Source organism: Pithys albifrons, chromosome 2, assembly GCF_047495875.1.
Source record: "Pithys albifrons albifrons isolate INPA30051 chromosome 2, PitAlb_v1, whole genome shotgun sequence".
NCBI lineage: Eukaryota > Metazoa > Chordata > Aves > Passeriformes > Thamnophilidae > Pithys > Pithys albifrons.
The window spans coordinates 68085734-68229912 of NC_092459.1; the positions used below are offsets into that span (position 1 = coordinate 68085734).

General features: G+C 42.8%; 1 protein-coding gene and 1 non-coding gene across 2 annotated transcripts; one reads left to right on the forward strand and one right to left on the reverse strand.

The window, feature by feature from the left end:
- Nucleotides 1-21845: 21845 nt before the first annotated feature.
- On the reverse strand, nt 21846-22009 carry LOC139669129 (U1 spliceosomal RNA). Its single transcript, XR_011697185.1, has one exon. It is a non-coding gene; the product is annotated as a U1 spliceosomal RNA (small nuclear RNA).
- Nucleotides 22010-22614: 605 nt separating this feature from the next.
- Nucleotides 22615-99148, forward strand: FNDC1 (fibronectin type III domain containing 1). Its single transcript, XM_071549391.1, has 20 exons — nt 22615-22786; nt 53972-54181; nt 54558-54656; nt 56607-56721; nt 57822-58009; nt 59219-59326; nt 62584-62772; nt 63541-65898; nt 67624-67745; nt 69513-69624; nt 70546-70923; nt 76106-76171; nt 78045-78203; nt 80171-80401; nt 81696-81804; nt 89815-89894; nt 92266-92295; nt 95080-95241; nt 95956-96078; nt 97517-99148. Exons 1-20 carry the CDS (start codon nt 22717-22719, stop codon nt 97630-97632), a joined length of 5025 nt encoding a protein of 1674 aa, XP_071405492.1. The 5' UTR covers nt 22615-22716; the 3' UTR covers nt 97633-99148.
- Nucleotides 99149-144179: the final 45031 nt, after the last annotated feature.

The window sequence follows — 144179 nt, forward strand, 5'->3', positions numbered from 1 at the left end:
AGATATGTATAATATTTAATGAGCATTTATCCAAAAATAGAACACTGAAATAATGTTATCTAAGATTTATGAATACGGTGAGAAGTATGAGGATGTCAGGTTAAAGACAAAAGTTTGCTTCTGGTGTTTTAATTATAGATGATTCAAGAGATGAAGAACCAAGCTTGAATCTTAGAGAAAAAGCGTGTGGAGCTTCATGCTGATACGGTTTATTTTACTTCTAAATTAGTTATACTTAATCCAGAAAATATTGCTGTAGAAGTGCATTACCAACTTAATTTTTAATTATGTTTGTCACCATTCTTTTGGCGATGTGGCTGTCTCTTACAGCAGGCAGCATAAATGAAGTTTGCTAATTATTTTATAAATTGAGAAATCTTGGCAGTTTACTCAATTCATATATTTATTTTTCATTAGAAGTGATTTTTCTGTTTTTTGTTACACTAGAGGGCAGCAAATGACGCTGCTATCCAGCTGAAGACACAAACAGAATCACATGCCATCTTGTGAAGTTCCTTTCAAAAAATAGGTGGATACCTTAAAAAATTATACAAACTTTCCAATAGGCAGAAATACTTTGCTTTTTTCAAGGGATAGTTCTAAGGTTCAAAACATGTATTATACCTTTCGTTCACCAGGGATGAATAGAGCAGTATGGGAGCACAGAGCTCTGTAGTTCTGAACACATTAATCTTTTTTAACTTTCAATAGCAGTACATTAGCTAACATCTGCACAGTGAAGCAATTGCATTTGTGAGCTGTTTTCTACACACTTCTCCATGGGTTGGGAAAGTGGTTTGCATCCGCCCCAGAGCTTTGGGACTTTGCTAAGGACCTGCAACAGGTCCTCATCTAAGTGTTGTTTAAAGAGCAGTATTTTCCTTTTCATTGTTTGTTGAAATGCTTTCCTCCCAAGACACAGATTCTGAATCAGCTATTTGCATACAACTCTGTCAGCACTGCAGAGTTAACTGCAGCTGTCCTGGGATGACCTTGGGAAGCCGGAGTGAGCAAGCGCTTTGGCAGGCAGCTCCCCCAGTGCTCCACTTGTGATTTTATTCCCAGTATTTTGACTGCTTGTTTATGATGAGGCGTTAAGGGAAAGATACGAACCATCTGCAAGCAGGAAGCCACCAGGCCTGTGGGATCTTAGCAGCAGGATAAGATGACTGTCTTGGTAGAAAGTCAAGACTGGGAGGGCAGTGCAGGGCCACAGGGTAGCCCTACGAGGCTTTGGCAGGTGAGAATTTACTGCCCTGCTGAGCTGGGCACTTGGACATTCAGTCTGTTAGTCATCCAGACTGGGATCTTACGCAGCTTTGGCCATCTTACAGGGAGATCCCATTGAGTCACAGAGACAGCTGAAGCACTCAAGTGTCTCTCTGGGTCAGGCCTTAAGGTGGCTTCTCATCTCTGCAGGCTTGTACCCTGCTACTAGGTGCTTTGCAACCAAGGGAGAAGCCCCAATAAGGCCTGCAGTCTAGTCAGAACAGATGTGTATGTGAAGTCCAGTGGAAAAGAGGATGCCTAGGAAAGCCGATGGAATAATGTGCAGGAATGTCTCTTTCCAGCTGCATTAACTTCATACCAAAGTTTTGTGGCTGAGAGCTCCAGAGCATTGGGCCTCATCCTTCCAAGGGTATCACTCTGAGCTGCTGTTTTGCTCCCAGACAGGAAGCATGGTGCAGGTGAGATAGTTAAAAGCCAAATTTAAAACACTGAAAATTAATTGAAGCAACACTCCTAACACATCTACCAGTGAGACTGCCAGCACTGGTAGGAAAGTGGGCTGAAGTCAGCAATGTACAAGGATTGTTTTAAGGCATTACTTGTTGGACATGATGCGTGTTTTCTAGGAAACGAGGAGGTAAGGGGCAGCAGAGTTCAGGGTTCACAGTGCTTAGTAATTAGAGGAAGAGGGTTCATCCTCCATGCTGCCTTTATGGCAGTTAGCTGGAAGTCTTTTTGTGAAGGCTTATCTTCATCCCCCTCCTTCACCAAGGTCATTCCAAGAAAAGGTAACGTCATGAACCAGGAACAGAGCATTTTTCTTGGCAAAGCTGTGCAGGGAACTTCAGCCCTTGTCTAAACAAAGAAAATAAGGAGAATGTGAATGCAAAGTAAAATGCCTGTTCCTGGCCATCACTCTATGGGGGTGCTTTTTTCCTGCAATGAAGGTAACTGTAACTGAAGATAGAGACTCAAGAACAGGTTACTGGCAGTAAATTGACTGTGAGGGCATACCAGCTGGTCTTGCGCTCATTGCACATCCTTTAGTGTCAAATATGGGGTCTTCTGCTTCTTGGAATCACTTTCCTTGCATCACCTGAGGCACTGCAAGGAAAAAACCTATCAAACAGCTGCCCAAAAGTAGGTAACTCCAGTGCTACCTACCAGTTCAAACCCTGATTGCCCTGGCTGTAACTCCCAGGTCTTTGGCGTTAGCCCTTTAGGGAACCAACTGCAGTAATTCAGGGTAAGTGTCTCCTGCTGAAGGGTAAGAGTGCCTTGGCAGACTGATGAGCAGAGTGTTGCAGAGAATTTGCCAGACTCCTGTGACTTGTCCCAAAGTATAGGGGATGGCAGCCAAGAAAGCAGGCCAATTGTTGCTTACAGACATCTCCCACTTCTCCCTGGTGGACAGGTGAAAAGATGATTGAAGAGTTCCAGGCTTATACACATGCAAAATAATACTTCCCTTCTTGTATGTCACAGCTTCATCTGGTTGTTTCTGGGGGAGTTTAGTGGGTCATACTGTGAAGTGAAAAAACGGGAGATTTCCTCAACCTTTACTGTAGGGAATTTTGTTCAACTCTTAGTGTTTTATTTGTCAGTGTCCCAGGAAAGCTGAGACCCCTCTGCCTGACTAGTCTGTCAGTGTCCCATTATGGGAACTCTTCACTGAACAGTCCCACTGGATCAGAGAATGATTTGACTGCTCTTTTCAGGGAATTGCGCCAACAGCACAAGGGAGACCCCTCAGCAGGTCTTCCCACTTTGAGCGTATTACCTGCTGCCAGCAACTGCCAGTGCCGAAGAAGGAGCACAACTAACAGTTTATGGAATAGCACTCTTTATTAATATAAAATTGTGACAGGTTAAGGTTCGAAGATTGCCAATGATAGTAGCTGACTGCAAACACATATTTAAAGCAATACACAGACAAGCTCTAATCCCACTAAAAGTATTCAGCATGCATAAAGTATGGGTTTTACCCAATAGGCATCCCTGTGGGGGAGAAGACAAGGTCAATCCATTGACTGATACCAGCAATTATGATGGAGTCTTCCTTAACTTTTCCCCCATTCTCAACTTTTATACTACAGGTGGAACTTGAGTGACTTTAGTCATAAATACCTTTGCTGCTTATTGGTGTAAAATTTTCTTGCTTCACTTTTAAAGATACAGTCAAAAAATCCAGAGCACATTCCCCCTGGGGGGTGATCATCCCAGGGAGGCAGGTAACTTTGGGATGGAGGTGTGCATTAATATGACAATTAGGCTTTAATAAACCAAGTTCATCTGAGGAAAGAGATTTCACCACAGTTGTTGGCCCAGCAGCAGGTCATCTCTTATCTCCATTGGTTGACAGGTCCTATGTGGTTTATCAGCTGTGAGTACCATCGAGTTCCCCTCCCTGCAAGAATTTCTACAGAGCCTGACTGTGGTGTCTCCACTCTGCTCCACCTTCTGTTCCATTCCCCTTAGGAGGTGCTCACTGTTGTATGGGGAGTCATCATGTAGCTGCCAATTGAATTCCATCCAGGGAACAGCAGCTGCATTTACCCTACAATTTCCATACCACTATAACTTCTGTTAGGATGTGAATATAACTTCTCAGTTTCCTCCAATTTTTACCCCCAGCCATCTTCCCACACATACAATGAGTTTTTATTAGGAAAGCAGTAACCACCAGTCACTACCAGAATGTACTGGGTTTGATGTTTGCCAGAGGAAATAGGTCTGTGGGCTGCCTTTTCTTCTGCAGGAGGGAGCAGGGGTGCTGTGGGGTGTTTATGAAGGCACATGCATCCCAGTTGTTACCCACTTGCCCTGCCAGCACTCAGCTTACCCCACCAAGCTGCAGATGCCCAACCAGGGCACCTGAAAGCCAGTGGTGAACCCTTGAGACCTCTGTAATAATTGAGAAAGGATTCATACTTCAAGGGGAAGGTCCAGCCTTTGGTGGCTTGCTCCTTTTCCTTTTGAAAACTGAGTTCTCTCTGATTTGCCAGCTGCTGGGTTACCCTGGGATATGTAGGATGAATTGAAGCTGTAACTTTCTTCAGTTTTCTGCATGGTTTGGAGACTCTGCAGCTCAGTTTACAAGGTGGGGTTTTTTATTACCTGCCAGGATTTCGTCAGAGATAAGTCATGTCCCACCTGTGTTGGTGCAGGGGAATGGATTGAAGAGAAGGGACTGTTGCTGCTGCAGTAAAGGAGTAGCAGTAAATTCCCCCTCAAAGTGGGGAAAATAATGAAATACAGGCCTCTCCCTAACCTCCTTCACATCTCACTTTTATTCACTGCATCCCTGATGTCAGCAGGACTGAGAGTGAGAGCTCAGTGCTGCACTTGGCTGTTGGCCTTGGTGTGATCTCAGTGCAGGTCACTGCCTGGCCCTACTTACTCAGTTTTCTGCCAGTCTGTTCCCTGAAAACAGCCAGTTACACTGTGTCACACAACACACAACAGGCACTATTTTGCTACTGCTTGACATCCCAGCCTCTCAACGCTTCTTCCTGATGTTGACACCTCAGTTTCATTCTTTTGATGATTGAAGAAAAAGAAATGACAATCTTTGGCAAGAGCTTTTAGACTATGAATAATTACTCTGCTTTGGGCTGTCAGTGAGCAACTGGCTTGTGTCAACTGCCCAATGGAATAATTTGGGGAAGACTGCAGTTCCAAGTTAGTTCTATATATACACATTTTGAGATATTAATCCAGACTGGCGACCTTCCAAAAATTGAATTCTTCCCTGCAGTTGCTGTGGCTAGAATAAACAGCAAAATGCCATTCATGGAGGTTTTAAAAGCAGTCTAGATGGGGAGCAGCAACTCCCAGCAGCTTTAGTGGTGTCTGTCCCATTCCAGGTAGTGTTAAACCCACATCTCCATTGCAAGCTTGGTCACTAGTTCGATGTGCTGCAGCCTGTAGTCACCTGCTGAAGCACTGCTTCCCACCAGAACCTTCATTCTCACTGCACCAGGCAACTGAAGACTTCCTCACCATCGGGGAGTGCAGCTGCAAGAGGAGCACCAGGTTCTTTTTCAGCTGTAGGTGTCCAAATCAGGATGCAAAGGGCTGGCTTCTTTTGGGGGACTTAGCTGGATGACCACCTGATTGCTTTTTGTGTTTGTGGTGCCCCTGGAGATCATTCCAAATGCAGCAGTCAGCTCCACAGGAATGCAGTTTGTACTCCATACCAGGCTCAGTATCTATAGTATCTGCTTTCATGTAAGCCAGTTCTGAGAGGCTTTGTCATTTCCTGGATCTCAGGAGCATCCTTCAGGTGCCCACAGCACCTTGACTCATTTGCCCACATCTTCTAGCTTCTCCAACAAGGGAAGCACAGTTTTACAGTCATCTCCTTCCCCACGTGCTGCTGGTAGGTGGGGTATCGCGTGGGAAAGACATTCTGTTTCTGGGAATTGGTCAGAAGGTAGTAATGGGGAAATGACTCAAGCTGATTAGCTGGAAGAACTTTTTTACCTTAGCAAGGATTTTCTGAAGTAGGAAGAGGGAGAACTATGAGGAGAGGAGTCATGAGGACAAGGACCTTTTTAGACCTGGGCACCAGGCAGTGCAGGCAGTCTGTGTGGTGTAATGGAAGACAGGCTATGTTGTCGAGCCCCAGTGTCCAGTAGGGTGGCTGGATTCTACCCATCTCCTACCTTCCAAAAAAACATATCCAAATTGCTCACTAAAATTGTTTGTTTTATTGTTTTCTCTCTCATGGCATAGGAACAGAGAACTTTGGGGCTTTTAGGAACAGCAGAAGTAAAAAAGTCTCATGATGAGCTGTCACTTCATATGTGTATGTACGGGTACTATACACAGACTGGATCAGCAGTTGGATAACGTGTTTTTAAGGGTTATTCCTTCCAAGTATCATCTTGGCACACTCCAGATATCTTTCACTTTCAAACTAAAGGAAGACTGATTCATCTTGAAAATCTGTCTTCTAGACACTGTAATGTTGTGTCTTATGAAAATACAATCTTCCAAAGAATTCTGCTTTTTTATGATTTTATATTGCAGGGATGTTTTGTGGATGTGCAGTCTACAAACCTTCCCTTCATGTAACTGCAACTGTAAAGTAAACAATAAATAACGCGGAGGAATAAGGACACCACACACCAGACCAATGTGATCAACAGAATGCCATTTATTACACACTGCAAACTGTTTATATAGGGTTAAGACTACATTCCATTGGCTAAATTGAATCTCACACCATCAATCTACAAATCCCAATTGGTTATAATCCATATCTCACAAGTCCAGCATTTTGGTGAAATCATCCTGACTGTTTTCAGGTATGCCTCTGGAGTGCTGTGGGAAACCTGAAGAGTTCTCATGCGAAACTTCTGGGGAGTAGCTGAGAGCTCCTACACAGTGATTTCTCCTTTACTGGTCAGCAGCAGCTGTGGTCTTGCTGCTTCTCAGCTGATATCTGCCTTCAGTCTCACAGGGTCCATATAGATCTGAATTGCTCACCTTTGATTTTTCTGTACCAACACAACTGCTTGTCAGATGTGCCAGAAACAAATACATACCAGAGAAAAACCTCAGAAAGGAGCCAGCAAGCACAGATAGCACAAGAGTTTGAACACTCTGAAGCAACATCAGCTCTTGTTCTTCTGTTTTTACCTTGCTTTTCAAAGTAGTTGATTTAAGGTAATGACACTCTTGTACCTACTGGGAAGACTTCTCACCACTGTGATTGCCTCTTTGTTGCCATATGTACCTGGAGGAGAACACTGTGATGCCCAAGTCTGCTTATTTTCCACTTCAGATTTCTCCTTAAAATACTTTTAGTTATGGTACTTCCAAAAGACTTGGCAGTGGTTAGATCCTGAGTGAGATGGACACCTCTTGGGCTGTTTCCCTGTTTCTTCATGCTCTTTCACAACTTTCTAGGGTCATCCCATGACTCAGCCTGCCATTATGGTGGTACTGGTTTTGATTTGTGTGTGCTCACTGCCACTACTGAGAAGAGAGAATGAAAATTGCTTAAAGTAACAAGGTTCACTTATTTGGATAGTTGATTATGTGACCTTTGAGCTATTGATTCAACAGCATTACTGTTAGCTTTCTTCATTAAAACAGTTCCTGCTTCTTATCACCCAGTAGCTCAGGATCTCATTTTCCAGTGGGGTCGGTTTTCATGGACAGAGGTGTGACAAGCTGGGCTGCCATCAGTTGCAGTGGCCTTACCAAGTACGTTGCAAGACCACAGCAGCTGTAAACTTGTTCCCCACTCCTGGAGCAGAATGGCCTACAAAGGGAAGCTGGACATGCACATACAGGGGGCTCCCACAGGCTCTGCCTTGTCATCAGCACAACCTTGGAAGGGAAAGGTGGCGAGGGGAGGCTGTGCTGAGCTCCCTCTCCCGTGCCCTGACCTTCTTACATAAGCAGCGTGCAGAAAGGTTCACTCTGGCTGCCCTACTCCTTCTCCTGGTATGTCCTGGTTGTTGGCACACCCTGGGAAGGGGAAGCTGTGGTGGGAGGAAGACTGGTTCAGGGGCTCACAGCAGACTAGGCTAGGCCAAGTGGTGGGAAGATGTGTGAGGAGAAGCACAAAAGGAGAAGAGGCCCAGACTGCTGGTCCAGGTTGAGATATTCAGCCACCTGTTTGAACACTTCCTCCTGTTGCCCACACCTCTGTGTCATACACACCTGATGCTCTGCTTTGGCCTCCACACTTCAATTAACTATGTCTTTGCTGAACAACACCTAAGGGAGGAAGTTGGTGACACAGACTTTGCCAGAAAGCTGGGGACCCCCACGTCAGCAACATCTGCTGGTGTGTGCACCTGTCTCTATATGCCAAAAAGAGAAGTGGTTGGCCATGAGCAACACAAAACTTCAAGGCTCTGGGCTGTTGCCTGAGGAGCGGCCATTGTCCTCAGAGAAACTTTAACATTTCAACATGTATTTTTGTTCATTTCAATGAAATAAAAAATTAAAATACTGAAAGGTTTTGCATAGCAAAGTATTCCAAACTGTTTTGGTTAGGGATAGTTGAAATACAAAGTTTACTTTGTAGCATGACAGTTTATATCAAGTGAAGAAAATAGAATCCAGGATAATAAAACTATTTGAAATAAAACAGTACGATGTCTTCTAAAACTATTTTGTGTAAAATTTTTTGAAGATCAGTGCATTCTCCTGAAATACGTAAAGTGTAGTGTAGGCATTTTTCTATCTGAATAGTATTTCTTGAAAACTTTTAACTCGGCTTTGAGCATTGTCTCTCCCTGCACCTTAGCCATTCACCGAAAGGTGGAGCTTAAAGTATTTTCAAGTGAATTAGAACTGAAGGAATTTTACTAAGTCCTTTGGATTGAAGGGCTTGAAACGTGTGTTCTCTCCTCCTTGTTTTGCAGAGGAAGTCCTGGATGAACATGGCAACTCCCCGGGCCATAACACCTCAAATTCGGGGAATGTCAGTGGTTCCAGACTGTCTGGTACCAGCATAATCTAACGGATCATCACCAAAGTAACATCAAAGTCCAGAATCCTTGAACCAAAAGCAAGAATCACTGTGCCCCTGGAAATGCTAGTGACTTTCTTTTTGAGATTACTGGGAAACTAATGAGTGGGAGATGGGCATTTGCCTCATGTTTCTGCCCCAGTCCCAAGAGGTGCCACTGTCACAGAATGATATAACAGTTTGGGTTGGAAGGGTCCCTAAAGAGTTCCAGCCTCTGTGCTGTAGGCACATTCTGCTAGACCAGGTTGCTCAAAGCCCCATCCAATCTGGCCTTGATTTGTGTACCCATGGGCCAGAAGCTGCTCAGCTTGATTCCTGTGTTGTGGCATCTAAACCACTGCAGCCTTGCAATGGAGAATGCTTCTGTAGTGAGGTGTTAAATTGTCAGCTGCAATTGTTTCAGTGCTGTGGCAGGAAGCCTTTTGGGTAGTATGGACCCAAACCCCACACTACCTCAGGGAGGAGTGTCTCACATATTGAACTGGAACCAGTTCTCTGTGATGCTGTGTCAGAGCAGCAGGGGTGCACAAGGTTGTCTGCAGTGACCCATGTTACTAGGATGCTGCACAGTAATGGGCAGCAGTAATGAAAAGGAGCATGGTTTTCTGCTTAGATACACAAGTTGCTAAAGTCCAGCCTGGGCCATACCAGTTCATGTTTAAGTAGATAACTGAAAGCTGACTAGATGTGGCTGTCTGTTTTATGGATGTGCTCAGGATTAAGATCTCATACTGAACAGTACTTCACTGAAAACAGCATCTCTCTTGGCTTTCCTTTGCTGTAGCCTGGGAGGAAAGATAGCTGCCATCCCTACATGATGCACAGAGTGTTTGACTCAGAGCAGCCCTTGTTCATGCTCTATTATGGTTCAGAAAGATGCAGTGCAGGTTTAGTCATCCTTGGTCAAACTCCACTTAGATCCTTTTCCTGGAGGATGTGAGTGCGATGAGATATTGACACTTTGCCCATGTATGAGCTTTCTACTGTAACTCTGTGATTCAAGCAGCTGCTCTCTGTAGTGTCAGCTCACATCACAGCCCCAGAAATGTAATTTTTGGAAAACATCAAAGTTTCCCCTTGATCAACGGCAATGGCCAAAGGCTGATGACTAGGGAAGAGGCTAAGAATAGAACAAATATATAACAATTGTTCCCTATGGTACTCCTCTGACATGCAGTGATTTCTAGCTGAGCGATTCATTGAACTAGAAATTATGCCACTACATTTTATTGTCCTTTTAGAGACTTAGGTAAGTTCTAGTGGGCAGTCTTCCTAGCCCCTGTTTGTCCTAAGACTAAATTTCCACCACCTCCACTTAGAGACACTTTGGAAAACATTTAGCTATAATGGATCCATTGGAATTCACTTCAGTGTTGAACGCAACAGATTCCTTTGGTTATCCATCTAGGTGCTGGCAACACTGGTTAGTGAAAATCCAGTTCTTTGAGTTTTACACTGTTCCAGTGAATGGTACAAAACCATTTGCTCAAGATAGCAAAACCTAAGAAAGATGGCCAAAATTTTAACCTATTGAATCTGAATGAGTGGTTCAGTGTTCATGGAAAAGAAAGAAAAAATAAAATTCTGACCATTTTATTTCAGAACAGTAGCCTTATCTCTATTTCAATATGTGTTAGTTCAATTTATTAACAGTGAAGATAAGTCTGATGTGTATTAAAAGCATCCCTCTCTTTTGTATCCTGAAAAACAATCAATAGGCTCATACCAATATTGGCACCTAGCTGAAGTTAACCACAACTAAGAGTGAGGTTAACAAGGCAAACCCACTTGCTCAGGAAGTTTTTGAGACAAATTTGAAACACAGTGTTCCTGCCTGGCAACAGAGAACAAATTAAGCATTTTTCTTAGCTCTTAAAATGCATTTAAATGCCAGCATTCTCATGGGGCAAATTGGTTTCTGAAAATTTACATCAAAATCATCTTTGTACTCACTTTCCTAGAAAAGACTTGATTGTCATTTATTTCCACAACCTCTGTGCCAAATATCGCAAGTATGAGGAAGTAGTGAATCCTGCATTCTACTTGCAGCAGCCTCTTTTCCTCCTAGAAAACTGATGACTGTTCCCCTTGCAGTACAGCTTGGATGGGGTGCTGCCACCCAGCTGCCTCAACCTGACTCTGAGGCACACCAGCTATAGACCTTGTTCATTGTGGTATTGCTGGGGTCCAGCAAAGGTGGAGGTCTGTTTTTTCTGGGTGTTATGCAGCAGGAGAAGAGATGAACCCTACCAAATATCTACAGGCATAAAAGGGAAAGATAATCAAAAGCAAGGCATCAGAGACTGCCGAGAAATACACATAATGTGGTAAGGGTTTTTCAAAAGTGAGTGCCTGCAAAAGATAATCTAGATTACCTGGAAGAATAAATGCAAAGGGAATTAGTGAAGTTTCATCTCCATGTCTCTGCATGGGTGTTCTCATTTAAAGTGAAGATGTCCTGCTTGATGCTACTAAATCCATTTCACTCTGCAGTTTTCATGAGTTCCAGTGATTTTGTCTGAATTTCCTAAGTTAGACAGGTACAATTCCCTTTTCCAAGATGGGGCTAGAGGAAGGAAGGAAGGATAGAAGGAAGAGGAGCCATTCTACTTATACTCTGGTGAGAAATAAGAGAATTGAGTACCTTGTTAAAGAGATGAGGCTTGAGCAAAGACCAGCCCTTCCCAGCAATTTGTCACTTGCAGGAAGTCTACACGGGAGAAAGCAAGGCAACACCAAAGGCTGAAGGATGACAAAGGTTGAAAATGGTCACACAGAGAAAGTCTGAAAGGTGAAAAGAGAAGCCTTTGGTGAGGTGGAGCCAGTGGGTGCTAGGAAGAAAGAGGGCAAAAATAAAGAGTTAAGGAAATGATTGAGAGTAATGCTCTAAGGAGAGTGGATGTAAGAGTGAACAAAACTGGAAAGGAGGACGGCTGTGAAATGATATGAGGAGAAATGACAGATTTTAGAGAGGCTGAGAAAGATGAAGAAAGGTGAGACACAGGAACAGTCATATCCAGAGGAGGGAATAAGTGAAAGATGATATCCAGGAAAAGGGCCAAAGGGACTTAAAGGAGGATGGTATTAACCAGTCAAACACAGGTGTCAACACAGCGGCCAAGCAGACCAACAAGGGAGCTGTTTCATGGCAAAGGTGAGATCCGTTTCAGTGGCTCTGAAACATTGACCACAGCTGCAGGGCAAATCAACACAAGAAAGGAAAGATGCCAGGTAATCAAATGGGCACCAGTGTGGAGGTGAGAGTCAGTGAGGATGCTGGAAGGTAATGAAGTGAGGGAAAGGTAAAGTCTGAGGGAGGTCATCCAAAAGTTATCATGGGATGGCAATGTCAGGATGGGGCAGGAAGAGGAGTTGGATGAAGTAGTGATGATGGGAAGAGAGTGAGGAACAGCAGGGAGGTGCTGTAATTATTAATAACCAGAAGAAAAGTCCAGCAGCCTCCTTCCACTTTTTCTCCCTGGAATAGAAGACAGGACCTAATTACTAAGAAAGGTGTGGGAAAGAAAAGGAAGGAGTAAGAGGACCACAAGGATGAAGAAATTGTGAGATGCTATCTGAGGATGGAGGATGAAAAGTAATAAAAAATAAGCAAAAATGATTAGTCAAAAGAAAACTGAAGGAAGAAAAAGCAACAGTGCTGGAGAGGACAGGGAGGTGGAAAAGACCCTTTGACAATGCTACTTTGACTTCAGGATGCTTGCAATTCTGAACAGAAAGGAAGGGAAATGCAGGTCCCTGAGACTCAGAGATGTCTCATATAGTCACAGTGTGCTCTGACCATTACTAGCTCTTCCTCTGACAGGCTGAGTTCCCTCTCCCTTTGCAGCCCCTGGATCCTAAAAGTCCATAATCCACAGTCCCATGCCAGGCGTCTCACCTTGTCCCTGAAGCAGAGAAAGAACTTCATCAATGCAAAGCTGAATGCTAGAACACACTGAATGACACAAGGACCACAGAAGAGCTTTGCCAGGATGGCCCTATAGTGTGTTTCCAAACTGATGCTTCAAGTATGCAGAGCTGTCTTGTGTTGGAAGAATCTTCCTTTTGAGGCAACAGTGACAGAGTCATGCCTCCCACAGCATGGTGCTGTCATGTTCAGCGAAGCATTCTGCTTGTGCCCAGGTCATGGGTAGAGCTGGACCGTGTTGGTTGCATCTTCCAGCCCCATCCAGCAGCCCCAGCAGTGCCTAGGGGACATGCTTCCCTCTGAGCTTCCCCTCGGGAGATCAGCCAAGCAACACTGTGCCACTTTGGGGCCATCTGTCTGAAGGAAACCTTCAGGCGACAAGTCATAAGAGCCAAATATGAGCAGCGCCTGCTGCCAAGCACAGTAGCAGGAATATCCAGCTCTTCTAGGGTGGCAGCTAGGGCTGAGGCATGAATCTGTCCTTCCTCATGTCCCTCGTGACAGGAAGACCATTCATGAAGGAATTAGGCACAACCCTTGAATGTTTTGAGCATCGGCTTGTGCAATGGCAGTATTGTTTCCAGTTGTCAGGCTTACATGAAGATTTAGGCAATGGAGCTGCTTGGCAGGAGGGCTCTTTCTGAAGAGGAAGGGGAAGTGCAAATATCTCAGTGCTGCAGGAGACTTGCTTGAAGTGTGTGGGGAACTAGAGGGGCTCCAGCTAATGCAAAGGCAGCAGGAGGGAGGAGGCTTTGGCCAGGATACCCCTCTAAAGATAGCCTTAAATAGCCTGTACTCTGCATGGGTCAGAGTGTTTAATGGGTATCAGTGATACTTTGTCTTTATGCTCATCATGCAGAATTTTACTTTTCTTTGAGAAACCTTTTCTTGAGAATATATATAGAACATCATTTGGGGGGGGGGGAGGATAGTATTTTTTGTGAAGATTTCTTGACCTCAAGAACTTTCATTTATTCTTCTTCTCTATTTAATTGAAGTCACATCTGTCCCACAGATCTGCAACCACAAATAACTCCAAATATTTTAAGTCTATGCAAGGCACCCTGAAGGTTGAAAATCTTTTCTCTTTCTTCCAAATGTCAGTAGATATACCTACAGTTAATTTCAGATATTAAATACCACTGATTCAAAGTTTCTAACTCTGCAGTTCACCATCTGCACTTTCACATGTTTTCAGTGTACTGTTACTGAGGGATAATGTGACCTTGGTGATGTGACTGACAGTAAATTCATAGGGTCATGCTGTGTAGCAACTAGAAGAATTAGTCTTGACTAATGAGATGCCTCTCTGCCTTGTAACTGTCAAAATAAAACTCTAGTTTGAAATTCATTTCACTAGGTGTCTGCCAGAAAATGCAATACAATACAGTTTATTTGAATTCCATGTGTCCTGAGTAGGGCTGAAGCTGGAGTAAACAATATCCCTTAAAAAACAGTGTGAGAGCAAAGAAATTGCAGTCATTAAGGAAACAGTAAGACCTAGTCACTGATCAATCCTAGTTTTTTCTTGCCAAAGAGAACCATAACAATAGCCTGCTCTTTTAACAGAAGGACCTCAGAGAAGGAATATGCTCTACTGCTGTAAAAACAGTTGCCTTCTCACTCCTGAGTTTCCAGAAACAAGTCTCATAGAGGTGAGTATCATGAATAGGTTGTCACTTGCTTCTACTTGGGAAGCAGGGACAGTGTTAGGGCAAATGAGCTTGGACAACTCTTAAATTGGTGGAGTTTATATCAGTCCAGGAGACATTTATTATAGTTGGGAGATAAATCCTCTGAGGCTTGCAAATTCACAAGGCATACCACATCCTCTCTCTATCTCACTGTCAAAGCATACCACTATCCTCTCACCTACTACTGGTTAGAGCCCCTTCCTCAAGAAGCAGAGCTCCGTGTCCTCATCCCCATCCCAGTCACCATCCCTGGGCTGGCAGAATGGGAGTGTTCCTGCAATCACTGTTCTGAGCTGCTGGCCATGGTGTCATCATGCAAAGGGGACCAGTGAGTAAGGACAGACCCTTCTGGGCTGTCCCCTTAATGCTCCTAAATTCTGCCAGAATGCTGTAGCTCCTGCTGTAAGAATTAAGGAGAGGAGAGTGAAAATGGGGGTCTAGAAGTCCTAAACTCTCCACCACGTAGCCAGGCAGTGCTGCATGGCCTTTCCATGCAGATTATATGGCCTCTACCCCTTGGAGTTGTGATGAAAGTATGTTTATTTTGGAAAAATGGCATAGGTTAGGGCTTTGTGTAGAGCCTAAACTACCTGTAGAGCCTAACCTGGGTTTTGTGTAGAGCTCCCCAAAGTCTCTGCTTGAGACTTTTTCTACTATGGGGGGGCTCAGTATAGAGGGATAAAGTCCTTTTTCCTGATCTAGCAGCAGCCACAGTCATGTTTAATTTGGAAGAAGATATGGTAAAAGTGGCCAAGCTGACACACCTTTTATTAGACTGCTGCTTGCCATGATGAAGCTTTCAGGACTTGACACTTCATTGTGCTGACTGAGCTTTAGCAGTTGAAATGGTCTTGAACCAGGACAGCCAGTGTTTCATCTCAGGTGGTTCCCACCATCAAAGTTTGTGTCAATTAGTCTCTCTCCTGACAGTTCTCAGGGTGTGAACACTGATGTCCAGGCATCACACTGGCAGAGATCCCATACTGCTGGGCATTATGTGTTTCAGGCAGTCAATTGCACCCAGGTTTGACGTGCTTCAGGGCTTTCTTCATTTATCCACCTTGCTTTTCATTGGATTGTCATTCCCAAATCTGGACTCCAGTTTTGAGATGCTGTTCAGGAACACAGGGAACCTGTTCTTGAGGCTTCACATGTAAATTTAGTGAAGATTTTACTAAGTAGCACTTATATTCTGCTATTTTATTGCTGACTGGTTGCAGTGTTGAAAGGTATTTGGCGAGGTAGCGATGGCTGAATTATATCAACTCAGTCTCCCTAAGAGATCGGGAATAGGGGATCATGACATGGCGTTCTTGCACTCACTGTTCTAACAAAATCACATTGTAGAATAACAGCTATCTCAATATGCTAAACACTTAAAGGCAAATATTATTTTGCTCTAAAAGCTGAAGTAATTTAATGGAGAGGAGCAGAAATCTCTTACTGCCTCCCTGTATTGGATGTACACAAAAAGGTTTTGGGAGGCGGAGACCTACAGTGGCGGCTTCTGTGAGAAGCTGCTAGAAGTTCCCTGTGTCTGATGGGGCCAATGCCAGCCAGCTCCAAAAGGGATCTGCCACTGGCCAAAGCTAAGCCCAGCAGTGACAGTGTCAGCACCTCTGGGATAATTTGTTTAAGAAGGGGGAAAAACCTGCAAAACAGCAAATTCAACTGGAGAGAGGAATGTGACTATGTGAGAGAAACAACTCTGCAGACACCCAGGTCAGTCAAGGAGAGGGAGAAGGTGCTCCAGGCACCAGGGCAGAGATTCCCCTGCAGCCTGCGGTGGAGACCATGGTGAGCCAAGATGTGTCCCTGCAGCCCATGGAGGTCCATGGTGGAGTAGAGATCCACTTCCAGACAATGGAGGACCCCACGCCAGAGCAGGTGAATGCCTGAAGAAGGCTGTGACCTCTTGGGAAGCACGCACTGGAAGAGGCTCCTGACAGAACCTGTGGTACTGTGGAGAGACAGAGGGGCCCACTCTGGATCAGGTTTGCAGGCAGGACTTGTGGCCCAATGAGGATCCACACTGGAGCAGTCTATTCCTAGAGGACTGCATTTGGTGGAAGGGACCCACATTGGAACAGTTCATGCAGCTTGTGGGAAGGACTCATGTTGGAGAAGTTGACAGAGGACTATCTCCCAGGGGAGAGACCCCACACTGGAGCAGGGGTAGAGTGTGAGGAGTCCTGCTTATAAAGAGAAAGGAGCAATAGAGATCATATATGATGAACTGACCACAATTCCCGTTCCCTGAGTCCCTGTGCTGCAGTGAGGTAGGAGGCAGAGAAAATCCAAGTACAGTAAGCATGAAGAAAGGAGTAGGGGGAAGGTGTTTTAAGATTTGGTTTTATTTCTCAATAACCTACTCAGATTTGATATGTAATAAATTGAGTTCATTTTCCCAAGTCAAGTCTGTTTACCCATGACTGTAATGGGTGAGTGATCTCTCCCTGCGCTTACCTCAACCCATGAACCTTTATTTTCTCTCCCCTGTCCAGCTGAGCAGGGGAGTGATTGAGTGGCTTTGATGGGCACCTGACGCCCAGTTAGGGTCACCTTACTGCACGTTCACTCTCATCATGTCAGATATTAGTGTCTATGGAGGAAAAGTACTGAAAAGAGGAGATGGAGAATCAGGATTTGCAAGAAGATGCTAATACTGTAGATATAACTGAAACACTCCTCCTGAGGGCAGGCTGATGCAAAACAGTTGAACAACACTTAGAAGAAGGGGACTAATACAGCCAGGCAGCAGTCTGGGGTGCCATGTGTTTCTGAGGCTGCAACCCATGAACCCCCTACACCCAGCAGGGCCTGAACGAAGCCACGGCACATTCCAATTGCTCTGCTTGTGCTGCTCTGCTTCATGTAGCTGGCTCAGCCTTCACAAAAATCCTCCTGGCAGGATGGTCTGACCAGCTACCTCAGCAGCCACTTTCATGGGATTTGCTCTCTGAACCAACACATGTTTGCACAGCACATGCAGGCAGAACAGTGTCAGCTCCAGTGAGAAAGTTGCAGCTCATGTCATGCCTTTGGTGTCACAGGACTGGAAACCAAACTGCCTTGCCTTGGCTTTGTGGGAAGAAGATGCTGCTAAAATGGAGCCAAGTAGAAGTAGTGCTGGGCACTTTGTATACAACTAAAAGTCATAGAATCATAGCATCATTTAGTTTAGAAAAGACCCTCAAGATCAACAAGTTCATCCAAAGTCAAAACGTTGCCATTGCTATAGGAGAATGGAATGGAAAACTATAGTCTCAGACAAAAATGACTCAAGAAGGAAGGCATGTGAGCTCTGCAGCAGCCTGAAAAAATTTAGTTGCTCCTTGTTTGTGTGTAGGCATTCTTCAGTGACATAATCTCTTCTTCTTTAGCTTTTGTTTAAATGAGTCTACCAGATGGGCACAAAAGAATTTAAATTCCATTGACATTCATCTGGCAATTTCATTTAACTTAAACTACTTTTCATTTTTTTCTGACTGTTGATTTTGGAATCTGTATCTAGAAGCTGAATTGGGTAAATACCCCACATTTCTTCGAGAACACGTCTGAACCATTATATTGTTAAAATAATGGAAATATTTCTTTTGGTTTCAGTGGGAGGGTTACCAGACCATATAAATGGAAATAATTAAAAAAAATATTAAAAAAACTGTTTCCAGGCAAGTGATCACCAGAAGAAAAGGAAAAATTCATCAAATAAATTATTGGCTACTAGTGATTTTCCCATAACAAGTGTATCCTTTATGTTGTCTTCTTTTTTAAAAATGAGCATTTCTTTTATGGGATGCAGCTACCTGTGCTTTTACCAAACTGTACATATGCTCACACTGAAACAGGACAACCTGCAAGGAAAAGGAGTGGGTAACAGGTGCACATAGGAGTTTTACATGGCCGGAAGGTATTTCCTAGCTCTCTTTCAGCCTCTTTTCTTTCTGTTAGTGTCCTTCAACACAATTATACACTTCAACTAAAAAAAAAAAAATTAACATGCTTAATACTGTTTCTGTTCATCTTGAAGTAAAATAACATGCTTTGGTCTTATACATATAAATAATTCTTTCTTTTTGTGCAGGTTAAATGTTAAACAGATGCAAAATGTTTACAGGACAATTTAAACAAGCTTATGCTGAATGATGGTTGCCATTAGAGCAGTCAGAAGGTCCCTCGGTAGTGTTTAATTCAGCATTCCTACTTTCTTATGCATAAGTAAGGCAAATGTTACTGGAATTTAGTGAAAAGCTGCTATGTTTTCACTTGAATCCAAAGCTGTGATTGCAGCTTGTGCGGAAGACACTCATCACAGCAGATGTGGCTTTAGCTGCTAGATGCTGAGCCATGCCTCTGTTGTAGCCCATACTGTCATATCTGTACCAGGGCTGATGCTGTGACTGCATCCTGCTTGCTTATGTTCAAATGAGCTGCAGCCAGTGCTGCAGAGGATTACAGAGGAGAGAAACTCTGTTCAGAACACCTGAAGCTGCCTATAAATATCTGGGCAATTTGGCTCACTAAAATTCTTCCTTTATATACCTCTGTCTGCCTGTGTCTTCTATTTGTAAACCTGCCCCTACAAACTGTTGGGAGCACCATTTCCACCTCACAGCCTGCAGCTGTCTTTCCTTTGAATTACTGGCAAACATTCCAGAAGTCAAGAGTCAGTAAGCTTGCTTGCCAGATGCAAAAAGCTGTTTCATTAGCTGGTGTAATTAGAAGAGCTCCAAAGAGGTTGAAACGAAGTGAGGCAAGAAGCTCTTTGAGACTGAGTCAGCTGAGGACCTGCTTCAGTGAGTTTTCTAGAAATCCAGAAAGCAAGCTGCTGTTGTGCTGCATCTTATCAGCTCAGGGGTTCTCCAGCATATAGTGATTATTTGGCTGGCCCCATGTGGCTTGAAAGAGACGCATTTGCACAAACAAGAAAGTATCTGCAATCCCAAATATCCCTTGTCTTGGTTTGGGCTATAATTTAATCTTAGATGTTGTGTTAGTATCAGATGGGGTAATTCAAGAAAATGCCTTTCCTGCAAAGAAACAAATTTCACAGTGCTGTAGGAACAAGTCCATACTCATTGCAACATGGCATCTTAGTTGTTTCCTGAGTTATCCACATTCTTGATGAAATTCTGTCTTTAAATGAAAAAATTTCAAGACTGCACAGCCCTTACAGGTGATTGTGGAGGTTAGTTTCATCCAGACAAATGGCTGCACCTCTGTGTGCTCAATCCTCTGTCTCTCCTGGATGTACTTGCATAGAGTAAGGAAGGAATAAACTGAGGAAAATAAAAACCCTTCCAGATTTGTGAATGCTACAAAGATTCACCCTCTGTAATACATCTATATTCCATTTTGCCTCCAGTTGGGTAGTGCAGTGTTTTTCCCTTTTCAGAGCTATGATTTAAAAAGCAGCAAGTGGACTTGAGACTGCAGAGCAATGTCATCTCCCATGGGGGGGGGGGGGGGTCCCCTGTGTTGTCTCTGCCTCCCATGACCAGCTAGCGGGGTGAGGAAGGATGTATGGGTGCTGGAGGGGCATGCTGAGGCTGTGCCTCCTGCCTTACCGTTTGCTCCCGAGAGCAAACTCAGACATCCTTGTCAGGGAGTAGCAGCATAGCCATGTTGTTCCACTAACTACATCCACTGCAATTCCCAAGTGGCCACCATGTACAGCAATTCCTTCCTCACACAAAATAGCTCTTGCTGCAGATAATAGATAGGGATTTGGATTTCTGTGATGCTGGGATCCCTGACTCTATTAATAGAGACTCTTTACCCAGGTTTATTTGCTAAAACTTTTGACCCAAATATTCAGGTCTCTCTGGTTGGTTGGTTGTTTTTTTCCCCCTCTAGTTGTCATCCTTTTCTAGTGAAGTGTACCTTCTCTCAGAAACAGCTGGTGCCCCATGTAAGAGTTGCATGTTTTTAACCAGTCAGTGTTCAAGTCAGTTCTTGACTCATAATCCAAAAATTAGCACTCAGGGTGCAGATGGCATTCTATGCAAAAGGTTAGCTAAGCTCAGTACCTCACTGTCTGACTGATGCTATTGCACTGAAAGCCACACCCTTGAGGATGCCATTCAGAAAATGGAGAATTGAAGCTGAAAAGAGTCACTCTGTAATGAAGCACTGATGCTTATGCAGCAGGGACACCATTCAGAGCAATGAGGGGTGCAGTGAAACATGAGGAGAGAGTTACCAGTGCTGCTTGGTGTGATACAAAGCCAAGAGTTTGCAACAGGCAGCAATATATTGAACATGTGATATTACAGAATGTGCCTTAACTCAAACTCTCTGAAATCCTGTCGTCTGGAGACTCCTGTTTGGTATGCTGCTTTGTTTTTAAAAGCCTCTCCCAGGCTGTAGCAGTGAAGTTCTAGGAGGAAGTATTCCAGGAGCAGTGAAAGACATTCTTCTGGAGACCCTCACAACTCAGGACTCCCTTTTCTTGCCACAGCGTGGCTCCCTGCTTCAGTTCTGGACTGCAGTTCCTACTTGTGTATGGCTGCTCCAGTCTCAGCCTACTCCCAGGCTTCTTTATGGGGTGCAGAGCTTACTGTGTTCTAAACAAAACTCCAGGGGTTGCCCCAGTATGGATGAGTAGGTGTCTGCTTTGGCTCCCCATGTCTCACAGAGCCCTCCAACATCATCCCACTGTAACACCATCAGGGTATGCAGCCTACAGTGTTGTGCTATGAACCCACACTCAGCTTATCTATTAACACTGTCTTCGCCCCATTTTGGATGTTGTAAACAATGAAAATGCACATATGTAACACCGAGGGCACAAAGGACACTGTGTGCTCACTGTTACCAGTGGAGACACCACCGATGTGCTCCTGTGGGCAGGGGACTCTGAGCAGCTTGGCCAGGAGGACCAGAGCAGGAAGTAGGGCCAGAGCAGCTATGTCCAGCAGCTCAGATGTAGCCTGAGATTTTGGAGGGAGGTCTGTGCCTGTCTACCATGCACTCAGCCATGGGACTGTGCAGCAGTGTGCCAGGGCAGATGTCTGGACAGAAGCAGTTGTGGAGCTGGCACCTGCCAGACTCCTGTGAAAAGCCTTCCTGTGTTACTACCTTTCTTTGAAGTGTGCTTTTGCTTGTTTGGTCTGTTTGTTTCTTTGTTTTTATCAGAAGAGATTGTGTTTATTTTTCCCAGTACCTGCAGAAACTTTTGTATCTTACCTCTCCCTTCGTAGCAGGCAAGAACTGTAATGTCCATTTTGTTTTGTTTTTATTTTTTTTCTTAGTTTCCACAACAGAATCATAGAATCAGCTGGGTTGGAAGAGACCTCTGAGATCATCAATTCCAATCCTTGATCCAGCACCACTGTGATTACTAGACCATCGCACTAAGTGCCATATCCAGTCTCATTTTAAAAACCTCCAGGGACAGAGAATCCACCACCTCTCTGGGCAGACCATTCCAATGCCTGATTACTCTCTCTGTAAAGAATTTCTTTCTAATATCCAACCTAAACCATTAGATAAATTTTAAAAATATGAGTGGAAACGCAGTCCCCCACTACCACAAATTATGCAACTCGAGTTTCCCGCATTTGGGGAAGCCACATGGATCAACACACCTGGAGTGCAGTGGATGAGCCTCGCCCTGGGAAAACCACCTGCATGATCATGGTGGCTCCCCTGCCAGAGGACCCATTATTAATTGTTCCAAGAGTAAGCTTCAGCAATGCAGCAAAAAGTAGATGGGCGATAAAGGCTGGGGTGTTGTGGGAAGAGCCAGACAAGTTTTGGTTGGATTGAGAAATGCCTTGTAGATCTAACAGTCCATCTCTCCAGTGCAAGGCAACTGAAGCAAAAAACTTGGCCAGATGTGGGGTGGAAGTTCAGCAAGAGCAAAAAACGGTGTAAAGGAGGAAAGACAACTCTGTGAAGAAGGTTCTGTACTGTATGTGAATCCTGTGCCCATGCAGGACTGAATACCCACCCTAGCAGGGAGGGTGCAGGGCCACAAGACAGAAGGGAGCATGGAGAGCGTGTAACAGGCATGGGCCAGCTGAAATCCCCCTCGGTGGCGAGGGGCAGGCTCGGAGCTCGTCGGAAGGATGTTTCCTGAAGGAACCAGGTGCACGCACCAAAGGCTCGGGATGCTGCGAGGACCGGCCGCCGGGGCGGGCGTGCCGGGGCGCCGGGCGTGCCGGGGCCGGGGCGCCATGGGGGGCGGAGGGCCGGCTCTCGCCTCCGCGGGGCCGCCCCGCTGCAGTGTCCCGGCAGCCCGGGAGGAGGAGACGGCGGGGCGCGCAGGCAGCAACAGCGGGGCAGCCCCGCCGAGACATTCGCCGGGCGGGCGGCAGCTCCGTGCCCCGCCGCTCCTGCCGCCCGCACCCCACGCCCCCGGCCCCATGGCGGAGCTCGCCGCCCCCTGGGCCGCCCTGCTGCTCCTGGCCGTCCTGCTGCCCGCCGCGCTCACAGGTAGGCGGAAGCTGCCCGTCCCACGCTTGCCGCTGCCCGGCGGTGAGAGATGGAGATGTGTGCCCGGCGCGGGGGACTGTTCGGGGCGCAGCGCTGACGGGCAGCGCGGTGCTTTGGAATGCCCAGCGGCGCCGCTCTCTGATCGCTCCCGACCCGGGGACAAGCGCCGCGGTAGCATCGCGGGGGACACCGCGGCCGAGCCGGGCTGCCTCCCTGCCCCTGCTCCGCGGCAGAGACACCTGCCGCTGCCCTCTGTGCGGGCCCTTCCGCTCGTGGGGAGGGACACCCAAGCGGAGAGGGGGGCTGCAAAGCCGGGCAAGCCCCAGCACTGAGGGTCTACGGAACCCCGGCGGCTCTCGGAGACCGGCCGGGACCCCGCGCAGGTTATCCCGCTGCGGCTTGGCTGCACTCGGGGCAGCTCCGCACCGCGGCCAGGACCGTGGCGGCCACACGTGAGCAAAGGGCACTGGAGGGCGGCAGCCTTCCGCTTGCCTTTAGGCCGTGGACGCCTTTTTCCCGCTGGCACCGCGTGCTAGTTCCATCGTCCTGTCTGGGCTCCGTGGAGGAGCCCCGCTCGCACGGTTAGCGTCACTGTCACCGGGCAGACCAGCGCTGTATCATCCCGGGGAGCCAGGGGGGATCTCTCTTTTATTCGTTCCAGCTACCAGAGTCCTGTGGACACTTTATCAGTCTGGGCGATCCTGGCGCTGTTTTCAGGGTTCCCTGGGTTCGCAGCATCTGGTTTAAGCTGCTCTGTAGGTGGCGTTGGGGGGAGCGGTGGCAGATCTGCCCCATCCGTTCCCTCGTACATTCCCTGCAACCCTCGCTGCACTGTTTGCACCGCAGGCAATGCTGAACCCCGAATCTCCTCAGCTTGTACCCACAAGATCTGCACCAGAGCACGGCTAAAGACAGGGGATAGACAGACATGGGCGATTCAGCGCCAGATTGTATCTGCTGGGGTTAAAGTAGTCAGGGCGGCACAGGGGCACCTGCTTCCAGGCTCTGGATGTAGTGGCTATCCCGTCTTCAGACCCGTGCTGTAGTTGCAGAGGAGACAGCCAAGGACGATAGCTTCTCACCTCCTCCACTCCTCACCCCACACCGCGCCTCTGGGCTGGACAGCAGAGCCCAGGACCTCATGTCACCCATGGCTCCTGGTGAGTTGTAGTGTGCAGATAAATAAACTGGAAAGATTTGCTTAACCTGGAACTGCTGTTTCTCTTTCTGGTGCCTGTCCAGTTTAAGCCTGGAATCACAGTCTTGAAAATGAATTTGTAATAGCACTTCTCTGTGGCATTGGTAAATGGAGGGGTAACTGGATCTCTGGGGCTGCTTGCTGGCTAGTCAGAGGAGAAAGAGGGAAGGGAGCAGGGGAATTTATGTTCTGCTGGTGAGGGAAACATCCATTGGAAATGTCATGGCCTCTGAGAAAAAGTGTTTCGCTGTTGAGTGCAGGCAAGGTCTTGCTTTCCTGAATGTGTAATGTCTAAAGTGATTATTGGGAATTCTGATGCTACACTGAAAATTTTGCATGTAATACCCGTATAGTCTTTCCTTGTCCCACATCAATGTGCTGTAAAAAACAAGCCAATTTCTGAACAAACCCAAATGTTTTGGCATAGCGCTGTGCAGAGCTCTGCATGCTTCCCAGCTATGAAACTCTGGAGCACACCAAAACCTGCTGGAGTGGGAATACTGTGCTGTTAACCCCAGAGTGGCTGTACGTGACTGGATGTGGGCTTCATGTGTGCTCCCTGCCCTTGATGGTGTGCTGACCACATGAAATGGGCACCACTTTCCTTCTCCGGTCTAAAGAGTAGTTTATAAGGCACCAAACACAGACTGTGTCCTGAAACAGTTCTGTCTCGGGAAGGAGAGCTGGTGCATTCTGGAGTCCTTTCTCAGGGGGTAAAAGCTATTGCTGGGTGACTTTTCTGCCCTTGGCCCTGCTTTCTCATCTTCTAGCTCTGTTTGAAATGGTCCCTTCCTGTCTGTTTTTCCAGCATGTGCTCTGTCAAGGTGACTTGTCCAAAACCCACTCTGCACTTTGGAGCCTTTGTCCAAGTGCCATGTCTGGGAGACTGGGAGGCTGTTTTGGCTCAGCAAAGGGGCTCCAATGAAGTTAAAGAGCCCTTCAGTTTTTGTCTGTGGAGAGAAAGGAAAGATTTTTCTTTCAGTAAGGGTCTGGCATTGGGCTGGTGGTGTTACTGACTGTGTTCTGTTTATCAAAATGGAAAGGCAGTGTGAGGCCTGTGCCCAGGATTGCTATGGGCAGTCCCTCAGGCCAAGGAAGCGTAAGAGAAGGATGTTGTGCTGGAGCCAGTTTAGAGGTCAGATTCCATTTGTGTATCGCCAAGAGACATTTGTTTCTTGCTGCCAGATCCCATGCCTGAAAGGGTGGATAGTAACTGCAGAAAACACTCATCCTGTAGAAACCCACCTCCGCTGCTTAGACAACATTCAAGCACCACCTGTGGCCAGTGGGAGAAATTTGGGAGGAACATTAGGAAGAGGCAGTTCTCGGAACAAGAGCCTTTCTGACAGCGGCACTAACTCTCATTTTCCTTCTTTGTCTAGACTGTCTGACATAAACAGAGAAAGCAGAAGGGTCTCCAAGGGAATTTCCACTTCACTTAGCTCTAAGGAATGTATCTTCTCAGTTATTTAGGACAGTGCTGTAATGGTTTTAACTGTATATCTCTGTACCAGCCTCTGGGTGTGTCAGATGTATGAAAACTCTTGTGCTATCCAAGTCTGTAATTCCAGTTCTTCAGTCAGCACACGGACTGATTTTGGCTGGACATGTCGTTAAGAAGCTGCTTTCAGAAGCTGATCCATACAGAAAGAAATTAGAGGAGGGCTGAGTAGATCATGAAGCAAGACAAAGATATACCAGCAGGAGGAATGGGCTTTTGACTGTATGATTCAGTATATTAATATAACTCAGACACATTCAGTGCTCACATGACATATTTCTCTTGCAGGACACTGAAACATGGCTCATGATAACTTAGTTTGGACTTTATGTCTGCTTCAAGTTGTCTGCAGCTGTCTGCAGGTGGGTTGTTGTCTCCACATCAATGGAGCACAGCAGTATTTCCATGAGGCTCAGTTTCTAGTGCACATCTAGGACCCATGGTTTCTCTAGCTGGAAGTTATGTCACCCCTCTCTCACTGTCACTGGAGAAGAGCTCAGGAGTGTGGCTGAGGTGGCATTTGGATACTTTGGCACAAGACATTGAGTATCTGAAATTTATACTGTTGCAGCTCAGGTATAAGCAGGACCAGAACCTTTTCCTGCCCAAAGACCTCTAGAGTGAACCTCTGTTTAGTAGCCTGGCTGTGATCCCAAATGCACAAAAACCTGCAGCCAAATCAACACTTTTCCCCTCACTTAGTTTTGAAATGTCAGGATCCGCTTCTCATGCTTGATTAGAGTTACCCGTCTTCATAAATCAGTATTCCTTAACTCCCCCCTTAGCCTGCCAAAGTGAGCCGTAGCTAGATGTCTGCATGTATCATAGGAAGATTTACCATTTGTTATGTTGTGATTTCTGCTGGGAAAGAGGAAGTGAGCATGGATGTTAGCTGTCTCCCGGAGATCACTAATGCACTAAGCAGGTGAAGTGGTCACTTCTCCAGAGGGAATGGTGTGGACATTGATGTGCCTTCTTCTTGGGAAGCTCCATGCTGCTATTTTCCCCCCCAGTCTGAAGGTGTACCACAATTTTCTGCAGCCTGGAGAGGGCTCTCTGAGCCTTTCAGATTCTGTGTTAGTGTCTCAGGCAGGTATCAACACTCCCTGTTGTGTTTTTCTACTCCCAAAATCGCCACGTGTCTTTTCTGTTTTATGACTCCCTAAGGCAGCAACTCTTTGCCAGTGTACTGCACTACATGATTGCTTTTATTCCTTTGAATGCAGCTGAAATTTAATTCACTTGGAACTGTGAATATTTTTATTATCATCCAAGATGAGAGAGTTGGCTTTGCCTCTGCAGCTGGTGCCCCTGCCCAGCATGAGAGACAGGGATGAATTGCTGGGTTGTGAGACAGTGAAATCCAGAGAGGAGCAGCAAATACTGAAGCTGGGGAGATCCTTTCCCTCTACCTCTTGAGGAACCCAAGTATTTTGCTTCTGCATGGGTTGATAACTTGCATTTTGGTTGTGTTTGTACCAACATCTTTGTCCCTGAGGAGCTGGATGGCTTACATTTTCAGGGCAGTAGAGGAGTGATGGGTGTCTTGAAGAAATGGGAGATCGTCTGGGAGGTCCTGTACTATGTATGACCTAATGGAAAGCCTTTGAAATCACACTTACATTTTCTTATATGTGTTTGCTATACTGCTGCTTATTCTACTGCACTGTTGGCTGCAAAACCTACAGTCTGTGTTGAATGTTCACAAACTGCAGTGCCAAAATAAGCACTGCCAAGATCAAGACAGTGGCTTAAATAGCACAAGATTTAAAAAAATAAGAACTGCTGAGATCTTTTGCTTTCCTGTCTGTTCTCTGAGTCTCAGGACACACGTTTCCAAGCTTTCCTCCACACCCTCTATGTCTATGCATTTAGAGGGACAGTGTGGTTTAGTCCTGCATCTCCACTGCCTGCCTCTTACCAAAGAGGCATTAAGACCAGTGGGATTTTGCACTGCCCCTCTACCTGGCTAGATAGACTGCTGACACTCTGATCCCAGCTATCATGTTTATTCTTACTTGAGACACCAGTAGCATTTGCCTGCAGCACATCCATAATTGGATTAATTTTCTTTGGGTTATATACAAGCACCTGGAAAGTGTCAGGTTTCCCTGATTTCTCTTTAAACTTTAGACAAGCTTGTAACAAAAAGGAACTTTTTCCACAGTGGACCACATGGTTGAGTGCTTAACTACTATACCAGTAGCAGAGTTAACAAGAGCAACATCAAACAGTGTTTACTCAGTGTGTCCTTCATTGCATGGTCTGGATTTGTCTGGGGAGACGAGAGGTTGTACTGACAGCTCGTGTGCTTCTGGTCTCCAGAAAGACCTGTGCAGACTGCTGAGCTCCTTTCACCCCTTCATCCTGGAGGGCACCCTGGTAACCCACCTCTCCCCAGACTTCTTGTCCCATGTCCTACCCTCCTAAGGCACATGGCTTCTGGGTCATGTAGCTCTGCAGATGCCAATTCCTCCTCCACAGTTCCCTGGAACCTCTCTCTGGTATGTAATATAAGGTCTTCTCTTCTCCTTAGAGTTCTGCAAATGTATGTTTAAACTTCAGCATATTTTGTACTGCTCACAGTATTTTCAGGATGTTTAAAATCTCTCTGGGTTACATTGTGCATTTCTCAAGCAGCAATCACCATAACTCACTCTGGTGGAACTCCTAACCTCTGGCCTGCTGTTAGCTCTTCATAAATTACATCTCTGCAGTGGGACACAGCAGTTTTTCCCACAGGCCAGGTTGGGTTGTGTACCCTGGCTGTGTCACGTCGCTGTGCTGTGGTGCGAGCTGAGCATTCTTCAGTGCCTCTGTGTGTCACCTTTTTGGTGTAGGTACTTGCAATTGGCATGCCTATGTTTAAAACAAGTAGTCCCAAGGAGTGGAGATGCAAAGAAAGGTGGAAGAAAAACCCAAGTCATGTAGAAATTGTGTGCTCTAAACAGAGATTTTCCTAAACAAAGAGAAGTTATTAGTTACATCATATGAAATACTGAAATCCTGTGGTGAGGAAGGCAGTCCAAGCTTCTTCTTGTCCTAGAAGAAAACATAAAAGTTACATCCAAATTTAACTATGTACATATTAAAAATGGTCTGGAGAAGTGTGCATTTTAAATCACTCCTCTTCAGTGAGTAACTCAGTCATCAAATCAGCTCTTCACTAAACAGAGCAAATTAGTCTTTGAGGACTGTGGAGTGTGTTCATATTTCAGTGTTCCAGTGCAGCTATTTCACTATTACATAGTTATTAAGTCCTCTTGAGCATCTTGCAACAGTCCCGGTTCCAGCAAATCTTTCCAACAGTTGTATTCTTCTGGCATCAAACTGACTATTTTTCCACTGGAGGAGTCAGTGGTTCTTAATATACACATCTGCTGTAAAATAAGAGGCAGCTCTTCAAATGATTATTTGTCATCATGTTTACTGTATAGTGGACTGCAAAATTTTGGCTGAAACATTTTTGGGGAAAAACTGCAGGACTGCTAGAGCTGGTATGTTAGTGTTTCCTTGTCTCTAAAAAGAAGGCAGAAATAAGAGAAATTGAGTAGTCAACATAATTTCTTTTGATATTCTGTTATGAAGTGCTTAATCATTCAGAGTGGTGGTTTTGGAAGGGTGTACAGAAGGGGTTCGTTGTTAACAGGGAAGAAGTATTGAGTTTACCTTAAAATTCTCATGATGGAAAGCAGCAGATGCCACTGACAAAATGCACTGCAGTCCCTGGAGGTTCAGGATTCCCAGTGACCAGCCTAAGCCCTGCCTTCTGACTGGCCAGCCCCTGGATGCTCCTGCTACTGAGGAAGAGGAGTGTGAAAGCAGCCCCCAGTGCTCATGCCTGACACCTCTCTGGCAGCCTGAGAAGAAACCCCACCTCATGTTCTCAGCCTCGAGAAGCCAGTGTTTAATTTTCCCTTTGCTACTGCGATCCTGGGGAAACCTCTGAGTGCAGCCAGATGTAGGGTGCAGTCAGATAGATGGAGAACTGGATATAGATGCTGTTACTCCTGCTGAGTACTGTCTTTGTTCACATGGCAGCCCCGCTGAAATACCTAACAGCATCAGAATCTAGCCCTGCATGAGCAACTGAGGCAACTGAGCTGCACTTTCACATAGTCTGCATGCCTTTCCTTCATCACCTTTTGAAGCGTGCTGAGTTTGGTGACATACCTTTGTGGTCTTTAGCCTCGAATGCATTGCAGATGGCCCTCCAGCTCATGCACCAGGAGGCTGCAACAATAAGAAACTGTCAGTGATCTGGTAACTTAGCTGAAGGCTTGTTGCACTTTGCAGGAGTGAGTGCTCTGGGTTATGTGTTTGCAGTCTGTCTGTGTCAACTAAGCTTTGCATCAGCCTCTGTCCCTTATATGCCATTCGTTGATAGAATCATAGAATCATGGAATCGATTGGGTTGGAAAAGACCTCCAAGATCATCGAGTCCAACCCTTGGTCCAACTCTAGTCCATTTACTAGATCATGGCACTCAGCGCCACGTCCAATCTGCGTTTAAAAAATCTCTAGGGATGGTGAATCCACCACCTCTCTGGGCAGCCCTGATTAATCTCTCTGTAAAGAATTTTTTTCTGATATCCAACTTAAATTTCCCCTGGCAGAGCTTAAGCCCATGCCCCCTTGTCCTATTGCTGAGTGCCTGGGAGAAGAGACCAGCCCCCACCTGGCTAGAACTTCCCTTCAGGTAGTTATAGACAGTGATGAGGTCACCTCTGAGCCTCCTCTTCTCCAGGCTAAACGACCCCAGCTCCCTCAGCCTCTCCCCATAGGGCTTGTGCTCCAGTCCCTTCACCAGCCTTGTTGCTCTTCTCTGGACTCGCTCCAGCACCTCAATATCCTTTCTGAACTGAGGGGCCCAGAACTGAACACAGTACTCAAGGTGTGGCCTCACCAACGCAGAGTACAGGGGAAGGACCACTTCCCTGGTCCTGCTGGCCACGCTATTTTTGATACAGGACAGGATCCCATTGGCCTTCTTGGCCACCTGGGCACACTGTTGGCTCATGTTGAGCTTCCTCTCAATTAGTACTCCAAGGTCCCTTTCTGCCTGGCTGCTCTCCAGCCACTCTGTGCCCAGCCTGTAGCGCTGCAGGGGTTTGTTGTGGCCAAAGTGCAGGATCCGGCACTTGGCCTTATTGAACTTCATCCCATTGGAATCAGCCCATCGCTCAAGTCTATCCAGATCCCTCTGCAGAGCCCTCCTGCCTTCCAGCAGATCGACACTCCCTCCCAGCTTGATGTCATCAGCAAATTTGTTGATGATGGACTCAATCCCCTCATCTAAATCATCAATAAAGATGTTAAACAGGACTGGACCCAACACAGACCCCTGGGGAACACCACTGGTGACTGGCCACCAGCTGGATGCAGCTCCATTCACCAGCACTCTCTGGGCCCGACCCTCCAGCCAGCTCTTAATCCAGGAGAGGGTACACTTGTCCAGGCCATGGGCTACCAGCTTTTCCAGGAGTATATTATGGGAGACAGTGTCAAAGGCCTTGCTGAAGTCCAGATAGACCACATCCACAGCCTTCCCCTCATCCATCAGGTGGGTCACCTGATCGTAAAAAGAGATCAGGTTGGTCAGACAGGACCTGCCCCTCCTAAACCCATGCTGGCTGGGTCTAATCCCTTGTCCACCCTGAAGGTGCTGTGTGATTGCACTCAGGATGAACTGCTCCATAACCCTGCCAGGCATGGAGGTCAGGCTGACAGGCCTGTAGTTGCCAGGGTCCTGCTTGCAGCCCTTTGTGTGGATTGGGGTGACATTCGCCAACCTCCAATCATCTGGGACCTCCCAGAGAGTGAGGACTGTTGGAAGATGATGGAGAGCGGTTTGGCAAGCTCTTCTGCCAGCTCCCTCATCACCCTGGGATGGATCCCATCTGGTCCCATAGACTTGTTAGGATCCAGCTGGCTCAGTAATTCGGTCACTATTTCCTCCTGGAATACAGGAGGGCTATTCAGCTCCCTCTCCCTGTCTACCAGCTCCAGAGGCCAGTTGTCTTGAGGGCCACCTGTCTTACTGGTGAAAACTGAGGCAAAGTAGGTGTTAAGTATCTCAGCCTTCTCCTCATCTTCCTTAACTATATTTCCCTCCAAGTCCAACAGAGAATGGAGGTTTTTCTTGCCCCTCCTTTTGTTATTAATGTATTTATAAAAGGACTTTTTGTTATCCCTAATTGAAATAGCCAAATTTACTTCAAATTCCACTTTTCTTTCCCTAATTTTTTTCCTGCATGACCTAGCTCTATCTGTAAATTCTTCATAAGTAGCCAGCCCTTTTTTCCATAGTCTGTAAACTTTCTTTTTATCCTGATTTCTTGCAGAATCTCCCTATTTAACCAAGCTGGCCGTCTTCCTCTCCAGCTGGCCTTTCGGCACACTGGGACAGCCTGTTGCTGTGCACTCAAAATTTCCTTCTTAAAACATGTCCATCCCTCCTGGACCCCCTTGCCTTTAAGGGTTGTTTCCCAGGGTATGCTCTGAATCAGTTTTTTGAATAGGCCAAAATCTGCTCTCCGGAAGTCCAAAATAGAGGTTTTAATGGTGGCTCTCCTTACATCCCTGAGGACTGAAAATTCTACTATTTCATGGTCACTATGCCCCAGGCGGCCTCCAACCACTACATCATCTACCAGCCCCTCTCTGTTTGTAAACAGTAGGTCTAGCGGGGCCTTACCCCTGGTAGGCTCATTTACCATTTGATGAAGGAAATTGTCCTCTATACACTCCAGGAACCTCCTTGACTGCCTCTTCTCTGCAGTATGAAGCTCCCAGCAGATATCTGGCAGGTTAAAGTCACCCACAAGAACAAGGGCCTGAGATTTTGAGACATCCGCCAGCTGCTTGTAGAATAATTCATCTCCTTCATCATCCTGGTTGGGCAGTCTGTAACAGACTCCCACAAGGGTGTCAGCCTTGTTGGCCTTGCCCCTGATTCTGGCCCACAGGCACTCAACCTTGTCACTGCTGACCTCAACTTCAACAGAGTCAAGAGACTCTCTAACATATAAAGCCACCCCTCCACCTCTCCTTCCCTGTCTGTCCTTTCTGAAGAGCTTGTAGCCCCCCATAGCTGTACTCCAGTCATGTGAGTCATCCCACCACGTTTCTGTGACAGCAACTATGTCATAGTTTTCCTGCTGCACTATGGCTTCCAGCTCCTCTTGTTTGTTTCCCATACTGTGTGCATTGGTGTACATGCACTTCAGCTGGGCCATTGATTTCATTCTCAACTCGGGCTCTATGCCCTTAGGCCTATCTCTGGAGAGCCCAGTTGCCGTCCCTTCCCTTTTCAAACCTAGTTTAAAGCCCTCCTAACCAACCCTGCCAACTTATGGGCTACAGTTCTTTTGCCCTTCCTAGATAAATGAAGTCCATCTGCTTTGACAAGACTGGGCAACACGGAGTTTGCGCCATGATCAAAAAACCCAAAATTTTGACAATAGCACCATCCCCTAAGCCACCTATTGGTAAGCTGGGCTTTACTAAACCTCTCCTCATTCATCCCGGCTAGCACAGGAACTGAGGCAATTACTACCTGTGCTCCTGTCCCCTGAAGAGATCGGGTCAGTGCCTTGAAATCTTTTTTAATTACTCTGGTACTCCTTTTATTAATGTCATCACTTCCAACCTGGACAACCAACAGCAGGTAAGTCTGAGGGTTGGATAAGCTTAGGAAGTCTTTTGGTAATATCCCTCACCCTGGCCCCGGGAAGGCAGCAAACTTCCCTGTGGGATGGGTCTGGCCAACACAGAGGGCCCTCAGTTCCCCTCAGAAGGGAGTCACCAATTACAACAACCCTTCTCTTTTTCCTCTTACCTATAGTTGTAACCCGTCCGGTAGACTGGGGGTAACCAAAAGACCTTGTAGACAGATCCTCCTCCTGACTGTCCTGTCCAAGTCCAGGGCCATATACCTGTTTTTTAAGGGCACCCTGGCAGGTGAAAGGGCTCGAGAGGGGGTGTTTTTTGCCTCTACGACCAGGCACCTGTTTCCATTCGTCCCCATCCCTATGGTCTGTTCTGTCTGCCTGATGGCAGGAGGGGCTGGGCTTCACCACCTCCTGCTGGGCTTCCTTAGGAGTGGAAAGGGTGTGACTCCACCAGTCAATTTCCCTTTCACTCTCCCTTATGTTTCTGAGCCTATCCACCTCTTCCTTTAGCTCTGCCACCAGACCCAACAAATCGTTCACCTGCTCACATCGTATGCAGGGGCTTCTCACACTGTCCTCTGGTAGTAGGTCCAGGCTCAAACAGTCTATGCAGCCAGAGGCCTGAGTGGCTGCATCCTTTTTAGAGGGGTCTGTCTGTATTGACACCCCTCTACTGGTAACAGGAGCAACAGCTTTCATTTTTTTGGGAGGCATGACTGCCTTGAGCTGTGGGGAAAGGTAGAAAAGAGAAACAAACAAACAGAAAAAGAAAAAAGGCCGCAGAAATACCTAGGCTTATGCCCTGCCTGTTTGCCCTGCCTGTGCGAACTGCCGTGCAAACTGCCGTGCCACGCCCCTGTTTGCCCACTCCTGTTCACCGCACTCCAGGTCGCTTGCGCTCCCTAGAGATGTTTTTAAAGCCTTCTCACTCTCCTGCTAACGAGCAAGCCACGCCTCCAACTCCCCTCTGAGTCGCCTGCTGATAGCTGAAGCTGATGTTTCTGGTCCCCCAAAGAAGAGACACTAGAAACAATTTAAAAACAAATGGCAATGATGGAAAGGCTCATTTGGCTTGACTAGGCTGAGGCTTCAGGCTGATTTCAGGTTTCATGTACTTTAATATATGTATTTGATAAGTGTCCGAAGTCATATTACTCGGACAGGGGGGCTGGGCATCACAAGGCCTGGTTTAATTTAATTCTTGGATCTGAGATACACTTTCAAAGTGACACCTCACCTTTCCTGAGCTTCAGTGGGTGTTTTCAAAATGATTTGAATGCTTTTTCCATGCTGCCATGCCAAAGAACTGCCCAACCTAGGCCTTCTCTTCTACTTGAAATTTTGAAGTAATGACTGATATGTTTTTGAGTTACCCAGTTGCCCAAAGCTGAATGTATGTCAAAGTGAAATTGCTGTCTTTCCCAACGAAAAAAAGACAACAGAAAATTATATTAAAAGGAAAACAAAAAAAAGCTCTTCTGTAATGACACAGTAACAGTGCTGAAAACCTAGAAAGCCTAAACCTTAAACAACAATATTAGCAAGCCAAATTTTCATGTGTATAGAGATGTACTTTTTTGTTTGCAATGTGATGATTGCCGTGCCAGGGCACCGAGTTCCTGTTCTTCGGACTTAATGGCTACCTTAAGTCAAGCCAGTCCCCCAAGAGCATGAGTACATGCTTAAATGGAAGTCAGGGGTCTGACTGCTCAGTGGGCACTGTGTATGTCTTCATGAAAGCCCTTCCTAGTCAGATCAGAGCTGCTGGGTTTCAGTTACTGAGTGCAAGTTTATTGCCACAGATGTCTCAAATCATATGTACTCCTCATCTGCCTCCCAGCAGGCCAGTCCACAGTGGAGAGGCAGGACTAAACCACACTGTCCCTCTAAATGCATAGACATACAGGGTGTGGAGGAAACCTTGGAAATGTGTGTCCTGAGACTCAGAGAACAGACAGCAAAGCAAAAGATCTCAGCAAACACTCATTCTCCTCTGCAAAAACAGCTGTTTAAATTACCCCCAGGGAGAGATGAGTGGTATGAGACATTGTGGGTTTCTGGTTATGTTTGTTATCACACTATGAAGGTTGGGCTGGAAAACTGCAGCTGATGATGTGACACGGGAATGGGAACCGAGTGTGAAAACTAGGAAGGATGGAAATAGATTTCCGACCACCAGTTCACTGAAGTTAAAAGAGAAATGGCTTTGCATTGGCATAAGTTTTTCTCTGTGGCAATGACAAGCCAGTTGTCCCACACTGTGCTAGCACAGGGCTGTCACAGGCAGGCTGGTGTGGGCACAGTGGGAATGTGCCTGGAGGGAATGGTGTTCATGCTCCCCATTGGGAGTGGATGGAAGGAACTGGCCATGTGCATGTCAACAGATGGAAGGGAAAAGGAAATACGAGGGAAAACAAGATTTTTTTTTTTTGAACACCAGCAGGGAGAGAGGGAGGATTCAGCCCAGTGAAGAATGCTGACCTGGGAGCTCAGATAACTGATGGACTCCAGAATCTTGTGGGGTTACTCAGAGAATGTAATGAGTTAATATGGATGTTTCTGAAGGAAGCTGGTGCACCTGAAAAGAAGGGGAATTATTTTTAACATGTTTCCATCATTGTACCTGTTGCTTTCCTTGTGGAAAAGTAAGATTTTTCTTGAGACTGGAGCCTTGCAGAACAGTCTGCTAATAATTGCAGTAAGGGTGGAGGAAACAGAACCTCCATGAAATTAGCCATAAGGGTTTGTGAGATTTTTGGCAATGTGAAAGGAGCCCTTTGGCTTTTTCAGCAAGTGGGGCCTTTTGCAAATATATGTTTTCAGTGCTTGTGCAGTATAAATATATTTTTAAAAACCCAAAAATTTTGTTCTGGTTACAAGCAGTCCCTATAAAAACTGAGAAGATGAATAGTGAAACTTTGAAATCTGTATGAGTTTTTGAGTAATTTGGGGTCTGTTTGTATCAAAGAAATCACTGTGTTTCAGGAAACTTTGTAACTTTAACAAAATGTTTGTGCTACTGCATGGTAGCAGATGGCCAACCATGAAGATGGTAGCAAGTAGTTTAAGCTACTTGTAAAATAGTGTGAATTTCTTAGCCTTACTCTAAGTACCCAGCCTTGATTTGAGGGATCCAAGCTAGGACTTTTTCTCTGCTGTCACTGCAGGGCTGCTTCCCTAGCATTGGTCACACAGAACTTCCAGATCCAGACTGCCCATAACTCTGATTTCCTTGTGTGCCGTGCCAATCTAGTCAAAGCCCCATGACAACAGAAGATATTACTGATATAGAAGTAAGGATTTTCATCAGGAGCTCATTGTAGGGTTGAAGAAGAGGGGGAATTATTGTTTATCACCACCTCAGTGTAGGTCACCAATGTTGGTGATGGGTGGTGGTTCAGAGCTCACAAGCAAAGTGAGAAATGCCAGGCAGATGTTTTGATATTTAAAAACTTCACTCTGAACTGCACCAGTGCCAGCTCAGTGTTAGAGGGTCACTTAGCAGCAGTCATAGAGCATACTGCATCAGTACAGCCCTTCACTCCCTCTCTCCTTCCAAATCTCCCATCTTTGGGTGTTCAAACGGTGATGCATTAATAACATAAAATAGGAGTCCTTGTACATCAGTAATGTATGGCTCTAGCAAGCTGCTAGCTATCGCATGTTAAAGACTCTGGGAGTCCTTCCAGAGACTTCCTCCCTTGATTTTTGCAGTGGCTTTGTTAACGTGAAGGATTCATTTTCTTCCTCAGAGGTTCCTCTTGCTGTATATCCAACTCTGGTCAGGGATATTCTGTGCTGCATGGGGAGAAGTTGCAAGTTTTGCACCTCAGCACTGGAGACCAAACATCAGTTGCTTTGCAGATATGTGTATTTTGAGTTCTAGATATTCCTGGGCTGAACCACACAAGATGGCATAGGTCTCTTTTACAAACCTGCAGAGCTGTGAGTACATCTTCAATGTGAGTGCTTATGTTCAGATCCTTTTCAAGGATATTAACCAGGTAAAATCTTTGCCAACTACCACAGCTAGTAGTTGCAAACCCTGATGTGGTGAATCCAAGTGGCTACTGCCATGTGTCTCAGTCATATTTGCTCAGCTATGGTAGAACTAGTGTAATGTGTAAAACAGCCCAGGGCTTTCCATGAAGATGTTCCTTTGAATATGTCTGCAGAATGTTGCTTTTTGGAAGTGAAATGAAATAAGGAAATCATTTATCAGTAATGAAGGTCTGTGCCTATCTGAGCCCAACCTAATGCAAAGCTCCTAAGGATACTGATATTATTCTGGCCATTTCCTTGGCATGCACTTTATCTCTGTATGAGTTTTGCACTTCAGGAGCCTTGGAGTGTGTGCTACCAGCTTTCCTTTTAGGGTACAAAGCTACATATATACTTTTTGAAAGGTATTTTACAATAAATAGTGTGGAATAAAGTTATTTAAAAGAATTAGGGCTGGTATTATTTCAAGACATGAATTGTGAACAGTTTTATATTACAGGTAGTTAAATAATGTTTTAGTGGTTTTTATTTGCAATTTCCATGAAGAAGAAGAAACAAAGACTTATTTTAGGATGTACATTTTCCAATCTCTGTGAAAAGCTGTTTTTGAGAGCTTCTAATGAAAGAACGGAGACTAATACTGAGCCTGTGTTCTGTTCTTACCAAATCTGTACCTTGGAAAACTAACTCTTCTGATTTATGAAAGGTTTGCAATATGAAATAAAAATGAAGAGTTTTAAATTTTTTTTTCTTCAATGCACGATGAAGCCTGAATTCCTACTCTCTGACTTTGTGAGTCTGAGCATTTTTGGCAGTTTCTAGTGGAAAGTTGAACGTGCACTTCAACTAGAGATGGAATGGAAAGACTTTACACAAACGTGTGAACCTCCAGTAGATTAAAAAATCTGTGTTACTTTACCAGGTAAGAAAGCAAATTCAGAAGTATTGAGGTGGTTTTGAAGAGAGTTGTAAAGCAATCTCCCCACATGCAAGTAGAGTGCTCGAGGATGATTTTGATGGTCTGTGATATGGATAGAGCAATGAACTAAAAGCAGAGCACAACATCCAGATTGCAAACACTTTGGATTCAAAGGCAATTTTCATTTCAGAAACATCTTATTGACTGTCTTTCCTCTCCTCTTTTTTCTTTTTCTTTTTCTTTTTTTTTTGCGTGTGTGTGAAAATCATGAATTTCTGGAATTTTCAAAATTCTAGGTATTTAAATAATCGTTGAAGCCATGGATTTTTACTAGGTGTGGCTTGACTATCACTTGTGGCTGTGTACACAAATGACTGATGTAATCCATTTGCTGATTGTTAAATTATCCAAGATGAACGGGTTTTTCAGAAGCTTTGCAGAGCAGGGATGTAAATGTGGAGAAGTGGAGGTGTCCAAAAGTTGACAGTTTCTTCCCACAACTCATCAGAAACCAATACAAAGTAAGCTAGCATTTGTCTCGTGCTTTGAGGATAAAACTCCAGAGCCAACAGCTGAGAGAAGTTTGGAAGCAAATTGGGTGTTTGAATAGGAGCATTTCATTAAAAAAAAATTCTCCTATAAAGTGAATAATACGAATTAAACATGTGAAGCTTTGTGTATTATGGATGTGGGTAACCACCGCTTGATGAGATTGGAATGAAAGCTGGTGCAGAAAGAGAACCATGCTGTCTGCTGTGACTTTCTATAAGCCTAGTCCATATCTCCCATCAGGAAAATTATGAACAATGTTTTCTTCAGCCTTTGAAGGAGCAGGACCTCGTTCTTCACTTGACTGCTTTTGTAACTTGCCACTGATTTTAATAAGATTCCACTGACGTGAAAGGAGGGCAATGGAGTGAAGATTTACGTTTATAAGAAGTAATCCAGGTGCACAGCATAAAGATGCTGCCACGGTTTGGTTAGCCTCCTAATAAGCAGTCCAATTTTAGTAGGTGTGCTTTCCTTACTGGAGATCTGTGGCTATACCTGTGGGAAGCAGGACAGAGGTTGGCTCACAGAAGTGCATGCTCTGGCTCTAACTTGTGTCCCCTGCCAACCCACTTCAAAGCTAGCTCAGCCCGTGGGGAGGGGAGCAGTGGTGGAAGGGATGCATGACAGCCTGGAAACAATACTCTCTCTTGTTTTACTACCTCACCTGTGGGTATCCATTGAGGTCCTGCTAGAAATGAATAAACTGACTCATCTGCAAGTCTGCACAGGGGTGAGAACACACGTGTGCAGGCTGTGATGCAGAAACTCCCAGGTCCAGTACCCACGTCCGGTCTGGGCAGAGCAGCACTAAGGAAGTTCCATGCTGGTGTCAGTGCTGGAAAGAAGAGTACTGTGGGCCTGTAATCCTATACAGCTGGGTCTTTCTTCCCATCTAACTATACCTATGTGGGCATCAGCTGTGGGTGAAGTATCAGTTTCAACTTAAAGAAAGATCTGCATTTTGCCCCTCTTGTGGAAATCTTTAAAGAAAATATTTCCTCTGTGGCAGCTTCATAGTATGTGAGAGAGCCACTGAGATTAAGTCAGTCTGAGTAAATATTTTGTCTTATTCCATGTTTCAGTTAAATGAAGCAGTGCTAGTAGCTGATTTAATTTCTTCCTATTGCCATGTGGATTTTATCACATGGATTTGTACCAGAGGTCAATTCTTTCTCGTAGAAGCACATGTAGATATTATATCTTAGAAGTGGCAACTCGCATTATGGGAGGCAGTATACTTTACAAGAGATATAATATCCATCCTGGTGCAAGCTTTGTATTGTCTTCATGCCTACTGTTGTGATAGACGAAATTGCCTAATCTTTAGAGGAGAATGAGGCTGTTGCTGCTCATCATGGGTTGTGCAGCCAAAATCTTACCTGTGTTCCAAGAGGCACTTACAGTAACCCCACGCCCCTGCCAGCCTTTGAAATGTTTGAGGAACAAGCAGCAGGCTGGGATAGTGGGCAGCAAAGGGGAGCCCTGCTTTCCAGGAGCTTGCAGTGGAAGGGCCTGTTGAAATCCCTGAGTTTTCCCCAGGTACCAGTGACACATGGGTGCGTGAGTGCCCTTAGGTCTGCCCTGAGGAGCCATGGAGTTGCTCAGGTGAATCCTGCTGCCTTGTGAATCTCTCAGGGGATAATTTCTTCTACCTTCTCCTGCACTTACAGAGAGCACTGTGAATTGGGCTTCTCTCCACTAGGGACAGTGTTACCTCTTGTGACACCAGCAGGCTGCTTTAACGTTGAATAAACTGTGCATCCAGGGTCAGTGCTGTTAAAGACCCTAGACTTTGTAGTGGTGGCTGTGAGGGGTGTGTGAGAATGGTGCATGCATGCAGGTGGAAGTCAGAATGTCCCAGGGAAGACATGATTTTCAAGCACACAGAACTGTATGGTCGGTTTCTCTTCTATGTAGTCCACCTCTTCTCTTCAATGGACAGTGTATTTTCAATACTTGTTTTGACAGCAAAAATACACATTAGAAAGCAGTGTCTCAGATATCTATGATTTTAAAGAGGAGGCTAACGAAACTCATAGGTCTCTTAGGTTTGTGGCAATGTTATGTTTGCTCTTTACTTTCCTGACATGGTTTTGGGGCACTATATACTTCATCTTAGACTGTCAGAAACACAGACATTACTCAATTTAGAGTAAACAAAGAGCATGGGTATGGAAACAAGAACAAACTGGAGGTGAAAAGAATGTGATGGCTACAGTCATGAACACAGCATGGAAAGAAACATTCTTTGAAGGGGTGTGTTTGTATTCCATGCAGTGTCTTGCCATGGCATGAGTTGCTTGGTGTGGGTCCTTCACGTTCTGATTTTCTCAGGCAGGTTTCTTTCCCCTGACTGAACTTCTGACTAGTGCTAGATAACAGCCTATACAAAGGATTACGTAGAGGAAAAAAAGGTTGGTTTTAACTTTATCCTGTATTTTTGTTGTGTTTGCAATTGCATAAGATTAAATTCAGACTACACCACTCAAAGCACCCTTAAGCTCTGGTTTATCTCAGAAACAGGGCCTAAGAAGTTGTAAGTTGATATTTGTTGCTATTTCTGCAATTGAATATCCACTGAAGCCAAAGAATGTGAGTTTCTTGTCCACTGGGAAGAGTCGGAGTGTCACAGGAGCTGCTAGCTGCTAGCTGAGTTTTGTGAGGCAGTTCAGTGCCAGCATTGGGAAACCTCAAGTGCATCTCTGGGGAGAAGCACTAATATCCCCTTTATCCTGAGGATGAGAGATTGAAGGGATATGCACAGAATTGTTTGAAATCAGTGGCTTTATTAGGTTCATTGACTCCTCACACTATTCCTCTTTGCTGAGGTAAAAGAAATAGGTGAGCTTTGCTCTAAACTTGTTTTTCTGTAAAAACAGTGAGTCCCCATTCTTGCAAACCAAATTTCCAGTGATAGGCATGATAAAGTAGAGGTTCCCACTAAGCCAGGGAGCTTTTGTTCAAACTGGAGTACTGCAGAGGTCTGGTCCCTCCTTGCAGCCTTCCATTTCTAAGCTTGGAAAAGGTTAGGCTTGAAGTCAGTAAACAAAGATTAAAAGGTTACCCATTTATACACATTTGAAACTTACTCAAATCTTATGGATTTGACTTTTGGTTGTTATGTAAAGTTTAAAGGCTGTAAGCCTAATTCTGCTATGTTGCCACCTAATCCAGCTGTGCTCTTATCCTCTGACTGTTTTCTGGACTCTCAAGGAACAGCTGGAGTCAGAATTATGGCTCTGTCTTGCATAGAAAGAAAAATCGTTACATTGTCTGTTGTTTTGACAGTACCTCTGGCTGATATGGTTGAGCCATGTCAACGAAAACAATCCACCAGAAACAAAATTATTTTCACCAGATGAAGAACTTCAAATACTTGAAATGTAAGCAAGCTAATATTATCAGGACCTTGAAAGATGCAGTAAAGAGAATCCCAAATAAAAACAGTAAAATCAATGTGATTTAGTATTAGACAGCCAAGTGAAGATGTATCTAGACAAAGGGATAGTTTGCGTAGCAGGTTCAAAAGCCACTTTCCAATGCTACTTTTTGAGTAGCTGATTTTAAAAACACTTCCAAAATGGCTCTGCCAAATATTCAGCTTTTTTTGATTTTTTTGCTTATTAGGGTGTGGGGAATAATTAAAGTTTTTAAGACATACAAAGTACATTCTTCATTAAGCATTGGTCCCTTTTGTCTTAGCACTTGAAGATTTTATTTTAGAAGGGTTATAACCCTACATACCATGCTCGATTTTACAGTCTATGCTAAATGCATCCATATTCATCTCCCTGCCTTATACTTGGAAGCTTTCTGGAAGCCTGCTGTTGGGATAGCTTTCACGTTTTACTCTCCCAGAAGTGGCTGCTGAGTTTAGCAGTGGGTTGTAGTTCTCCAGGAACTTAAACAGTGGCCTGATGTAGACCATGTGTTTGGCAGCCCAGGCCATACATGTTATGTGGGTGGCAACAAGGAGCCCCATGGGCTAGAGCTGTGCAGCCAGGAGATCTCACAAACGACCTGCTCAGTTCTTCTGACTATCAGAGTTTTTTGTCCTCTAGTTGTTCTGAAGGCTCCATGGACATGTCTTTATTGTTATGTGTATACCTCATTTTTCACAAATGTTAGTGTTACGAAGCCTTAAACAATAGGAAAACAGTAAACTCAGAGTTAAAGTTGCATTCTTGTCCTTGAGGCAGTTCTGGAGTATGTCCCAGAGGAACTGGGAATGTCGAGTCCTCTGCCTGCATTAGAAGGAGCTACCCACACTGTTTCTGCAGCAGACCTCGTGGTAGCTTGTTCACTTGATTGGTTAGTTAAGTAAAAAAATCAGGTGAGGCTAAATGTTAAATTGTTGTTATGATATATGGACCAACTACCAGGCTCTTTATCACGGTCTGGAATAGTATTTGGAATGCTTTTTGCTACTACATACTATCAGAGTAAAAGTATGTACATATGTCATTTCAGATGTGTCAGGAAAGGCAGGGATGAAGCTGTTGTCCATACAGATGCTGTGGCATCCCACAGAGCCTTACGAGTCTTCTGCCTTGTCCTCCAAGCTTAATGATGTTGAGCCATTAGAAAAACATCTCAGTTTAGGACATATGTTTGACCATGGAGACATGACATGTGCAGAGGAGGACACAGACTAATTATGGCTTTGAACATGATTGCTCTGACATGTATGGAATGAATGGAGGTAACGGCCAGGGTTAGGATGTGAGAAGGGGATCTGCAGTTGGAAAGTATCTTGAAATAAACTTTGCCCTCCTTTGCCCTCCTGACCATATAGTAGAAGTGCTTCTTAGTCCCTCAGCTCAGCCTGGGGCTAAAGTCAAAAATGGTCAAGGCAAGCCCCTACCTTTGCCAGTTGTTTTCGCTTGCTCTATCTCCACAAGGAGCCCCTAAAGCTGTTGTTACTCCAGTACCACTTCTCCTCCAACTCTGTGAGAACACAGGTGTTGCACTACATCCTGGATAGGTGCTTGCAGACTAGGGCCATGGCTGTAGTGTCCTCTGACAGCCCCTCTGGGGTTTCTGGGGGCTTTTACCCCCACAGTAGTTTGGTTACTGGAGAAGCCCAGACAGGAGACACCCAAAGTCAGGGGGTGTGCAATAAGGTCTGGGCTACAGCCTCAGTGGGCTCCCTTCAGAGGTTGCTGATGCAGAAGGAAGCTTGTGCATGGACATCAGTGAGAGAATGTGAAGTCATCAGTAACCCGCTGTTGGTTGTTCTTGAGTTAATACATGTATTGATCATGTAGAAATACATTGCTGAATTTGGCGAATGCCCTGCTTTACTGTGCTTAGCATTCAGAGGGTTCTTCAAAGGGAGCACTGGAAACTTCTGTTGATCCTGTCAATTTAAAGAATGTCCTCCAGATGCCAGGTAGCTCCTCTACAGATGTATAATGAATTGCTTTCCTTAAATCAGACGTTACCATTGAATACTTGTCCTCTGCCCAAAACTCCTGACCGGAGCCCGATGAATTATGGCACACATTCCATTGTGCTTTGCAGGAACTAAAGTGTTCCAGTCCCCACTTTTTGCGCCAAGCAGAAGTGTGTGGAAATGAGCTGAGCCATTTTTTTTTCTACAAGAAACAAAGGATTTATGTTGCTTCTACTGCTTTAACTGATTAGCTTACTTCCAGGTGGAGTAAGCTGAGCATATAAATTAGAGACATTAAAAAAGTTGATCAGTCCAAATGAGGACAAGGTTAACAGTGCATTTTAAAATGCTAGGGGATCTGCTGACGCAGTATGCCTGAGGATGGATTTGATCTCCTGTTTCTGTCCACTTTCTCTGGCCATTTACTTAGGCATTTACACACGTTAGCTGCTCCAACGCTGTGAAGATCCCCACTAGAGCTAGTGCTCTGCTCTGTGCCCTGTCAGGTCTGGGTAAATTATTGAGCCCAGGGTCTTGTGGAGTTAGAGCAGTGAGCACATCTTAGTTTGGAGGGCCACATCAGCACTGTTTGAGCTGGCTCACTGACTGCAGGAAATATCTTTGCAGAGTGAACCCTCCTCAGGATGGCCCTGATCCAAACCTCATTGAAGCTGGTGGAATTGCTCACATTTTCTCAACGGAGCTTGGATCAGACCACCAACTTAAAAATAATATCCAGTAATACTTTGCCAAAGTGACACGGTGCATTAATTTTTGGGTGGAAAACAAGTATCTTCATGTTGTATTTTGTCTGTCCTCTTTCTTCTTTACTTTTCTGCTGATGTGGCTTGGCGATAGCTATATGGCAATAGTTAACAGTGAGAGTATGTAAAGGTGAGGAGGAAAATAGACACCCCTGTGTGGATTGCTGGTGAGAAAGTTGGGATGTTGTCTTTCCCTCATGCCTTTCAGTTATGGTAAAATGACATTTTCCTTTTCCTGTTCATGAATAGCAACTGGATTGAAAGCCTTAGGCTGCACTAAGAACTGGAGAGCTGTAGATGCCTGGCTTTGCTAGTAAAGCTCTCCTTTGTTCTTTTCAAGTACAGTCTGTTTCATAATCTGTTTCAAATTGGGTGAAAGAAATAAAATAGTGTATCCGAATTGTCCCAATCTGTGAAGCTAATGTATAAAGTGATTAACCTACTGGAAGATGATAGAGCACCATTTGGAAAACAGTGCCCACTGGGGGCATGAAGAAGAAAGAAATGATCATGTTGCAAAATATTTTTGAAAACTATTTAGAATGCATTGCCACAGAAAACAATAAGCTTTTTCCTGGAGAAGGTCTGGTTGTGGTGCAGCCAGTACATGAACACTGCCACATGAGTGTGGGACTTTACTTCCTGGCTTTCCTGGTGCCTCCTGTGGGGCTGACATCTCTCAGTCATTCTGTACCCCTGGGCAGATGCCTGTCTTTGTTTCACAGGTTTTCAAAAGAGGACAATTGTAGAGCTGCTTTAGGATGTGTTTGCCACATGTGTTCTGATCTTGACTATTACCACTCGAGCAGTTGCATGTAGGACTGGCCAATACAGTAGGTTTTAGCAGTGTGAATGTTTTAAAGAGTCTTACCTCACAAATGGAATTAAATTTAGAGTTTCCAGCTGAAGAATCAAAAGGTAGTACCTCTTTCTTTTCATTAATTCCCTATCAATTTTTGCTACAAGTACAGATGATATTTTCTTGGCGATAGGGCTTGGACTCTTACAAAAATGCATGGTATAGAGGAGTGCTGTTTCCTAAAGAAATAGCTCAGAAATCTAGGAATCACCTCTGGCTGAGGTACTTTTCTAGTTCCTGGTGGTGGGTTTGGGGAGCAATGCTACAGGGTGTTTGTAAATTAAGTTGCTCAGCTCTGAAACTGGATTGCAGATTGGCAGTGGGGCAAGGTTCCTACCTCAGAGGACAATTGGCTGAGCTTAGGAAGCAGTTAAGGACTTCTCAAGACAGGGATCTGCTCTTTGAGGAGAATGAATGAACTGAGCAGTTCAGCACATTTTATTTAATCTTCTATGTTCATTTGACTGATAAAGCAGCAGTAGTCTTAAATCCAATGTCCAGAGTCAGTAAGTCTCATCTGATGCTTAGAACTTAAGTTAAAGATAATAATAAAAACCAAAACACCTCCTCCCCACCCTCCCCCTTCAAAAAAAAAAAAAACAAACCCAACACCCAAACCCCCAAAATTCCCACCAGTTTACTGTTGCAGTGAAGACTATGATGATTTTTTGTCAAGTTGCCCATTGTGGTATTTCTTTTGCCAGCTCCCATTTTTGGCCTCCTGACTGACTTTGTTATCTCTAAGCAGGTACAACTTCTGCTTTCAAGCTGTTACTTTGTCTATGGCTGGGTCACTGGGCTTACTCTTTCAGACTTCTGCCTGAAGTCAAAAGAGAAGTTTTGTTTATAAATGATATGCATGTTGTCTACTGAATATGCCAAGTATGTGTCCTCTTTGCAGCAGAACATATTTTTATAGGTCCAGTTTTTCAATCCTGAAGTTACAGCACATGGATTCAAAGTGCAGAAAATTCTTTGCTGACTAGTGAAGGCAAAAGGAAAAATTTCTACCTAAACTTGTGATGATGAACTGAAATGCCTGCTTTTTTGTGACCTCAAATTTCAACTACTTGTATCTTAATAGGTTTGTTTGCTTAGTATGTTTTTCCTTACAGTTACAGATTGATTACTAGGGGTCAGTACTTCACTTTTCTTCTGGAGCTATTTTGTGCTTTTCCTTGCTAGATAATTGATGAGACCCTCTGAAGAGTCTGTGTGATTTGGCAAGTGCAAGCTGCCTCCTTGTGTGGTTGTTTAGAGGATGTTTTGCCCTCAGCTTAGACCTCATGCTTTGGGCTTACATAATTTGTACAATGTTCTCCTACAGTACTGACACGCACAGAAATTTTGGCAATACTAGTGGATGCTTCATCTGTGAAAAATCAATACCAAGGCTTTAATCAGCCCTGCATTTTGGGAGCCAAGATACTATACACAAATTCCTGCAGCTCTAGGTAATGTTGGATTTTTGCACTGAAGAGAATACAAGGGAGTGACTCTTCCTCATTTTCCAGAATATAGAAAAGGATTTTATTTTTATTTAATTGCAGGAGCTCTTTTGATGAGTTCTGAAGATGATTACCAGTTGATTCAGTTTGGCCAGAGTGGAGGTCCAGAAAACTGTTAAATCAGTTTTGGAACAAAAATGAAAAAATACTTAGAGATATTTATGGGGTAAATAATGTGTAGATGAGGAAGAATCAACCTTCAGTTCAGTCATGCACTTGGTAGGTTGATTAAATTTATTAGAAAAATAAAGGAGGTTGGGAGTGAAAGCATCTGAAGACACAGCTTTTCATTGCTAAAGAGTTAGGACCTTATCCAGAGTTTGCTGAAGGCCAGTTGAGTTTCTGGTGTGCTGGAGTAGGTGTTAGATGGGGAACAGTCAGCTACAGTGCCATACTCCTTTGTAAAGGTCATATCTACTGTCTCTGAAAGGAGAAACCACAGGCACTGTAGTAGCTCTCAGCTATTCAGCTTCCATGCTGATACAAAATCTTATTTTGGGTCCTGTTGAGGCCTGCTGAGAAGCTGGAAACCTGTCCAAGTTCAAACTGTTTGAAAAGATATGGAGATACGCTTGGCAGGATCAGACTGCAGCCCAGGGAAGTGGTGGAAATGTTCCCCTCTGCTCAGGGGCCCTATTAACAGTGACTGGTGTCCTGAGCCATTAGTGGATGTCTGTTTGTCTAGGTTGGACTCAGCTGGCCTCAGTGATGCTGTGGAATTGATGCTGGAAGTGAGCAGCAGTACAGTGTGACATCCCATGTGACATGGAAATGTGTTATGCCAGGTAGTGAGCAAGATATTAGGGTTTCTGTTTGTGCTTAGTCCTCCTGTAAGTAGATCTGCTGCTTCTTTCATCACTGAGAGTGCCAGCTTGCAGACAGAATCTCATGTGTCTTTTCTCTCTTGAGAAGGATGAGGTCTTATTTACAGATATCCACACCACTATAGTTGAGATTGGTGTATTTGTATATCTAGTGGATATTTGTGCTTAAGAGAGGCAATTTTTATTGTCACATTAATGTGTTTGGAGGAGGCTGGAAGCTTTGCTCAAGGTTGTGTTGAAGGTGGATGAAACCCAGCATCTGGTGCGTACAGCTCTGTCTTGTCCTTCCCTTGTTTACACCTGTGCTAATTCACTCTTAGTCCACTATCAGATTCAGGCATATTTTTTCTTCCCTCTCTGCTCCAGGTTTCTGCATATGTTCTATTTCTGTGTAACCTTTAATACTATTATAGTAGATCTTTCCCTGACTTTGATGTCCCTCATTTCAGCTCCTCCTTTCCACACCCCTTTTCTTGGACCTGTTTTTGTCTCCTTTGGTCTAGGATTGAAATGATGCTCTGATTTTTAAAGAGGTTTTGCTTTCTTTAGCCCAGTGTGACAAAAAGTCCACTGTGTAGTCTCTTGAGCGAGCTCAGATCATGTCTCCAGGTTCACATCCAGCACCTTCATGTACAGTGAATGGTATCCTAGTGATGCAGGAAGGGGACGGGATGGATTCTCATAGTGCTTGACCTGTGGTGGCAACCTCATCTAAATTTTTTACAACTGTTCAAGACTATTGTTCCTGGTGAGTTCAGTATCTCCACAGGAACAGGCTATTAAGTTGAATAACTTAAATGATGCATGGGATTTATTTCTTCCTCTTCCCATTCCCTCTCTGATGAGTGTAGCTTGTTTAGGACGTGTGTGTGTGTGTGTGTGTGTGTGTGTGTGTGTGTGTGTGTGTGCGCGCGCGTGCGCTATTTTTACCTAGGTCTCAAATTAGCAGGCTCAGAGAATCTACATAGATTAGGGGAGACAGGTATCACTTGACTTAAGAAACTAAACCTGAGATAGGTAGGAGGAGTTTCTCAGTTCCATCAAGTCTGCAGTGGAGGCAGGATGTGCTGCTGCTTCCCTGCTGTCCTGGGCCCTGCTCCTGCTGCTGCTACATCATATTTTGTTTTAGTTTCAGGGAAGTAGAAACATTTTGTTGTTATACTTTCTGTTTCTTGTTGGGTGTCTTTTTGGGGTGCTTATGGATCTAGAGTGATAGAATCTGTTTTCGGTGAGAGGTAAAAAATTGTTGTTATATCTACCTTGTGTAAGTGTGTGTTATATTGTAGTTTTCTCTTTTCTGTATAAATATATATAATTAGTTTAACCCAAGACAGCTCAACCCAAGACAGTGTGGTTTCTGTTGGTTTTGCTATTGCTGTTGTTTGCCTGGGTTTTTTTGAAGTTGAATGAGCCTAAGCCAGGAGGACCAAACTCTGGTCTTTAGGACACAGTGATCTTTTTTGTTGCTTAGTCCCTACTGTCCCAAGATTATCCTTCTTGTGTACTTCCGGGCTCTTTCCCAGAGCCAAGATGAGAGCAGGAGACCAGAGCAAGACAATGCTGAGGTGCAAGGGCTATGACTGCAGAGGACAGTGACTTTCTGTCCTGTGGAGTACTAAAGGAGTGGGAAATGTCCTGACTGGGGAAGCGCTGTCTTTTTGGCATGGCTAAGCCTGACAGGACAGGAGCCCAGCAGATACTCATATGAGGAGGTGTGAGCCCAGCTTCATCTTCTTTCTCTCTGTGGCTGAGGCCAGGACCAGACTGATGGCTCCTGGGCTGTGGCAAGCTTCTACTGCTGCTCTTCACTTTCAATGAGAAGTCCCTTTCTTGTGAAGCCTGTGATGCCGAAAGGGTTTTTGTTCTGATTTTCACATTTTGTAGATTTTAGGAACACAGTAGTTGTAGATTTTTAGAGGGTTAATATTTCTAACAGTTTAAGTTTAATGCCTTTCTATCACTACCCCTGTCCCAGAACAGGGAGCTCAAATTCCTTTAGTTAATTAATCTTGTTTAGACTCCTTTCCAAGGTAAAGAGCTGAAGGATATCAGAAGGCCTACAGAATGAAACATAAACATAGGTCAGAGTGACCCAAAAGCCAGAATTGGATGAGCTCCAAGAGACCTTTGTGTGCCTGAGGAAGAAGAGCTGATGAAGACAGAGGGTCCTGACGACCCCAGACCCAATTCCAGGGGGTTGGACCAGGGGTGGGACCGGGGCTGGACTGAGAAATGTGTAAAGCAATGATTGGAGGGATCTTATTATAAAAGCCATGGAAACAAGAACTGAGACACATGCATGTCATCCTGTATTCCTGTGGGCTGTAGGCCCTGTGTTATTAAAGGACCTTTACTTTTTATCTTACCCTACACTAACGTGGCTCGAAGTCCTGTTTTTGGGGGGAAGGGTCATTCACGGCATCACCTGGCACAAACTTCACACAAAAACACTGGTTTTGTTGGATCAGCAGTTGTCAGCAAAGCCACTTAAACCATTTCTGATAGTTCCATTCTGCGTGCCTTCAGATTCTTGCTGGCCAAACTGCCACGAGGAAAGATAAACAGAAACTGGAACTAAACAGTGAAATGGGAACAATGGGCAGTAGAGTATGGTGCTACCATGAGGAAAGTAATTGAAGCCTTGGAGAGCCTTGATTTTTAAATCTCAGCTGATACCCTGCATTCAGCTTCAGGATCAAAACTACTTCTTGCCTAAAACCACATTTGTTTTGTATTGAATACTTTCCATATAGTTCTTTGGCTGGGCTGGTTCCTTTTGTATCCTTTGTCCCTTACAACTGTCTATTTTAATTCCAGATGAAAGCTGTAGCTTTGACTGGGGTAAGCAGAGCTGATGGGCTGCAGTGTTCCTCCCAGCTCCCCTGGGCCAGTGAGCATATGGGGCTGCTGAGAGGAAACCATCACAGTGTGCTTGCACTGCAGCCTTGCAAAAACTCCAAGCACCTGGGAGAGTGTGGCTGGTTATGGGGAAATAGTACTTCTCTCTGACCAGGGCTGGCACACTCAGGAGAGATGTTGAGATCTGGGGAGGTTGTGGCTACCTATGGCACGTGGGCTACAACCAGAGGATGAGGGAGTGGGGCTAGCCTAGTCTGACAAACAGGAGGATAGGGCAACATTCCTCAGCAGCCAACCACTACTTGGCAGGAGGTGCAAGAAAGCCACTTTGTGGTGGCAGGGCACATACAGTGCTGTAACTCTGGGCAGGAGCTGCAAGTAGCAGTTTTTGAGATGTAGGTTGGACATTAGGAAAATATATCAGAAATAGTGTGGCCTGAAGGACCAGGGAAAGGATCATCCCCCTGTACTTGGCACTGGTGAGGCCACACCTCAAATTCTGTGTTCAGTTTTGGACCCCTTGCTACAAGGAAGACATTGAGGTGCTGGAACATGTTCAGAGAAAGGCAAGGGAGCTGGTGAAGGATCTGGAGCACAAGTGTTATGAGGAGTGGCTGAAGGAGCTGGAGTGGTTTAACCTGGAGAAAAGGAGGCTCAAGGGGAGACCTTATTGCTCTCTACAACTACCCAAAATGAGGCTGTAGCCAGGTGGGGATCGGTCTCTTCTCCCAGGTGACAGGGGACAGGACAAGAGAAAATGGTCTCAAGTTGTGTGAGGGAAGGCTTAGATCAGATACTAGGAAATTTTTTTTCACTGAAAGGGTGGTCAAGCACTGGAACAGGCTGCCAGAGGAAATGGTTGAGTTACCATCCCTGCAGACATTTAAAAGACATGTAGATATGGCACTGAGGGACATGGTTTAGTGGTGGACTTGGCCATGCTGGGTTACAGGTTGAACTAACCTAAACAGATTTTTCAACTTAAACAATTTTGTGATTCAATGATAAAAGCATTCACCATAGGCAGGTGGTGCAGTGCTGAAGCAGGTCTAAAGGGAGGCTGTGACATCTTCATCCTGAGAGGTTTTGAAGACTGAGTTATGGAAAGCCAGATCTGGCCTCACACAGTATTGGAGATAGTTTGTGTTTGAACAGGAGGTTGAGAAGAGATGTCCAGGTGTCCATTCCAACCTGGATTTTGCCCTCTTTCAATTCTCCATGGTGGCACTGAGAATGAAGGACAAGTACCTGTATAATCACTGACTCACAAACTTTTGAAATCTGTGTTGAGTAACTGCTCAGGAGAGCCAAAAAACCAAGCTCCTTGGGAGCAGGTGTTTTTTTTAACAGAGTATATCATTGGGAACATTCCTTGGAAAGTGGTCAGGGACCCTTATGAAAGCAACTATATTTATTGTCAAGCAAAAAGCATTTATTGTTTGTTAAACACCTGGGACCAGTTCCCCTGCTGTGATCCAGCAAATATATACTGCTCTGGCAACAAAAAACTGTCTTTAAAATCAACTTAATTGCTTGATCAATCTGCTTTTGTAGCTACTCCATTTTGCTGGGGTGGTGAGGAGCACCACCAGAAAAGACAAGCTGCTAAAGTCCATGTGTTTAAACTGATGATCAATGTTGTTGTAGGCAAAAATAAAAAAGGAAGGATTACCCTGCTGAGCTGCTGCCCAGTGTTTCAGTAGAAAACCATAGTTCCCTGCAACTGTGCAGTTCTCTGCATATGTTATACACCTCATCAGCACTGAAGCCTTGTATTTCTCACAGGGATTTCAAGAGAAGCTCTGCAAAGAGCTCTGAGGGTTGCTATGATTCCTTCCAAATGGTAATTTAATAGAAGAATATGTGTTAGGAGTGTCTAAGAAGAAGCAACCTTATCAGCAGATCAAGGCCAGTGAGCTGTTTAGTTATAGCAGGGGACACTGAGCAGAAATACTGGAAAAATACCTACTTTTGGCATATATAGGAGTATACAGCCATCAATACATACTTAAAGTAAAATGTTTCAATGCTGTAATGAATAAATGTGAACACTTGAGCTGGTACTTTGGTGCACTGTCTTTCATTGTCTGTCCATGTCTCTGGCAGGTCTCTGCCCCAGTCCCTTGTTCTCTTTACATTGTCATGTTTGCAATGAGCCAGTGAGTTGAGAGGGTGCAAATACAGTGTGTAAACCCTGTGCTTGGTGGAATGGCATTACTGTAAAATACAGAAAAACCCATTTTGACTGCAGAATGTGAAAGATAAGAGGCAAAAATTGCTACAAGTATGACATCTCAGTCCTGGGTGGTGCTGCCAGCCCCTTTCTTCCTGCTATCCATTCTGCATTCAGCCTGCAGTAACATAGCGCAGGTCATAGGCAATGGAGAATGCCATGAAGACTAGAGATGATCAGAGAACCCAACTAGTTGCTTGAGTAACCCTTGCATCAGTTTCACTTCTTAAAAGAATGCTGCCAACCTGCCAGCAAATGTAAAAACACCTGACTTGCATAAGGTACCTGCTACAGTGCCGGATGCTCAAGGGTTCCTATAATGGGAGTTTGGGAAGTTAGGAGTTGAAGCATGTGTAGAACAGACCTTTTAAATATGAGTCTGTTTGGGAGCAGAACCATTAGTGATGGGTTTAGGAGAAAGGAACCTGCTTTTAATGTGGATTGCTTTCTAAAAGAAAGTTCAAAAATAATGAAAGAGTTCTGTGCTTCATTTTACACTGAACTTTATCACTCGCCAAAAAAGTAATGTACTGGTATGCTTGAACTATGGAAAGGGGATTAAAAAAAAGGAAAAGGAAAAGATTAAGCAAGAAAGTTACTAGACATCCCCAGTTTCTGGCAGGAGTCCTTGTGTCACAGTATGTTTTCACTTTTGGTGTCTTGCACCAATCTATGAAGAGTCTGGAAAAAGACACTGTAGAATACATCCTGCGTGGAAACTTGCTGTTACTGAAATTTAATAAAATTCAATTTAATAAAATTTAAAAAACTATAAAATTATGGTCTTTATTCTGATGTTAATAGATGTGCTTGTGACAGACTTGTGGATTGCTATACATGTCATGTGCTTTATAATAACTGTGATGGTGTTGTGTCTGTGTTTGCTTATTGTTTAAAGAGAAGGACATGCCAAACAGACCTCTGAGAGTGCGTGCCCAGTCTCCAGATGGCAAGTTACCTTTTCGATGGAAGGCACCTTATGGAGCAGGCTTTAGAGGTCCACGTAGCAGATCCCAAGGTTATCCCCGTGGATATGGAGAGAGCAGCCGAAGGATGAGCTATGCTCCAATGCCACAAGAGCGACAAAACCAGGAAGCAAGAAAACTAGGTGAGTTAGATTTCCCTGTTAGCACCCAGTTTAACTAGCACCCTTTGTCTACTAGGTGATCACAGATCCTGTGTTGTCCTAGCCATCGAAAAACCTTCTTCCTATAAATGAAAATGCTCACTATGATTGTATTCAGTAATGTGTTCTTAACAGAGATAGGGTGTCATCTAGAGAATAGGGTAGAAATTGTACAAGAACTTGATGCTGTGTTAAAGAGAAGTGATGTGCGAGTTATTTATATTAGCAGGGGGAAAGAGCGAAGAGAAGAGCCATAGCCAAGATTCTCCTTGCATGTGGTGGGACCTCTCTGAAATCTGTTACTTCTTTTCAATGAAAAAGGTGACAGAAAGCCTCTGGTTTTCCCCTGCATTTACAGCCTCTGAGTCAGTTCATGTGGTTTCGCTACCATCAAGGAGCTCCCAAGGACGAAACCAAGCTGTCTATAGGTCATCTTTAACTAAAAGAAAAGTCACAGGTATGTTTCTTTCACATTTACTGTTCATGAATGGACACAATTGGATACAAAGAGATAGATTTGTGATTTTTAGGCAGCAAGTCTTTTTATGATGGAGCTGCTGTGTTTTTCTCTGTATTAAAGAGCATTATGGATGTCTCAAATTGCTTCTTTAATTCAAGGAGGATTGATATAATAATACAACTGCAACATGGTCGATTGAGTTTCTGAGCTCCCTTTTTGTTTTGTTTTGTTTTTTCTTTAATCTCCTCCCCTCTATCTACTGACACAAATGTTAACGCATGCAATAACTGCATGAGGAGATTTGATTAAATCAAAGCTAGGATGCCCACAATAGTATGCCTTTTTCTCAGATCTCCAGTCCCTTTTCTAAAGGGCTGGTTTCCAGAAGCATCCACCTGGTCAGCAAAAGTTTTCACTTTATTTTGGTAACAAGGCATTACATACTGCTGCCAAGGTTAAAAAGGATGAGCAAGATTCTGAGTCCTCTCCATGCTAGCACATTTTCTCACCCCCTCACATTATGATGCAAATGCCATGGGAGAGGCAGGGTGTTTAGGATATTTTGATGGTGATCACAGAGTCATAGAATCATTGAATATGCTGATTTAGAACAGACCCACCAGGACTATTGAGTCCAACTCCTGGCCCTGCACAGGACACTCCAAGAATAACACCATGTGTCTGAGAGTATTTGTCAGAACTGAGAACTGGGGTGTATTGAAATCCTACCTCACGCCTTTTCTGGGGAGGTGATGCCCTCCACTTCTCATACTCACTTTCTCTCTTCAGGTGCTCCCATTGCAATATTTTGTGAATAGGTCCTCTAAGCAACTTGTGAGTAGTAGATGGGTCCTCTCGGGTACTTTTGTGTGGTAGCTGTTTAGCTTGAAAAGCCTGGAACTGCCTGAGAACCCTCTGCGTTAAAAATCTGGTTGGGAGAGGTGAAATGTACCTTCCTGCTGTCTGCCACATCTGTGCAGGCAGTGATGGGGTTTGGGTAATGTGCCATCTGCTGAGGAGAAGGGCAATCGTTGCTTCAATTTCAGTCATACATGAGTAATATTCCTAGAGAATGGAATCATACTCTGAAGTTTACTGGCTCCTTTCCTTTCCTGAGACATCAATATTTTTTCCAATGTTACTCTTCTGGAAAGCTCTCACAGGAAGGTTGCACCTTGTATGTTCTGTGCCTCTGGGAGACTGGGAAATAGTTGCTGTGACACTAATAAGGAAAAGTTATAGCTCTTTCATGGGCCAGTAGATAGACTAGACTAGAAAAACCTTGATGGACAGATAGAAAAGAAAGCCTCATCAAAATTAAAAGCCTCAAAATATCAAATTAGTTTCACTTAATTTTGAAACTTTGTAAATTGTTTGCAAAAGGATATTCTGATACATCATAATAAACAACTCCAATCATTTTTTATTCTCTTTTCTTTTTTTTTGCTTGTATACTAAAATTAAATGCTGAATTCAAACAACCAGTTTGAAGCACTCAAAAACATAAAAGATGCAAGAATTCTCCCTTGTGAAGAATTTTTTGAAGAAGGTTTTATTGCCCTCCAAAATGAAACCAAATTTTAAAATCTCAAAATTTTTCATAAGACAAAATGTTTGCTCTCCAGGCAGCTCTAGTGAGTTTGCCAGAGATGATGAATATTAGTACGTTAATAAAATATTTGCTGCAAGTAATAGTTTGGGCACCAATAGAATATTGAAGGACTATAGAATATATTAGTACTCTGGTCCTGTAGGCAGACAACTAACAAAAGAAATGATGTTTCCATGGGATACCATCAGTAATCAATGTACTTGGTTTCCCACTCCTAATTGTATTTGTAATTCAGCTGTGCTGCATGAGAATTACAGTGTCAGTTGAAGACATATACTGTTTTTATGAGAATGCCTGTGATGTTATTTATATCCTATTTTGTTTTGCCATTTCAGAGGAGGAAGAGGTGGAGGTGGCACAAGACATAACTGTTCGAGTTATGTCCTCTCAGTCTGTGCTCGTTACTTGGACAGACCCACTGTATGAAAAACAGAAGGTTGCAGCAAGCAGGTAGTTAGGCCTCTGTTTTTTAAATGGATACTGAAGGGGAGCTGCTGCCAACGCACTACTGAATGCTTTTACATTTATTTAATTACTGTTGGTTATGAGAATAATTTAGCTTGCCTCCCAGCACTGTTAGTATTTAGGGACCTGCGTAAGCACTGGATTACAGGAGTTTACATCCCTTCTGAAATGTTGCCAGGCCCAACAGTGTGTATTTTGCTATTTAAATGCTGGTATATCACCATGGTTGGAAAATCCCCTTGCATGCATGGGGAAAGGAGCGGGGACAGGGCACAGCTCAGAGGTGAGATGAGATGTTGAGTTGCATTGGCAAAACAGATTACAGCTTTGAGACAACCACACTGTGGGTGAAAGAAACATCACTGTAATGGGAAGGACACCCATCATGGCACCTCTGACCCTCCAGAAGCCCCATGCAGCTGAGGCTGAGCAGGTCAGGGGCTCCTGTGAGTGGGAGAGCTTGGCTTGCAGCAGCATCCCACAACAGTTGGAGACCAAAACAAACAGGGAAATGGGCTGGAAACTGCCAAAAGTCTGAAAGCACTGGATTGTGTTTCTCAGCCTGGGAACACCGAAGTGCTGTGCAACCTGATGCTAAAATACCCTGAGGGTCACAGCAGGAAAACTGGTAATTTCAGATGTTCTCTGTTTCCTTGTGGAAGCAGTTATTTTGGCAGAAGTGTGGGAACCCAACTGATGCTGCACTGGGAGCATGGGGCTTGGAGCCATCTGGCCATGCTCATGGCAATGGGGCAGTGAGATAGTGGTGTGGAGCCCCCTTAGATGCCTGGCTCGGTTCAGAAAATTCTGTGACTTCTCTCAGGAAAAGAGGGTGTTTTGAGTAAGAGACCGGAAAGAGCAGTACGTCTTTTGGGTGAAGGTGATCACACTTCATTAGAAGAAGACAAAAATGTTTTTTAAAAGAGGCTGGGTTTTGGTGGTCATGGTGGTGGTTTGCATTTTGGTAGGTTCCTTAGTAAGTCCTAGCAGGCTAGCTGAGAGCAAAGCACCCCTGTCGCTCTCTGGTTCTGATAGTGCTAGGTGTCCACATGTGAATTTTTATTTTCTTGTGTTTCTCATCCCAGGCAATATAATGTTCGCTATCGAGAAAAGGGGGAATCTGCAAGGTGGGATTACAAGCAGGTGTCCAACCGGCGGGCACTGGTGGAGAATCTAGTGCCAGACACTATGTATGAATTTGCCATTCAAATCTTGGAGGGAGAAAAGGAAGGCAAATGGAGTGTGTCTGTTTACCAACGGACCCCGGAGGCAGGTTCGTATTCCAAAGCTCCTTGGGGTAACACAAGTCTTAGGATTTGAGCTGCAAAATAGGACTGACTTGAGGGAAAGCCAGAATAATTGGTTGCCTGGGGCAGCACAGGGTTGGGAATATGGGAAAAGCTTCAGTGCTGCTGCCTGCATCCCTGCAGTAGTGCCCTGGAGAGCAAGCCAGGCTGCATTGTGTGATGAGAACAGGGTGTATTTCTGTGGGACAAATCAGCACTTTGCACCTCTGCAGCTGGATGAGCCCCTTCAGTCGGGACAACAGCATGGTTTCCATCCCACTCTGTGGGCAACAATTTAAAATTCTCCCCCTACCATGGAGAAGTTTTCAGGCCCCTTTGGTACAGGGAAGTGGTTTATAGCAACCTGTGGTAGTTTTGGCCTTAGTTTTAGCTAGGCTTCAGTTTAGGAGGCCCTGATAATCTTTTGTAGATTAGAGAGGACAAGCATCACATGACTTAAGCAACCAAAGAGATATTTCATATCATCTGACATCACAGCAAGCATAAGAACAGGTGTAGGAGGGACTTTAGTCAGTCCCCTTCATGGCTGGGTGCTGAGCAGACCTTCTATCACTGTGTTGGAAGAGTTAGCCCTTGCTGTTTGGTTTGGGAAGTAAACATTATTTTTTTTGTTGTTGGTTTTCTCCTCTCTTGCTGGATGTTTCTTGATTGGGGTGGTTGGAATCTATGTTATTTGGGTGGGCGACTCTGTAAAGTTCTTGTTGGTTTTTTTCCACTTTTGTATATATGTGTTATATCATATTCTGTTTTTAATTGTCTGTCTTTTGTATAAATATAAAAACCTTGCCATTTTAAGTTTTAACTTTACTTCTAGTTTTTTTCCCCCTTCTTTTCCTTTTCCCTTGCTGGGGAGGGAAACTGACTCTCTGTGTTGGGTACTTGGCATTTTGCCAACTCAACCTAACACACAGCCAAATTACCATGTCGTTGCAGCTAAGCCACAGTATCAGGCCTGTGCAGACAGTCTATTCCTAAAAATACGGAATCAAATTTTGCTATAGTAGTGTGAGAGAGATGTAACAGAGGCATGCATGGACCTGAGCCACGTGTGCTGTTCACATTTAGCTTTGAAATGGCCATGTAGGAATCCCTGCCATGAGAAGACGGAGCAAAAGGTGTACACTGTGTTGGTTCACCTTTCTCACTTGCCTCTTCTATGTATGGCTGTTTCACAGCTCCTTCCAGTGCACCTGAAAATTTGGATGTTTGGCCACTAAAGGGGAAACCAACCTCTGTAGCAGCATCCTGGGATGCTCTCTCAGAGAGTGAAGGAAAAGTCAAAGGTGAGTTATCCATGTCAATTTTTAACTCCTTCAAAGAGCAGATCTTCTCAAAGCCAGATTACTGTCCCACAGTAAGCCGGAACATTTGCTGTACCAGGATTTTTTCTCTTGTTAATGACTTACACCTAAGCAAGATTTTCATGTTTCCAGCCCAGTGTCTCCACAGTGCCACTGAGAAACCTGGGATATCTCAGAGCTTCCATGTTTTACCTCTTCTTCCATTGATAAGTAGGTTGGAATGGAGCTCAGGAAGGAAGTTTCCAGAAAGATTTGTAAGAATTAGGTGAAGAAGGAAAAATTGGGTAGTTGTCAAGAAAGTGAGTGAGTTTTTGTTATGATTTATTTCTAATTTATCAAGGAAGGAAAGCCTCAGCTTAAGAAGCAAGCACAGATTGTGATTTCAGCAGATATGTATAAATTTTGTGTACTATAACATTACTGTATGTAGTCATAAAGATAACTTGTCAGTGGCTATGATTTTGCCTAGTATTTTAAAAAAATCTGAGATTTTTCCCCCAGTTTCCCTCAGAAAATGAACAGGCATTTTTTGTCTTTTCCTGTTCTTCAGTGGTTGACAGGATTGTGTTCTCAGATTACACAAGTTTTTGGAGGTGCCTTATCAGCACTGTAGCATTGCAGAATTTTAAAAAAACATAGGCCTAGAGGGAAGTATCCTGTCTCTGCATACAAGACCTACTCTCTGTTCTCCAGGGCAGTGCTGGAATTCCTTCCTTTTTGAAGTCAATAGAAGTCTTGCCAACTGCTTCAATGGACCTGCAAATGTGTCCAAGAATTATTATTTCTTAAAGTAAGGTCATGCAGGGACTTTATCTGAAATTTCAGATCTGCTCCTAATTTTGAGCAGTCTGTAGACTTTTGTGCATTTTTGTCTGCTGATCGTTAGATGATTCATCCAAGACAATCTTTTTAAAGATACCTAATATTCAAGAGCTGAATGCTTTTATGTGTTTAATATATCATGGTTTCTCTTGACAGTGAAGTGTTACAGGAGAGGTCTCATTTTTAAACTAAATAAATAACAAGGCATTTTTACTGCCTAAATAAAATCACTGAATTTGCACTTCATGGTCATTTTGATAGCACATGGTAAGCCAGAATTTTTGTGTTTTAATAATTTTGTTTTCCAACCCTATCCTTATATATTTATACCACATATTAAAATAGTGGGAGAAAATATCCTCCAGTAGCCATCTGAGAGTTATCAGAAGCTACAGCAGTGTCTCCATAATTAAAGCAACTCCTGTGTGTCTTAAAGGAAAACAAAAGAGATTCAGAGCATACCATGCCTTCCAATACATTGATTTATTTTTCAACTGAACATTAAATGCATTTACATGTAAAATATTGATGATTTTATTTTATTTATTTTGGTGAACTATGTGTGACTTATTTCTTAACACAAGGAATATGAGCTCGTTTTCAGAAAAAGATGCATTTCTTCTTTTTAAAGATGCCATTATGTTCTAGAGTTTTTCACCATGGCACTTCAACTGCTCAGTTTTTATTGTGGATTATTTTGGAGAGAGAGAAAGCTGGCAGCCCTTGAAAGTCATTATTGTTTTGTCCGATACCTGTGCCTCTTACAAAGGATTTGAAAAGAAAACGAAGCCTGCACCTGTCTGAGGTCTTACCTGCACTTCTTGGGCCTATAATAGGAAGATTCCTCTTAGTGCCCACAATTATTCTTATGGGGTGAAATTTCTCTCAGTACAGAAAGCTAACAGAGCACAGGTATCACAGTAATCGGAAACTCAAAGGTGAGAGCAGGGTGAGTTTCTTCAGTGGCAACAAGTCCTTGGTTTGCTCTCTCTGACGTGGTAGCTGGCCCTGGCTATAGTTAAGCACAGTGTGTGAGATTTTGATTTTATAGTACAGACATGATATTGCTGCCATTTGACATATCCATGATGCTGTTATTTTCTGGTAGCAACACCTTTTCTTAATAAGAACCTGAATCTTCCAGGTATGACTTACCTGTAGTTTACAGCTAAAACTTGACTAAGCAAAGACTCTGCTGGAAAACTTTGTATTTGACTGCAATAATATTATTTCCAAGATTAAAGACAAGTGCTTTGGTGTTTTCATGGGGATGCACCTCAGGATCCAGCACTGCTGAGGAATGAGTATATGGCTTTTGGAACTGATAGAATTTCACCACAGTGAGCTGGAAGAACTACTTTTGCATGGACTAGGATCTTACAGTACCATACAAGAGTAGCTGTGTCAAAACTGTGTTGGAAATTAGGATCAGAAAGTAATTAATGGCAATGAATGGTGCCACCTGATTTTAGTACTGATGTTTTGAATGAGTTATGTGTATACACAATTTTGTTCTTCCAAATAATCTCTGTGGATAAGAAAAAAAACTTACCATTCTTACATGCTGATGAATATAGCTACCATCAGCAATGCAATTATATGTTGTCCACATTGTGAGCAAGTTGTGTTTTGCAATAATATTCTCTGGATCATGTGCTGTTGATTACAAATATCTTGGTAGCTAATCAGTGAGTTCAAAACTTCTCTTTTGAGAAGTCTAAAATGTGCTTGCAGTTCATGAGCCATAACAAAACAGATATTCTGATCCTAGAAATCTGCACTACCTAGCATTTGGACAGCATTTCAGACTAGATTTCCACAAGTAGTAGGTCAGTGCATATTTCCATGACAATGTTTATACATGTCTTTTGCCTTCAGTATGTTTTCTCTTTGTAGATTTCTTCTGATATTCCTGATTTAAAGCACTTAAACTTTGCAGAAAACTCATTTTTTCCCCTTTATTAGTTGGTGTGCAGAAACAGGTAAAAAAGTTCTTCTGGTGCAGCACACCAAACGGCGCTGTAGTTGTTGCTGTAATTTTCTCATGCCCCCCACACCTTCTCTGGAAGTGCATATGGCTGTTATCCAGCTCCTCTTTGATGAAACTTCACTCTGATGAACATTGTCCCCTATATATTTTTACAAAGGTATAGCTAACATAATCTGTCTCAGTCATTAGGTCACTGGTGTGATTTGGTTTCATCCGTTAAGATGAACAAATGTTCAACTTACCTACATATATGTATCTGTATAAATCTCTCTCGTGTCTTTATACTCCAGCTGTTGACTCAACGTGCATTGCTAGTGTATTAATTTTAGTAATGCACGTTCTAATTCATCCTACCCATACAGTCTGTCCGCTGGAAACAGGACTGTTTTCAGTTTCCTCCTTCCAACCGTCTGCCAAATCATTTCAGAATACATTCTTTCATACGCCCCGGCTCTCAAGCCATTTGGAGCAAAGTCCATCACCTACTCTGGAGCTACAACATCAGCCATAATAGACGGTCTTCAGGCTGGGGAGCGCTATATTTTCAAAATTCGTGCAGCAAACAGGAGGGGACCAGGTCCTCAATCTAAAGCCTTCAGTGTCGTCATCCCAGCAGGTGAGCACCAAGCTGTGAACCAGTTGCACAGTTCACCCATTCTTGCCTTGGTCCCAGCTGTGTTAATTCTTACAGACTTAACTCTTCTGCACTTCATCTAAACCAGGGGATTTTACTTCCTTAATACTGTTTCTGTTAGTACTTTTCATAACTGTATTGTCCAAATAAGTGTTTTCACTCTGCAGCACGTGAAAGGACATCTTATAGACATTTTAATGTCTTAAATAAATGCATACCATCCTCTGTTTCCTCCATGGCAACGCTATGTGCTCTTGCTGTCCAAAGGCCAAAGAACGCAATGCTTTGGGTGTTTGGCTACTCTATTCCTGGCAACCCCTGATCTTGAAAGTCACTTTGCATTTGTTTCTTACCAAAATGATACTGTTGTAGGGACAGAATATTTGCTGTGTTAACTAAAAATGTGGGCTACATTGTCCCATGTAAGGACATGGGATAATGGAGCAGCATGTCATCAACCTGACTAAACTGCTGAAGATTTGGTTTCACTGAAAGGATGTTGCAGTCCCTGGTTTTAGATATTTGATTTTAGTCACTGTAAGTTTTGCTCAAGCTACAATAATTCAACATGTTACCTCTGTGCAACCCAAAATTTAACTCAGCTGTACTCCACAATCTGATGAATACAAAAATAACTATTGTCATATATTCTCATAAGTTGTTTTGTTCTTGCTACCTGGGTGGTTTCTTGTATTGGCCAGTTTTTTGTGATCTTTTATTGCTGTGAATAAACACTTTTTTTGCCCCTAGATCCTCATGAAGATTCAGTTGCTCAGCAAAAGACAAATATTCAAGATAATTCAGAGTCTAAAAGAACTGGGAATGCTGGTTCATCTCCTGCTCAAACTTCTTCTGTTTCTTCAAAAGCCCATCCATCACCTTCTTCTAAGCAGTTGTCTTCTCATTCACCTAATGTTAGTGATAAAAAGAGTCTTCTTTCTGAATATAAGAATAAAATCTTGACTCGAGGGGTCTTAAGTAAATCTCAGTTACCTTCTGGAAAGACAGAAGAGGAGGAATCAGATCTCCAATCCACAGAGGTGACAGATGATCATGATTCCTCCCAAGAAGCTCCAACGTCACCAACAAAAGCCCAGGACCAGAGGAGGAATGTTAGACCCTTGTCCCCTAGTCGTTCAGTCCACCCTGTCCTTGCCTCAGGGAGGACCTCTGTTCGAACCCACATGTCAGAGGTACCACACCAGACAAGCACAGATAATCGTGAGCCACCAGCACTCTTACCATCCTCAGCACAACACTCTTCTGCCTTGTCTGTTCCCAAATACACAGATAATGAAACAAAACAACTGAGGCAAAGCAGAAATAATGTGCCTTCTAAAACCTCTTCCCATCCTCTGCCTGCCAAAAATAATGATCTTGTGGGTAATGCGGAAGGGAAGCCAGACCCCATGCTGGTGAAACTGTCTTCTAAAACTTCAGAGCCTCCATCAAGTCAGCAGTCTGCTATCTCACATGAAGTTGTCTTAGGCCATCACAGTAGGTCTGACTCTCTAGGTCATTCACATCAACCCACTTCCAAATCAGCAGGTTCTCATGCTCATGATAGCCATAATGAATTTGACAGTGAAGAAGCAGAGGACAGAGCTGGACAACCCAGCTCTAGGTCACAGCAAACAAGGCAACACTCAGGTTCGAGTTCTCGCATGTGGAAGGATTCAAAATTAGCTGCGGTACCAGTCTCATCAAGGTCTGGTGTTTCTGGTCACATTTCACCTCACTCTCGCTCCTCCACCCATCCCAAATCCAGTGGAAAGGATGTTGATAAGAATCATAGGGAGGACTCACAAGATGAAAAGCCCTTATTTCCTTCTCTACCCTCCTCCAGGCAGTCTTCTTCAGCAGTCTATTCCAAGAGAAGAAATCCTCAGGTTGATTCTGATTCTCATCTCAGTAAGACACATGGTGAAAAACCACCCCTGTCTGACTCAGAAAAACAGCAAAGCAGAACAGCTGCTCCAGGAAAGCATTCTCTTTTGCAGTCTTCTCTTTCCAAAAATAAGCCTGAAGAGCAGGACAGTCAAGAGGTACATGAAATGCTTGCTCAATCAAAACCAAGTGTGTCTTTGCCTAGAAAGATATTTCCCTCTCATCTTCCAGTGGAGAAGACCTCACACTCAGAGCCTTCACAGAGGGCAGAAACCAGTCCTTCCTTACTGCATTCAAGGGGCCGGCGCCTCCCATCTCACATCTCATCCCAGAGTAATGAAGAATTGCAGGAAGATGATGACAAGGATGTAACAGAGGGTGGTGACAGAGCAAGAAGCCGCTCTATGTTTCCTAAAGAGGTGTCCTCTTCTAGGGGATTACCTGCATCTTTCTCTCAGGGAAGCTCAAGCTCATCTCGATCAAAGGAACAGCAGCCAGGTTCTCAGGTACCTTCCTACAAACCAAGGCATACTCAGCCAGACTCCAGTTCTGCCAGTGATACAGCAAAAGACAACCAGTATAATCCAAGGTTGCCATCCACTTCTTCAAGACAAGCTCGTCCTTCATTACCTACTCGCTCAAGGGTTGCTACAAGAACAGCATCCCAAACAGAGAAAAAATACGGCCTATTGCCCTCAAAAATATCCAATACTGAACTTCCTCAAAAAGTTCCTTCCTCTTCTTCATCTAAATCTCATCAGTCAGTTTCTAATGAAGAAGATGATTATTACAGTGAATATGATCAGAAAGAGGTGGAAGAGAAACCCACATCTTTGGCAGCAAAATGGTCCCCTTCTGTTTCTAGAGATAACAAAAACACATATCATGATACTAGTAGCAATAAAAGAAAATCTATGGACACTCTTCTACCTCACAAAATACATTCTGAAGAGGAAGAGATGGAAAAAGCTTCAGCATTAAAAGTGGTTTCTCCTGAATCACCAGGAAGCTCTGCCATAGCATCACGGGTTACTCAGTCCTCTAACAAGCATACCCTATCTAAACCAAGCTTTGTCTGGCCATGGTCTCCTACATCTACCACCACACACACTGTTTCTCCACCAGTTTCTTCTTCCACCTTGTCTTCTCATCAGCGATTATTGAACTCCAGGCTACGGAGCCCTTTTCAGCGGCAATTTGTCAGACCTCCTCACAGACCAGGTATCTTGTCTTTGTTGTACTAATCTCACTAATGGTGTTTTGCCTAAGGTCAGCAATTAGCTGAAAAGTCCTTCATTAGAATGCAGGTTCAGTTATTTAGTATAATGTATTGCTTTTTTTTTTTTTATGGTTCTCAGGGAGCCCAGTTCTTGATGACATTGCCTAATTGGTATAGTGTGGTGCCCCAGACTTTATGTCCTGTAGTCTGATCTGCACAGGATTCCATGATCCACAGAGGACAGATACTAAACTGGCAAAAGCAATTAAGCAATGAATTCACTGAATGCTCACTGAAAGGACATTCATACTCAGAATACATAGCTCTTCATCATGTAGATTACTAAAAGGCGTTCTATAGTACTACCTTGTCCATGCCTAGGCAGTGAGGTGTTTTTTTCCTGGCATTCTGTGTTTTCTTTAATTGATTTTTAAGCTGCTTTTCTCTTTTTTCCTAAGTGATAGCTCGAGGTTCCCCATACCTGTTGAGGACTGCACACATCAGAGTCAGGCCATCTAATACCTTTATAGCTGTGACTTACCACAAATGTTAGGGACTTGCTTTCCGGTGGAATATTTGATGACCCTGAGTTGTAGAACAGAGATTCCACTACATATCAAGGTGTGTCACCTATTGATTCCTCAAGTCAGCTATGGAGAATCCCAGACAATCTCAGTGACTTTGCTAGGTAGAAATAGTTTTTTCCCTCCAATCCATGGACATCCAAAACAGGATTGAGTGACCTGGGTGTTTTAGTAAATACCTTCTTTGCTGTATGTAGGTAACAATGTTATGTTCAATGTGACCTCACTATTACACAATGAGATCTTGCAGCTGGGCTATTTTACTTGATATGCTTTATTCAGGCTCAGTATTGTGTAGATGTTCACCATCTTAAAGAGCTTTAACATGGGAGAATACCAAGGGAGATGAGATGTATGGCATGAAAACATAACACATTTCTATTTGGAGGTTTTATAAGCTTACTACTGGCAATGCAATTGTGAGGTTGCAACCAAGGAGTGTCCAGTTAAGTTATTTCCCAATCAATATCTGTATATATTTTCATTATATTTTTTTGAAGTCAAGTCTCTGAGTTAGGATGTGAAAATTGTTACCCTTTTGGAGCTGAGGGGCCTGCAGCTCAGTACCACTGCTTCTCCACTGCTGACCTGAGTGTGCTTCTGTTTAGCGGTTTTTCAGCTAGAGAAGGAGAGTCCTTCCTTTTACAGGTTAATAAAGAAGGTGTAGAGATAATTCCCATCTCCTCTCCTTTCAGTTTGTCACTACAGGATCTAGTATAAGGATAGGACTGAACAAGAGTTTGTGGTTAATAATGTTTTCCTCCCTCATCCTACTTCCCTAATGTTTACAAATATTTACATTTAAATGACTATAGTGCCATTGAGAAACGTTGACCTGCTTTCTTAAAAAATAAAATAGAGGGAAAAAGAGACCAAATAAACATGGTAGAGACAAGCCAAGGGTGTTGAAACACTCCAAGAAGAAACAATTTCAGATGCTTGTGTCAGCTGCAGGGATCTGATGGTGTCACAACCGTTGCTCTGAGAAGAAATGGACTGCCTGGTTTGCAGAGTATGGTGAGGTCTCTTTCTGCTCTCATTTATGTTCAGATCAGTCAGAAAATACCTTTATTTGCAATTTAAAGTGTGGTTTGTAGACTACACAGTTTTCTTCAGAATAGTGTGTTTTCTTCTCTGTTTCAGGTAACAATGGCAGACCAAATCTTACAATGAAAAATGGAAATGGAAATGGAAAGATAATCCCTGGTAATAATGGAAAACCAAGTGGACAGAAAGTAATCAATGGACCTCAAGGAACAAAGTGGGTAGGGTGACCTTCTCTCCAAATTCAAGATTCTTTGGCCTTTTATTTTACTTATATTTCATTAAGAAAAGACAGGCAAGGAGTGCCTTCAGCCAATGAAGCTGTGAAGTGAAGTTATACTTAGTGGCCTGGTTTCCACTGTTCCACTGAAATCTAATGACAAATTCTGGATTTTGTTGTTTTAACATTTTAAATGTCTGATTTAAAACCTGATGGCTTGAATTTTCAACTATTACATTACTCCCATAAATGTAGTAAAACATTTTTTCTTCGAAGTCAGAGGGGGTTATGCTCCCCAGTGACTAAGGACTTGTCTGAGGTGCAGTGTGAGTGGGGACTGCTCAGGATAACTGCTGTGAAAGATGTGCTCAGCACACTCAGGCTTCAGGTAGAAGCTTGTGAGCAAGAGTATCAAAATCCAAAGTTGCTCTATAACTGTTGCAATGCTTTAGATGCACATAAGTAGGTATCTGTAAATGTTTTGCTATTCTTACAGGCATTTTTTGCAGAGGTATTTGCAGAAGAGCTCAGATGCCACTGATAGGAAAGCCCCATGAGCTGTCTACATGCCCAGACCTTGTCTTTTAAAATCCTTTCCAGTGAGTTTATAACCAAAGAAAGCAGGGAAGGAACTGGTGCTTCCTACATGTCTGCCCAAACGCTGAGCAATAGGAGACTGTGATCAGCCTCCCTGGCATCAGGAGAGCTGCTCACACATGGCATGACACATAAAGACATTTATTTTATGGCCACTTCAATCTTACCTTTTGCCTTAGAAGAACATAAAAATAGATCAAGTATGTCACATTCAAGGGAGGCATTTTGAAAAGCATACCCAAACCCCTTTAAATTGATTCCAGAAAATGGGCTAGGAAGGTCCTTGAGGGACTATGGGGCATGTCTCTCTGCCTCACAAGAGGAAGGCATTGCTGCAAGCAGGATAAACACCTTGTAAAGCAAGAGGATCCATGCCAAATCTGGGGCCTGGAGGGCTTCTGAGACTGATCTCATGATCTGCTGTCCTTCCTACTGCAGTTTTCTCCTCAGCACTACATGGAAGCCTGTCTTGCCAACCTGGAACTGCTGCTCATGTCCTCTTCTCAGTTTCCTCCCAGCACTTAACACCTTTTGCATTTTTGTGTTCTGTGCTCAGCGTCTGTTACCTCAGGTTAAAATAGCATACAGTTAAGCTATTTTGGGTTCAAATAGCAGTGAGGACTGGATTTTAACTGCAGTTAGGTCTTGAATTCAATCCCAGCTCTTAGACACATTTGTTTTATGAGACAGGGGCTTTTCTTCCGTCTCCTGCCCCAATTAAAATCTTAGCTACTTTGTTTTCATTGCCATTTCAATATAAATGAACTAGTTTAATTTTTACTTTTTCTTTTGTTAGTAGACATACTGTTAAATCCCCTCTTCAAAAGGACTCAGATTTATACTGAAATCAGTATTACAGGAATCCACCTTAGGAATCACGCAGCCCAAGAAAATCAAGGGAATTGCTTCTCTTCCCATGAGAGCTATAGTAGGTGATATGAATATGGTTGTGCAGCTCTGGAGCCCAGAGATTTGTTGGGAATTTGCTTCCTTCAGCAGTGATTTTTCAGTGATTGCTATACAATTAGTGAATCCTAAAAGTCCATGTGTGTTGTAGGTTTTCCTGAACATCACACTCAGTGTCTAAATCTCCCCAGGGTTTCTGCTGCTGTGAAATTTCATTTCACCTCCTCTTGCATCACCTAAAATTGAGTCCATCTATTGCTTTTAGATTGTAGATCTTGACCGAGGGCTGGTGTTAAATGCTGAAGGAAAATACCTCCAAGATTCTCAAGGCAACCCTCTCCGAGTGAAATTGGGAGGAGATGGACGTACAATTGTTGGTGAGTTATAGCTTCCTTCTTACAGGAAAAACACCTACAATTTTTGTACACTTATTATAAGTCTTTGGACTGTTAACTGCTTCAGGCATTCCCAGGTCCCATGCAAGCCACTCGGAGTTGCTTGTACCCCAGGTCTCCATCACACATTGCAGAACTTGGGGAGGCTTTGGGGCATCCTGTGGGACTTCAGAGTACAAGGCAGCAAGAATATCTCAAGTCCATCTCACTTGTATCATTGTCAGAAAGAACTGCAGAATTCAGCCAGAATAAGGATTGATGATAGTTTATATCGTTGTTTACATGGAAATAACTATTTCCCACTGCTAACATTGTACCAGCCATGTGTATGTGTTTATTTCAATTTTTCTTCTGAAACTGACCACAAACAAAACCCTGTATGAGATCTCTGAAAATACTACTGTTTGCATGTCAGTCCATCTGTATAGATCTCTTGAATACAAATTTGCTGGCTGATGTTAAACTGTTTATCATGAATATTTGCAGTATCTAGAATATGGCACACAAGTTTATCTGAATGACAGCATCTCACCAGCCCATCCTGGTTTTCCTTGAACAGGTTTGACATTAGAGAGCAGAATATGAATTCATTATACCTTTCATCAACAGCTATGAGGATGATTTAGATTAAATACACTGTCTGCACATTGTGATTTTGGAGTGAAACCTCCCTGGAGTGTTTATCCAACAGCTGAAAAAACACCACTGTGGTTTATCTGAGGTTCTTCTGAACCATTTTCCATCTTCCTCACTCATGGCTCTTTCCCCTTTTCTCTGTCAGTTTAGTTATAGAAAGCTGTATTCACACTCTCTGTGCTCTTCTGGTATCTGTTGTGATAAAACACCCTGCTGTAAGCCTGAAATGGATTAATGGTGAGATTTTTTGGGTTTGTTCTCTCCTAGATGAAAAGGGTGCCCCAGTGGTGAGTCCTGATGGATTACCTTTGTTTGGAAACAGCAGATTTAGTAAACCTGTAGCAAGTGCACAAGATAAACCCATAATAAGCCTTGGAGGAAAGCCTCTGATTGGTCTTGAAATGATTAAGAAAACAACCACTCCCTCAACTACCACTACAACAATACCTACAACAACTACTACAACAACTACTACAACCACTACAACTGTTGCTACAACTACCACCACGACTCCTGAACCAACCACCACTGACCCACCCACTGAGAAACCAATACCAACCTGTCCTCCAGGCACCTATGGACAGTACGATGACGAAGGCAACTTGCTGTTGGGGTTTGATGGCCTCCCAGAGTGCTATGCAGAAGGTAATTTCCTTTTGTGCTGTTTTAATTTCCTTGGCCATGCCATTTGAACAGTGCAGTTACACAGATGTAAAATGGGAAAGAATCTGTCTCTGAAGGCTTCGATCCATTTGATAAGGTAGGAACCGAGATTAGTGGATATGAAGAAGGGTTTGGGTGTTACATGGTTTTTCACTGGAAAATTCCAACTTTCCCTAAGGCTGAATTTTTTTGTGAAAATGTGTCATTTTCAGCAAATTTCTTACCTTGTTTTGGATCCCCTCTCATTGCGTATATTCACTCACAGAAGCACAAGTATAGGCAGTAGTTTTGTGGTCAAAGCACTCAAATATAAAGTTTTCTCACTATATTTCAAGCCAGGAAAGGACCTGGAGGCACTATACCTTTTGTATATTTTGTATTCATTTATCACAATGAATTCTGAAAAGTCTCTCTTTTGAGTCATGGCAAAACCAGCATTTACAAAATGAGATTCTTGTTCTCTTGCCAGCCCTTGGAGACAGAGATTGTCTAGCAGGAATGCTACACAGCACAGAAGACGGTGGTGAAAGTCAGCCCTGGCTCTGCACAGATAAGGCAGAGAGTTGTACACTACTTTCTTTATCATCTAAGACACAAACCAGTGTCAGTGCATGCCATTTTTTCCCTGCTGAAGTTATACAAGTTTGGATGTGGTGCCAAACTGAAATTCAAAGTAAACACATAAATGCACTGGAGTCTTTGGGTGTTGTGCATGTTTCCTAATATGTTTTATGCTTTCAGCATCAGGATGTTGCATTGCAAACCAATTAGTTGCTTATTTTGCAAAACAAGATCAGGGAATATCATAGTAGGTAGCCCTTACCTTTCTTGCTTGTAGGTAATCCCCAGTTCAGTCTACTAATGGGCAGTAGTGGCACAACCATAGTTTAACAGCATGTTGGCAGTCAGACATCTGCTATCTGCAGTAACCAGTTTTAATTGGTCGTGAAATCCCCTTAACTTTCTCCCCATACACCTGTATCTCTTAAGCCAAAGTAGATTTACAAGTAGGTCACGTAACCATGGTCTAGGAAACTGAATTATCACTTTGAAGTGTTCAACAATATGGAAAGATGTGGCTTCAGAAACTCACAGGAGTCCAAGGATGGCATCTTTAGAGAGGATCTCAGAAGCAAAAAACAAAATCCCTTTACCAACTGCCTTGGGTAATGAGTCAGAGATGTCAGTGCCTTGTGCAGGTGGAATTACAATGAGTTATAGTGTTAATATCTCTCTAACAATTAGCCCCATGTTTGACAGTACATATTTATAGAAGTCTACTTACGTGTGTACATATGCACAGATGTGTAAGCACACAAACCTAAATATAAAAATGACCATCATTGTTAAATATTTTGGTGAAGATCTTTGCTTTTCCCTTTAGTACTTTCACAGTTCTTAATTGTATTTCAAAAAGTGTTACAAATATTGTTATTATATATGGTCACTCTCATAATTTCATATTTGCCTAAGGGGAGACGTGATTTTTGGTAGAGTTTGAGTTCCTCTCACACCCTCTGCGCCTTTTGCTGATCTTAGATGTTGATTATATCGTGTAATGTTTCCTCTTTTTGGCCTGTGCAGTTTGTTACCTGGAGGACCTCTTCTGAGAGTACACATTATAAGAACAGTAAGAATTCATGAAATGTGGGGTTAATCTGAATGTAGGCTCCAGAAGCTGAACAATAAAAAGCTTAGCAGTATTACTTTTAGCAGAGTTGTGGGTTGGGGAATCTTTGTATGATTTTATGAACATTTAAAACATTCTACTTGGGTTTTTTGCCTTCCACCAGGTGGGCTTGCTGAATCCTTCAGCTTTGAAGAGGCATGAATGAAAACTAAGTTTTCATACAGGTTGTGTGTTCAATGAGAATGGCCTTTAAGTCACTCATAAACTACCTGGCATTTTGACAGTATGTCTGCAAATGCCTCACAGTGGAAGACTGAAAGAACAAGATTGTACTGGATTTCTACTTCTTACATATATAGCTTGAGCAGTATTAGTCTCTACCTGGCACTTTTCTTCTCTGAAAAGACTAATTTTTTTAGATTTTTTAAAATCCTAGTGACCTGCCTCAAGATTAAAAACATAGCAAAGCAACCTGCCTGTTCAACAGGGGAACTGGCTTGGAAAGAAAGCATCTTTGTGGTATTTATTTAATGATGGCTGTTTTTGTTTAACAAGTGAAGTGTGTATTTCAAGAGGGATATAAACAAATGCTCCTTGAATTATCAAAACAATAATGCAGTTTTCACTTGACCATTTCCAAATTATATTTTTATCTTGTCTTTCCCTTTAGTCTGAGTCTAGAAATTATTCCAGATTGTTTAGTGAAATACTATTTCTGCCAAAGCTTGATATTTGTTGCTAAGTGCTTTACTCACAAACAGCCTGGGCCCGCAAGTGCCAAAACCCACCGCCAAATGTTCTACTCAGGCTCTGGCAAATTCTGTTAGTCTCTGGCAGGACTTTTGCTTGACCCAGCAGAATTTATTGTCAGTGTTTCACTAGATTCAGCAGTCTTTAACTTTCAAGGAGGAGTTTGGCCACACAAGTGTGATTTGTCAGTGAAATCAATCAACTAAACTTTATTCATAAACTCACAAATTAAAAAAACCAGATGGAGATTTAACCACTTGCTACATGTGATAAAATCAAGGGATGGATGCACAGTCCGCTATCCTTACAAATGCTAAAAGACAGTGGCAAGTTGTCGTAGGAAGACAGCCTCATTTGTTACATGCAGGGTTCACTCAAGAGCTTCAGCAAAGGTTGATGGAGCAAGCAGGAGAACTGCAGCAAGTGTATGTACAGAAAATGATAAAATGAGAGGTCTTTTAGGTAGAACCCCAATCATCACCATGCCACAGCTAATTCTAAACAAGCATGGGCAATAAAGTTGAATCAAAAAAATAAAAAGAAATTTGGCTTTTCTGGACTGTAGATAGGCCCAAAACTCACTAACTAATAGGTGTGAATGTGCTGGAATCTGTCCATGAAAGATTTCAAATTTCTGCATATCTCTTGTTTACTTGGGTGTAGTCAGACGAAGGTGAGTGCATACATTATAGCAGTTGATTGATGCTGGTCAATTGTGATGAGATCTGCAGAACTACTTTGTAATTGACTACTCTCAGAGAAGTCAAGTGACTTCCAAGGGAATCATGTCCTGAAGAGTGGCTGCAGAAGTCTACCTTGAGAAAATATCAGGTTTTGATATATGAAAGTCTGAGAAGGATTAACCCATTTTCTGTGTTTTCAAAGCTCCTTTTGGCATTAAAATCACGCTGCATTTTTAAAAGAAAATTATTGTAGGAGGAAAAAGCAGTCTTATAACAATGATTATTGGTTCAAAACAAAAAAAAATCTGCAAAACAAAAACTTGTAATTCAGATTATATTTGTGAACTATTTAACATTGGCAGCTGAAATTTTGCATTGTTTGTATTTGTAATGGTTTGACCATGGCTTCCTCAGTAACCATTGTATCTAAGGAAGTTACAAGTATTCCACACGTATCTTCCACATAGCAGGGGGGGGAGTGGTTTTGGTCTCTTCTCTCTTGGCCGAGGAGCTGGTGGGAGGTGGTTGGAGTCTGGTCCCTCCGGTTGTTGGTGGTTCTCCTGTCCTGGGTGAGATTGTTTCATTCTTGTTCCCCTTCCTTGAGGTTTTTGTGTTTGTTTTGATTCATTCGGTTTCTTTAGGTTGGGTTGGTATCTTCCCTAGTTTTCTGGCTAATCAGTCCCTTTTTTTTCCCTTCCCCTTTCCCCTGGGGGTGGGATCCTATGTACTGTGTATACACTGTGGTTTGTGAATGTTAGAAAATATAATTTATTCTTTTTATTCAGTTCAGTTTCATTAGAGTGCATTTCTTTTCAGTGGTTTCTTCTTTCCTTTGCTGGGAAAGTTCTGGGAGGGGGAAGGGGGGCCAGTCCAGGGTTGCCAACAGCTAGGCCAAACCTGCGACAGTATTACTGGCTTAGTAGAAATAACCCTATTGCATTCATATTGAGCATTACAGGAACATTAACAATTTATGTGAAGTGTCCTGAGGTCAACGTTGTCTTTCTCTTGTCTTTGTTCACACGCTGGCCACTCGCCTCCCCAGCATTTTGTTGAAGACTTCTGATGGTACCTGAAGTGGGTTTCAGCACAATGCTTTGCTTTGTTTGCATGGCTTTTTATGACTATTCTGAGCTTTGTGTACTCTTTGGCTTCCCTGAATAACATGTGGAGAAACACTTCTGAGTGTGCAGGAAAGCCTCCAGAATTCAACAGATAAGGTTCTTGATGGTTGATGTATCTGGTGCTGGATTTATGACCTGAAGAAATACTGAGATAAGATGAAGGGATAGGCGTCTGTGAAGTCTTTTTGTACACTTACTTTTTTTTAGGGGTGGATCAGGGGAGTGGTTTTGATGTGCACCTCATAATCATCTATTCTTGCTATGCTTTTGTTTGCATCATGGAGCAATCTTGGTGTTCACAAACTGAATTCCTGTTGCATGAAACTAAAGCAAAAGCAGTGCTTCAGGACTACATATATGTGGCCCAACCTGTAACAGGCATTCAGTCCACAGGATCAAACTAGAGCCAGTGCAAAGTAAAACCCCAGAAAATCCAGCACCAAGTACTTCATTCTACAAATCCATTTCTTTTGGGCTGCATTACTTACAAGCATTGACACAGTCTGTAGAAGACATGGTTCTATGGGTTGTTAGTTTTTTATACCTCCACAAAAATATTTGGACAGAAGTATTTTAAATGCTTTGTTGGTTTTTTTGTTATATCATTTTTTCACATTTACTGCTCCTGAGACTATAAAATATTGTCAAATCCTGACATGAGTATTACACATTTGTTGGCAGCCTACCTTTGCTCCAGAGCCACTGGGGCCTGGGGCAGAGCTCCTGGAAGGTGCATTACTCTTAATTTTGAGTAGCAGCCCTGAACCCATTTTCCCCCAACAAAACTCCTGACTACTGCATTTAGTTACTCATCTGTTATTCTAAATGTGCAGAGCAGGCTCTCACTGTGTTATTTGGAAACTAGGCAGTTATCTTACTTCTTTACAAATTAATTGGATAAATATTTTTGTTTTAAACTTTATTCCAGAGGTATTTGATTGAATTCTTAAAGCGTTTTTTTCTTTCTCCTTCAATAGATACATTCTCAGGACTGGATTCAGATGTGACAGCAACTCCAGAGGCATATAAGATATATGATGATGGTACTGTTTAACCCTAGAAACCTATTGCAAGGGGCATGTTTGGGGTGGTTGGTTTTTTCTGTCTTCTTTCTTTGAAATTGGATTCCATGGGGCAGATTGGTCAATGGGAGCTTAATCAGGGATGGTGAGCTGGAAAGAAGTCCTGCATTGCATGTGAAGAGAAAGCATGCAAAGATACCTGTTTCAAGACAAGAAAGTCCCTTTCTGTCAGTCCTGCAATGTAACAGGAACCTATTGAGGAAAAAAATTACATTCAGAGCTGGTTCATACAGACACTGCTTCAATCCTGGGTTCACTTTCTCTGGCACAATTTCTAACTCCAGTCCAAGCCAAAGCCAATGAACTCTTCTGAAGTAGAAAAATCCAAATAGCATCTGAGCCCTGGAAACCTGAAATACCTTAGTGAGTTTTTAGCACTTTACACCATTGTGAATATAATTTTTTTGTCCTTTTTTAATGTGTAGTCTGTATTTAGAAATTAAACATGGTCATACTGAATGAGATCACCTACATATAGAATAATTAATCTGCTGAATCCACATGGAATTTAAAGAGATTTGAAATTAGATGAAAGGAGAAGAGGGAAATATTTTTGCAGTTATATTCATGCCATCTTGATACTATAATCCAGTACCCACAAAACTTAGCTGAAGATGAAGCCTCAAGTCCCAGCATTTAATTATAAGTTTGAATAGAGAATGCAGATTCTCTATTCTCTATTCCTGAAAATAGCATTCATTTTCTGCCGTCAGTGCTATCTAATGTTCTATCCATTTTAATCCTCACATTCCTGATTCTACCCCCACATATGAAAGTGTATTAGTACAGACCTCAGTTAAAAAAAGGAAAGCTTTTTAGTATAATTTATGACTCTTGAATAATGCAAGTCTTTTAATTCATGTTTGTAGTGCTGGGACCTTAAGTCAAACAAACAACAGGAAAATATTTAAAAGGAGTGTGCAGCAGCTGAGTGAAAGATATCATAGATGTTTGTGCTTTTAATTCTGATCACCTCTGCTGAGACCAACATTTAGAATACAGTACTGCACAGGACCCCAGTGCACAGGTCTTTTGCCAGACCTCCTCTTAGGTACAGGTGATCTGCAGAAAACATGCTTTATTAGTTTAACCGCAAACCACTCAAATTATTAACCTAGTCCCCCAGCCTGCATGAAGTCAGGGGAAAGATGTCAAATACTACCCTCCCTTCATTGTGTGTGTCAATCAGGTAGCACAGTAGCTTTTCAAAGAGCACTGAACTTAATAGGACCGAATATCAGGAGATTCATGTGGGCCAGTTTCCCATCCTTAATGGCCCTAGTGGGACCCCATAAATGACAAGTGCCAGACTCCACATCTCAAGTTGCAGGAGGGTTTGAGAGCCGTATGACCCACCTCTGTATGTACCACCTTTAGCACCTTAAAATAGCAACCAAGTTAAGAATTTTCTTAAAATTTTTTGTACTCCCTTATCTTGCTGCTTTGGCACCTGAGGGTTTTGGCCTGGGATTCAATTACTGTGCTATCTTCTCTTTGAGGTTATGAGAGGAAGTGATGGATGCACATTCAGGATGTATGAATACATTTGTTTCCTGCTATTTTGTTTAACTGTGTGATCGACGTCTAAGTCAGCAACAACACTATTATTCTAAGGCAAAGACTTTATGCTCGCTCTGTGTCAGTTTGGCATAAACTGTTGCAAGGCTGAGATGCAACCAGCCTCCAGAGGCCCATAGGGAGTGTGCAGCAGCTAGGTCAGGGTATGTGGCACTCCTTTGGGACTGTGGCTGGTGACAGAAGTGTTTCTCTTCTCATAGTTAAGCCAAAATAAGATGAAGCATGCTAACATTTTCATCTTATGTTTCCTCTGAAGACTACGAGTTTTTTGAAAGCACTTTGCTACCCACCACCACTGTAACCACCACCACTGCTTCTACAACAACAGAAGTGGAAGTTGTCTATCCAGAAACGAGTGTTGTTGGCACTGGCCCTATGTCAGAATATGACATCGCTGGAAAGAAACGGTTCACTGGTAAGGATGTCCTTTGGTTTATGTAGCTTGCCACTTGTGCTGCAAAGAATTCTTTTTCTAGCAAGATTAGCCCTTAAGCTGAGACCATTGTGCAAATATATCCAACAGAGTTTTGTATGGTCCTTCCAAGGATTGCCACCTTGGAAACCCAAACAGCAATACTTTGTTCTTTGCTTCAATGCTTGTATGTCTACATGTGCGCCCACATCACTTTTGTTAACTAGTTCAAACCTTTCTATTTGTTCAGCATAAATGCTCTGCATTGTGTTCTGCATCATGTTTGGTCTAGATGAAGTCACTAAGACAGACAGAGTGTTGATTCCAGTGCTTTGTTCAGCTTAATTCCATCTACCAGTAGTTGAAGCAGTGCAAAGCTCCATGTAGATGTAAGTTTTCCTTTGGGAGACCTAATTCTTTTTCACCAATCCATGCAACCCTGGTGATTTCATCCACCTTGAACGAGCATGTGTGTCAAAGGTGTGCTTCAAAGCCAGGGAATGAATAGTATTTTGGTATGAACTTTCCAAAAAATAAATCAAATAGAGATAAATTTGATTTTCCTATTTGTATGTTTATTCTGTGGAAGGAATTTGGTAAAGGAACCCTCAGTGCATTACAAGAGCCATGAGGCTATCTCCTGTGTACATGAGCTATTCGAGTGTGTAGGTTGGTGTTGCACTGACTTCAGAGCTTCTCTCCTTTGTCAGAGAAGTAGCTGGAGAACAGAGGGATTTGGAGATTGTATCACCAGCCTACACCCCAGACTGGTGATACCCCCCCTCAGCCCTTTACATACCTCTGGCACTTGAACTGAGGTCAGATCAGCTTCTGACTCACCTGGCATTTCAGACAGAAGTTCAGGGGATGGAGAATCATCTTTGATATACGTATTGCCTTCCCTTCCAATATCCACAAGCTTCACGCAGCTTAGAGTGGAACTCTTCTGCTGGAGTAAAAATCTGTTTTTATATGTGCCAAGGCTTTTTCCAGTGCATCTTCAGTTTCCCTGTCCAAACTATTTCATGATGTTTCTATTCGTCTCTCTCACTGACAGTGCTTCTTGATTCATTTAGCTGGAGAGGCTAAAATTAACTTCATTGCAAGATCTGGAAAAAATTCCTTTAGGGCATGAAATCCAATAAGATAAACCAAGAAAGCTGGTTTATGAACATTTCAAGGCACTAGGGAAATAATATTACCATTTCAATGAATTGTATTATTGCAACTGAATAAACATTTCCAAAGCAAGTTTTATAGTCCTTACTTTGAATGTTACGGTGACTTTTAAGGCAATAAAAAGATGGTTTAATCTTTTCCTGAACTGAAGTGCAATTCCAGTCAGCATAAAGCTTTTAAAAATAGAAGTTACAGGTTGGGAGCACATGCCTGGAAGACAGAGACTCTTGACTTCTGGTCCCTTAGTACCCTGGGGACCACAACAACAATCCCTTTACACTGGGTGGACTTCACCTTGGAATTACTCTTCAAGTTCCCTTTGTTGTTTCGCTCCAGCTTCAGGCTGTTTGTGTAAGAACCAGCCAGTCTGTAAAGTCTTAGATGATCGAAGGGCCTGGCAGGAGTCTGTTCTCATGTTTGGAAAAGCAGAATTTGGACGACATTTTTATCCCACCTTGCAGGGCAGCTTGAGGCAGTGTGCAGAAGGTCCTGCAGTCAGGCTGCTCTCTTCTGCTTCTTGTAGCAAAGACAATCCTTCTGTCTTTGCATAATTTGCTACAGTTGTGAGTGTGGGGTAGACCTGAACACTGGCATCCCATTCCCTCTGCTTGTCAATCAAATTGACTGTGAGCCGTGGTTTGTTGGCAGCAGTCTCCAGACTGGAAGGGGATGAATTTTAAAATGCAGCACAAAACTTGACTTTCTTCTTTTCAAGAAATTGACAGCCTGTGTGCTCCTCAGTGGTACCTACAAACTTTTAACTAAATGCCACGCTTCCTTGTTTTTTCCAGCTCCTTATGTGACCTATCTCAGTAAAGATCCAGCAGCCCCCTGCTCCTTGACAGAGGCCCTGGAGCACTTCCAAGTGGAAAGCCTGGATGAAATCATCCCTAATGACTTCAGAGAGAAAGATCAGCGTCCCCTGAAAGCCCCTCACAACATCACTGTTGTGGCAGTTGAAGGCTGTCACTCCTTTGTCATTGTGGACTGGGCCAAACCTGCTCGAGGAGACATGGTAACAGGTACTCTCTTGAGGCTTTGCTCTCCTAATGGTGTAATGGAGAAGGGAAAGGTTTTTTTAAATGACCCTTTTTACTTTAAACTGAGCTGATATCTTATGGAGTACTCCTCTGCAACTTCCTCAGGGAGGTGAGCTACTTTCTCAGGAGAAAGGCCCTTCTGCCAACCCTCAACGCCAGACTGGCTGGCCCTTCTTGGTCCAGATATCTCAAGATTTTGGCACTAATTTTGTGACAGTGGTTCCAAAGACACTGCATCCTGCCAGTGTGGTAGCTGTGATAGTGCTTTGCTCAACTGAGTACTTCTGTCCCCAGGTAGTGCCCTCAACTCCACTGCAGGCACCTCCAGAGCCTACCTTTGGAGCATCTTGCACACTCGGATTCAGTCTCTTTCAAGCAGAGGACCCAGTCTGAGTCCTGCCTGGCTGTGAGTGTGGCTACAGGAGTGGTCTGACTGTAGAGGGCCTTCTGGCATGATTGTCAAGTCAATTATCTTGGAATCTGTGGCCCAGGCTATGCTTAGCTTGTTTCGCTGAAATTTTGCCAAAATATCAGTCTGACAAACAAGGTTCAGAGATGGATATTAAACAAATGTATTCAATTAAATCTCTAATGTCTCTAGAGCTGGAGCTAAAAAACACTAGAGTAAATAACCAAAATATTTTAGAAATTAATCCTGTTTGTCAGTGGACCCAAAAGATGAGAAACAAGTATTTTAAAAGGCCACTGATTTCGTGCTAACGTCCACCTTTTGAGGATCTTCACCCAGCTCTGCAGCTGACACCATGGCAGAGGGGTGGGAGCTGGCAGAACTGAAGCAGTGATAATGACTGGGAAGGGAGAAGACAGCACTTGAACAGGCTATGTGGTGTCTTTCCCACAGTGTTTCACTCTACAAGACTGTTGAGATGGTAGCTTATTGAGCACAGGTTGTATAATTTGTATGTTTTTTTTCACCAAATAATTTTCTGGTATTTCTAACTATATTAGTCTCTGCTCAGTCAGTGTATCGCTTAAAGGAGTAAATGGGTTGCCTTTGTCATCTTTATGCCTTCACTGTGTTTTAAATCAGAATTTACACCTGAGTGCCATCCTCTGGTATAATGCTCCATCATTAACGAATGACAGGAAATTCTTACAGCCTGGAATTTTCCTGAAGAGTTAGGCATTGAATAACTTCCATATTCAAAAATATTTCCACTCCTTTTAACCATAAAATTTACTGTGACACCTAGAGATATCATTTATTTTAAGTAGATTTAGAATCGTCACAACTATTTGTCTTTCTTGTTTACAGGCTATCTGGTGTACAGTGCCTCCTATGATGACTTTTTAAAGAATAAGTGGTCAACCAGGACTGCAGGGTCTACTCATTTGCCAATTGAGAACCTGAAGCCCAACACGCGGTAAGGATTTGAGCCACTCTTTTTCTGTTCTGTTAAGGAAGTAAAACAAATGTTGAGATTTGCCAATTGTTTGGTTTTGTATAAATATTTACATCTGATTTAGATTTTACTCATTCTGTTTGACACCAGTTTTTTCTATAAAATGCACAACTACTTACATGATGTCTTTACCATATTAATCCTGGAGCAGATGAGTGTGTGTACATGCATATATGTTTGTGTATATAAAACTACATATAAGTAACAGAGAATCTTATTTTAAAATGCATTTTCTAGTCTTTTGCATAACTGAATCAAATGTTGGGAGGAAAAGCATACTAAAATATACCCTTGGTGTGATGTGATGTGACCATTCCCACACACTGGGATTTGATCAGGATTTCATGCTTAAGGGCTGGTAGGGAAGTGCCACCCACTGGTTTGTTTTCACTTTCTGTTTGCAAGGGTTGTGCTGGAAGAGAAGGCTGGTGGTATATAGTGAGACTGTGGCAATTGCTCATAAGTCAGTTTGGCAGGAGCTCTAGGTCTTTGTCTTGCAAAAAATCTCACTGAAATGGCAGAAAAAGAATGCATTGCTTTGCATGATATTGAAATAATTTGTGGCACTTGGGTGAGAAGTAAATAATTACTAAGGTACTGCATCAAAATTGCTTCTTTTGAGAGATTCTTGGTATTTTCAGACTTTTCTCTCAAATCCTGAGTTTGGAATTCAGGAAAAATTGTGCCATCTTATCTTCTGTTTTGTCTATTGTACTGCTTCAAAAGGAATTTTCTTACATAATCAAGGGATTAAAAAAAGACCACTTAGTCTGATGGTTAATGATCTAGACCCTAATGAAAATCTTTTAGGGTAGTTCATGGTGTGTTAAAGCAAAATTGCTTCACAGTAGAGAGCTTCAATGACATCTTTACCTCTGCTAGTGTTATTGTTACAAAACATTGTTACAAATGTATGGAGGGTGGTATGGGGCATAGTTTATCTGTGGGTTTCACCAGTTATGACAAGATGGAAGAGGTCTGAGATCTCCTAAACACTGTTCCTATATAGTGATGAAAGCAGTTGAGAGCCCTCCTGCCTTTGTGCATCCATATCCTTGTGACTTGAGGACATCCTTTCCCTAAATGCTAGTCCCAGTTCCTGCCTCCACATCCCAGAAACCTCTGTATCCTCAGCCCTTTTCCCCTGCATTAGTATTCATTCATCCACTCTCACCTCTTGCCCCATGCCTGCCATGGAGGCATTGCTTTTACATCGCAGCTTCTCCTGGCTGGAACCTTCCATCTGTTGCTTCTGTGCCATTTCCCCCTTTGCAGGTGCAACTCCTCACCTCTTCAGACTTTCAGTCAAGTCTCCCTCTCCTGATGCCCAAAGGACAGTGTTGAAGGCCAGAGGTAACGCTCTGCTTGTCTTACTCCACACCTAAAGGGCTCCAGATCACCAGAAGGAGTGGCTGCAGTGAAAGCTCACAGGAGTTCTGCAGCTGCTGTCCCAGCCACGCTCAGTGCAAGGGTATGGTGGGAGTTGAGCTACCAACCTGTGACACATCTGCTAAGATGTACTTTCACTCCAGTCTTCAAAAGATCACAATTTGTCTGTATTCGAATGGAGTTCTATAGGAACAGCAAGGTTATATGTTTGTGCGTCTGCATGAACCTAGTGACTGTCATGTTGAATATTAAGGTTCTGTTTCCATGTAGGGATGCTCAAGCAAGACCTATTTATTTAAGCATATTGTTTCCCCAGCACCTTCCTGAGGATGGTATAATCCACTGGCCCCTGTTGTATGCTCTGTGAAGTCTTCCTGTGAGGTCTGTGGTGAAGAAGAAGGGATCTTTACAGCAGAGAAATAGTGTGTATCAGCCAATATCATTTACATTCTCCAAATACACAGACTGAATTTATTGCATACTTTTTGTCTTAAAAATAACTCCCAAACCACTGGAAAAAGACCCCATGCCTGATTAAAAAAATATGTCATGAAAGCTGAAGTTAGTCTTAAAATTTTGTGTTTGCTTTATTAGTGTATTTTGTGAGAAATCTCTGATTTAGTCGGATTTACTGTAAGATACTTCTGGCTGCTGGGTGTCTCATGAGGGGCTATGGGTGGTGTAATTTTGCAGCATGTGCAGCATATGAGAAACAGGTTGGCATCTTGGCTGAAGTCAGACCCAGAGAAGATTTGAAGCTGTCACCATATCCTGGAAAACATCTGCCTGGTGTTTAGGTTTTACAAACAAAACAGAAATCTGTGTTTATTCTGTGTCATAAGTTTTCTTCCAAGGCCTGGTCTGACCTCCATTTGAGAAGTGGAAGTTTTTCCATTAGTGAAACTCTGGTCAGCTTCTATGGGCACAGGAGCTGGTTCCTTGTGGCAGGTAAACACTAAAATTACTTGAAACCTTATTAAATCTTTAAACAAGCAGTTTAAAGATAGGGAATGTCCCTTCCCTAACCTTAATGCTCAACAATCACAGAAGATGCTGCAAAGGGCTGGGCAGCATCTGCTCAACCACTAAATCCAGTCTTATGTAGTCACAAACATTACAATCCTTGTCATAAACATTTCAGTCTCCTTGAACATGCTTAGACTTTTTCCTGCCTTTTTTCAGGAAACCTGTGTCAGTGCTTGATGAGAGTGACTAGATAGTGTCATGATTTAAACCACTGTATCTCCATGCCTCATGAAATCTTTTGCCTTGCCCACTTGGGTTGTATTTCCTCTGGGGACATTTCTATCCCACAGCACCTGCTACCAATTCCATTGTTGCAGAGAGTATTTAATGTGAGGTTCTCAGGCATTTAATCAGGGCTCACAACTGCAAACAGAGCCTAGATCTTCTGTCTCATGAGACCACAAGCACCACAATTTTCTGTTTCCATTATGTATCTCCGTTAAAGCAAAGCCACAGTATGTCCAACAAGCAGCATCAACCATAGCTGGCTGCTGTGTGGCATCCAGGCAGCACAAAAGAGCTAAGATGTCAATGAAACCCTTGTCCTGGGCAAGTGGTAGACATCTGTGGTACACACCTCCCATTAGTTGAGTAGGAAGCTCTGGTTCCAGCTTGGCTCTCCTGACTTATTGTAGTATTTCTTCTAACTATTCCTTACTGATATAGTGCTGGGCCATTTTTATGTAGGAAGACACTTTGCACTAGCCTGTGAACCTGCAGGCAGCTGACTTACATGTCTTTCTTCTGGTGGGATGGTGCAGTTGGAAGAGGAGGATTTTAGCCTCTGCCATGGGAGGAAACCTCTCTGTCCTTCCTGACTCCCTCTCAGCCTCTTTTTCCCCTTCATCCACTGCTCCTACTGGACAGTGGGTCTATGGGGTGCTGTCACATTGGTTCATCCCCTACCCTTCCTGGGCAGCAGCACATGTCTCTCCCTCCTAAACACTGGGTCAGGCATGCCAGTTCCCCTCATGCAGGTAGAAGCCATGTGCTCTGCCTGCATACGCTCTGTGCGTCCACCCCATATCTCATCCAGCACTTTGTGCTGCAAGTGCTTGCTATTTAATGGCAACAGAAGGGAGGCATCTTGAATTAAGTCATAAAATAATTTTGCTCCAAGTGATAGGTTTGATGAACAATTAGTTTTATAGTCTAAATTAATAAAAATATTACTTACTGACTTAGTTTGAGGGAAACCAAAATGTTTAACAAAACCAGAGGAGAGGATTCCACCTCAATAATCACATCACTCCTTATTAAATTTTAAGATAAAGGAACTTTAATTAGAAAATGGATATAAGGATAACTGTTCCTTGCTACTATATATAGATATAGATATATAGATATATAGATACGTAGATATAGATGTAACTATAAACAGATCAGAGCAAGCTATTTCCCCAGCATCAAAAAAAAAAAAAAAAAAAGAACAACCCCAAAAAAACCCCACGGTAGGTTCCTTCTGGTGCAGTTATGTTTACAGACAGTGTCAGTGTCACACCTCGGCTGGCTGCGAAGTGAATTCTCAGTCTTTTCCCAGTGAGGCAGAGACAAGGGAGTGAACGACTCACGTGGTACAGGATGGAGCCTTTTTCATTGGGGAAAAAAACAAACCCTCTTTCTCTCTTTTCTTGTCCTTTGTTCAAAAAGAAGGAAAAGCTGGGAGTGGAAGAGTGGTGATAATTCCCAGGAATCTCCTTGCAGTCCAAGTTGGTCCCCAGGAAGAAAAGATCTGCAGTGTGTCCTGAAGCAGCTGTGACTCTCTTCTCTCTCTCTCTCTGAAGCTCAGGATGCCCAGAGATGGAGGGGGGAAGACAAAGAGCAGAGCCGGAAAAGAGCTCTCACCAGCTTAGCAAGCAATGGCTCTTTTTTTCTGCAGCTGCCCAGAACCGACAGTCAAGCCAGCACACAGGGAAGAAACCTCTCCCACCCCAGGTGCTAGGGTTCTGTTTCTCACCTCCACCTCACCATTCAGTTGGAATCTGAAAGTCATCAGCCATCTTTTGTCCTCAGTCCTGGCACTCCAACACCCAAATCTTTGTGTTGGTAGGGTGAGAAAATTTCTCTGAGGGACATCTCCTAACACCACCTTCCTTTGTTTGAACCTTTAACACTTATTCGCTGCCCCATTATGGTGTACAATGTCCTTTCTTGAAGTATAAATAGAACTGGTATATAAAATCTCAAAGGAAGTTTACTCTTTGGAGGAAAAGTTTTTTTCTTGCCTGCATTGAAAAGGAACAATGAATGGTAGTGCATCTGTTACAGTTGTGATTCTTCAGTGCCTATTGGTAACAATACATTACAGTTCTGCCTAAGCAAAGTGTAAACAAAGCTCCATCCAATTATATGTTATACATTTTGTTCATGCGTTTATGTGATGAAAACCAGTCGTGTTATACTGATTTGAGATTTCCTGGCAAAGTCATCAGATGAAGGATTCTACCTAATGAAAATGTCAGATTCCTGGACCAAGAAAGGCTTTGGCAATTTCTTTTTTATTTGTCATGTCTGAGAAAGAAATATATCCTGACTGCATTATTTTATTGACATTCTTAATACAGCAATCATAGCATCGTCTATGTTTAAATCAGAGGTTAACAAGTCATGAGACCTGGCTCTCTTTCTGGCACGACTAGAGACTTCTTGTGTATATAAAGGCTTAGACACCAATTTTCCAATTTATGAAGAAAAATGTACTCATAACTTCATCACTGATTTTTTTTTCAGACAGTCAGGCAGGCAACTTGAACAATCATGTGTCCCAGACAGGCTTCTGTGTATGTAACAGGACACTTGAATGCACAGTTGTCCTGACTGCAGAGGTAATCAGTTCCTGCATTGCACATTGGATACAAAACTGCATATTTTTCTCTGCTTAAATACGTTCAATAAGTTCTTAGGCAGCTCTCTCCTTATTGCAGAGGTGGACCATTACACTCAGATATCTAATGGGAATGCTTTGAGGCTACCAAAAATACACACATATTAAGTGCATTGAAAGGGTTACTCTGAACGTGCCACTGTGTTGCAAAGGTGATATCTAATTATACCCCTTCAGAAGCATTGGGAAGTCATGCATTCATACAGATGTTTCCACTATGTTTTGAAGCACTACAGAGAAGGTGTGGTCTGGAAAACTTTTTAGTTCTGCTCTTCTGAAGTAGTTGCAGCAAGCACCTGGCTAAGTCAGTTAAGCTTGGTGCTGTGTTGCAGCTGTTTCAGGAGCCAGCATGAAGAATCTTTGCCCTGTGTGCCATTCCTGAGCTTGTGCTGCTCACTCCTGTCCTGATCCAGGTGGGAAAAGGGCTAGTGGGTGAAGGAGGTACAGATCGATGCAGGTGCCCCATGAGAGCACTGGCAACTTGGATTAAAGCTGTGCTCAGGCTGCCATGCTCTGCTCAGGCCAGAAGTGAAGGCTTTTTGCCTTTTCTATGCTCTTTCCCCAGCCATGCTAAACACTACTTTATACAAAAATTCAAGGTCAGTAGTTAAAACCAGGGGCAAATTTTTCTGCCAGCAAGAGGATTGTGCTAGGAATGAGCAAAAAGCACAGCCTCGCAAATTTCTGCTATTTAACTGCTAAATTCTGCAATTTATTCTTCTAAATTCTGCTGTTTTCTTTCTACCACATCATGTGTCTCTTTTAAAGAAAGCTGTGAATTATTTATGAGCATTGTATTGTCATTAATTAAAGGCCGAACAGGCTGCAGAAAGCAGGAGTGGAGTAGTTTTCTGGTGCCAGCTACAGGTCACAGCAGGGACAGGGGACACATGCCCTGTGCAGACATGGGAACCTGTCCCACAGAGGGTCTGACCATGCAGGTGCTCCAGGTCTGACACAGGTGCAAGGTAAATCTGGCACCATGGATGGAGTCATGAACATTTCAATTCCTGAAGCTTTCACATTGATTTCACTTAGACAACCCACCTATAATTCTTAAGAAATACTCAAGAAGATTTCCTGGCTCATATCCTGGAGATAACCACCTCACTTCAAGGCAAAACCCAGTGTTGTTCATGTGACTACTACGTTTTTGCTGAAGACTGAAGGATGTTATTTGTACATCTTTTTAGCCTTTTCATAAAGATCAGTTTGATTTTGAGGCACAGCAGTTCAGCTTACTTCATAAAAGATACTACTTTTCGTGAAAAAAAGACAAGCAGCTTTGACAAAGTGCTGGTTCAACCATGTCCACTCTGGTTTATCATTGTGAATAGTTTCATATGTGCTTAGGCCAGAGAGGGCCCTTTCAGGAGCAAATTCCAGGCCCTGTTCTGTGGCTAATTTGGTGAGGAACAGATAGAACTGGTGGTACAGGAAAATATTTGCATGTGGTAAAAATTGAGTGGCCGACTAAAATCAGCAAAGTTCTCGTAACTCAGCCCAGCGTGGCCAATGCAAGCGAACCAGTACTGGCAGGGTTTTGTGCAGCATGGGGAGAGCTTCACCACCAAGAGCAGCCTGATATTTTTAATGGAGCAGGCTCTTTTTCACCAGTTGAGGCCAGCCACTCAGATGGAATATTGCCATGTGAGATAATTGAGCCCTTGGTGGCAACCATTCATGCAAATAATCATTTGCCCTGTTATATGGGTCATGTATAGAGTTTTTGAAGATGTCTGCTTTTGGGTGAGTTATTACAGAAGCACAGTAATTTTTTATTTTTTATTAATTTCTTTACAAGAATGAAATTGAGCAAGCAGAAAAGAAAGGAAAGGAAAAAAAAAGGAAAGGAAAAGCATAAACTCAGGAATTTAAAAAAATGCTGTGCTGGAAATTTTTACAGTAATCTTCCATTCTAATTCATTTCTGCTGGACTGGTACAAAAATAAAAGGAAAAGAAGAAAACATTTTTCTAGGGAAAAAAATGGTAGGGTAGGCATCAACTAAAAATCACTGTATTTGGAAATGAACTAAAAATGTGCTTACACGTATTCTTCTCTAAGGGTGAGGATAATTTTTCTTCTGTTGAGCAAAGAATGGAGTTCTAGTGGCAAATCATGTGCTTTTTGTTAAGCATGTGATTTAAATACTTGGGGGAATCAATAAGGCAACGTGTGATGCTTTCTTGTATTACTCTAGTATTGTGATCTTAATGCTGCTGGAGTTTTTACAGGAAAGTCAAAAGCTTAGCTTCTGATCTCATATAAATCTGATCCTATTTCAGTTTGCAGTTTACACCACCGCTTTCCTAGAAGTTAATCTGGTTTAAAACTGTTCCTGAGATCAGAATTTAGTTTCCTTGCAACTTTTTTTTTAGTCTTTTATTATCAGTTGTTTCTTAGAAAGTGGATATAATTGTATGTGGTTTTTGGAAGGGGGGCTGATTTATAAATAAATGATCCAAAAATATACATGGGAGCAATTGCAAAAAGGAGACATTTGTCCGTAACAGCCAGCTCATACCCTGGCTCAGTATCCAACTCCATGTAATGCTAGGGCACTCAGTGGTGTTCTGCTGATTTGATTCTTACCCTGTGTTAGTATTACATATAATTTAGCCATTGCAGTAGGATCTGTTTTAATCTTTTTCCCCTCTCTTTATGTTTCAGGTATTATTTTAAAGTCCAAGCAAAGAATCCCTTTGGTTATGGACCTGTCAGCTCTTCAGTCTCGTTTATCACAGAATCTGGTATAATTTGGTTTTTATTTTCATCTCAAAACTGAATTTGTAGTAAGAGGTGTGGCAGGGCCATGACTGAAACCAGCACGGTAGTAATTGTGATTATCCTGAACTTGCTGCTTTGAAATTACTTTTTTTTAGTTTTTTTGGTTTTAGTTAATTATGCACTCCTAATGCCACTATGAAAATGTAAGCAACATTAAAGTGAGTTCCCAGAGAGCAGGAACCTGAATTTCAAATACACAAGACTTAAAATGTTCAGCAAAACAGAAGCAATGGGAAGCTTAATGTCTTTGATAGATTAACCAAACATTTGGTAAATGAGTTTCCTAATTGTGAACAGCTAATCGGTCGGAAGTGGTTGTCTCTGGAAGAAATATAAAAGGCAATAGTTCCATTGGGCAGACAAAATTATTCTCTGTTCTTTTTCTTTTTTTGACAAGGCATGCTGCTCTTTCGTAGTACATTCAAGAGCAGCACTCACTTCTAAAAATACTATGTTAAATGAGCTATTTTTACCCATTTCTTCTACTTCCATCCAGCCAAATGCCAATGACTTCACTAAATAATAAAGGACAAATTTGTCAGTCATTATTTGAGTGAAGGGTCTGTTGTTTCTTGTAAATTTTTCCCTTTTAATGACATAGAGTTTATATATTTGCTCATTTGATTTCACTCTGTAGTGCTCACTTCAGAAGCTCCACTAAGAACTGTGAAAGTAAGTCATCACAGAAGGGAGACAAAAATTCAAGATAACATCCTGGATAACATATTCCGATTTTCATTCAAGGAGTATGAAGCTCAAGGATAAATCCAAGCATAATATTTAACATTGCCCAGGTGGCCAAGAAGGCCAATGGCATGCTGGCTTTTATAAGCAATACTGTGGCCAGCAGGACTAGGAAAGTGATTGCACCCATGTATTTGGCACTGATGAGACCACACCTTGAATCCTATGTCCACTTCTGGGCTCCTCACTACAAGGAAGACTTTGAGGTGCTGGAGTGAGTCCAGAGAAGCACTGTCAAGCACTGCAACAGTGCCCAGGAAGTGGTGGAATCCCCATCCCTGGAATTATTTAAAAGGCGTGTAGATGTGGCACTTGGGGACATGGCTAAGTGGAGGACCTGGCAGTGCCAGGTTAATGATTGGACTCAGTAATCCTTAAAGGTCTTTTTCAACCTAAACAATTCTATGATTCTTTGATTCTATGCTGTATCTTGCAGAGTGTTTTCCCGATTAGCTGGCCGCCAGCATGGGGGCCTGAATGCCTAGTTTTCCAATCCAAAATCAGCTACTTTGTGAGTTTTATTTAACATGTTTAATCCAACAGATTTAAAGTTCTGCTTGCAGTACTGATCTTTCATTTGTCATGTGGCCAAAGGTGGCTCTCCAGCTGGGATAAGTGCAAATCCAGTTGCTAAATACAAAGCCAGGTTGTGTAGTTACAGTATTGGAATGGGTCATAAGAGAAAGAAATTGCTAATTCAGAGCGCTTTTCTAATGCAACTGTAAGATTTGAGCTGATAGGAATATTCAATAAAGAATGTCATCATAGGATCAAGCAGCTTATTGAAAATGTTCAATTTTTCCCCTAGTAAGACATTGAAGAGAACAGGAACCCATCATTCTCTTTTATCAGACTGTTAAAACTCACAGGAATTTTGATTCCACATCAGTAGACTGTGCTTTTTCTTTGGTTATTGTGTACAGTAAAATATGATAAAAACTTCACTGTAATGAATACAGAGAAGCTAATAAATTAGACCATGTTGTTTTGTTATCCTTACTCTATCTTCTTTATTTAAAGAGTATTTCAAGCAAGAAGCTCCTGAGGGAATGAACACTGCACCTTGCACTGCCCAGGGGACTGGTCAAAAATTTTTGCCACTATAACAAAAAGGATTAAAATGATAAATTTCACATATTTATGAATAGCACTAAAGAACTGTGCTGAACATGATGGATGTCTGAGACCAAGATTTGCATGCAAGAGTTAGGTTATATTTCCTGTTGGAGGGCAGGTCCACAGGTGTAACTGACACTATTTGTTCAGAAGACAATGAAGCTGTCTTCCTGCTCTGAGGACCTTCTGAGTAGAGGAAATCTGTTTCAAAGCTGGATTTGAACTTTGGTACTAATCTAAATAGAGATTTTATAGTATCAAAATAAATATAAAATCCTGTGGCAAATTTCATCAACCGAGGAAACAGTGGAAAAACAAATACACATTAGCTCTTCAAATTGACCAGACAATCCAAGTTCCACATTCATAATCTAGTTAGCCTTTAACTGACATTCTCTTGATTGACTGTATGTGTCATGTTAGAAAACAAGGTTTGGAAAAAATACTAAATTTTGATTTGTTTTATTCTTCTAGACAATCCTCTCCTCATTGTCAGACCACCTGGTAAGTCTTACTCTGTTGGTTCTTTCATGAAGTGCATAAAACCTGTGCAAAACATTTAAAATATAGGGGTTAGAAACATTTAAACATGAAGTTTTAGTTACAGTTTTAAGCAGATATGTAGTGGTTTTAGCTGGGCCTCAAATTGTCAGGCTCAGAGAACCTGTGTGGACTGGGAGACAGCTATCACCTGACTGGGTAACCAAGGAAGTATTTCATACCAGATGATGCAAACTTCATATGTGTACAGCAGTGGGAGGTGTTAGGTCAGTTCTGCCATGGCCAAGGTACAAGCCGTACGTGATTCAGCGGAGTAGGCCTTGCTTCTGCTCCTGCTGCCTCTGCTTGCATTTTGTTTGAATTCAGGGAAGTAGAAACATTTTTGTTGTTACTCTTTCTGTTTCTTGCTAGGTGTCTTGTAGAATACTTATAGATTTACAGTGATACACTTTGTATTAATTGGGGAGTGGGAAGTTATTTCTTGTTATATATATGTAACTTGTGTAAGTCTGTGTTATATTGTAGTTTTCTGTTAATTTTCTCTTTTCTGTATAAATACATATAGTTAGTTTCAGCATAAACCTGGCTTGAAGGTTTTCTTTCCTCTCTCCCTCTTCTTTGTCCCTTGGCTGATTGGGGGGGAGGAACACCTTTTTCTCTGTCTTGAACACTTGGCATTTTGCCAGTTCAACCCAAGACAAGATAGTAATTCCTGAGACTAATTCACAAAACAATTTTTGTCTTAGGACCCCCTTATTGTGTTTTCAGAAAAGAAATCTTGTGAAGTTGTTAGAATGAGCACTTGATTTTAGCCCGTATTTTTGCTATGTACAACAGCTTTAGTTGCTTAGTAATAAGCATTAAACTATATTGCTTCTCTATCTGTGTTCTTCAGTTACCTAAGCATAGGTTGAATATTAGCATCAGGTTTTCCTCTCTTAGTTCTCATGCTTACCTATACAAATTATTGTGTCCTTATAAATGCTAAAAACCTAAAAGGTTTGTTACTGACGCAAATGATATGCCTCAATGCTGTTGAGCTTTTCAAATTGTTGAGCTATTTCCAAATTTGCAACAGCTAATTGAGACCCTAATCAGAAGGTCTGATTTCCTGGTACTGGGACTAACCTTGCTGACATGAACATTGGTAGGGTAACCCCAAACAGTACATGTTCTCAGAAGAGATGCAGGAAAAAGACCTCATAGTTATTATCCTCTGTTAGCTTTCCTAAGCAGTTAAAATGTTTGGTTCTGGGACACTTTTTTTACGCTGTTCATGAAAACAGTGTTCAGTATTTCCCTTCCTTCTCTGCTTAACACTTCTTTGTTTTTTCCATGTCCTCTCAGAAGTCTCTGATGATGCACAGGTAATGGCAGAGCACACTACAGCAGTCAGTGTGGGAGGCCTCTGGTAGTGGTGACCTTTCACCATCTCCAGACACCCTCAGCTCTTTTGCTGTCGGTTACTTTGTGGGTCTGTTCAAAGAATGGAGGCTTTGGAAGGCAATGGCTTTTGCACTTGCACTTTCTTTTCCAACTGGACAAAGAGAAAATGTTTTGTGTGGCTGCAGCAGTAGAGATAAGATAGTTCAAAAAGAGGTGGCAGAGCTCTGCAAACTTGCGGAAATGAAGAGCTTCTGAACACCCCATGCAGCTCTTACAAGTCATGCTAACCTTATCCTTTAGCATTTTTGGAAGTGGGCAAAAGTGATAGACAAAATCAAACTATTCACAGCAACAAAACTGCATTCAAGAAACAGTTTATTGTTTTATTCTAAAGATAAAGCTACGGCCAAACCCCTGCAATTGCTTCACTGTGTGGCTAAGAGAGTAAAATCAGTTCTGTTATTGTTTATATCCATGCTGGTGGAGTTTTAAGGATTGCTGATCACATGCAAGTGTTTATAAGATTTAGTCCATGTGCCTAGTGAGAGGGAGGAAGAATGACTAATGGAAAGAACTTTCAATCTCATTTGTAAACCACCTCAAAATACCACAATAAAAGCAGGGCTTTGTGCTGTAGCTAGAGAGAAAAATACCAATTATCACACTGGAAGCCTTTTGTATCATTCTGTACACATTACTACAACAGCAATTTCGAAATAAATTGTCTTGTCTAGTATAGAGCAAACATTTAGTTAAAGCAATAGGAATATTTAGTCTTTTGCAATACAATTAAGCATTCTCTCTGTAGCAGTGCTCTGAACAGAATTCCCCAAGAAAAATCTCACTTGTCTGTTATTGGAAACTCATCTGTTTTGATGTAATCTGGGATTACAAAACAGGAAAGTACATTTGCAATATGATCTTTTTAACCAAGCAGCAAGAATCACATCACATTGCAGGCTGTTAGCTCAGAATTCCTAACATTTGTCCTTCAGCAAAAGGGTTAAGTTTTGTACTTGGTCTTAAAATGCAAGTCACTGTCAGACCTAAGATCAGGCTGTGTTGAGCAAAGAAACCATGTAATACTAGGTAGAGAAGAATTCTTGTTAAAACAAATATGACTGTTTCCTTAAAGCTATGGTTCAGTACATGAAATCATATTGTTCAATGATTTTAACAGTTATTATTGACTACTGCCTAGAAGGGATTTAATCAGGTCCTTCACTTTATTTTTTTTTAGTAGTATTTATTCTTGAAGTAGTATTTTTTGATATAGAAAAGTTATGCATTAATCTGCTGCAACATGTCTTGTAAAACCTACTATTAGATGTTAACCTCAGCAAAACTCAGACTGAAATGTTAAAGTCTATCTCTAATGTGCAATTTATTTTTTTCTCCAAGGTGGTGAGCCTATCTGGATCCCATTCACTTTTAAATATGACCCCACCTACTCGGACTGCACTGGGAAGCAGTATGTGAAACGAACTTGGTACCGCAAGTTTGTAGGAGTGGTTCTTTGCAACTCCTTAAGGTACAAAATTTACCTCAGTGATGACCTGAAAGGTAGGCACCAAGATTAATTTCCTGATATGTGATTACTTGTCCTCTCCATCTTCTTGCTTTCTTCATTTTATATGTGAAAGAATTGTATGAAGGCTATGTGGGAATCCTTCTCCTGAGGAGAATTAACAGTCGCCCTTGTATGGGTATATTTGCTGAGAGATAATGAAGAAAACTTTCCATATTGTTTATCTGGGGTAATAGGATTACCTCAATGGTTTTTTAGACTATGCTGATATAGTGTTTTTATTACAGTGTCATGATATAATTTCAATACAGTGTTTGAATATGCAATAAGAAATAAACAAGATGGCAGGGTCCACCCCATCTCTTAGAGAAAGAGAGCTCCACCATTTATAGTTTTCATTTGAGCCTGCAGTCAAATGAATGGCATTGACATATAGAGCATTTTATACTTTCACATGATGTATTCAAATAACTAGTCTAGCTGAAATTCTCTCCATCTGTCACCTGTTATGCAGTGCTCATGGACTTACAAAATCCTTACTGAGCTGTAACCCATTTATTTGCCATAATTTCTTCTTCAATACTCTGAAGGTAGCATTCTCCCTCTTTCCAGCCACTGTTCATTGGTAATACTGTGTTTGTTATTATAACATTCCTCCTGCTTTCTTCCACATCTGTTTTCCTGGTGGTAACGAGCATCCCAAGCAAAAGTGTTGCTAAGTTAAGTAATCTGTCTGTATCACTCTTCAGACACCTTCTACAGCATCGGGGATAGCTGGGGAAGGGGTGAGGACCACTGCCAATTTGTGGATTCACACCTGGATGGAAGAACAGGACCTCAGTCATACATTGAAGCCCTGCCCACCATCCGAGGTATGGCAATGGGGGAGTGGGGTGTTGGCCAGCTGCCTGTCATCCTATCTGTAGGATTAAGGGGTAAGGAGCAGGGCACAGAATGGAGCACTGTCCACAGCTGGTGGCAGCTCTGCGAGGAGTCCAGCTGATGTAGTAGGCAAGAACAGGTTATGAAAGTCCCAGAGAACTTATGAATAGAAACAGACAGAGACAGAAAGAGATGGGCATATATTGCAAATATTTTACTGAAACAAAATGTAAAAACAGAAAATAAAAATTGTATAGGTCTGTGAAACCTTTCTCAATAATAAGACCTGCCTCATTGAATCAAGGTGCAAAAAGTCTCCCACGTGCCAAAACCAACTAGCAATATCTTTGCAAATATGGCTCTTGTGAATTGTTTCTAACCAGTGCACTCAGTGCAGAACATAATGGCACATGTCTAGTGACTTAAGGTCAGCATTTTTATTCTGGTGACAATGGTAGTTACCATATCTGGCCTGGTAGATACCTCTCTCAGAGTGAAAATTCTTACCTTGAAGGAGTTCCTCTAAGTAAACTGCTCAGCTCACATAGCTAAGAGGGTAACAGCTGGCTTCACAAAATGAAACCAGTCATGAAAGTCAGCCAATGTTTTCAATAAGTCTATTGGTTTAAGCTATTCAGTTAACGTTAATGGTTTCTATGTTAAATTATTTGTTGATATTCATTTCATGTTACCAGGAAGAGAATGAAATAGTCACTGATATTTATATATCACTGGGAAGTATTGTATTTCTCAGTTCAAAAGAGGGATGATTAATCCAGATGTGTATTACTAGGTCTAGGAGACAGAGAGAGAGAGCACACAGAAGTTATATTATTGGCACAAGCCATGAGTGTTTCAGATGTTCCAATGCACAAGCTATGTGGACAAGAATGCTGCACCTCTTCTAATGCTTTAAGCAGTCACATTCTTTCTGCAAATGAAGAAAAAGAGGAAGGAAGGGTTTAACTCAATATTTACTGCATGAAGTGATACCTTTTTGTTTTTTGAAAAGCTGATGCTTGCTAGAGCCCCATGATATAATATGATTTGATGGTATTTTTTGCCCCAGAGTCTTTCATATATTTAAACTGACTTAGAAACTTCATAAACACAACTGAAATATGCCCACCTTTTGGAGTTAAAAGCAGAAACTCTCTGGCAGACCATCAGATTTCGTAATAGTTGAAGAGATTTTGAACAGTAAAACCAGTCAAAGCCAGAAGAAATATGAAGGAACAGAGTTAGATCATTCAAGAAAGATCTCAACCAAATACAAGGACTAGCCAATGCCCTTTTGACACAATTGCCTATCAGACAATTTCTAAGTTTTCATGTGGGTTGTGGGATCAACTCTCACTGCATCTGTTCCTTTTGTTAAATTACTTTATCTTTGTTGTGGGATACAAATGAATGTTTTTCTCCTGACAGGGTACTACCGCCAGTACCGCCAGGAACCTGTATCATTTGGACGCATTGGATACACAACACCCTACTACTATGTGGGCTGGTATGAGTGTGGTGTGCCCATCCCAGGGAAATGGTAGCAGTCTGCTTTCCTGTCTTAGGCAGACTAAGCTTTTGAAATTATTTCTACCAGAGGACTGTGAGCAACTGACTTGGAAAAGAAAAAAAACCAAACCAAAACGGTAAATGAGACAAACCAGTGAAGACCAGCTGCTCAAGCAACCCTCATGAAACCAAACATAGACACCCTTTACCAGCCTGTATCTGTGGTGCTGCTTGATTTCTGCTTGGAAGCAGGGATAGGATATAAGTTGGGTGTCTTACCTTCCTCCTCTGTGTCTTTAAGGCACAGAGAGAAGGTTGCAGTGTGTGCAACCTGTGAAAACCAGAGCTGTATTAGCCATGAAAATTTGGAAGTTTCTTATATCTTGCAAAAATGACCTAAGCATGCTGTGCTTGCTTAATGGGATGCTAAACTGTCCTTTGCTGCCCAGTGGAGCTTCCCTATGCAATTTGTGCCATGTAACTGGCCACCCATAGAAGGCAATATATTCTTCTGAAGACTTACCCTGTGGGTTCACCCAGTGCTGTACTAATCACCCGGTCACAGTGTAAATTCACTTCGAGATATATGTATATCTTTAACAATATAAATACAGTACTGTACATCTGCAGAAGTACTGCTTAGAGATGCTGAGATTTTCTTGTTCACCAGATAAATATGTTTGGAATTTTATGTAAAAGGTGCTGTTAATTCTTTTGAGATACTGCTATGCACAATATATTAACCAAGGAAAAAATTGTATTCTTCTTGTGAGTGCTGTTGGTGTAACATTTGAATTGCTGATCAGTTACAGGCAAGACCTGTGTCCCACTTCCTTGGCAGCCTTTGGACTGGACATTCAATGGGAATCTACCCTTCCAGCAATGCTAGAGTGGCACTGTACAGTCCAGCAAAAACACATACACAGCAGTTTATCAGCATCAGTTAAACTTTCTATCCTGTGCTATTTAAAAGTTGTAATACAACTTTTCTTCAATCCATTCTCATTTTGTATGTTATTTATTCCTTGTCTGTATCTTTCACATTACTTTGGAGAGGCATAGAATGAATAACTTGCAAATTAGAAACGGCTTTTAACTTATCTGCCCTACAAAAAGAAGCCCAAGTCACCAATGTAGGAGTCAACTAGCAGGAAGCTCATTTGACTATGATCCATCCCGGTGACAAATTGGGATACACTTCCTTTAGAATACTACTGAAATCTCTTTCAAACAAATCAGAAAAACTGACACGGATGAAAGGTATACCTGGGGGACCGATCCATTCTCTGGTTCATCTCTCACTCTTGTTCCAGCTCACATGTAGTGTAGTTCTAACACCTTTTGAGTTGCTTCCTGTAGTTATTTTAAATTTTATGGGATCAAAAAAGGGACTAAAGTGCTTAAAAGAGCATTTAATTTTCCATGGTGATTTGGGTTTTAACATTTTAATTATTCTCATATACTTTTGCTTCAGTACAGTGCCAAACATATGGTCTTGAAGTATAACATATGGTCTTGAAGTTTTCCCTAATAAACCTATGATACATGGTTCCACTTTTATTTCATCCTTTCTGGTCATCTGTGTCGTGTAATTTGATGAAGTGACAAATTGTTAGCTTTTGGAAAATCCTCCTTGGAAGAGAAGGAAGTGTCAACTTTTTCTAAGGGACTGGAAGCATGTGAGTGTGTTGATCCCTTTTGAAGATGGTTAGCAGCTAGTGTGGAGATACCAAGAGCAAATCATGCCTGACCGGTCTGATCATATTCTTTGGATGAGTGCCCCTTGCAGACTGGAGAATAGTGAATGTCATTGACTTTGGCTTGTGTAAGGTCCATGGCATGGTCTCCCACTGTCTCTTTTTAGTGAAATGGGTGGAATATGGCTTGGATAGTTAGACTTTAAGCTGGATGTGAAATTAGTTGCATTGTGACGCTCAAAGGGTTGTGATCAATAATAGTGCAAAGTCCAAATGACAGCTGGTTGCAAGTGCCACTTCCAGGGGCCAGTGCTGGGCCGGTACAGTCTACTGATGCAGACAATAGGATGGAGTGAATGGATGGAGTGCACAGAGGGAACTGAAGCTTGGGAGTGTTTATGTGCTAGAGGGCAGAGCTGATCATCAGAGGGACTTTTACAGGCTTGAGAAATAAGATGTCAGGAAACTCCTGCAGTTCAGCAAAGGGAAGTGAAAAGTCTCACATGTAAGTCCTTGCAGCAATACAGGTTGGGGTGACTGTCCAGAGGGCAGCTTTGTAGAAGAGCTGCATTTCACCTTCAAAGACCATAGGTAGATTTTGATTTGTTCAGCTGCACAGACACGGTTCCTTTATTTCCTTCTTGAAATACCCTTGGGGTGGGACAGTCCCATTCAGCGATATCATTATGGGTGAAGAGCTGAGACTGTTGTTTTTTCTGCAGCCTCAGCTGGGCAGGAGCTGGAGAGTGCTGAAGTAGGGGTGGAGGGCACTCTTCCCCTCCAGTGTAAATCTCTGAGGCTAAACCAGCTGAGGCAGTCAGCAGTAGGGCACAGAAGGGAAAAGCATTAAGTGCAATGGTATTCAGTCTGCTCCCTTCACTTTGAGGTCTGGATAAGTTCTCTGTGCTGTTTGAGGTTATCTGATTGACACATTTGCATTTTTTGCCCCATACAATAGAGTAAATGTATTATTGTGATACTAGCTAGTTTCTTCAAGAGATAGTACTGATCTTGGTCTTTGTGCACTTAAGAGGTGGTGGTATTACAGCGGTGACCAAAAGCCACGTGGGTCAGGAAAGCCATGTGCCATCCAGATCCACTCTCCAAGGCCCTGTCAGTGTCCTGAGCAATGAGCCACCCTTCCCTCTCCTTCCCTACTTCCCTGCTGTCTCCATGACACACTGGTACTGCTGTGCCACCATAGGAGAAGCAGCACACCCGCTTGGAGCCAAATCCCATCTCAACTGAAATAGCTGTACAGCTTTGTGACTGCCCTGTGTATCAGGGAACGTCGTATGGCTCCAGATGGTGCTAATGGGAGAGGAATGCGTCTTTTTCTCTGTCAGCTCTCCTCCCATGCCCCTCTTACTGGCAAAGCCACATCTGCATCTGGTCTTCAAGCCCTTGGCGCCAGCCTAGAGAATGCCATGTCCCTTCAGAGGCTCTGAGGGGTGTTGCACCACCCCTGCCTTCTTGTCAACATTATTCTTGAGGGAACAGGATGGAGGAGAGAGAGGATCCCCACAGAGAGAAAATTCACACGGCTTGGGCCTGCATTGCCTCTGGTCCAAGTCTCTCAGGGGTGGAGAGATGCCAGGGCCCTGCCTGGTGGGGAATTGTACAGAGATGGAAAAAGAAAGGGAGAAAAACACAACGGAGGAAGGGGTGGGGATGAAAAGACAAGCAAAGAAGCTGCTCAAAGCATTGTCTGGCCCTGGCCAGTTCCAGATGCTAATCTCTGATCACTGTACCATATTTTTGTGAGAATTGGGATTTCTGCCTCAAAGGCAGTGGGAACAATTGCCAACATGTGACAGATGCTGAGGGTTCTTGGAGGTAGCAAAAGCCCAGCATGTGGACCCAGCATGTGAACAGAAGAACTCTTTGGTGATGAAGGAAGCACTGGATGTCACTTGGAAAGATAATAGAAGGCCTTTGTGGGAGGTAACTTTGCCCTCCAAACAATGTGAAATAATCCTCATGGTTCCTCCCTACAAGAAACTATATAGTCTTCTGTCTGCAAAACCCATGTCCTTTTTTTCATATTAGGCAGATAGATGTTATTCATGTGAAGAGCTGTCTTCCTTTGGCAGAAGAGAATAAGGTAAATGCAGAAGGGAACGAGGTCAGCGCTGCAGTAGCCCAGCTCTGCTTCCTAAGGCAAAACTGGCATCCATGGATGTCGAAAAAGTCCCACCCATGGAGCCCTGCCAGCCTGCCTGAGGGCCCTTAGCTGGTAACATTTGAAAACAAAGCCATGCCTTGTACTGCTGCTCCTTTTCTTGTCATGCTTGTGTGTCCCATAAAGCAGGAAACACTCCCACAGGACTCTGCCAACTGCACCATAATAGTCAGTGAAAAGTATGACCCTGATAAGAAGTAGCACCCAGAAGAGAATAAGGCCAGGGTTGTAACCGAGTGCAATAATCACAGTGCCAGCATTGGGAAGTCAAGTGTCAAAGGCAACAGCCTGGAGACCAGGTCTTCAGGTGCCAACAGTTGCCATAACTGCCAGTGCCAGAGTCACTCAACTCCAAACATGACCTGACCAGCAGAAGAAGAGCTGGGGAACTTCCACATGGCACATGCCAAGGAAGCACATACTTGCAGCAATGAAGCTCAGCCACAGGCCGAGATGCATTAGCCATGGCACAGTCAGTGGGCTCAGTGAGGTAATTCTCTCTTTAGCAGAGGTGAGTTTGTACCATGAAGTACCGTCTGCCCTTCTGTACAAGGCAAACAGAAGTGGATCAACAAGAGGATGACCACAATGGTTAGGATACTGGTCCATGGGACATACAAAGAAGGCTGAGCACTGGATTTGTTCAGCCTTGGGGAGGGAAGGCTTGGCTGGTGGTGATGGATCTAATTGATATCTTCAATGGCCTAATGGGACCATAAAGAAGATTGACCCACACTTTTCTGAGACATACAGAGAGTGAAAGATTGAAGGGCAATGGACACAGACTGTAATACAAGAAATTTCAGGGAAGTATTAAAAAATGTTTCTATCATCGAACTGATCAAGTACAGGGACAGTAGCCCAGACAGGTAGGGAAAACTCCATCCCTGACAGTGTTCATAACTGGCCTGGAGGGAGCTGTGAGTAATCTAATTTAGCTTTGATGTTGGCCTTGCTTTGAGAAGTGTGTTGGACTTGACTTCCAAAGGTTCCCTCCAAGCTTAAGTATACAAGTCTGTGAATGATACCAACAACTGCATTATGCAACCAGACAAAAACAGAAAAAAAAATTCACAAAAAAAGCACGCAATCTCCAGACATTTTCCACAGTGGATTAATATATTGGAAAAAAATGGTCATAGACTCACAGAATGGGATGGGACCACTGAGAATCATGTAGGGTCAGCTACAGCAAGGCTGTGCCCTCTTTCACTTTAAAGATCCCTGATGATGGAAACTCCACAGTTTCTCTCAGCAGCATGGGTCAGTATTTAACCACCATCCCACAATAAAAAAATATATTTCTTTTGCTCATGTGGGTTTTCCTGTATTTGCATTTGTGCCCACTGACTTCTGTCTGTCACTGGACACCACTGAGAAGAACTTGGCTCCATCTTCATTACACCCTGCATTAGAGGTATAATTCCAGTGAGTTGTCTCTTCTCCAGGCTAAGAAGTCACAGGTCTCTCAGCCTTTCATTATGTCAGAAGTGCTTCTGTTCCCTCATCACCTTCATGGCACATTGTTGGGCTCTCTCCATTATGTCCATATCTTTCTTGTATTGGAAAGCCCAGAACTGAGTACAGAGGACTCCAGGTATGGGACACTTAATAAAGGGGAGGGATGACCTTTCTGGAAATAAACATCTTCAATTAAAGAAAAAGAAGCCTTTTTTCTTTTCCTACATCAAAGTTGCAAGCTGGCTTATGGATAAAACATGGACATTTGTGCGGAAGTGAGGGAGCCTCTGAGGGCAAGAGAAGGGAAGCAGTGTAGTCTCCTAGACTCCCATGAAGAATTTCTGACCTTGGTTTCTTATTGTGATTCCTCCAAGTGCTTTCCAGATGGGACTTGTGGAAGCTCTCAGCTGAGCCTGAAGAACAGATCACGCGTGAGCGTGGGTGATACCCTCTCTCATGGTTATGCAGAAAGCCTCTAGATGGCAGAAGATGCTGTTTGGCCAGGCCTTGCAGCAGGTCTCTGCTGCAGGGGATGAATGACAGGAGTGGAGATGAGTGACAGGAGTGGAGATGTTTTTCACCTGGAGGGTGGTTGAGCACTGGAACAGGATCCACAGGGAAATGGTCACAGAACCAAGCCTGTTTGAGTTCCAGAAGCCTTTGGACAACATTCTCAGGCACATGGTGTGACTCTTGGGATGTCCTGTGTAGTGCCAGGAGTTGGACTTGATCCTAATACGTCCCTTCCAACTCAGCATATTCTATGATACTATGATTCTATTCTATGTACGCTCATCATTTCACACCCACTGTGTGAAGATTCTTTTAATGAAAGCAAAATTTTGGCTCGGGAGCAGCAAAATCCACTCTCAGGTCTTAGAGAGAGTCTCTGGGAAGTCTGTCCCTCACAAAGCAAAACTTGCAATCTGTTCCGTCTAAAGCTTTGGAAGGTTGTAAGTAGAAACATGCAAATACAAAATGTGCTCCTGCTGGGCTTTCATAGGAGATAGTTATCATAAAATTGTGACTTTCCCCAGAGTACTGTGGGCAACAAGAACCAGTTTTTCTTTCAGTAGGAGTAAAAGCATTACAGACTATTCCCAGGAGGCTCTAAAATTCATCTTGAATGTAATAGCAATAGTGGTTTTGCCCACTTAATTGTTTTCCACACTTTATCCTTCTGAAGGTCTTTGCTATTCGAGCTGCAGGTCTCTTTGTTAAAAGTATGGGCTGTATTTATTTAAACTCCTAATAAAATCCCCATAAGCTTTTGTTGATTCTCCATCATTAACCTCTTTTTTTGACTTTTCACTGATCTTCTTCCTTGGGTAATTGTACATTCTTTCTTGGAGCTGAATGAAGGACTGGCTATGTCTTGAAAGTATTAAAGTATGTCCGAAAATATTTCACAGTGTATCACTCAGAGGTTGGTGTTCCTTCCTGGCACCCATGGGCATGATCTGCATTCTCCCACTCAATGTCTTCTAATAAATGTTTAACCTGCTTTGCCCACATATTTCTTTCCTGCATAAACATAGAAGATGTTAATGCCACAATTCTTTTAAGTTGCTCCAAAACATTCAGTAGCAGCATTTCCCCCTTCTCTCTGGTCAGTAGCATCATGAAGGAACAAAATGCTGGCAATAAAAGATAGGAAAACCTGGATCCTCCAACTCAGCCAGTATCTCTGTCTTCATGCTGGTCACTGTCCTGCCTGGCTGCAGAACTTCTATATGAGCCCTTCTTCTGCTGCCCATGAGTGCCCCTACTGAGCAGGAATGCTGGCATTGCAGCTCTTGCTTGTGGCAAGCTCATGAGCTGCAATCGGTTACTAGTGAGTCACCTCCTTCTCCCAGACTACACATGCTATCAACACTAGGTTATAAAGATCATTTTGGCCAGCATTGGAAGGTCAGAATTCAAAGATCCACTGTGGAGATGAGGGAAGGAGCTTGAAATTACTTCTCAGAGTGTCCTGGCTGCCATGCCTTTTGGTTGGGACAGCCTTGACAAAGGCAGAGGCCATCTGCAGACCTGCCCCCTCATCCCACCAGGCGTCCTTGGGCAGATGCTGGGAGTCCTGTCCTGCAGGGAAGGGCAGGGTGAGAGCCCAAACCTGTGTGACATGATGACCCATACAGACAGAACTGCCTAAACACAAGAGCATAGTGAGGAGAGGCTTCCCAGAACAGGCACACTGTGTAATTGTATGTTCTCTACTGAAATAGAGTATGTAAATACAAGTCAGCTGAGGTTGTGTTTAGTTTATGCTGCTACTAATCAGCAGTGAATAAACAAGACAAAACTGTTCCAAGCTGGCAGAATATTACCATTTCCTTTTCTTGAATGTGAGAAAAAACCCAAGACCTTCAAAATTAATAGTATTGTCAACACCAGCTTTAACCAGTGTAACCTAAACAAAACAGAGAAGTAACTAACCAGAACGAGGATTCGTCCATTAATTCCAAATAGTGCTATGGGTTATTACCTCCACTGTTCGTTTTTGGGTCCTATCCTGCTCTAAATGTCTACCTTGCAAAACTGCACACTGGACTCCTGCACAGTGTTCACGGTCATGCTGCAGCTCATTTCTCTCCTGCCAGGTGCTCCACTACTACTCAGTCTGCAAAGGCTCAAAACTGGTCTTGCTGTCATACATGGCATGACTTTCAAGGTGATGGAAGTCTTTCTCTCATGGGAAGGCTGGTGAGTCTCAGTCATACTGCTTGCTTTTTGCACAGCAATGTTTCAGGTTAGGTCAGAGCTGACTGGCCATTTCCCACTTACCTTTACTGCTTCTGTAGCTCTTATTTTACATTTTAAGGTTATAGTATTTTTCTGGATTTTCAGCTCCCCTACTAAAAATATGTGTCAAGATCTTTTGTTACAAAGAAAGCTCTGCTTTGGTTTCTTCCTTTTGAAATTTTCTTTTGAAAATTATTTTGGAATCATTCATGCTGAGAAATCTGCTTGATCTGTTTTTCTTTAAAAGCTCAAAGGTCCAGAAACAAGAAAAAAACATGCTGCTCAGAGTAACTGAAATACCACTTATTCATACAGTGAATTATTCATTAGTGAATTGTTGTGTATGTTATGGAGTATATTATAATTTTGCATACATCAAGCAAGATATCACATCACATTTGAGTAACCTGTACTGAAGACAGGATTGCTTCAAAGAGCCATCATATAAGATGGCTTTACAAGGATGGTTTGAGTTGCATCTGAGGAGAAGAATGTATGGCATTGAAGGATATAACAGTTAAACAACACGTGGTATAGCATAGCAAATTAAAAGCAAGTTTTAGCACTATGCTAATGTTTCTAACAAGTGGATTAAGTAGATATTGAAGAATTATGATGCTTGCACATTTTGCTCAAGATTGAGTTTGTGTCCCAGGACAGAGTGAGGATTTGCTGTCATGCTAAAGCCCTGCTGCAACAGACTTCTGTAAACTGCAAGGTTACTGGACCTGCTTTAGAATCTCAGCAGCAGGAGGGAAGATATCCTCCTCTGACAAGGGAAAGATACTCTGAATATTAACAGTGGGAAAGTGACTTCGTACATGTGAAACCTGCAAGAACTTGCGAAATTATGAAAACATTTGGAAATCTTTCCCTGGTTCCATGCTAACAAGGCACTCTGAAGAGACTGAATGTCCCTTCATAGTGCCAGTTACTCCAAAGAGCTTGTGATCTAAATGTGATGCACTTCTTGAGATCCTTCAAACTTCTGGGATTCCCAGGCCTTGGCTTCCTTTACAAAAAAGGTTTAACCACAGTTTGCCATTGGAAACATGCTTGGTTCACAGACAGATCTTTGCTCTGTCATCATCAAAAGCGAGCCGAGGGGCATTTCTGTCATCCTGGTGCCTTAACCATAGTTTTCCAATCTTGTAATCAATTTTTCATTCCTGAAAACATTTTGTTCACCTGAGGGGTCTGAGCTTCAAAGAAGAGCTTCAGATTTGTGAAGAACATTTTCTTGAGGTAATCATGCAATGTATCAGTTAGGAGGTAAAAATATTGTGGTGTGGTTAATATCTGCAGCATACAATATTGAGATTTTTATAGCTGTTGTATAAAACAAGTGAGATTGTCTAATTTACATCTCTCAATTCAAAAGTTTATTTGTTGGCTCCATTATTATGGAGAGGAACATGCATTTACACCTTACACATTCACTTTTCTAGAGCCTTTATGCTGCCATCCACATCAAACACAGCTCATTTGTTTCCCAAACAGAAAAAAATGGCAAGAATTACTATGGTGGTCAGTTGCCCTCTGGGATTTTGCTGACTTGGTCATGTCTCCCTTGTTTGTCCCTTACATGCAACTAAATCTGTGGTCTCTTACATTCAACGCCTGACATTTCATTCAATAACAATACAGCAAATTAATGCTGCTTTGATCCTCTTGCATCTCACCCTGCTAAGGTGAAGGAAAGAAGGTTGCAAGAATGCCAATGGAACTGTTGCTGAGGGGTTTCCTCTATATGAAGATTCCCTGATAAATATTCCTGTCTTAATGCTGCTTTATGCAATTACAGAAATTATAAAACGAACTTTTTTGAATCCCTACAGTCTCCTGATGCTTCAAAGGACTGGACTTAGATATCTTGGATCTCTCAGCATGGGTCAAAACCTGGCCATGGGATTCTCCAAGTTTCACTGGTCTGGGGAGACTTGTGCATTGTTTAGGATGCCCAGTTATAGAAAAAGCCTCTCAGTATGGCGTCTCTTGTTTTCAGTATCGCATCTTTTCCACCAGCTTTTGTGTGTCACTGAGCCTGAAGAAAATTTGCAAAAAGGCACTTTGGTACAGAATCCACTCATCTCACACACATGAGTCTGTAGTTCTTTTTCAGGGTCTCAAGAGCTGGAATTGCAAGTTTCTCCATAATTTGGGTACCCACAGTGTGGATTAGCCAGCTGCCAACAGCTGCAAGGAAACAGTCTGGAGCTGGAGGCTTCAGAAAAGCTGATTAATCCCCACCTCCTTCGTTAGACTGCAGTAAAAAACCTTATCACTTCTTCAAAATTCAAGATGTGCCTTCTGAAACCTGAGGTTTCCTATTAAAAAAAAAGGCATTAATTAGCAGTAGTAGCCTCAGTACTGGACTGGGGACAAGTTATGGTTTTCCTTCAGTTGTCAACCTCTGCAGAAGAACATTTAGTGATCTTGAGTTTGAATCGGTATATGAAATTGGACAACTGACTGTTTACAGATGCAATAAACTAAATGCTCACGTTGTCGTTTCTGCCCCCATGTGTTGGCAGGAGGGCAGAGTAGCTGTGACCGCAAAATCATACGGTGTATCAGCAGAGATGTGTCTGTTGTGCTTCACCTAAGAGGCTCATTAGTTTAAAGATGGAAGTGACTATAGAGAAATCAATATTTTAGAAAGAGTGGACAGTGCCATGTAAGCGCCTGTTTGCCATTTCTCCCATTTCTGACTGATTTTAGGTGTCTGCTTTAGTCGCACAGCAAGTGTAGCTTTCTTTGCATGCAAATTATTGCTGTGTTTCCCTATTTTATGAGAAATGTTTGTTTGGCTACTGTTATGTTCTTTTGTGTTTTATGGTGTTGAACTGGGAAGTGGTTCTCTTTAAAGATCTGAGTAGATCTAATGGGAAATAATATATACCAGAACATGCAGAAGTGGCTTGACAAAGACAGTCAAACCTCAGATGGATTGCAGTTCTTGCACTTAGGTCGAGTCTGCGCAATGGATTTTTTAGGTGAGGCACAGCGAGCGCGGAACTGGCCCCACCCTTTACTCCTAATGTTCATCTGCCAGGGCTGAGCAAGCTTGGACGGCAACAGCAAATACCTCAGGACGTAGGTTTGGTTAGAGTATCCTTCTCTTAGATGGATGGCCTTATAGGGCTAAGCAAGCTCCATCTGCCTGGGTTTGGAGTTAGACTTGTCCTTCTCCTAGGATGGTTGCTAGAGGGCTAGCGAGCCCATCCTGCCCATGGACGCACTTTTTTTGACCCTTCAGCTGAGACCTGTCTGGCATGGGATACCCTACTAGAGGCAGAAACCACCGCCAGCATAGCACACAACCTCATGAGGGCACGCAAGCTTCTCCCCCACAGCAAGGGGGTGTCCCCAGAGAAGACTGAGGTAGGAAATGGGGATCTTAATATCTGGAATACCCAGAGAGAAACCAACAGAGCAGTACCAGGTTTACATTTGGCTCTCTTGCTGTGCAGATGGTCCAGTTGTTGGCTGTGTTGACCTGGACAGCTTAACTTTCTCTTGATTTCCAGTAAGCATCTCAGGGAATGGTTCATCCACATCTTGGTATGTCTTGCTTGCTTAGACTTGTCCTCTGGAGCTTTCAGTCTTTTGTATGTAGCTTAAATAGGCCACATTCAGACACATGTATTTGCTTATCTACTTTGTCCCTATGAAAATAGCAGAAGCTAGCCAGCTGTCAAGGGGCTGGGAGCCAGCCACAGAACAGACTTTACTGTTTCTGAAAACAGTCAGTCAATCAGTCACATGCTTTTTTGCGATGTTGTACAATGAATACTTCATATGAAGTATCTACAGGGGGAACTCCATATAATAGATGTTGGCACAGTTACCAACATTTGATATTTTCCTCTTGCAAATGGTTATTAAAACAAACTGCACTGTACTTCCAGAGTTTCTGAGCAAACATGCTCAGACAGTAGAGCTGCAGGAAAAGGAAATGGAGGGTAGAGAAGTGATTTCTCATCCTCCAGAAAATAAAAGGGGCAAAAAGCAAATTAAGAAGGTGACTGTGGGTGTTAAAAGAGAACTTTTGCAGGTTTGCCATCAACAAAGAAGGAGGAATGTGAGCTAGGACAGTGCTGGGGTTGGGTCACAGGGGGATATGAAAGCTACCTTTGAGCTTCGTTTTATTGTAATATCTCTATGCACCTGGCACAAGGTAAAAGAGCTGCCAAATGCCAAGGGCTTCACCAGAACTTTAGTTTCAGTAGCTAAAATGTTTCTTTCTAAGTTGGTAGCATAGACAGTAATGAGAGAGATGAAGGCATGCAGCTTTGAGTAAGACACATTCCCATAGGAGAAACAGTTGAAAGCAAGGAGATTTGAGTGTCCTTTGATGGCCAGTAAAATTGAGAGGCCCATAGCAGACTGCAGCTGTCCCAGGAGAGATCTGGAGATGAGAAGAATCCAGCACAGTCCAAGCACAGGATGGTTAAAATCCCTTGGCCTTCTCTTGAGGTCGGTATGAAAAAAAATAGCAGAAAACTTGGCATCCAGTGTGTGGGAAGCCAACTTCTACATAAGTGGGAGGAAGAGGAGTTAATTGCTGAGAGGGAGGGAGGCAGAACTTCACACTGGGAGGTTTTAGTTATTTTATCGGGCTTTCTTTGGGCTGTAGAGCATTTATGGGTCTCTGAGGAAACATGTGAGCTGGCTAAAAGTTTTGCTGAGCTGGAAAGAGGACAAAAGTGCAGTGAGCTGGAGATAACAAAAAAATACTAAACTCAGTTTATATTTACCCTTTTTGTTATCCACACATTATTCATATATGCCAATATTTACTTTTTCCCCCATCCCCCACCAATAAAGCTTTCAAAGCATTGAAGTGTCAGAATATTTTTTTCTAAAGAACACTGCAAAGGTCCTTAACATCTGAAACTGAAAAAAGTTGTTACATTCCTAAGCCTTGCCATTTCCAGGATGTTGGGGACAGAGACAAAAATCCCTCAAGAAATGAAAAGTCATCAGCTTGGTTTGGGATTTCAGTGGTTTCACTGTTTAGCCTGTGCTGAGAAGGCATCCCAAAATACACAGCTCCTGCTAGTGCCACTGCCAGAACACTACTCCCTCACCCATGTTTTAAACAGTCCTCTCAAATATGTTAAGTAGGAGTAAAGGCCAAGAGTGGAAGGTGCAAAGCCCTAACAGCCAGAACATTCTGAGGTGGGTACCGACATGTTACAGCCAAACTAGGGCTGGCCAGGATAAGTTCGTGTCTGCTCTGTACTGCCAGTACAATATAGAGGGCATGGGGCAGCTCTAACCCTGTGGTCTTTGAGCCAAATCACTTTGTGATTGAGACATCCTATTCCAAGTCCAGGTCTCCCTTGCCTCCTGGAAGCCACAAGTTTGTTGCAGTAAGCAGTTTCTACAACTGTAGCTCATTTTCCACTTTATAAATATAATGCTGAAACTAGAATGCCACTGAAATGCAAATTCACATTAAATACCATTTTTGGCACTTCAGATACTATAACAAACCGTTTAGAACTTTGCAGAGTGCAGCAACCACCAACAGAGTCCCAGGACCCCAATCTCTGTTAAGTCTCACTATGAATCCACCAAAGACATGTCCTGAATTCAGCATCTTCTGACAAGGAAATGCTGAGCTATATGAATACTTTTGATATTTTTTTCAGAGCAGGGTTGAGGAACATATTCATTGCTTAGAGTCAAATAAGCCCAAGCACTCTGACAGGCCAGGTCCCTTAATGATGTCCTGTAATGTAGTAGCATGAGCATGGAGGGAAATCAGATGGCTAGGGACCATAACAACAATGTCACAGATCATAGCTATTCCCTGACCAACCTAGTCACCCATACCATTCTTCACAAATTAGACCAGAAGACTCTGCTGTAGTTTCTTCCCTTGTGATCAGTACTATTGCTGCTTCCCAGCATCCTGTGGACCCAGCTAATTTTAAGAGCTAAGTCTCTAATGTATTTTCTGCTGTGTAACTACATTAAATTAATAGGGAAAGAAACTGGAAGGCAGCCTTTTACTTATGATGTAAATATTTGCTGGCCCAAAGCTTGTGCTGCTCGGCTCAGGTCTGTGTGAGGAGAATTTGCTCCCATGGTAGAGAGCAGGCATGTGTATCATACAAGTGTCAGATGAAAAATGTCTGCGAAAGAAGAAACAAACCCACTGATCTATGGGGTTTACGTATGTGCCATGTGTCAACTATGGACACATGATCAGATGAAAATGGCTTGTGGGACCTTATTTTCCCCTTCCATTGAAGCTTAAATGAAGTTGCACACACATGAAATAGGTATAGACACAGGGTTGGACTTTATTTGCTTATTAACCCAGATCATTAGAGGAACAGTGAAAGCAGATGGCTTCTTATAATCATTAATTAGTTGTCCAGCCTAGTTCAGAATGACTCCTTGAGCAATAGTAAAAACAAAAACAGTGCTATTAAAGATTTTGCTGTTGTACTTGAGATGGGCATAGCTTCAGTGTATGGGCACTGCACAGAGATGGAGTGAAGGATCCCATCTGTGTCCAAGCCTTTAAAGACATGCTTGACAGTATGTTGGTTTGTCAGTCCACTGGTGGCATGCACTCTGTGCTCAGCCTGCTTTTGACAGCATCCTTGAGCATCCTGTTAGCCTCCCAGACTCTCCTCAGGATGAAAGAGCTTCTCCTTATATCCAAACTAAAACTCTTATTTCAGCCTACATGTTCACCTCTTATCCTCCCACTTTGCACCACTGTGAAGAGCTTGGCTTCATCCCCAGTGGAGGGTACCTCGCCATAGGGATGAAAGGTTGCTGTCAGATCTCCCTGAAACTCTTCTGCAGTGTGAGGAGACCCAGTGGCCTCAGCCTCTTTTAATATGGCAAGTGCTTAAGTCCTGACCATACTGGTGGCCCTCTGCTGAAATTTCCCAGTTTATTAATATGTTCCTAGTACTGGAACACTGCATAAGGTCTACTGGGTGCTGAATAGAAAGAGCAATCATTTCCTGCTCGTGCAGCCCAGAAAACTGCTGGCCTTCCTGTTGCCTTTGAACAGAAAGGGCAAGAGAACAGTCCTGATTTTGCTCATTCTTAAACTAGTCATTAATTTTATCCTGTTGGACCTGAGAGCAGAATTTGGACCAGAGTAAATAGCTTTCAGTCTCAGCCTGACCTGAGGAGAAGAGCAACAGGGGAATGCAGAAACAAATTAAAACAAAATACCTAAAATAGATGAAACCACAAAACCCAATGAATTTTTAAAGTGATAACTACTAAAACTTCAAGGGATGAAAGTAGAGGAAACTACTGTTTACCACACAGCTAAATCCAGGTCCCAGCTATACACCAAGGACTTTCTGGGCAGGCACCATCTAGCATAAGACCAAAGTCCACAGTGCTGTCAGCCTGAATCTTTAACTGCTTATCCATTTTTCTACACCCATGTGACTAATGCACAAAACACTAGCCATGAGTTTTCTGCACCTTAATGGACTTGCACTCCACCTCTAGGTTTCCTCAAAAGCTCTGCCTTGTGTGGCCCCCATGCTTCCTTGCAAGTGGGTCATGTACCAAGCTGCATGACTGTACAGAGCCCCTGCTTATACTGGAGCTGTATCCACCATTGCAAGATGCAAAACTGATACAGCAAGTCAGAGAGAAATGCTGGCTTTATGAAGTCAGTGAGAGCCGAAGGAAAATGTTTATATATCTTCATCCAGCTGAGCTGCCTGTTTGGATCTGTCATTCCTTCTTCACATACTTTGCGTTTATGGTCATGGTGAAACACAGCCACGGACTAGAGGTCAGCTGCCTGCAGCATCCTGGAGGCCTGGGAGAACTTATACCACCAACCAGCAGGACACTGGCAGGGGAATTACTGTGACCAGGGGCCTGGAGCAGTGATAATGCTGCATTGCAGAAAACATGAAGATTCAAGTTACAAATCCACAGACTGGAATGGACCTGGAAAGATTGTGCACTTCTTCTAATGTATCATATTCTTTCCATCTGCAACAAGCTTTTTTTGCCATTTCAGCAAGGTTTGGTTAATTTCATTTCCAGTGGTTTTTTCTTCCCCATGGTGCTCTTTGGGGGTCTGACTAATAGTAGAAGTGCTACAATTCTTTCCACTTTCTTCCTGCTTGCATTTTCAGCCAAGTGTTGTCGATCCAGAAGGTTTACATAAATATAACAAGCATCCCAATCTCTGTGCTGGACCCCTAACCATTAGGATTTTGCTGATCATTTCTAAAAAAAATCATTTTTGGAACCCAGTTCTGAAACACTTATGTTATCTTGGGAATCTGGAAAGGTACCAGCTGACTGGAAGCTGGTGAATGTTGTCTGATATTTTAAGAAGGGCAAGGAGGATCCTAGAAATGACTGGCCAATCTCACTTCAGTGCCGGGTAAAATCATGGAAAAGATTATTCTTGGAGGTGTTGAAAAAACGTGGAGGACAATGCAGTCATGGGTCACAGCCAGCATGGCTTCATGAGGGGAAAGTCCTGCTTGTCGAACCCAATTTCCTTCTGTGACAGGGTAACCCACGTACTTGGTCTAGGAAAGCCAGCAGATGTACTCTTTTAGGACTTCAGCAAAGCTTTTGATACTGTCTCTCATGGTATCATACTAGACAAAATGATCAGCATACAGCTGGATGACCATGTTACATGATGGGTGAGAACTGGCTCACAGGTCAGGCACAAAGAATTATTGTAAGTGGGGTGATATGAGAATGGTATTCAGTCACTAATGAGATTCTCCTGGGCTTCATCCTCATCCCAGTTCTCTTCAGCATCTTCATTAACAATGTAGATGCAACATTTGAAGGGGTACTTAGCAAGTTTGCTGATGACACTAAATTGGGAGGAGCTGTGGACTCCCCCTCAAGGGCAGAGAGGCACTGCGGAGGGACCTGAACAAATTAAAGGTCTGGGAAATCAGCAGCTGTATGAAGTTTAGCAAGGGTGAATGCTGGATTCTGCACCTGGTACAATGTAACCCTACTTGTGTGTATAGGCTAGGGAATGAGAGGCTGGAGAGCAGCATTATGGAAAGTGACTTGGGGTCCTGGTCAACAGCAAGTTGAATATGAGTCAGCAGTGTCCTGGCAGCCAGGAGGGCCAAGTGTGTCCTGGGAAGCATCAGGCAAGGCATTGACAGATAATCAAAGGAGGTGATTGTCTCACTCTGTTCTGTCTTAGTGTGATCTCACCTTGAATATTGTGTGCAGTTTTGGGCACCACAAGACAAAAAAAGATATTATGTTATTAGAGGGCATCCAAAGAAGCGCTGTGAGGATTGGTGAAGGGTCTGGACAGTAAGCCTTTTAAGGAGTGGCTGAGGTCACTTGATTTATTCAGCCTGGAGAAGAGAAGACTGAGGAGAGACCTCATTGAGGTCTTCAGCATCCTCAGGAGGGGAAGCAGAGGGCCAGACACTGATCTCTTCCCTCTGTGGTGACCTGTGACAAGACTCGAGGAAATAGCTTGCAGCTGAGTCAGGGGAGGTTTAGGTTGGATATTAGAAAAAGGTTTTTCACCCAGAGGGTGATTGGGCACTGGAACAGGCTCCCCATGGAAGTGGTCCCAGCACCAAGCCTGTCTGAGTTCAACAAACATTTGGAAAATGCTCTCAGACACATGGTATGATTCTTGGGGTGTCCTGCATAGGAACAGGAGTGGGACACAATGACCCTGATCAGTTTCTTCCAACTCAGCATAATCTATGCTCTATTGACTCATGGGCATTTGTAGGATCAAATAATGAAATATTTATATTCAAGAAATTTCTCACTTAAATGCAGGACCTGTCTTTACGGATCCAGGAAAAAGTTTTGGGTCATTCAAGATGAATATTTTGAACTCTCGTCAGGAATGATAATCCATTCCTGAACAAGGAGACAATAAGCACATAGGAGGTACTGACTTCATTCAGAAGACTGAAAAGAGAGAAGAACTTAGCTAAGCCTTATTCTTAGAGTGTGCTGTTTAAATATTGCAACTCATCCAAAATCACCAAGTGCAACACTGCTTTTCACCCCAAGGATAGTTGTATCAATTAAGCATGTTTTTAAACAGTAGATTTAAAGTTCTCACAATGTTTCCTGTGAGATTGCAAAAGTTGAACTCAAGAAATATAATAACTCTGGTACACTTCTGCTACCTTGATTTCAGAAGTTTGAGGGCAAGCAGAACACCAAGCACTGCAAAAATTGCTCTGAAAGATAGCAAATTTGTTCCTAAGAGCTCACAGAGCTCCATCTGGGCAGCACTGTGCTCTTGCAGAACAGTTCCATGTTCTGATGCCTTAAGATCCTTAAGATTTTTTTATATATTTGTAGATTTTAATATAGGTGTATAGTTTCTCACACTTAAGGTAGCAGGTGACAGTTTCTAAACCTGTTTCTCATGGTTTGTGCCACATTCTTGAAATTCTGTTTAATGATCTCAATGAAAAGATTTTAGTGAGGACATCTTGTCTGGGACACGTGCACTTAGATATACTGTAGACAAAGCAAGATAGAAAGCCCAAAAGCCTTGGAGAAGCTCCAAAAGGGCAGACTCAAGGTTAGTTCCAGGAGTGGACAACTTTTGGGATTGGATGTATCCATTCAATATAATGATTAAGTAGTCTTAAAAAATTTTTAAAACCTCATACTGTATTATGCACTTATGTGTTTTGCTGCACCTGAAAGAGTTTTCATTAAAGGATCTGCTCTCTATTTTATCTATATCCTGGAAAGTTCTTTTCTTCCATTTTAGGCAACAGTTCCACTGGACTGATTACATCTGCCAGTCCTGATGGGTCACTGACCACAGAAAGCACAGCATTTTAGTGCTTTCCCTCTTTGACGCCTACTCCTTCAAGAAAGAGTAGTCATATAAATTACAATTAAAATGAGCCTAAAGTAGTGACTCCCTTCAAGCTCAGTCCAGAGATAAGGAATTTATGTTTTTACAGGCTGGATGAACTGCAGGCAGCCCTGCAGGTGTTACTTACATCCCAACAGGTAGCTGTCAGCACCTGAGCGCAAGCTGAGCTGTTGAATTTTAACCCAGCATGTTAACAGTGGTTAGGGAGAGGTGTCTGGAAGGGAGATTTCCCCCTGTCCCCTTCTAGTGTTTAAATTTGTTAACCACTTCCTACACACTCATTTCTGTACTCCCAGATGTTCTGGATGGGTTGGATCAGCATGATGTTCTGTGGTTTGTGGAAAAATAGTTTGAGCTGCCTATAGTTATTATCTTCATAGCTGTCATGTCCAGCCTAGCAGGCTCATCTCCCTGCTGATGCCACACTGGCACTTCCTGAACTGAACTGCAGTAGCTAGGAGTATTATGAATCCATCTGCTGTAATGAGTGCAAAGAGAGGAGTTATTCTGCTGCCTCTGTATTACAGATACCTAGAGCCGTGGTGACACCAGCATTCAGTTGAATCAGCAGCCTGGTTTTAATGTGAGTTTCTGCCTTCTTTATGCACGACCTGCAAAGATTTGTACTGCAAACTGGCCTCAGGGAGGTCAGGCTGGACTGACAGGTGAAACCAGGGTGAGAGCAGCATCTGGAAGTGCTTGTGTCCTGTGCCACTTCCTTATGGACACCTGAACTAAGTTGGAGCTGGGCTGAAGGAAACCCTACAGTGCTGAGTGGTGTGAGGTGGGTCCTCAGCACTGACCCACTCCACAGTCCTGTTTCAATGGTGCTACACTGTTGGTGCAGACTAAGTCATGGTCTCCTCTAAAATCCACCTTGGTTATAAGTATAGACTTTTGAAAATAGCTGAACATTCCTTGAAATTATTACATACAGCAACAAGAAAGCTAGGAAATAATAGCTAAAAAATAATCTTGCACACAGAGTGAAGCTAGGAAATCTGGTTTGGATAAAGACAGCACAGCCTTGAACTTTCACTGAGTTTCAAGCTGCACTTTTATGCAGTTCAGAGAAATAACTTTACCTTGCCCTCCTCTGACCTCCTCCACAACTACTCCTACTCCTGACAGCCTCCTGCAGCTTTTCCTAGCTCTACTACTTTCAAATTCCCTTGTAGCATCCCTGTGCAAGTGCATGACATTTGAGAGTATTTCTGCCCCTCTTAAGATCTCAGAGGGACTTGTCTGAATTTTTCCTGTGGTGCTTGATCTACTCTACCTAAGGATCATATGCAGGAGAACTGAAGCCCATGGAAATCCTCTGACCACAAAAATTAAGGGTAAAATCTTGCCCTTGCTGAAGTTCTCAAGAGACTTTCCATCATTTTTGGCAGAATGAGGTTTCATTGTGGAGCACTGCTTGCCTTTAGCGTCACTGTGAGGAATCAGTGTGCAGTCACAAAGTTTTCAGTAGACTTCAAAACTGAAATGGGAAATGCATGCTAGTCAGTGTTAAAGAAATCTGTCAACCTGATATTTCTTTTAGAACAAATAAAACCATTTCCCTCCATTCTGCCCAGCTTAAATGGCTAAAACATTAAATTGGAAAGAAGTCAATACTTCCAAAGGATTTTTTCACACAAACATGAAGAATCCCTCAATGTTCATCTGGTGATCATGGTGGTCACGGCATTCACCTGAGCAGGAGATCTCCAGCACTACAGCACATCTGCTGACAGCTGCCCAGCTGGGTGGGTATCCTGTGCAGTCAAAGAAGAGAAATTGATAGGTTTTGTGGAAAGGCTCAGCTCATCCTGAAGTGTGGGAGGGATGTAGCTTCTAGGCAAACACCTGAGCATTGGTGCCTCGATGATTTCTAGAGGTGAGACAGTTGCCTAAATACAGACCTCTCCCTGAGAAGTAGTAGCGTATCTTGTATGGCCTGTAGACATGACTGTGGAAAGCTGTCATGTGTCACGCATAAGTCTGGTGTTGTACCTGCCGGCCCCACAGGGTGCCTACTCTGACACACCTATATTTAGGCAAGGGAATGAAGGTGAACTGTGTGGTGCCTGAGAAGCCAAAGTTCTTCCTGGCAGCACCACTAATGCACAAGGAGCATCTCTGGGAATTCTGAAACCTGCACTATAGTAGGAGCAAAGCACTTGTCATGGCTTTATCACATTTAATATATCAGATTCACAGTGAGAATAAATGCAGGGTAAGTACACCAGTACTTACTGATAGGCCAAGTGAGTGAAACCCAGAGATATCCCAGCCGTCTCAAACTGTTCCCTTCACAGGGTCAGAGAGAGGTCACCGCCAATACCTTAGAAATCCCCACTTGTCAGAGAATAACTTTTGAAATAGAGATGTCTTAAAAATAATGCCAAGGACAACAAACATGAAGGCTGACGGACAAGATGCTAGATGATTGCAGACATAGGCTTTCTCTTTTATTTCTGAATCCAAATGCCATAAGGTTTCTTACCATTTTTGGACTTCAATTATTTGATTTTTTTTTCTTGACTGGAGATGAATGATGAAAACCAAAAAATTAGTAATAATGTTCTGCATCTGTTTGGCAATCAATTTCTCCTCTCGCTTTAAGTGTGTTCAGCAGCTCTACAACTCTGTTGATCTGAGAACCTTAAGTGAGCAGTAAGGGTGAAATAAATTGACTTGTAAATAACCATTAAAATTGCAATGAAAAAAACAAAGAGAGAAAACTTGAAAGTTTTAACTGTTGTATGGCTTGACATGTTCCTCTTTGTTTATTATCTGTGCTGGTATAGTGCCTGCATCAGGGACCAGTAGCCCACTGTGCTTTGGAAAGTGGCTAACAAATATATCCCTACCCTGAGGGACTAACAAAGTCAGAGAAACTGCAGGAAGTGTAAAACTGGTAGAATTCAAGTGACACATAACTGTAAGAAAGATAAGCTTTAGGTCAAGCCTGTGGAAGAGAGTAGAAATTTTGGGTTTGAATGACCAAGCTGTAGGAAATGGGATACAATGAAAGGTGTTTTCAACACTGATTTTCGTTATCACATTAAACAATAACTTTTATTCCTGTCATCTTTTTCTGCCCTGGTGCTTGTTTCCTTTTAGAAGTAAATTGTTCAACTGGTTTATGATCCAAGGGCCCATTCCTCATATGAATGATGTGTGCACAGAAGGGCTGAGTGGGAGAGGCTCCTCTAGTCTCACAAACACACTCAGGATTCGAAATTCTTTTCTGACTAGAAAAGAAGAAATGTTGAAGCCCTGGAAAAAAACCTAAAAAATTAACTGTAGCAAATCCAAAGGAAACGAACATTTCAGACTGATTGGATTATCTATTTTCCAAATGTTTATTTTGATTTTGACCTTTTAAAAATGTTTCCAAATGTTTTTTCTTCTCAAATAACTTACCAAATCTTTCAAAAGGAAATGCCATTTCAAATGCTAGAAAGCAAATCCTTGGAATGCCGGAGTGTCTAAATATTCCAACTATTCCCAAATTTTTCTCTTTGCACTGGGCCACACAGGAGCGTGAGAACTTTGTGCAGTGACAGCTCTGTGTTGAGATGTGGGGTTGGCTAGAGGCAGGGATTTGCCCATGGCATGGCTCTGGTGGCCAAGCTGGTGCTGGCAGCTCCCACAAAGGCCAGCCCCAAAAGGACCCACACCCACCACCTAAGTGGCCTCCCACTCCACACAGAAGGCATATGTGAGTGAGATTTTGTCCTAAAGCCATATGAGCTTGTCTTCCTTATAGGAGCTGTGAGTCAGCAGTAACAGATGGAGATACAGTCTTCAACAGTCCCCTTTTGATCCAGCTTGCTTCTGACTATGTCAACCCCTCTTAAAACACAGGTGTTGCATCCTGTTCCTTTCAGATATGACCCACCTATTCACTCAGTGTGGAGATGGAGGCTTCTCTGCTCTCCTCATGCTGCCTACCATTGTGTAATTTCAGAGAAAATTGACAAGGACTGGAGCAGTATATCCAGTGTAGGGAAAGGGGGCAAGTTCAGGTCTTCTTTTCATGTAAAAATGTGCTGGTAGATTAGGAAGGAGCACAGGCCTTGTGAGGTGGAGCATATGGTCTCAGAGTTACTGTGGAAGCCTGTTTAAGCTGTTGTTCATTAAGACTGGTACTCCATTTTATTAGGTCTATCCATGCTTTCTTTTCTTCATAGCAAAGTCCTTTCATGCCAGTATTTAGCTCTTATGGAAATAATGCCTAGAAAGAGCACTCTGGGATTTTATACAGGGAGGCTATAAGTGCTGGATCAGAACTTAAAGTCACAGCTTAATTTAAATACAGATTTGAGCTTGGCCTTAGCTGCAGCAACAGCACCTGGCAGAGGAATTACACAGGAGTATTGCTGGAAGGGAACAAGGATTTCTTGTAGAAGGGAGAGATAGAGGGTGTTCATATCATCCAGCTTTGGGGATCTGACCCAGAAATAAGACAGGAGTTTCTTGACAGAATTTCCAGAAGACAATCAAGACTATCTACAGGCTTTACTTAATACCACCATCTGTCCTCATGGAAGATATCCTTAGAGCTATGTTACTGGTATAAGAATTGTCTGTGTGATAAATATTCAGAATAAGTGAAGGAAATTCTGGACCCCAATAATGTCATTCACCCTTTGGCATCACTTTTTACCCAGGAGAAGGCAAAGCATGCTGAGGCCAGTGTGCCTTGGGACTTGGATAAGGTAAAGTTGTTTATCTGAGAGTTGTATTCTTTGCTGTCGAGTACAGAACATCTCTGTGTTGATCAACTGTATGCGGATTTTGGAAAAAGAACTGTCAGGCTGGGCTGACTAGACCTTGCACAGGGTGTTAGAAACTAAAGTGCAAGTGCAAATGTCCAGAAGACCTCAGGGATGCTGGATGTATGTATGAGAGCCAGAGCTGTTGCACAAGAGGTGCCTCAACTGGAAAAATAAAAAGAGGACCAGTGTTACACAGTGGGAATGTATTTTCTGTTCACTCCATTTTATAGCACTCAATCACCAGTCAGAATCCAAAGTTGGCTACTGTGCCTCCAGGCCTTACAAAGCAGACACGTGCTGAGCTTTACATGCATTACAATGTCAGATGAACATTGCTTGTTCATCACGAACAATGCACTAGTGCCCATGCTGAAGGAATAGTCTGCAGAGAATAGCACTGCCTGGGATGAACCAGGCAGGAAAGCCTCCTTTGTGGGTCACCTGTCTGGGGCAGGAGTGCTGCATGGGCATAAACTGTACTACAACCTTAGACAAAGTCTGCCTTTTCTTTCATTCCTTTCCAAACTTTGATTTTTCACAAATCTATACAGGCAGTGTTAGTCCTCACATGCACCAACAGTGCGGCAAGCAAAGGAACTTGAGTTAGGACCAGGCATCCTGCCAGGGAAGAAGAAAATGAACAACTGTGGCTCCAGAAATTGGGAGGACTGTGTTGAACAGATGGCTGTGTTAAACAGGAATTTCCAAACCTTAGTAAAACACCTTCCTTCTTATAACACTGATGGAAGTACAGGGAATTTATTGTGCTTGGTAATTGATCAGGCTGTTTAAAATTGTAAGAGAAAACATCAGTTGCAATGTCAGTGAAAAACATTTACAAAATTGCTGAGGAGTATGATTTTAATCCCATATAAAATTGTGGTGAAAAACCAGAAATTTTTATTGGATGGTCTCCACAGTAAACTTACTTTTGGTTGGTATTAATCCACCCTGAATAGCTTCTGGTCTGATTGCGTTTTGCAATAATGTAGAAAGGCACATTAGGCCAATCATGCACTGTGCTTTGACCAGGTAACTTTTCATGTGAAAGAAGAATAGGAAATTAATGCTGGAAAAAATAACAAAAAAAAATCTTGATATTGATTTTACTTTCCCAATTATTTCAAACCTTTCACAGTCCTGGAGGAGAAGGTAGTAACAAGTGAATGCTAGATTGGGAGACTGTTACATTTCACAAACAAAACCTAGTACTGCAAACCCTTAAAGGAAACAGAAATTTTGAAGGACAGTTTAAAATTCTGGTTTGCTTTCTTTTCTGTGAGGTGGGTGGTGGGGCGTAAGTGAAAATTCAGCTGAGTTTTTGCAAAGCTAATGCAGAACTAAATATAACCAGGGAGTAAATTTCAAAAAAGTTTAGTCTGGCTTCCACTTTTGTTCTCTGAAGTCAGGAAATTAGATTTCCAGGGGAACATCTACATACACCTTGGTTTGTTTAGCCTAGAGAGGAGGAGACTGAGGGGAGAACTCATAGCAGTCTACAGCTTCCTCACGAGGGCAAGTAGAGGGGCAGGCACTGATCTCTTCTCTGTGGTGATCAGCTACAAGATCCAAGGGGACAACATGAAACTGTTTCAGGGGAGGTTAGGGAAAGGTTTTTCACCTGGAGGTTAGCTGGGCACTGGAACAGGCTGCCCAGGGACATGGTCACAGCACCAAACTAGCCAAGACTCCAAGAAGCTTTTCAAGAAGTGTTTGGACAATGCTCTCAGGCACATCGTGTGGTTCTTGGGGCTTCCCTGTGCACGGCCAGAAGCAGGACTCAGTCAGTGAGCCTTGTGGGTCCCTTCTAACTCAGGGTATGCTACAATTCAATGATGATTCTAAAAAAGACCACAGTATAGTACTGAGATATAAATCTTGCCTTAAACAAGGTGACCTGAATACCAGAAATAGTATGGCAATTTCAACATGAAATTTGCCATTGATTGCTCTGCAGATGCCTGCCTGTCTCAGCCTTCCCTATAGGATGTGGGGCAAACATATTCCACTTCAGTCCCATCAGCCTCTTCCCCAAAAGCAGAGCCCAGTATGTGGACATCAGTCCTTGGGAAGGATTGTAATTACAGAATTCAAAGACACAGCAGTTAAATTCTTTACTGCTAGGACTGTTGTTTTGCCTAGCTGGTCTGAACCTTTGAATAATGATCAGCACCTCTCATTTTTTGTGGCATTCATATTCAAAACTAAAGCATTTTTTAGTTCACTAAATTATGGGTCCCACTTATTTTAATGATGCAAAAAGCTCTGTTTGCCAAGCAATTATGATTTGGATATCTAAAGCAAAGAGGGAGAAATTACACAAAACAAAAACCACTCAGCTTTTCCAGATTTAAATACTTCTCATTTTATGCTTTGGATACGAAAAGAAAACTTGGGGGTAATCAGATTGGAAATAACAGTGCTCTTTTGAATTACAAATTACATTTTGTTACAGGGATTCCAGAGAGACATTATCAGCAGGGTGTCTATAATTTGTTGACATGTACAACAATTTGGAATTATGTACATTTTAATATGGATACTCACTTTAATCACAGTATGACATCAAAGATTTTCATGCTGGGATCTGACATTTTCTGTGTGAGAGTTCTGTGTTCCCAAGTACCAAAAAGGCTTGTAAACACTTCTAGCCACCCTCAGGAATGGAGCTGATGATTTTGCACACAGGTGAATGGAAGATCTATGTAAAGTCATGCAGCTCTGTAGCTCTTTGACTCCAGGCACCTCTTTCCCTTAAATTTATTTCTTCACCTATTTGTACAAAGTTTCAGTTTTTCTTTATTTCTCATTTGCAAAGACTTTCATTTGGGGAAACAATAGAGTTGGGAAAAAAATCTCTTTTGTAATACCTCTTAGAACCTCTCACTCAGTAATGCAAACTGTGACTACTTTTAATCCCTGGGACAAAGGATGAAGTTTATCAGGTGAAACCACAGGTGTTTCTCTTATTATTTAAATTCTTGTTCTTGTAACAGAAGTTGAGAGAGAAGGATGTGCAAAGCTGCATCTCAGCTTTGGACTTTTGATTAGTGTACATCTGCAGGGAGCTTTCGGTTTCTGCTCTCTGGTTGTTTCATATTTTCACACACCACATTCAGCATTAAAGCTAATATTGGAAAGAGTACACAGTGACCCCTTTGATGATTTCATATGATTTATCTTCTGCATTTGTGTTGTGACATCCATTAAAACGTGCATTTGGCTCAATGCAAACCAACCTTCATCATATTCCTTCAGTGTGGCAGAAGAGTCTGAAAACAAAGAGATGAAATCAGAATGTTCCTAAACTACTTGAAATGTGAAATTGCTTTAGAGGGCATTTCTAAAGAAAGCTGTAGGAGAAAAACAATGGCCGTTATAACATCATCTTCTGTTTCTCAAACTATGGCAATAGTCAATTTGATTTGCCTTGCTAGATTTCGGAGGGACCCTGAATTAGTGACACCCACATCTGCTGTTATCTTGGACAAGTAGGCAAAGTTTGGGTCAGAAAAAACCTGGGCTTCCCTGCCCTGTCCTTGGGGCTGGCTGGTGATCAGGTCTGAGATGTGTGTGCTGGGAGGGATGGCATACCCCACAGCTGGATGCCAGTAGATACATTGTAGTGCCCAACACCTTGCAGCAAACTTCAGACATTCAGCAGGTAAAACCGGACACCAAAATATTATCACATGCCTCAATAAAGCAGAAGCCAAGATCAAAGTTACTGTCAGTGTCCTCAGTCCATGCAACAGCAGAAAATTTTTGAAGTTAAAATAGATATGGGCATTTCACCTTTCTCCAGAGTTGCAAGGAAACTGTCTGTAAAACAACTGGAGTTACCCTTTTGCCATCTCTAGGTCTCAAACCTGGAGGAAGCAAATCTGTCATACCAATGCTCACTGAGCTGCCAACACGTTGGTCTGTCCAGAAGGTGGCTTGTTTCCCTCTCTTTACTTTGAAGGTCAGAAATACTTGGTAGGGCTGTTCTGCAGGGACCAGGAGCAAGACCTTACTCCACATTAAAGTGCCCCAGGCCAGAGTGCGACACACACATGACAGACTGTGACTACCCAGGTAAGGTCCAAATTTACCACATGCACCTGCACTTGCTCAGTCTCCACAAGATGTAAGAACTCGGGGGTGGAGACACGCATAGGCACAGTCCATCCCCAACCTGCTTCCCATGGTTTTCCTCTCTCCAGAGGCATGCTGCATTTGTGTCCCTTGCTGCATTTGTCTTTCCAGGTGCCAGAAGTAAAGCAGGGGTTGCAGCTGCCTGCACACTGCCTGACATTGCTGACCAGCAGCCCCTCAAACTTCTGCTGTGTAACCAGAGAGTGAAGTCATGCAATTGTCTGCAGTGCAGAGGAATTTGAAATACCAGCCCAGTTCTAGTATGTAAACACATCCATCTTAGTGCTGTTGTCAAATATGATTAAAAGGGGGAAAATAGAGACAGAAAAATGTCTATGGAAGACCAACTTGAAGAAAAGAGAAAAAAAGAAGATCAAAAAATAGTTTTATGAATGGACTCATATCCAGGACCAGGGATAAATACACTGAGAAGTGCTTTGACTTATTCCTGTTCACCTCCCATTTTGATGAACATTCTCTTCATTGAGGAAGGGCTTGTATGGTTTATGTCACATGCACACTGCCACTGTGCCAGCAGTGACAAGAAGGTTGTTACACAAATACATTGCCTTGCCATCTCTCCTCTGACTTTCTCAAGAGGGATCTTGACAGGAATGGGAAGGGGACTCTGTGAAACTTTACAATTGTATTAATTTATTGTTATACTACTTTCCAGTTTCTTGTACCTCTGAAATAATACTAGCCCAAGATGAAAAGGCAAAACTGACACAACAAAAGATGAAATGATAATTTTTCAGTCACTGAAAGCTGATTCTCAGTCACATTTAGGCATCATACTGTGCCTTTCCCAGACTTATCAGTAGTATGAAAAAATAACATACCCAGCAATACCTCAGCAGTGAGAAAAGTGCAAAGATTTATGCATTGCTTAGTAAAACCTCAACTCTGTTGTCCAAAAGAAATGCTGAGCCTTCAAATTGGAGAGGCATAGCAACAGGTAATTTCTCACTGTGGGCTCTCCTGCCTACCCCTGGATATTAAGGATAAGGTACGTTCTTTCCTGTGGGAGATTCAATAAAAGCTGAAAGCAATACTGTCAGAAAGTTCCACAGGCAAAACTCAGCTGTACAGTGAAGAAGTGACAATCTTTGTCACAAAACTTTGGCTTCATTGCCATACAGCTGCTGAATAATTTTCTTTTCAGCTATAAAATGTAAGGTTCTAGTTTTACTAGCTGGAAAATGCCATCAGGGTTTTATCCAGAGATTTTTGCTTGCACTTTTGCCTTGTTAAAAGTTTGATTTGTTTTCCACATCAGGAGACCTTGTTCTAATGCAGATTTAAAGAGCAGCTAGGATGTCAGAAGTATTCAGAACTATTTTTCCAACTTGACATGTACTAGAAGGTCTGGCTTCTCCAGCCCCTTCCCACTGCCTGGTGCTCAGATTAGAACAGGAGCAGGCTGTGGTAACCTTAGAGTGAAAGCACAAGTTCTCAACCTATTCTTCTTGCAACATCCTATCAGCAATACATTGTGGGCCTCTTTCACTAACTGACTCCAACTCTGGAAGACATCCAGTCATTTTAAAAAAGAGCATTTCATGGCTTTTGCTTTTAAAGAACTGCAAATGGCCTGGATGCCCAGAAGAACAGATGCTGAGGCTCATCAGTAGCTTGAAAGCAAGGAGCTACTACTGGCAGGCAGAGCTGTGAGAAGTTAACATAATGGAAAAAACAACATGTTTTCCATGTAAAACCTCTCTGTTAAGTAGAACATGACTGGTTGGATTTTTTAAGCATTAAATAGTCTTCAAATCCCGTTCCATCTCCCAGAGAAGAGGAAATTTACACAGACCAAATGCTGAGAAGATAGAGGAGATGGAACTGGTGACTTGCAGTCTGATTGCAAGGAGTCCTTTACACTCTGGGTGATCAGAAATATTGCATTGAGTACACACTGTTGAACATCTTGTCTGACAGGTACAGGCTCTGGGACTAATGTGAGACTGGCTGAAGTAAGTATGTTGGTACCAACATGCAGAGCCATCTATTTGCACATCACAGTTATCCCTGGCACAGTATAAGTGATCAATCCTGCCTTCCCCTCCACACTCCATGGTACCTAAAACTACTCTTGCAAGCTGAAATGCATTTGAAAGGCATTGCTTGAACGACCCAGCCAGTAACACTGTCCAGCTGATGTGACTGGAGGAAGTCACTTGAAGGACAGTTTCTGCTAGGGTAAGAACAAGCTATATAAATGGAAGCTATCTGACATGATCTCACCATGCATTGCTAGGAAAGTATGGCAACCCCATTTCCCAAAGAGGCAGGGGCAGCAGAAGTGCCTTCCAACTCAGCTTGTCTCATACCTGCTAGCACAGCAGCATGTCAAACCTAAGCTGCCATCCACACTGGGCACAAATCCTCCTGGCTTTGCCTTTCCAATACACCTCCTCAGCCCACTGCCAGAGAAAAACCCTGCCTGTTTGCTGAGGCTGCCTGCAGCATGGCTTGAGCCAGCCTGAGCCTCCTATGTTCCTTAGACTGAAAGACTTGACAGCTCTTCAGTCTGCCACTCGTTCTCCCATGGCTTTAATGAAGCATGTAATTATCTTGCACTGCAGTAGTTAATTTTGTACTGTAGAAGCAGTCAGTAATTGGATAGGAAAAGAAAGGATCTTTATATTGCCTGTCAACTTGTCCTCCCTTTCTCAGACACCCTCTCCTCTCCCACAGTGTCTCAATTGTAACTTTCTCCTACTTCTCTCCTTATTAGCTCCAGGCACCTCCTTGTCCTCCCACAGAGGTTCACATGGCTTTCCCTTCTCCTGCCTCCCCATAATGTCAAATTTTCTCTATTCCCTTTCCCAGTGGTACCAGACACCATCTCCCTTCCTGCCTGGTCCACTCTCCTCCCAGCACAGCCCCACCTAAGGGCATGCAGCAACATCAGGATGGTGGCTGTACCACAGGCAGTGGCCCTGCCTGCAGGGTCAAGTCAGCCAAATGGCAGAAATGTCAGTGTGAGTACATTTTCAAATTGCTTTCATTTTTCAATCCGACTGAATTACACAGGCACTGCTCCACTGTGGAGTAAAACTGATGCTGTTAAGCAAGTAACAGCCCAAGAAAGGCCAGGAGCCTTTCCAAGTGCAGAAAACAGTTTCAGCTCAGCGAAGGCTGCTCAGTACAGTACTGCACAGGTACTTTGAGTTAGAGAAGTGGTTAAGTGCTCTGTTGTGTCAAGTCTCAAACCATGCCACTTCATGACAGCAAAGAAGGATGTTTCAGCTAAATGGAACCAACTTTCTTTTACAAAAGTTGTGTCATTTGGGATACAGTCTCAGATGAAAGCTGCCAACTCTGAGAGCCTGTTGATATCAATGTCTTTATACACTGAGCACATTCAATCATGGGATTTGCTTGTCTTGAGATAAATTTTATAAATGAGAACTCAAAGTAAAGACAAGTTTTGATTCTGCTTGGAGCAGGTTATCAGAGCAGAAAAGGTAATTTTGCATGCAAGGCCAACTGTCAAGCTGTGCTTTACTCTGCTCTGGGTTGGCAAAATGCAGCAGCTCTGTGTTAAGTTCATGGCTGCCTTGCATCAAAAGCCATCAGGAAAACAGCTGGGGCAGTGCTGAGGCACAGGGTGGCAGGCAGAGCTGAGCCAGGAGGTCTGCTCTGCTGTCAGCGGCTGCAAAGCACCCGCAGCTTTCATGGTGGGCTGGTGAGCTACTGGTCTGGTTGCTGGTTTTTTTCTGGGAGATTCTGGTTTCTACTTCTTTCCCAGGGTGCTAGTGTTGTATTTTACTGGGCATGAAAATATTTTAAGGGATTCTGCAGATTTCTTTGTTAAATCAGGGCTTGGCAATCTCAGTGCTGACCTATTGATGGTTAGGTTGATTGGGCACACTGAACTCAGCTGTAACGACTGCAAATGCACTGAGAGGTTACTCCTTGACAGGTCTGCAGAGACCTCCAACACATCTACCGCGCTAAATAAGGCTTGTGCAGGTGCCCTATTTTAATTTTTTGTTCTGGACCTTTTGTATTGTAAGAGTATAATCAAAATATCCCTGTGGGGTCTGAGCCCCAGGCAAGCTTTTTGCATTATAAGCTCCCACACTTTCAGAGCAAGTGGTTCCATGGAAGCTTTGAGATGAAATGTGCTGTCTGAGCTGCCAGGTGCAGAGTTAATGCTGTTCAAGCCACCAGGACTTCAAAGAAGAGAGATAAACTGGGAGTCGGGGAGAGAGTGTGGAAAAGGGACTTAACAATCTGTCAGCTGGAAATACACTTTATGGGCAGCATCATGCACAAGCCTGGCAGTACAAGGCAGTCAGGATTTTATTCCTGTCCCATGCAGAACTTGTGGAAGTGATGGCGTGGCTGTTACTGGGGTTTCCCATTGGTCCTTTGAGGCTTGCAAGGATCCATGGGCTGGTGCTTCAGTATGGTGGTGCCAGCCATACTGCAGACCAGGAACAGAGCACACTTCTGGTCCCACAGTTGCCGTGTTCCACTTTGATGGGTAAAGGCAAGCCATTCATCCACATGTTAAAACCATGAGTGTGCTCTTTGCATGCGTAGTAGTGGCACTACAGGCTGGAGATGCTCCACAGAAGATGTAGTTGTAGCAAGCCCTTGGGCCCTGGTTTTGCCAGAAAGTAGATTTTTTTTGCAGTTTGCAATCTGAACAGCTGCCTTGTTAATACTCCCAGTAAAACAGAGATGGGGACATACTCTGAGGAGCAGCAGAAGGTTGCCTCCAGTTTCAATTTGCTATTTGTTGAGGTGCTCTGGGGCAGGACTGCACAAGGAAACAAAGCAAGCCACAGTGAGTTTGCCAGCAGGGGCTGAGCTGTGGCTGATGCTGAAACCCAGTTCAGTGAGATGCTCTGCACCTCCATGTGCCATAACCAGGAAACGCTTCGGCTCTGAAGGCATGCACTGCTCCTTGGAAATTATTGCATGGGTATTATGGGAGATATTTTTTCCTTCTGATTTTAATTTCCTAACAGCTATATTGTTACCTGTCAGCAAGACTTGTTTCAGAAATCCCTCGAGTGACTAGCTTTGTCTGCTATTGACAGTGATTTATCGCAAATCACTGTTGTTTAAGCAGCCTGCTGCAGCATTTACATATGCTTTCTCAGTGCTGGATAACCACATGGCCTTCAGTGGCAGTATCAGGCTTAGATCTTTGGTTTCTGAGATAAATCCATGCATGGATGGGTCTGTTTAACCTGATTTCTTCTCAATATAGCTGGTACATGGTGAGCGCTTTCCAGCCTCCATCATGTCCCATCAGCAGATTCATGGTTCTCAGTTTTGGAAAGCACCATTGGATTTGATCTGTTTTTCACACTTGTTTTCCAAATGGCCCACAATGGAGTAATATGACTTCTTCCAGTTCTTCTCGTAAGTACATTTTGTTGGACACATTCAGTTATGGGCCAATAGTTATCCCAGCAAGACACAGATGGATCAGAGACGTAGGGCTTGGATTTCTCACTAACAAAGGAGGCTTGTTTTTGCAGAGGTGTTTCAGCATGGAGACAATCAATATGTAGCCCTTAACATTGAGGAACAGCTGGTTTCTGGATGAGCCTCACTTTTTCCTGCATGCTATATTCTCATAGTTCACAAGCAGACAGGAAAGTTTGGACTCCAGGAATGGAATATTTTGCTCTGAGGAGAGAAGTGGATTACTAGAGACGCATGACATTGGATATCAATATGCAAAGGGTAAAACATTAATTTTTGCTTTAAAAATGTGCTGTTAGAAATTGCTCTCCTAGCAACAAAGCACCTTTGTCTGCCAAGTGCTGAACCTTAACAACACCATATTTGAACTAATTCCATCTGTTTCAGTTCAAGACAAGAGTTGCTAAATGAATCAACAGCAATCAGTGTGCCAGTTTCAGAGATTTAATAAAAAGTATAATATCATTGCCTTGTAACTTGTCATCTTTTTGAAAAACTGAAATATAGACATTGTCCCAAAGCTTGTGGATCACAGGGAAGAAGCATTTGAAGGAGAGGAAACACTGATATAAAGTGTTGCTAACTTTATCTGATTATTGATACACAGTTAGACTTTATGCAGTTACAAACCTCCATTTTTAGGTATTTCCCTGATGTCTTGGCTAATGTAAACAGAAGAGGCTGGATGGCTACATGAGCAGTGTTTCTGTAAATAACTTTGCTGGCTACACACACTTTCCTCAAAGAGAAGGCTTCTAAACCCTGCAGAAGTGAACATCACTGCAACTAGTTTCAGCTGTGGCAAAGGTACATTGCCTACCTCAGTGGGAACCCACCTACAGCCGAGGAGAATTTGATCTCACCAGAGACAATGCATATTTCTTCCTTCCATCTTCTCCCAATTTCAGTTGCTAATTTCATCTACCATCAAGCAGCTTCCTTTTCTTGCTCTATGGTGACTGTTGTCCCTTCTTAAATTGCAACACATATTTTTCTGGAAAGAAAGAGGGATTGCATAGGAAGTCACTTAGTTGTGCCTATTTTAATACTGACCTGGTACCCTCTAAAGCTTTGAGTACATCTTTTAATGATTCTGTTGATGTTTCCTGTTCATTGGATGGTTTCTGACACACAAAGACCTGACAAGGAATATGATGGAAAAAGTTTTGAAGAGAAGTGCCAAGCCTCAAGATAGACCCAATGAGGATAACAAGGGTCTATTCTACCCAGTTGCAGATTTTTGTCCTTGGGGTAAACTTTTGTTGAGGAAGGTCTTGAAAATTCATTACTGTGAGGGTGGTGAGGCAGCAGAACAGGTTGCACGGAGAGGTTGTGGATGCCCCATCCTAGGAAGTGTTCAAGGCCAGGTTGAATGGGGCTTTAAGCAAAGCAGTCTAGTGGAAGGTGTCCCTGCCAATTGCAGGGGAGTTGAAAATACATGTTCTTTATGCTTCCTTCCAGCCCAAACTATTATATGTTTGGGACACAACAAAAAGCACCTAAAGCACCCTCATACCTGGGCAGCCCCGTGTCAGCATCACGTGATCAGAAAAGAGAGACAAAAGTGTCTGCACACTTGCAGAGCTGGGGAAAGCAGTGCATGCCTGTGGCAACTCCAAAGGAACAGATTTCACTCATGGTCTCAATTATAAAATTGTGTTGTGATTGTAGTTTGTTTCCTTTTAAAAGATAGATTACGGGGTGATATTAAAAAGCATCAGGAAATTATTATAAGGTTAAAAGCCTTGTTTGAAAGCATCAGTCTGGCATGAGTTTCAAATACTCCTCCTTCCCTCTTTCCTGTCCTTGTACTTCAGTAAGAAGTGAATGTTTTTGTGTACAGCTGAGTGCATTTGATGTGTCTGGCCTTATGTAAGCAGTAAAACAAGGTGCTAGGATCAACTCTAAACCCTATTATTCTCTTGCCTTCCCTAAAATTTACTTAAGAACTATTTGTAAAATACCAAAAGTCATAGATCAGAGAATGAATTTCAAATGTTCACAAATTAAATACCGTGAAGATCTTTAAAAATGCAATTGTTGAGAAGTGTCTTTTTCCACAGAAAGACATGGTTTGGGTTTACTTATTTATTTTTATTTAAAACTGACATTTAGAAATATACACGCTGAAAATGTCAAGAGTTGTAGGACCATGTGACCTAATGTTGGTCATGACAGAACCAGTAAACACATCTCACCCAGGAGAAACAGATTGCGACAGCATAATAAATTAACCACTTTTATTCTCATTCCAGATGAAGCTCAGTTTAGTAATTTTGTTAGCTGTGCCTTCCATCATATGGACCCTAATGACTCCAAAAGGATGTTTGCAGAGAAGTAAAGCAAGCAGCTGGGTACAGGTAAATTGCTTCATTTGTTCTCCACCAGACAGTTGAAGACATGCCATCTTCACAGTTTCAAACACTATACAGCTAAAATGCACAGCCTTTGCTCTGGCCTCTATGAGACAGTTTTAGTGCAGTAGCTGACCACAGATTAATCCACCTGAGCAAGGCTCCCAGCAAGACTGGTTTGGATTCTGCCTTGCCATGTAAGGCTTAAGGTTGCTTCCAGTCTGCCACATGAAGGTTATAGGCCCTGAACACCTGCAGCACAGTAGAGTCACCACTTGTGTTGTTGATAATAGGTAGTCACTTCCCCTGCATGAAGTGGGGATATGGCCATTTGCTAGTATTTCAGTAAAAAAGAAGAATTGGAATAACTTCAGAGGCCATGATTTGAAAAGAAAATACCCATAAATTATGAGTGTGTCTCAATGTGGAAGACTCAGGCACCTCTTGTCTATGTAAAAACAAAATACGTCTAGGCTCATTGGCCAAGTCCATAGCAAGTGGCCTTAATGACAAAAGCACCATCATCATCCCCTCAGCACACCAAGTAGCTGTGGAGATGTCTGCTTTTTGGTGGTCAAAGGTCAAATTATTTTGTGTAAGGATAGGAGTACAGTCAAGTACTAGCACAGGAATGATCTATGCAATGAAGCACTGAACTTCTGAGTTTGCTCAATGAGCACTGACTCTGATTACACTGACTTCCACAAGTAGCATTGTGTTTTGTTCCTGCTTTGACATCCAAAAGCTCTTCCGTAGTTTGCTGAATTGCAACAGACTGTGACCATTTTTGTTCTCTCACAGTTCAAGTAGCTTAGAGAAAGTTTTGTCAGGAGAGCTGGTCCAAATTACTGTAATTCTTTCTACCACAGCTTATTACACAACCAATGTATTAAGCATATGATAAGAATAGAGATAAAATTAGTTAAAGGAACCTAATCTAAATATATTCCCTGTATAAAGAGATTAGTTTAGGTTCGTCTCAAAGTGAAGAAGTAGAGATGGGCTGCATCTCACTTTCAATGGTGACAGCTTGTCATAACCTACGCTCAGGAGAACATTGCTCAGCTGTCACTGTGTTCCAGGCACAGCACATAGCACTACACAGGTGGGATGCAGAGTGCTTCCAACAAAACATTCCAGCTCTCTGAGCTGGAAAACAACTTTTCTGGATATCAGAAGGCCCTTGAGGCTAGATCCAAAAGGGATTTAAGCAGAGCCACACATGGGCTAAAAGATAACACAGGATCACACATTCCTATTAAGGAGTATTTAATTTTTGTAAGCAATGGGACCCCTTCTGAGTACCAGCCTGTGCTACTGACCCGACAATGGCCTTATTCCTCCAGCACTTCTCAGATTTTAGACCCCTGAAATAAATTTTCAGGTCTTTCCCAAACCTATTTCCTACTTTTTCATGGCATTTTCTGTGTATTTTTAAAAGCTATTTCTGAGGAATAGTTCTTTTCTGTTTGTTTCTTGCTTTATATCATCATGTAGAGATTAACATCTGCGCCCATAAGCTGTCCTTTCTAAGTTACTTTATAGTCTACATGCAAAACTTCATCCCAACTGAGTTAATAGAGTGCATGTTTTTTCTCTCATGAGGCAGCTCCCAGTAGGTTATAGGCAAGTATTTGTGTTTCACAGTATGAAGGCTTCATAAGCATCCTTTTAATTGAACACTGGTACTCAACAGAGATCATTCAAGGCTTCTCATTTTGGGCTGTGTGGCATTGCAGACATAAATTTTTCATTTACTCCCATCTGTTTCCAAAATTGTTTTTTCTGGAAAAGTGATAGGGGCTTTTACGAAGCCTGTGAAAGGTCAGAAAACAACCTCTCTAATTGAATGCACTCTTGGGAGTTCACTTGGAACTAATACTCATCATTTTTTTGTCTCCCTTTCTGACTGCCAGCATTGAACCACAGAATTAATAGCAGCCTGCTAAAGTAAGCTGGCTTGCATGTTGGGTCCAGCCACAGCTACCTCCCTAAACTCTGTCATTTGCTGATACAAGAAGAATAATGGAGAAGCATGCAGCTGGGATGGAGTGTAAAAATGTGTTGAAGATGGCTTAGCTGGGTATGAGAAATGCCTTCCTTCTGGTAATAAGCCCCTGCAGCCCATGTGCAAGGACCACAGACTGAAAGGAAAGGGCAGATGAGGGTAGTTTCAGAAGAAAGCTGGGCATTTCACTCCCAGGGTACAGCTTTCCTACCAAGTGTCCCTGTTGGTCTCAGCATGCCTGTCTCAGATTGAGGGAGGCAAGCATGTGGGGCTCAAAACGCTAAAGCACTGGATGACAAGCAGTACACAGCAATCACCATCTCCATGCTAAGGAGAAGCAGAGGCATCTGAGGTATCAGAGTGTGAGAATGCACACAGCAGTATGACTGACTAAGACTGGTCTTACCCTGTCTCTAAGGGGCTGCCAGCTCATGGGATCAGTTTAGAGCAGGCTGCCAAGTTTGCCAAGAGACTACATAAATAGTAATTAATATCTTCCCCATATCTTAGTTTACAGTGAATGGAAGATGGCCAAATCCCACTGGATCTCCTGCAAACCATCTGTTCAACACCTTTGGTGCTCCTCCAGCCAGTGACAGCTACTGAATGGTCCTCCCATAACTCCTGTCTCAGTGATGATCTGAGATCTAGACATAAGGATTTTTTGTCTTCTGCTGACAAGTCCCTTGAGACACCGAGTCACCAGTAGGCACAGCCATGGAGACACCATCCTCTTTAAATGTCAAGCAGGCAGACCAGGAAAGAAATGTCAGCAAATTAGATTATTTTAGGTTCTGCCAAGCTTTTTATCAAATTGAAACGCTTAGATCTTAATGAATGAACAAGTACCTTTAGATACCAAAGTGAATTTCATAGTATTTGAGATATTTATGTTCTAAAAAACCCTTCTTTTTAAGAAGTGATATTGGCCTGATGTGCTTTCCTTCAGTCAATATGCTCTCATTTTTAGAAAGCCTCTTGAGAATTTTGCTCTTATAAGGAAACAGGGAAGGATTAATACTAAAGGAGTGCCAGATCCATAAAGGTTCACAGCATATATGAAACTTCTGTTAATTTTAAGAATACAGGGAATTATATTACTAAAGGCTGATTTCTGGTTTTATAAACGTGACCAAATACCTGAAAATGGTCTTCACAACCTTATTTGTGCTGCTGTAATGACTTAGTTCTATGGGATTTTATACTCTGCCACTGCCACATTATACACTGCCACATCATGGGAATGGTTTGTCATTAAGAGTGGTAAAATGACAGCAATCTGTATCAATCTCTTCTGAAATAGTCACCACTGGCATTCAGACAGGCAGACTTTTCCTCATCAGGAAAGAAAGTAATTCTTATTTTCTACAGTGAGGTTATAGCCATGGTGTCTGTCTTGCACAGCAGAGCTCTTGCCACTCCTCAGATCACAAGTCACCAAAACCCTGCAGTTTGCAGAATTTCCCATTTGAGGAGGCTGACAGTCCAATGCAGAAACACCATTCCTTTAGAGCATGATAAGCACTTGAAAGCTACTCAGCCAGGCACCACAGTGTATATAAAGAATCATACTACTTGCAGTATTTGTTTTTGGTAAACTCGTTCCCAGCCCCCACAGCTGGTGTGGGCTGGGGTATCCCATCAAGTGTCTCTGAAGAGCCAGCACTCAATACTGTATCCTGCAGTTGAGCTCTGCTCATAAAAATGTTGCAGGAGGATTGTATCAGATTTAATTGACATAATTCATAATTCACTGATGAAGGAAAGTATGACAAATGAGACTCTGGACTGTAGTTATGGAGAGCAGCAGTCACCTGATAGCAGTCAAGTAGCTGAGGCTCCACTGTACATTTTTTCCGAGGTAAGTCTGCCACCTATGCAGGGGTGGGACAGAAGAGAGAGGAATATAACAGATATGGGGATCATCACTTGCCATTCCCTCTCCTTCCCTTTTTTTCCCCTTTGACAGGCATGATAAGGCCTCATGGTTCCAGACCTGCCCCTCTTTCTCATGGCAGCCACTTTGAATTTTCCTCAACTTCTAGGAAACCTAGCACAAGGCTTGGCATGAATCACGTAGCCAGCAAAAATGCTGCCTAAGCTGATTGACTCCAGTTCTACAGCTGTCCTGTAGAATTGGAGTAAATGCAAAATGTAGTCTGCAACATGTCCACTTTTCTTCCTTTCTCTTGAAACATCATCTAGAAGTACCTAGAGCCATGTGTACACATGAACATACCCGTGAAGAATTTCTCAATTAGTACAATCATACTTTAGTAGTAGAAGCACAAATGCAGCATGATTTGTTCACCTCTGAGTAGGGAGAGATGGGAAATGTCGTCTTTTTTCAATAAAACCCAATAGATCTTATAATACAGTCAATAGCTCTGCAACTTCAAGAGACACATGTCCTCACTGCAACTGCCGGACCCACAGCTGGTCTCCTAAAGTTAACCATTGGAATGTGGGACTGTTTTAGACCTGGGAGATCAGGCCTGACAGATGTTCATCACATCTGCTCTTCAGAGCTTCCAATAGAGAAGAACCCACCATCTCTGAATCACAGTCTTCTCTCATATTGATCTAAAACTTCTTTGCCACAAATTAAGAGGATTTCTTTTTATCCTTTGTCTTAAGTTACATAGGAAAACTTGTGAAAGAGACTAGTGCTACAAGGCAGAAGTGAAAGACAGAGACGTAAAGAGGAAAGCAGTCAGCCAGGCAAGAATGTTACAGAGAAAGGTCAAATAGCTATACACGATCAAAAATAAAAATGAGTCAATAATGCAATTTTGGTATTGTCTCTCCCTTTTATTTAAATAATTTTAGATTTGGTGCCTGATGTCATCTGTCCTGTGAATAAATTTTACAGGAGTTGTCCCTATGCCCAGGCCCAAACAGTAAATAGAAAAGGATATGGATCAGATCTTTGGGGTTTTTTGAAGGTAACTGTTGGGGTGAACAGCGTGATACACTGGCAACCGCTCCTTGCATGTGGTTATACAACTGGTTGTGCATAGTGGTTCCACAGGGACTATTTTACTTTTTTCACAAAAGAAAATCAGGATGGTGATTGTAAAAAAACTCAGCAAGACAATTTTCCTTGTTTCTCCTTTATTCTACAGGTGGCTTATCCTTTCAGAGGAAGAAACTAGGTTGGTCTGAGGCAGTCAGTTCTTGACAAGGTCATGCTGATGTTTTTTTATTTCCTCATTCTCTTTCACTACTTAATTGTTTTGTTAACAGCCATGGTGCCATGGACATCATGCTGATGTCTGAGTCATTAAAAGAGCATATGATTGTCTGCTTCCCACTGCTCTCTTTTGATGACTGGTTCTGGGTCCTCTGGGGCTAACAGATGGTGGTGAAGCACCTGCCAAAAGAGCAGGAGGGGATGGAATGATGCATGTGCTGGTATCCAGCACCAGAAATTAATAAAACCCAGAGCCTGACTGTTACTTCAATAGAAAGCCACAACTGAAATGGAGGTCAGAGAGGGTCTGAACACATTCTTGTGTGGCATCCCAAACTTACTGCAAGTGTCCTTCCAAATTGGAGAGTTCTCTCCAGAAGGATGCTGTTTCAGGCACTGTCTCTCAGTAAATACAATTTTTGGTGCCACAGTTGACGTTCTCTGAGTCACCCAAGCACAGGGCAGTTATCCAGTTCACCACAAAAACCTCTGCACTGTACATCCTGACCTGTGGAGAAGGCTCAACATGCTTATGGCCACCACACTGAGAAGGAATGTGAGGAGCAGCAGGGCTGAGGCTGGGCTGCTGGCCTCTGCCTGTTCATTACAACCAGGTTGTCCTTCTGAGGCAGGTTGTCCCTCAGGTAACTTTCCCTTCTTATCCCACTGGGGTTCCTGGAGGAGCTAGCAGGACAGTGGAGGGATGACTCCTACTGAATGCATGTGAACTGGTCTGTGAGATCCTGTTTTGCTGCCCAGGTCCTGCCTGTGCCCTTCTCTCAGACCAAGGAGAGCATAAAAAGTAAACACCACGTTTGCAGATGCCCCTTGAAATGACCCCTTGGAGGCACTCTCGACTGGAAGGGACTGCTCTTCCACTGAAATCAACACAAGAAATGAGCAATCTATAACACTTTTTTTATGCCATGCAACAAAAGGCTGTCTTGGTCCTCACAGTCCCTGCTTTTGTGCTCTCCTTAAACTCAGTGGGCTTCCTGCCATGAGTGGTTTTGACTCCCAAAGGCTTTTAGGTGGAAAATACTCTCTGTCACTTGCTGTTTGCTGAGCCTGAACAGCAGTGTGGAGCTGAATGACTGGCTTTCAGGCTGCCAGCACCTTGGCAAAGCTCTCAGAGGATAAAGAACAGAAACTTTTAATAAGTGAAATTCAGACTTTTCAAAATTACTCAGAAGCAACTATTCACATGGGTGTGGAGAGAATGAGAAGGGGACCTAAAGAAAACAAAACCAAAACAAAAATAAAGATGTCTCTAGGGGAGGTGTCAAGTTCTGCTACTGTGGCTTCTGGAGACATGTCACTTCAAGTTTTCCAAGACTTGCTAGATTTATGTATCCTCCAATGTAAATGCAACTGATTTGGTGTCTCACTGAGAGGAATATTAAAATGAAGAGAATTTTCAAAATAAAATTGCTAATCTTTCAAACTGTAATTTTACTAATGTTCACTGCTATTTACTTAGTCACGAACAAGCTGGAGGTTGTTGTGGTTTAGAGATTTTTAAAAGCATTGCTCTGAAAGTGTTGCAATACCTTTACCCTCAGATGCTAATATCAGCATATAATAACAAGACCAGTTGTTGTCAAGGAACTGAGCCCCCTGAGCTGGAAGACAGAGGAGAATGAAGCCCCCACAATGCAGAAGGGAATGTTCAGCAAACTGCTATGCAACTTAGACCAGTACAAGTCAATGGGGCTGGATAGGATTTATCCAAAAGTACTGAGGGAGTTGGCAGAACTGCTCACTAAGCTACTTTCAATAATTTACTAGCAGTTCTGGTCAACCAGGGAGGTCCCAACTGAGTACAGGCTGACAAATATGGTACTCTTCTATAAGAACTGGAATGAGGGTCCAGAAAACTACATGACTGTCAGCCTGACCTCAGTGCTGAGTAAGGTCATGGAGCAGATCATCTCAAGGGCCATCATGCAACAAGTACAGGATAACCAAGGAATCAGGCCCAGCCAGCACTGGCTTGTGAAAGGCAGGTCCTGCTTGACCAACCTGATCTCCTTTTATGTCCAGGTGATCCGCCTAGTGGATGAGGGTAAGGCTGTTACTATTGTCTATCTGAACTTTAGTAAAGCATTTTATACCATTTCCCACAATATTCTCCTGGAGAAACTGGCTTCTCATGGTATGGCTGGATGTACTCTTTTCTGGGTAAAAAACTGCCTAGATGGCTGGGCCCAGAGAGTGTTGGTGAACGGATTTACATCCAGTTGGTGGCCAGTCATTGGTGGGGTTCCCCAAGGCTCAATGTTGGAGCCAGACCTCTTTAACATCTTCACTGATGATCTTGACAAGGAGATCAAGTGCACCCTAAGAGTTTGCAGACAGCATCAGGTTTAATGGGAGTGTTGATCTTCTGGAGGGTAGGAAGGCTCTGCAGAGGAACCTGGACAGGCTGGATTGATGAGCCAAAACCAATTGTTTAAAGTGCAACAAGGCCCAGTGCTGGGTCCTCACCTTGGGTCACAACAACCCCATGCAGTGCTACAGGCTGGGGGATGAGCGGCTGGAAAGCTTCCTTGGGGAAAAGTACCTGGAGATCCTGGTTGACAGCCACTGAACATGAGCCAACAGTGTGTCCAGGTGGACAAGAAGACCAACGGCGTTCTGGTCTGCATCAAAAATAGTATTGGCAGCAGGACCAGGGAAGTGATTCTCCCTCTGTTCTCAGCACTGGTGAGGCCACAGTCCCAATCCTGTGTCCAGTTCTGAGTCCCTCATTGAGGCACGGAAGCAAATCTAGAGAAAAGCAATTAAGATGGATACGGTTCTGGGTCAAAAGTCTTATAAGGAGTGGCTGAGGGAATTGTGATTGTTTAGCCTGGAGAAAAGGAGGCTGGAGGAGACCTATTGCTCTCTACAACTGCTGGAAAGGAGGCTGTAGTGAGGTGGGTGTCAGTCTATTCTTTGAAGAAACAAGTGATAGGACAAGAAGAAATGGCCTCAAGTATGCAGGGGAGAATATTGGAGAAAAAATTTTCATGGTTTGTAAAGCATTGGAACAGGGATGTGATGAAGGCACCATCCCTGTAAGTCTTCAAAAAGCATATGAATATGGCACTTGAGTACGTGATGGTGGTGGTGGTAGGTTGATGTTTGGACTTGTTGATCCTAAAGATTTTTAACAACCGTAGCAATTCTGATTCTATGATTCCACCTTCTTGAAAGAGGTTTCTGAATAAGCAGTTTCTGGGCCTATCTGTCCTATTAGCTTTAATGGGATGGAATGGGCACAGTTCTCTCCCCTGGAAATCAAATTATTTTCTTGTTTTCGGAACACATACTTGCAAGGACAGAGGACTGCAAGCCTGTCATACTGGCAGTTCTAGAAGTTCAAGAAAACTGCCCAAGAGTCCTGTCTGAATAGGTATGTACCTTATTATCACCATAAATATGTTAAAAACACAGTTATATTTAAAGAAGGCTGGGAAACTGGGAAAGCAGATTTCAACATGAAACTTAAAAAGTCTTTTAAGGAAATAACACTGAATGATGTTCAACAGTTCATTTCATAGGTCATGATGTCCTGAGACTTGTGTAATCACCAAAAAGTTGTTTCATGTGTGTAGGCAAACTGGAGTAATATAAAATAACACCATAAAAATGTGGGTGAGGTTTTAAAAAATACTTGAACAGGGTCTAACAGAGTTCCTTCCTGTATAGTATTGCATCTTGATGCAAGACAAGTCAGAGCCAGACAAGGATTTTGAAAAACCCTTCATCTTTTCTCCAGCATTCAGTTGCAATTCTTCCATGTAAGAAAATAATACACTTTCTTATCTTCAAACTGTAAAATCACTTTGATCATAATGATTGAAAACAAGCCTGGTTAGGCTGACTTGTAGCTCCTATCACATAAGCACAAAATCATGATAATTCCTGAGTTGATGGGTAGTAGTGCCAGTGAAAACTGATTTGCTTTAACTTGCTGAGGCTGAACCTTGGAATTTCTGGACTCTGACTTCTAGTAAGGGAAAGGGTATACTGAAGTCTTGCCTTTATTGACAGCACTAATAGTACAGCTTCTGTACAGTCATCTCTTTCCCTGAAATACAAAACCTAAGTCTGCATCTCTCTTTTGTCAAATCTGAGAAAAATTGTCTAGAGGATTCAAAAGTTGTTACAGATACCTATGCAAAGGTATACTCCCATATGCTATGATTACAGAAACCTCATTTCTTTATGAACCCAGGTTAAAGGTGTGGCAAATGAGGCTGAAACCAGAGTCAAATGAAGAATTCTTCCAGGATTTTGGTCAAAGTTATTATGGTTTCAAGACAGTGGTGTAAATACAGTGTTTTCAACAAGCGTTGTGCTGAAGCTGCTCCTGTAGGCAGTCAGATGTGACTGAAAAGACATGCAATACTATATGACTTTGGCTAACTAATTGTGTAGCTCAAATATTGGATCTCAGATATGTGAATAAATAGTTGTGGTGAACAACTTGTGAGCCAGTCATAGACAGATGTGTGTTTGTGGAAAACTTTCAGCTAACAGTATTTCTGGAGAAGTCATGGTCTGTTTACAGGCAATTTCTGGCAAGAGGGACTATATTCATCAATTAAAATGTTTAGTCTGAATTGGTTTCCAACTATAATTGAAACTAAATGAAGAACTGGCTAACCTGGGTTGTGGCACTTTTCTTTTAAAAAGCTCCAATACTTATGCCTCTACTTGATGTATTGGTAACTATACTGGAATTTGTTCAGCTTTGTCTTTTCTCATGGGTGTGGTAAGCATGTTGCTTTTCTTGACCTTCTGTGCTGGTTGATCAGTGCTTGATGAAGTCTCTCTTAAAACTTAAGAAGAATATTAGTAAGAGCAGGAAACCAAAGAATATCCAAATAATGCTAATGATGTCATACGGATTTGCCAAATGATGGCAACTCATAGCTGATTGCAAAGTGGGTGCTCAGTTTAAGTAGGAACATCCTCATCTTGTGCTTTCCATGGAGGATTTTCTCTAACAGGAGCATGGTTCTGACTCTTTGGCATACTGTACCACTCACTCTGCCAAGCAGTTGCTGTTACCCAGTCAGGGAGACCCTACTTTCCCTGGTACATCTCTCAAGTTTCTGTTGATGGTTTATGTTGTGAAGGAGAAAACTCATGTCCTGCTGCAGCTACGTAACAGAAATAATCCACTGTAGAAGTCAGGATGCTGCTTGGCTGCAAAACCACTATAATCTAAAAAACATTGCCTTGGGGTAGGGGGGCAGAAGAACTCTGCAGTTCATGTATGCTGCCAATATTCATGGCAATCTGTGAAATGAAAATCCCTTTGAAAGGTCTGTTGCAAAAAGGAAAAGGTATTTGGGCTATGAGTTAAACCTGAAATTCAGATTAGAGATGAGAACACAAACCCAAAATCTCAGCCTATCACATGGTGTTGTTCACTGGAAAAGTCCAAAAGCACTTCCCAGGTGGGGCTGTCCATAGGAGAATGCCAGACTGAGGTAAACCAAATGGGAAGTCCCTCCTTCCTGCCCTTGTTGTCATGAAAGAGAAACTCGGGTAAGGTGGCAGATAAACCATGCAGTCTCACAACAGTTTAGGCCACTTCTCAGTTCCCTGCCTGTAGGACAAGGCTACCAGAGGTTCATGTTGGTTCTGGCAATCAAATGAGTAGTGTCGTTGCACTCACTATTGTGGTTGCTCATCCTTGTGATTTTCCAGGCATTT

Bases quoted from the DNA above. Each gene is read 5' to 3' on its own strand.
- FNDC1 (XM_071549391.1), top strand. From the start codon at position 22,717: ATGGCGGAGCTCGCCGCCCCCTGGGCCGCCCTGCTGCTCCTGGCCGTC. The intron at 70,924-76,105 runs GTAATTTCCTTT...CTCCTTCAATAG, and splicing joins CCCAGAGTGCTATGCAGAAG to ATACATTCTCAGGACTGGAT. The intron at 80,402-81,695 runs GTACTCTCTTGA...TCTTGTTTACAG, and splicing joins TCGAGGAGACATGGTAACAG to GCTATCTGGTGTACAGTGCC.